At 43.0% G+C, this 108,050-nt stretch overlaps 3 protein-coding genes across 3 annotated transcripts; 1 reads left to right on the forward strand and 2 right to left on the reverse strand.

Annotated features, from left to right (window-relative positions):
- Positions 1-18,265: 18,265 nt before the first annotated feature.
- On the reverse strand, positions 18,266-38,970 carry ska2 (spindle and kinetochore associated complex subunit 2). Its single transcript, XM_020485582.2, has 7 exons — positions 38,865-38,970; positions 20,410-20,499; positions 20,040-20,216; positions 19,849-19,923; positions 19,524-19,566; positions 19,118-19,259; positions 18,266-18,935 (listed from the first exon to the last, which is right to left on the reverse strand). Exons 1-7 carry the CDS (start codon positions 38,895-38,897, stop codon positions 18,809-18,811), a joined length of 687 nt encoding a protein of 228 aa, XP_020341171.1. The 5' UTR covers positions 38,898-38,970; the 3' UTR covers positions 18,266-18,808.
- A 10,598-nt stretch (positions 38,971-49,568) lies between these two features.
- On the forward strand, positions 49,569-56,793 carry LOC109892800 (malate dehydrogenase, mitochondrial). Its single transcript, XM_020485583.2, has 9 exons — positions 49,569-49,778; positions 51,069-51,237; positions 51,358-51,441; positions 51,550-51,659; positions 52,022-52,147; positions 52,372-52,449; positions 54,767-54,866; positions 55,688-55,839; positions 56,356-56,793. The coding sequence occupies exons 1-9, from the start codon at positions 49,713-49,715 to the stop codon at positions 56,485-56,487; spliced, it is 1,017 nt and encodes a 338-aa protein (XP_020341172.1). The 5' UTR covers positions 49,569-49,712; the 3' UTR covers positions 56,488-56,793.
- A 19,996-nt stretch (positions 56,794-76,789) lies between these two features.
- On the reverse strand, positions 76,790-92,394 carry LOC109892143 (ras-like protein family member 10B). The gene is made up of 3 exons (XM_020484574.2): positions 92,010-92,394; positions 85,667-85,791; positions 76,790-77,253 (listed from the first exon to the last, which is right to left on the reverse strand). The coding sequence occupies exons 1-3, from the start codon at positions 92,229-92,231 to the stop codon at positions 76,983-76,985; spliced, it is 618 nt and encodes a 205-aa protein (XP_020340163.1). The 5' UTR covers positions 92,232-92,394; the 3' UTR covers positions 76,790-76,982.
- Positions 92,395-108,050: the final 15,656 nt, after the last annotated feature.

Here is a 108,050-nt window from a genome sequence, read left to right on the forward strand (position 1 = left end):
ACTAGTTAGAACTGGGCGGACCACCCACTGTATTTTTGGTTAGTTAGCTGTTGTTAAAGTAGGCTAGTCTAGCTTAGGGGTGTTTTTGTATATTTATTGTTTCTTTCCTTGGGTCCAGCTCAGCCCCTTTTCCTGCCCCCCCCCCCCCCCCCCCATTACCGTGTGTTTATAAATAAACCTGGAGTTTGACGGTAGATTTCTGTTGTCGTGGTTATTTCGTTCACACTTTTACTTTGTCACAATAATAATTTGCATGAGTTATGTTACGGGTCTCATTACCATCCCCCCCCTAGACTGTCGGGCCAAAAGGGATTCGTAACATTTATTTTGAAAGAGAAGTCTCAATGTCTAACCAAATAGAGGAGTCATTGTTTGTGATCCAGTCATAAATATAACATAGGTGGGCACACCACTGATAGAACCTGATATTGGACAGATCCAAACCGCCCATAGAACATGGCAGCTGCAATATTGCCGTCTTAAGTCTTGGCTTGCGTTTACTCCATATAAAGAAACTTAGCCATTCATTTTCATCCTTTATTACCTTGTTGGAGAGTAATACTGTAAAAATTCTCATTTTCAAGAGTGATATTCTACCCAACCAAGAAATCGGGAGAGAGTTCCAGCGCTCCAGATCCTGTCTTATTGTATCAAACAAGGGAACAAAATTGGCTTTGTACATTTGTTGGAATTTAGGAGTTACAAATATACCCAGATACGTAAAACCTGAGGGAGACCATTTAAAAGTGAAGGGGGGAGAAGTATCAAATCAAATGTATTTATATAGCCCTTCGAACATCAGCTGATATCTCAAAGTGCTGTACAGAAACCCAGCCTAAAACCCCAAACAGCAAGCAATGCAGGTGTAGAAGCACGGTGGCTAGGGAAAAACTCCCTAGAAAGGCCAAAACCTAGGAAGAAACCTAGAGAGGAACCAGGCTGTGGGGTGGCCAGTCCTCTTCTGGCTGTGCCGGCTGGAGATTATAACAGAACATGGCCAAGATGTTCAAATGTTCATAAATGACCAGCATGGTCGTATAATAAGGCAGAACAGTTGAAACTGGAGCAGCAGCACAGTCAGATGGACTGGGGACAGCAAGGAGTCATCATGTCAGGTAGTCCTGGGGCATGGTCCTAGGGCTCAGGTCCTCCGAGAGAGAGAGAGAGAATTAGAGAGAGCATATGTGGGGTGGCCAGTCCTCTTCTGGCTGTGCCGGGTGGAGATTAAAACAGAACATGGCCAAGATGTTCAAATGTTCATAAATGATCAGCGTGTTCGAATAATAAGAAGGCAGAACAGTTGAAACTGGAGCAGCAGCACGGCCAGGTGGACTGGGGACAGCAAGGATTCATCATGTCAGGTAATCCTGGGGCTTGGTCCTAGGGCTCAGGTCCTCCGAGATAGAGAAGGAGAGAATTAGAGAACGCACACTTAGATTCACATAGGACACCGAATAGGACAGGAGAAGTATTCCAGATATAACACACTGACCCTAGCCCCCCGACACATAAACTACTGCAGCATAAATACTGGAGGCTGAGACAGGAGGGGTCAGGAGACACTGTGGAGGGTAGTATTAGGTATTAGGTACAGAGTGAAGGTTACCAAGTGGCATATCCTCTGATTTAGTTAAGTGAATCTTATAGCCTGAGAATTTGCTGAATAATTCAATAATATTAATAAGAGATGTAATTGAAGTCTCGGGACTAGAGATGAATATCAGGACATGATCAGCATACAAGCTTATATTATGATGATCATCACCAATGAGCAGCCCCTGTATAGCAGGCGTTACCCCGATGGCCTCGGCCAGTGGTTCCATAACGAGTGCAAATAGGAGAGGGGACAAAGGACAGCCATGTCTGGTACCTCTGTATATAGAGAAGCTTTTTGACCATAGCCCATTAGTAAGGACAGCAGCCTGAGGATCATCATATAAAACTTTCACCCATTTTATAAAGTTGTCCCCTAGACCAAATTTATTTAGAGCAAAGAATAAGTAAGACTACTCCACACGATCAAATGCTTTCTCAGCATCTAGGGAGAGCACAAGACCATCCATAGCACTTTGCTGGTAGGCTTGAATTACATTAAGAAGCCGCCTGACATTGTTGCATGACTTACGGCTCTAAATGAAGCCAGTTTGGGCTCCTTTCACAATTAGTGGCAGTGAGTCCTCTAATCTTGTGGCTAGAATTTTAGAAAGCAATTTTCTATCCACATTCAGAAGGGAAATTGGTCTGTACGAGGAACAAGACGCTGGACATTTTCCCTTTTTGAGAATAATTGATATGTTGGCTTCTCTCAGCGTTTGAGGGACCTGGTAATTTGAAAATGAGGGGTTAAACATATCACGCAATGGCTCAAGGATCAGGCCATGGAACTCTTTATAGAACTCACTACAAAACCTGTCTGGTCCTGGGGCCTTACCATTTTGCAGATTCTTAATCGTGAACATTATCACTTCCTCGGTAATAGGAGCATGAAGGAGAGACCTCTGTTCTTCGGAGATAGTATGGAGCTCAATCTTAGAAAATAAGTTCTCCATTAATTTGGGTGCATCATTTGGCAGTTCTGAGGCATAAAGATTTGCACACAATTTCTTAAATGAGTCATTTATCAATTTATTTTCATATAAATGATTGCCATCAGAATCAGTAATAGTAGCAATTGACTGTGAGTTAGCTCTCTTTTTAGCTCGGTACGCCAAGTACTTTCCTGACTTATCGCCATGTTCATATAGCTTTTGCCTGACAAATCTAATTTTATTTTCAGCGTCCTGTGTTAGGAGAGAGTCCAACGTTGATCTAAGGACTGATATTTCCTTTAATAGGGCAGGGGTGGGAGTTTTAATGTAGTTCCTAATTCACCCTCTAATGTCTTTTGCTTTTCCCGCCTCTTAGTGGCTGTGTATGACATAATCAGACCCCTGGCGTACGCTTTACAGGTTTCCCAAAGGAGCGAGGGGTTATTGGTTGATTGAGAGTTAATAGAGAAAAATGCTTTAAACTCTGTAATAAAATATGATGTGAATGTATGGTCTTTAGGAATGGTTGTATTCAACCTCTAATGTCTTGACAGATTGAATGCCCCGTTGAGTTTTATGTCCAGGATCACCTCCGCATGATCAGATATGACTATGCTTCTTATCCTAGAGGATAAAACAGACTGCAAAGACGTCCTGGGCATAAAAAAGTAATCTATTCTAGTCTGACATCCATGATGTGCAGAAAAAAAAGTGAACTCTGTTGGAGGGATGAAAAGTTCTTCCAACATCAGCATATCCTAGATCATCACAAATAGCTTTAAGTGACTTAGCTTGAGGAGAGAGTGAAGCTATACCGCTGGGAAACTTATCAATAAGGGGGTTCAACAAACAATTAAAATCTCCTCCAACCACTGCAGTGTCTGAGTTTAATTCTGAAAAGTCTAGAAATACCTTCGTGAGGAAATCAGGGGGGTGGGTAGGGGGGGGGGAGTAAATATTCATTATGGAAATGTTCTGCCCTTGTAAAGTACCATTAATTATAACAAAGCGACCAAATTTATCTTTCACACAAATCAAGACCTTAAGTGGTAAGTTATTTTTCACAAAAATTGCTTCACCTCTACTTCTGGATGTAAATGATGAGGAAAACACTTGACCAAACCCCGCTTGTTGTAATTTCAGATGCTCCTCATCCAAATGAGTTTCTTGCAACAGGGCAATATCAATATTTTATTTTTTCAAAAAAGACAGTACCTTCTTCCTTTTAATGGGGTTATGACTCCCTCTAATGTTCCATGTACATACACGCAGTCTGTTACCTGCCATTGCACTTTGACCATTCAAAATCCAGACTGAATCCTACTGTAAAAGTGGGGTGGTACCTTTTTCCATGTGTTGAACTCTCCTTCTATCTCACGGAGCATAAATAAATTATCTGAACTCGAACTATACTAAACCCAAAAATTAAACCAGTAAAGATCCAAAAGGGTGTTTTCCAGCTAGCTAACATGCAGGGGATTTCAACTTTCCAATGTAGACTCTTAAGTCCACATTGCCACTCAATTGCCTCATCCTTTATGATGAGAGGCCTGTAATTTTCATCATAGGTACACTTCATCTATTACAGACAAAATGAGAAAAAAAATCCAGAAAATCACATTGTAGGATTTTTAATGAATTTATTTGCAAATTATGGTGGAAAATAAGTATTTGGTCACCTACAAACAAGCAAGATTTTTGGCTCTCACAGACCTGTAACTTCTTCTTTGAGAGGCTCCTCTGTCCTCCACTCGTTACCTGTATTAATGGCACCTGTTTGAACTTGTTATCAGTATAAAAGACACCTGTCCACAACCTCAAACAGTCACACTCCAAACTCCACTATGGCCAAGACCAAAGAGCTGTCAAAGGACACCAGAAACTAAATTGTAGACCTGCACCAGGCTGGGAAGACTGAATCTGCAATAGGTAAGCAGCTTGGTTTGAATAAATAAACTGTGGGAGCAATTATTAGGAAATGGAAGATATATAAGACCACTGATAATCTCCCTCGATCTGGGGCTCCACGCAAGATCTCACCCCGTGGGGTCAAAATGATCACAAGAACGGTGAGGAACAATCCCAGAACCACACGGGGGGGACCTAGTGAATGACCTGCAGAGAGCTGGGACCAAAGTAACAAAGCCTACCATCAGTAACACACTACGCCACCAGGGACTCAAATCCTGCAGTGCCAGACGTGTCCCCCTGCTTAAGCCAGTACATGTCCAGGCCCATCTGAAGTTTGCTAGAGAGCATTTGGATGATCCAGAAGAAGATTGGGAGAATGTCATATGGTCAGATGAAACCAAAATATAACTTTTTTGTAAAAACTCCAACTCGTCGTGTTAGGAGGACAAAGAATGCTGAGTTGCATCCAAAGAACACCATACCTACTGTGAAGCATGGGGGTGGAAACATCATGCTTTAGGGCTGTTTTTCTGCAAAGGGACCAGGACGACTGATCCGTGTAAAGGAAAGAATGAATGGGGCCACGTATCGTGAGACTGAGTGAAAACCTCCTTCCATCAGCAAGGGCATTGAAGATGAAACGTGGTTGGGTCTTTCAGCATGACAATGATCCCAAACACACCGCCCGGGCAACGAAGGAGTGGCTTCGTAAGAAGCATTTCAAGGGTCTGGAGTGGCCTTGCCAGTCTCCAGATCTCAACCCCATAGAAAATCTTTGGAGGGAGTTGAAAGTCCGTGTTGCCCAGCAACAGCTCCCAAAACATCACTGCTCTAGAGGAGATCTGCATGGAGGAATGGGCCAAAATACCAGCAACAGTGTGTGAAAACCTTGTGAAGACTTACAGAAAACGTTTGACCTCTGTCATTGCCAACAAAGGGTATATAACAAAGTATTGAGATAAACTTTTGTTAATGACCAAATACTTATTTTCCACCATAATTTGCAAATAAATTCATTAAAAATCCTACAATGTGATTTTCTGGATTTTTTTCTCTCATTTTGTCTGTCATAGTTGAAGTGTACCTATGATGAAAATTACAGGCCTCTCATCTTTTTAAGTGGCAGAACTTGCACAATTGGTGGCTGACAATACTTTTTTGCCCCACTGTATATGGAAATGAAGAATATTGAGGCTCTTCCAACTAAAACCGAGCCTGGGCACCAATATAGATTCACACATATCTCAGCCTGAGCTATAGCGGCAGTTACTTTAGCAAGAAAAATAATAAAGATACGAATACTACTGAACCGGAGCACGTGAGAACTCACACCACTGTTTTATGATCAGATTCAAATAAAAAAAAAGTTATCCAATGCCGCGAAGGTGCAGCTTAAAGTTATTTACCCGAGAGAGTCAATAAACGCAGCAGCCTCTTCAGGTGTGTAGAGTTTTTTAGGCGATCAGTGATCATAATCTTCAATGTGGCCGGGTACAGCAGTGCGTAGTCCATCTTCAGTTTCTTGAGTCGAGCCTTCGCCTCATCAAACGCTTTGCGTCTTCATACAACCGCTGTGGAATAATCATTGAAGAATGAGACCTTTGGACCTTTACGTTGACTGCCGTCAGAACCAATGTTTCTAGCCGTATCCATGACGCGCTGCTTGTCGGTGAAGTTGTGGAACTTTATAACCATAGCGATGGGCTCTGTCCAGCTTCACACGACCAGCCTTAGTGTCCATTTGTAGGTAGCCAGGGATCCATTCCTCAAAACATTTTACTGAACGTGTCCCTTCAGAATTTTCCGGGAGTCCCACAACACGAACATTGCATCTATGTCCTCGATTATCCAAGTCGTCAATGTGCTCCGCCATTTCGCGCACCTGTTTCTCAAGTGCTTTTATCTTAGTGTCCATAGATGTAGTTGAAGTTTCCACTGTGGCAATTCTTCCTTCCGCCTCAACACGTTTGACAACCCTCTGTGGTTCAGCTGAATGGCCTGCTATTGCTTCCAAGTTCATATCTTAACATCGATCACTTTAGTAATGTTATCGTCATCTTTTGAATCACCAGGTCCATTGTGCCTGGATCAGCAATGGTGTTAGCTTCGCTACCGTTAGCTAGTTCCTCCTGTAGTTCTGTTGGGTATGTTATCGGAGATTTTTGAGAAATAGCTGTCAAGTCTCATTGTAGGATAACTTATTTAGCCAATTCTACCACTTTTTCAAGCTAGGAGATTAATGTAAAAATATAAATTTACGAATGCCACGGGAGCTCGCTGAAACAGTGTTCTCTCAAAGGCGCCATTTTGTCCCCTCTTAAACTTCATCTTTAATTATATGAGCTTCACCATAGCCATTTGACTCAATTCAGTGTCTATAAATGAATTCTGAGAGTGCTTATCTTTTATAGCCAATATACACCCCTCTCAACTCACATGACGAACCACAGATCTCAGAAACTTCACAAAGGGCCTTTTACTTAGCCATAGCCAGATAACATTAGCTATAAATTATCGTTCAGTTTAGTCTCTAAAACGAGATTCTAATCTCGTTCCTGGTACTTCATAGTACGAATACATTACCTCACTATCTGGAATGCTCTTTTAGGCTTTATTGGCCAAAGACATCGTAAATCTCCTCTGTCAGTGCGATCTCATAGAGGCCCATCCTCAGTAGAACACACACAATATTCGACAGATTATATTCTGTCGAATAAAACAACTATTCTAATGCAATACAAAAATAAAATAATCTTACAAGCACTATAACATAATCTTGCAATTTTCCACGACATCACATGGTATAACAGATACATTCACATATGAAGACAATGTTCAATTCTGACTTCTCCCTTCCTGATGTTCTGCATATTACCAGACATGTAAAAGACAAGCCTGACCTCTCCCCTCTCTGGGCCCCAAGGGACTTTTCCCTAGAGAAGAAAGGAAAATGCAACTGCCGACAGTATAGTCCAAAAAATGACGTCATTAGGATAAGTATCTCACATAAGCATATTATGAAAGTAAATAAAACATCTTATTTATCAATGTTACCTAACTAATTCTGATTCAGTTACGACAAAGCCCAATAGCCATCATCATGGTTACATCCTCAGAAAGCATGAGCTCCTGAGTTGGGAAAATCTTTTGCAATACACCGACGCATGTCTTGTATTCAAGATCCTAAATGGCCTGGCTCCCTCTCCACTCAGTATTTTCCTTAAACAGAAAACCCAAACATATGGCAGCAGATCCACAAGGTCTGCCATGAGAGGTGACTGTATAGTTCCCTTAAGGAAAAGCACCTTTAGGAAATCCGCTTTCTCTGTGAGAGCATCCCATGTCTGGAATGCACTACCAGAAGACACACATAACTGCACCACCTATCACACTTTCACAAAAAACAAGACATGGCTAAAGGTCAATCAGATTTGTGAACATAATCCCTAGCTGTGTTTTGTCGCTTTCCATGTTGTTTGTTGTCTGTAGCCACCACAGCCCAGACTGCCTCAGCCCCCAGCCAAGGCCAAATGGACCGGTGAGAACTCGGAAACACTTTACTTGACACTCAGCATCATAACCATGTCATAATTGATGACATAACCTGTCATAACCTGTAATATGATAATAACACTGTCATGACACATTTTGACCCATTGTGACATATGTGTTATTTTAATGTCTGGTTATGACACCTACATACAGTGCCTTTGGAAAGTATTCAAACCCCTTGACTTCCACATTTTGTTACGTTACAGCCTTAAATGGATTTAAAACAATAATACTCCTCAGCAATCTACACACAATGCCACGTAATGACAAAGCAAAAATAGGTTTAGAAATTACTGCACATTTATTAAAAATAAAAAAACTAATACCTTACTGACATAAGTATTACCTTACTGACATAAGTATTACCTTACTGACATAAGTATTACCTTACTGACATAAGTATTACCTTACTGACATAAGAGTCCACCTGTGGTAAATTAAATTGATTGGATATGATTTGGAAAGGCACACACCTGTCTATAAGGTCCCATAGTTAAAAGTGCATGTCAGAGAAAAAACAAAACAATCCATGAGGTTGAAGGAATTGTCCGTAGAGCTCCGAGACAGGAATGTGTCGAGGCACAGATCTGGGGAAGGATACCAAAACATTTCTGCAGCATTGAAGGTCCCCAAGACCACAGTAGCCTCCATCATTCTTAATTAGAAGAAGTTTGGAACAACCAAGACTCTTCCTAGAGCTGGCCACCCGGCCAAGCAGGTAACCTAAACGTACATTTTGTTTTTTACCTCTGGCAGTTTACCGCTTGCCTTTGTACGGTTTCACGTTATTCACTGGACATGAACTGCTTAAATTTCAATAAAAACGGGAAAAATTGGGGTGTTCCAAACCTTTTGACTGGTAGTGTATGCCACCACAGATATAAATATATGGGTCATGACAGTGTTATTACAAGTTATGTCAGCTGTTATGACATATTTTGGGTGTCAAGTAAAGTGTTACCGAGAACTCACTATACTGGACATATTATACATACATTAAACCAAAGTAAGTTACAGTTCACATAACACATCGACCTCCCATAGGTGAGGTGTCAGAGTTGTTGGCCAGGATGACCCGGGGGCGGCTGTGGGGCCCCCTGGCAGCAGTGACAGTAAGGAGGACAGATTGGGACAGGGGTCAGCAGTTGGACCCCCTGGGGCACAGTGATAACGGCTACAGCTCCTCTCCAGCCCCCTCCCCCGTCCCTGCCTCACAGCCCCATCCAGAGACAGCCAGGTCTAGTAGTTCTTAGTTCACGTAATAGTTATATGGTATAAGATAACATAGGAGTAGCACACCCCCTTTAGTTAAATAAAGGTTAGGAGCAGGACCAACACAAGGTTCTATGGTAAAATCAACTGTACAATATATGATTATGTAATGTATTATGTGTGTTGCGAATAGAAGTTTCAGTGCAGATGAATGCTTAAGCTTTGTAAATCCCCCCCCCCCCCCCATGTTGAGACCTGATGGGAATATTGTTTAGGAGCTCTGGGAAAGGTGAGGCTGTCAGAGTAGATTGAGGTATTCTGCGGTTTGATGTAATCATCTAGCACCAACAACTCTTCCTTTGGGAGTACGTCCACCAACAATATAATTTCCAGTGTGCCACAGAGTGTTTCAGGCACATATCTTAGCACTCTCTGAGACAGAGATCTACACACTCTGTAGACTTTCTTAGACATCCCATCGTACAATGTGTCATGGTCATCATCAATTTGTGTGTGTGTTTATACACCAGTGTACCTGACATGACTGATGTCTTCAGCATCACATGGTGACCCGCCTGCACCAGGAGTGGGTTGCCAGGAGAGACTGCACCCCAGCCCCATGAACAGACAACCTCTGCCCTTCAAAAGCCCCCCACGCAGCCCAGGTACCAACCAACGACACCAGAGGTTTACTGGAGCTTCAATTGTAGAAACCCCCCAATTGCACTGTGAAATTAAGCTTAGGAGTAGTCACTTGGTGAAATGTTCCAGAATATACAGTACCAGTCAACTAGTAAGATGGCGCCGGAGAAGGAAGACATTTTACATGCCCCCAACCAATTGTGTTTTTTGTTAGTTTATTTGCGTTGTTTTGTAACTTATTTTGTACATAATGTTGCCTCTACCGTCTCTTATGACCGAAAATAACTTCTGGACATCGGGATTGCGATTACTCACCACGGACTGGCAGAATCCTTTTTTCCTTTATTGAGTCCGACGAGGCCGACGCAAATGATATAATGCTTTCTTGGGAACAGGCCCATATTCCCGTGATATGCGAGGAGGCAGAGAAAAAGGGGCCGGAGGGCGGGCTGCCTTCTGAGAATTCATAGGCGATCGAATAAACCCCCACTTCCTTCCATTCTGCTAGCAAACGTAGAATCTTTGGACAAAAAAAATAGATGACCTACACGGAAGATTAAACTACCAACGGGACGTTCCAAACAGTAATATCTTATGCTTCATGGAGATGTTGCTGAATGACACTATCAACATACAGCTGGCTGGTTATACGCTGCACCGGCAGGATAGAACAGCGGCGTCTGGTAAGACAAGGGGCGGCTGACTATGTATTTTTGTAAATAACAGCTGGTGCACAATATCTAAGGAACTCTCGAGCTATTGCCCGCCTGAGGAAGAGTATCTCTTGATAAACTGTAGACCACAGTACCTACCTAGAGAGTTTTCCTCTATTTTTTGTAGCTGTTTACATACGGCAGGTAGTCTAATGGTTAGAGCGTTGAGCCAGTAACCGAAAGGTTGCTAGATCGAATCCCTGAGCTGACAAGGTAAAAATCTGTCGTTCTGCTCTGATCAAGGCAGTTAACGGACCATAATTCTATCCTCCTGATTCCTTGCTTACAAGCTAAAATTAAAGCAGGAAGGACCAGTGACTAGATCAATAAAAAGTGGTCAGATGAAGCAGATGCTAAGCTACAGGACTGTTTTTCTAGCACAGATTCCTCCAATGGCATTGAGGAGTACACCACACGTCATTGGCTTCATCAATACAGTAAGTGGATCGATGACGTCGTCCCCAAAGTGACCATACGTACAGTGCCTTGAGAAAGTATTCGGCCCCCTTGAACTTTGCGACCTTTTGCCACATTTCAGGCTTCAAACATAAAGATATAAAACTGTATTTTTTTGTGAAGAATCAACAACAAGTGGGACACAATCATGAAGTGGAACGACATTTATTGGATATTTCAAACTTTTTTAACAAATCAAAAACTGAAAAATTGGGCGTGCAAAATTATTCAGCCCCTTTACTTTCAGTGCAGCAAACTCTCTCCAGAAGTTCAGTGAGGATCTCTGAATGATCCAATGTTGACCTAAATGACTAATGATGATAAATACAATCCACCTGTGTGTAATCAAGTCTCCGTATAAATGCACCTGCACTGTGATTGTCTCAGAGGTCCGTTAAAAGCGCAGAGAGCATCATGAAGAACAAGGAACACACCAGGCAGGTCCGAGATACTGTTGTGAAGAAGTTTAAAGCCGGATTTGGATACAAAAAGATTTCCCAAGCTTTAAACATCCCAAGGAGCACTGTGCAAGCGATAATATTGAAATGGAAGGAGTATCAGACCACTGCAAATCTACCAATACCTGGCCGTCCCTCTAAACTTTCAGCTCATACAAGGAGAAGACTGATCAGAGATGCAGCCAAGAGGCCCATGATCACTCTGGATGAACTGCAGAGATCTACAGCTGAGGTGGGAGACTCTGTCCATAGGACAACAATCAGTCGTATATTGCACAAATCTGGCCTTTATAGAAGAGTGGCAAGAAGAAAGCCATTTCTTAAAGATATCCATAAAAAGTGTTGTTTAAAGTTTGCCACAAGCCACCTGGGAGACACACCAAACATGTGGAAGAAGGTGCTCTGGTCAGATGAAACCAAAATTGAACTTTTTGGCAACAATGCAAAACGTTATGTTTGGCGTAAAAGCAACACAGCTCATCACCCTGAACACACCATCCCAACTGTCAAACATGGTGGTGGCAGCATCAAGGTTTGGGCCTGCTTTTCTTCAGCAGGGACAGGGAAGATGGTTAAAATTGATGGGAAGATGGATGGAGCCAAATACAGGACCATTCTGGAAGAAAACCTGATGGAGTCTGCAAAAGACCTGAGACTGGGACGGAGATTTGTCTTCCAATAAGACAATGATACAAAACATAAAGCAAAATCTACAATGGAATGGTTCAAAAATAAACATGTCCAGGTGTTAGAATGGCCAAGTCAAAGTCCAGACCTGAATCCAATCGAGAATCTGTGGAAAGAACTGAAAACTGCTGTTCACAAATGCTCTCCATCCAACCTCACTGAGCTCGAGCTGTTTTGCAAGGAGGAATGGGAAAAAATGTCAGTCTCTCGATGTGCAAAACTGATAGACATACCCCAAGCGACTTACAGCTGTAATCGCAGCAAAAGGTGGCACTACAAAGTATTAACTTAAGGGGTCTGAATAATTTTGCACGCCCAATATTTCAGTTTTTGATTTGTTAAAAAAGTTTGAAATATCCAATAAATGTCGTTCCACTTCATGATTGTGTCCCACTTGTTGTTGATTCTTCACAAAAAAATACAGTTTTATATTTTTATGTTTGAAGCCTGAAATGTGGCAAAAGGTCGCAAAGTTCAAGGGGGCCGAATACTTTCGCAAGGCACTGTACATATCTCAACCAGAAGCCATGGATTACAGGCAACATCCGCACAGGCTAGAGCTGCCGCTTTCAAGGAGCGGGACTCTAACCCGGAAGCTTATAAGAAAATCCCACTATGTCTGCCGATGAACCATCAAACAGGAAAAGCGTCAATACAGGACTAAGATCGAATCGTACTACCTGGCACTTGACGGATGTCATTACAGACTACAAAGGAAAGCACAGCCGAGAGCTGCCCAGTAACACAAGCCTACCAGATGAGCTAAACTACATCCATGCTCACTTTGAGGCAAATAACACTGAAACATGCATGAGAGCACCAGCTGTTCTGGAAGACTGTGATCCCGCTCTCCGCAGCTGATGTGAGTAAGAACATTAAACAGGTCAACATTCACAAGGACGCAGGGCCAGACGGATTACCAGGACGTGTACTGCGAGCATGTGCTGACCAACTGGCAAGTGTCTTCACTGACATTTTCAACCTCTCCCTGTCCGAGCCTGTGCCCAAGAACACTAAGGTAACCTGCCTAAACAACTACCGACCCTTGGCACTCACGTCTGTAGCCATGAAGTGCTTCGAACGGCTGGTCATGGCTCACATCAACACCATTATACCAGAAACTATAGACCCACTACAATTTGCATACCGCCTCAACAGATATACAGATGATGCAATCTCTATTGCACTCCACATGGCCCTTTCCCACCTGGACAAAAGGAACACCGATGTGAAAATGCTATTCATTGACTACAGCTCAGCGTTCAACCCCATAGTGTCCTCAAAACTCATAAATAAGCTAAGGATCCTGGAACTAAACACATCCCTCTGCAACTGGATCCTGGACTTCCTGACGGGCCGCTCCCAGGTGGTTAAAGGTAGGTAACAACACATCCGTCACGCTGATCCTCAACACAGGGGCCCCTCAGGGGTGCGTGCTCAGTCCCCTCCTGTACTCCCTGTTCACTCATGACTGCACGGCCAGGCACGACTCCAAAACCATCATTAAGTTTGCCGATGACACAACAGTGGTAGGCCAGATCACCTATAACAACGAGACAGCCCAGAGGGAGGAGAAGTCAGAGACCTGGCCATGTGGGGCCAGGACAACAACCTCTCCCTCAACGTGATCAAGACAAAAGGAGATGATTGTGGACTACAGGGAAAAAGAGGACGTAGCACGCCCCCATTCTCATTCATGGGGCTGCAGTGGAGCAGGTTGAGAGCTTCAAGTTCCTTGGTGTCCACATCACCAACAAACTAACATGGTCCAAGCACACCAAGACAGTCGAAGAGGGCACGACAAAACCTATCCCCCATCAGGAGACTGAAAAGATTTGGCATGGGTCCTCAGATCCTCAAAAGGTTCTACAGCTGCACTATTGAGAAGAGCCTCTGGTTGCTAACTGTTATAGGAGGTGAGGAGTTAACAACCTAGCAACCAGAGGCTCTTCATGCATCGGGTCCACATCCACATTATCACAGCTACCCTGAATGAACCCTTCCAACTCTTCTTCCTCCATCTCTTCTTTCATGTCTGCAGCCAGCGACATCCCTATCTCCCCTTAGAGACACTCCATGCTATTCTCCTCCTCTTCAAAACTATCTCGCTTGGTTGTCTCCAAACATGGTTCTGGAGGAGAGGCGGAGCAGGCTTTCATGGAAGCCCTAGCCATGTTAACTCACCTGATTCAATTAAGCAAGGTGTTGTTGAGAAGTTGAATGTTATTTTTAGTAAGATTCAGAAACTGAATTGAACAACTGACTTGTATACACACACACACACTCGCATTAAAACGCACATGTGCACACACACACGTAAATAGTGCCACACATGCACTCAAATGCATAGTTGTCCTTGATGTTTTTTGTATTGTTGTTTTCCTTTGTTCTGCTCTTTTTTGTTGGTTGTTGTTGACTGTGTGGGGGGTCTCGGATGGTTGAGGGGCAGTTCTCGGGAACTTGGATGGTTGGATGCCTGGCGGTTGGGAGCTTGGGCCGGCGGCCGATAGGTCGCTGGACCACCTCCCCGATTTGACTTTGTGGGAGATCTGTTCGACGTTTCCCTGGGGGCGGTGCTTGACCCCGATGCTCCTGTGGGTCGCTCTGGATGGGAGTGTCTGCTGGATGACTAAATGTAATGTAAATGTCGAGTGGCTTCACTACAAGTAGATTTAAATATATTAAAACATACAAATATAAAAAATTACTTTATTACTATTAAAATAATATCTCTACAAGCAGCAAACTAGAAAAATAAGTTACAGTAGAAATGTTTTGTGCATGCTAACTGGCTGGAATTAGTACTATTAATGGTAGTGGAAATGTATTTTACATAGTGAGATACTTTCTGAAGGTTAAACTATTCACCCCTCTTGACTTTTTCCACGTTTTATTGTGTTACAGCCTGAATTTTTAATGGATTAAATTGAGATGTGTCATTGATCTACACATAATACCCCATAATGTCAAATTTGACATTTTTACAAATGAAAAAATGAAAAGCTGAAATGTCTTCAGTCAATAAGTGTTCAACCCCTTTGTTATGGCAAGTGTAAATATGTTACATATGTCACATAAGTTGCATGGACTCACTGTGGAATAAGTGTTTAACATGATTTTTGAATAACTACCTCTGTACACCACATAATTACACAACATGATAAAAAGTATATGGACACCTGCTCATCGAACATCTCATTCCAAAATCATGGGCAATAAAACACAGATTCGTCCGTCCAACTGCAAGATGGTGAAGCGTGATTCATCACTCCAGAGAACACGTTTCCACTGTTTCAGAGTCCAATGGCAGCGAGCTTTACACCACTCCAGCCAATGCTTGGCATTGTGCATGGTGATCTAAGGCTTGTGTGCGGCTGCTCGGCGGCGAAAAGCAAATTCATAAAGCTCCCGAAAAACAGTTAATGTGCTGACGTTGCTTCCAGAGGCAGTTTGGAACTCGGAAGTTAGTGTTTCAACCAAGGAGACTGCCAAGGCTGCAGCTACTCTTCCTGTGTTCCAGAAACATTAAGGCAGTTTTATAACCTCAGCAAAAAAAAAGAAACATCCCTTTTTCAGGACCCTGTCTTTCAAATATAATTCGTAAAAATCCAAATAACTTCACAGATCGTCATTGTAAAGAGTTTAAACACCTTTTCCCAAGCTTGTTCAATGAACCATAAACAATGAATGAAAATGCACATGTGGAACGGTCGTTAAGACACTAAAGGCTTACAGACGGTAGGCAATTAAGGTAACAGTTATGAAAACCTAGGACACTAAAGAGGCCTTTCTACTGACTCTGAACAACAACAGAAAGATGCCCAGGGTCCCTGCTCATCTGTGTGAATGTGAATTAGGCATGCTGCACTGAGGCATGAGGACTGCAGATGTGGACAGGGCAATAAATAGCAATGTCTGTACTGTGAGATGCCTAAGACAGCGCTACAGGGAGACAGGACAGACAGCTGATCGTCCTCGCCGTGGCAGACCACGTATAACACCTTCACAGGATCGGTACAGGTACAGGATTGCAACAACAGCCCGAGTTACACCAGGAACGCACAATCCCTCCATCAGTGCTCAGACTGTCCGCAATAGGCTGAGAGAGGCTATAGTGAGGGCTTGTAGGCCTGTTGTAAGGCAGGTCCTCACCAGACATCACCGGCAGCAACGTCGCCTATGGGCACAAACCCACAGGACTGGTAAAAAAGTGCTTCACTGACGAGTCACAGTTTTGTCTCACCAGGGGTGATGGTAAGATTTGCGTTTATTGTCAAAGGAATGAGCGAGGCCTGTACTCTGGAGAGGAATCGATTTGGAAGTGGAGGGTCCGTCATGGTCTGGGGCAGTGTCACAGCATCATCGGACTGAGCAATGCAAAACCTCCTCCTCCCTCATGTGGTACCCTTCCTGCAGGCTCATCCTGACATGACCCTCCAGCATGACAATGCCACCTGACATACTGCTCGTTCTGTGCGTGATTTCCCGCAAGACAGGAATGTCAGTGTTCTGCTATAGCCAGCGAAGAGCCCGGATCTCAATCCCATTGAGCACGTCTGGGACCTGTTGGATCGGAGGGTGGGGCTAGGGCCATTCCACGCAGGGGTGACATCTCACAGCAAGAACTGGCAAATCTGGTGCAGTCCATGAGGAGATGCACTACAGTTCTTAATGCAGCTGGTAGCCACACCAGATATTGACTGTTACTTTTGACCCCCCTTTGTTCAGGGACACATTATTCCATTTATGTTAGTCACATGTCTGTGGAACTTGTTCAGTTTATGTCTCAGTTGTGTACATATTTGTATGAACATAAGATTCAACATGTTAAGCTTGCTGAAAATAAACGCAGTTGACAGTGAGATAAATAAACTTCAGTTGACAGTGAGATGACGTTTCTCTTTTTGCCGAGTTTACAATTTAAAATAACACTTTTCACAACACATTAAATGTGTTCCCTCGGGCCACTATTCTACTATCACACACAGTGCATTCGTTATGTATTCAGATCCCTTCATTTTTTCCACATTTGGTTACGTTAGTCTCATTCTAAATTTAACTAGTTTCCCCCCCATTAATCTACACACAATACACCATAATGACAAAGCAAACAAAGGTTCAGAAATGTTTGCAAATGTAATATTTATTTTTTTGAATATGAATACTTATGAATATGATTTTCATAAGTAGTGAGACACTTTAGTGAGTACTTTATTGAAACACCTTTGGCAGTGATTACAGCCTTGAGACTTCTTTGATATGAGCTTGGCTACAAGCTTCGCAGGCCTGTATTTGGAGAGTTTCTCCCATTCTTGTCTGCAGATCCTCTCAAGCTCTGTTAGGTTGGATGGGGAGCGCAGCTGCACAGCTATTTCCAGGTCTCTCTTCTTCCCCGACTACTCAGTTTGGCTGGGTGGCCAGCTCTAAGGGGAGTCTTGGTTCCAAACTTGTTCCATTTAAGAATGGAGGCCACTGGTACCCTTCCCCAGATCTGTACCTCGACACAATCATGTATCTACGGACGATTCCCTCTACCTCATGGCTTGGTTTTTGCTCTAACAACATGGGGGTATTGTGTGTACATTGGTGAGGGAAACAATTAATATAATCCATCCTCGAACAAGGCTGTAACTTAACAAAATGTGGAAAAAAGGAAGGGGTTTTGAATACTTTCCAAATGCACTGTACTACAATTTGACCATTCTGTTGATTATGTTCTAACATTCTCCACTACAATTCACTCACCTGTTTGAAAATGGATCCTTTTGGTGGTAAAAACTATTGCATTTTTTAAGCACTTAAACATGTGGCATGACAATACATGTATTCTTTGGTTCTGCAATTCTGATAACTGTTAATTCATTTACCATCCCTACTGTTAATATATTCATGTGTTTGTATTGTAATTTCACTCTGCACTAGTGCATTACCCATTGATCAGATTTTATCAACACAAAAGCAAATTTAAATCAACCAATGTAATGGTTTGTTTGCATCTGCATTTTTAAACTTTTATGGATTCATTTAAAAGTTCCTGTTAATTTTAAGTAATTGTTTTACATACTTGGGAGAAAGAGACTTTAAACGGTACATTGAGATGCTAATACATGTTTGCACGCCTTGTTAAATTTATTTTTGATTGGGTGTATACCTGGGCAGAGGGAATATTTCAAGTTAATGAATGCTCATAAAATTCATTGACACTCGACGTACAGTACAGTTGGAAAGTCAGTGGCATTAAATCGTTCATCACATATTTACAGGTGAAATGTATTTGGCTGATACATTAGCCAGAAAACACTACATACTTATCCAACATTAAACTCTTTACAAAAATAGTGCACCTTAATTTACAATATGGCCCAACAGCCTTCTACTTATAGCACCCTAGAAACATGTGATGACTTGATCCCATCTGGAATTCTTGCTTCTGATGTCAAATCCTTTTGAAAGAAGATTCTGGGGTGTCATTTAAGAAAAATATCTAGCAAATTAAAAATCAGGCATGAGGATTCAACTGAAAACCCTTCAATGAGGCTAATATGCCTAGCAAATGGACAAGGAGAGATGGGCAGAATCAGTCACTTTTAATCACATAGTGCGGTGGGGTCTTATATTTTAGCCTCTCGGCTATGCAGGTTCCTCAGTCTCACATTAGCAGACGAACATGCCCTTTCTTGTCTAGCTCAATGAGAGAGAGGTGCTGCAACGTCTTCAGCATGGCGTCGTTAACCTTCATGTTCATCTGCTTCATCTTCTGCAAACTGAGGGCACCACTGGAGAAAGAGTGGCAAACTTGCAAGAACATCCACAAAATGCATACAACTTACTAAACATTCACATGACTCTGGTCCAGCAGTTAACTGTTCAGATTTAAAACAATTCGGACATTGCCTTGACAACTGGGGGTTTCTGTGTAAAGGTATATGCATCTCAGCACGAACATGACTCGTCTGACCTGTTTTTTCTGAAGGAGAAGTACTCGTGCAGCTGCTTGTAGAAGGCATTGAGGTTGGCCAGCTTGACGTTGGCACGCATGCTGCACGGCACTGCCTCCAGTGTGGCTTCACTCAGCTCCTCAAACTCGCCCTCCCTCGAGGCTGTGGACAGAACACACTCACGTTCGCTTCAGTCGCCATATTCCTGTCTGTAGAGTACGGAGCCCCTTTTTTGGGTTTCACATGGATTCCTTGAGGAGGGATGTTGTGTCATTGTTGGCTGTTATAGTATCAATATAAATTCTCCAAATTGAACATTTCCTATTTAGTTATGTACATAATATGTTGGTTACAAATGACTTCAATAGGGGTTTGTTGTGTCTAAGACATATGCAGAGGGGAGACTTGGGGTTAACCATTACTTACACCGAGGCAGCTCTTGGGCTTGAAGCTCCATAGACATCGGTACCTGTTAACAGACAAACATTGGCATATTACAGTTATATTACAATATATTGTAATACTGGGATATTACAAGACGACCATAACATTTCACTGAAGGAAAGAGTTGAGAAATCCTGAGCAGAAAAGCTATATATTTCTCTGAATAGCATGGGCCGTAAAATTGGACAATCAAAAGTAGTGCCCATACAATGTCAGTGTTACACAGAATGACGTCTGTGAAATATCGTTCCTCCGCACACTCTGCTCCTGTACGCAATGACACCTTAGCTCCAGCAAATGGACTTACCTCTGCTGTGTTTTGATTGACTGATAAACCAAGGAACTCTGCAGACTCCTGCTCCGTCTCAGTCAGTGTTGGAAGCTACAAAAAAGTACAAGTGCAAATATTAATTCTGAATTGCACATGATTTAAACCACCCTTTAACATTGAAAAGAGTTGGTTGACATTGTCGGATGTACGTAGAGGGAATAGTCTACCTCAATGTCAGCAGCCTGCTGTAACTGTTGCACCAGCTGCACAGTGGTGTCGAGGTGCACTCGTATGGAGTCCATTGATTGCTTCTGCTCGGCTGCGATCTCCTGCACTTGTGTGCACAGGGCCGCATGCCTCGTCTTGATGGCTGACAGGTTCTCCAGCAGCTTCACAGGATTTTCCTGTGGTCACGAGAACATGCGTCATATTGATTTAACAGAATGTTGGCTACACTCTCTGCATGGCAGAAGTTCAGAGATATATTATATACACTGTAGCATTGCCTTTTGTGGATAGAGTGGAAAGGGGTTGGGTGACTTGTCCTCAGAACAGACCAACAGACATGTTTGTAACTCAGTACTGTGGTGTATTCACCTCTGCTGCACTGTTCTCTGGAACATTAGTCAGGAAATCCAGCCGTAGCCGCTTCTCCATGTACTCCATGTCAGCCTCTGCCTTCTGGAACTGAAAGGACAGTTGGTTTAGTGTACTACAAGCCTTACACAATCATTATTACACATGGAAAATCATTGCATGTGCAGATCTGTCAATACTATGAACTATGGTTGCAAAGTGTCGTAACGGTGAGAGTACGTTTCTTTTTTTGCTGAGTTTATATGTTGGTCATTAAAGGGTGAAAAGGGACTTGGTGTATGTTTATAAAGCATGTTTTACTCCAGCAACAATAAACCTGTGGAGCAGCAGGAGAAATCCCGCTCAAAATAGGCTCTGTATGCTGTGCGCGTAGGATAGTTGTTGGATAAATAAGATAAATGATGACTAACAGATACACACACACAGGCCAATTTAAATGACACAAAATTATGCAATTGAACCTATAGACCGATAAGCATGACAGTCAAATCCATTTCCATCGTTTGGTATTTCCATCAATTAAAAAGCATTATTTTGCAATGCATTTTCCTTTCTCCCGGTAATTTTTATTTAAAAATCGGCTTTTCATAATATTTTTGGCCCAAAAGCCATGGTGTTCTTTGGATGCAACTCAGTATTCTTTGTCCTCCAAACACGACGAGTTGACATTCTCCCAATCTTCTTCTGGATCATCCAAATGCTCTCTAGACGGGCCTGGACATGTACTGGCTTACGCAGGGGGACACGTCTGGCACTGCAGGATTTGAGTCCCTGGCGGCGTAGTGTGTTACTGATGGTAGGCTTTGTTACTTTGGTCCCAGCTCTCTGCAGGTCATTCACTAGGTCCCCCCGTGTGGTTCTGGGATTTTTGCTCACCGCTCTTGTGATCATTTTGACCCCACGGGGTGAGATCATGCGTGGAGCCCCAGATCGAGGGAGATTATCAGTGGTCTTGTATGTCTTCCATTTCCTAATAATTGCTCCCACAGTTGATTTCTTCAAACCAAGCTGCTTACCTATTGCAGATTGTCTTCCCAGCCTGGTGCAGGTCTACAATTGTGTTTCTGGTGTCCTTTGACAGCTCTTTGGTCTTGGCCATAGTAGAGTTTGGAGTGTGCCTGTTTGAGGTTGTGGACAGGTGTCTTTTATACTGATAACAAGTTCAAACAGGTGCCATTAATACAGGTAACGAGTGGAGGACAGAGGAGCCTCTTAAAGAAGAAGTTACAGGTCTGTGAGAGCCAGAAATCTTGCTTGCTTGCTTGTTTGTTTGTTTGTTTGTTTGTTTGTAGGTGACCAAATACTTATTTCCCACCATAATTTGCAAATGAATTACTTAAAAATCCTACAATGTGATTTTCTGGATTTTTTTTCTCATTTTGTCTGTCATAGTTGAAGTGTACCTATGATGAAAATACAGGCCTCTCATCTTTTTAAGTGGGAGAACTTGCACAATTGGTGGCTGACTACATACTTTTTTGCCCCACTGTATGTTGAAAATGTTGTGGGAAATGCAATGGATCATTGGGGATCATTCAATATTCCCTTTATTTTGTTGTTCAGTGAAATCATCCCATGTGAAGAGTCAACTCATTTAATTAAAGTTCAATTCGTAAATAAATAGCTTTATTTCAATTGGAAGGATTGAATAATTTGCAACTATGTCTACTTATGTTTAGGTAAAAGGTTTATGTTTCTGTCTCCATATGATATGGTAAAAAAAATGAGTGAAATAATCAATCACATCTGTCGAAGACTTCGGCCACAAAACTGTTGCCTCCCGAAAGGTGCATGATGAAATTGTTGAGAGACTCATAGTGCCTTCTGTGAGGCTTTAACCAAAACACTGAAACCCTAAAAGCAACATTTCACTACTCAAAGTGGACAGCAGAGAAAATACTGATAGGGTTTCAGGACTTGGGATCAATCAAATGTTTAGTCAAAATGGAGTGGGGAAAAAAATAATCAGGGTTGAGTTCAATAGGCACGTAACACAAAACATATTCACAAGGTATGAAAGAGAGAACATTTAAATACAAATAACTGTCCATTTTTGGTAGTTTAGGTAGATCCTCCTCCTGATGAGAAATGGAAGCTGACTGGTGGGCACAAAAGTTCGACTTGCTATGATAGATTTCCCGTCATTCCCTCTCCTGCAGAGTAAGATTATTGCTCAGTTGGACTCTGCCTGAATTAATAAGACCATTGATCTTCACTGCAGATTTTAATGAAATAACAACCCCCCCCCCCCCCCCCCCCCAAATCGCACCTATGCCTATTCCAGAGTTCTAATTCCTAATTATAAACACATCCATTCCTTGAGGTGCAATGGGCTTTGCAGGGCTATTTGGTCTTTGCCCTATTTGTTTTGATTTAAGCGCTTCAGTAGTCGGTATTCAGACTTACCTTATGCAGGTGCGCAATGGGCTTTGCAAGTGTGGACCCCACTGATTAAAATTTTATTCAACCGCTGAAAACTCTCCCACTTGCTAGCCCACAGATTTCTTTGTTAAGTTTCCATTCAAAGGGGTTTTCAGGACATTTATCTAAAGCCATCCATTCAAATACAATGTACCTTTAATTTGAATTTTCACGACAGATTCACTAGAATATACATTGAGAAAGAGCTCAGAATAGGGATCAATGAAAGAAAGCCATCTAATTACAGTCTCCTTTTCAGCTCTAATTGGTAGATCTAAAAATACTCATATCTTTTAAACTATTTAGGGTTAGGAAAGTGTTAATGAATCAAACAAACAGGGTTGGAAAGCATTTACGCACAAAATGTATTGTGAATCATAAATACAGTGGTTTGATTCATCCTGAAATGGTACCATAATCAATTGTTCAATTCATGAAATATTTGAACAGGGAGGAAAAGTATACAATAGGGGATTGAACAATAGTCCTTTAAATCTACCCTAATCCTCATGGAACTGATGAAAACAATTCAGTTGTTGTGAACCATGCACTAGGCTCCAGGTTTGAACAGCAATGTATGGTCTATGTTCCATATAGCCTATTCTTGTGTGAAGTTGCTATAGACCACCAAGTCCCAACAGTCAGTATCTGGATAATGTGGGAAAGACTTGATAATGTATGAGATCTCAACAGAGAGGTACAGTGCATTCAAAAGTATTCAGGCCCCTTGACTTTTTCCACGTTGTAAAGTTAGACTTTTTCTAAAATTGAAAATATATATTTCCTCAACCTACACACATTACCTCATAATGACAAATCAAAAACAGGTTTTTAAAAATGTTTGAAAAGGTGTTATTTAAATTAAAAACACGAAGTCCTGAAGCAAATCCTGCCTTGTCCGTGTGCTTAGGGTCATTGTCCTGTTGGAAGGTGAACCTTCGCCCCAGTCTGAAGTCCTGAACGCCCTGGAGCAGGTTTTCTACAAGGATCTCTGTACTTTGGCCATTCATCTTTCCCCTCAATCCTGACTAGTCTCCCAGTCCCTGCCGCTGAAAAACATCCCCGCAGCATGATGCTGCCATGTTTCCTACAGATGTGATGCTTGGCATTCAGGCTAAAAAGTTCAATCTTGGTTTCATCAGACCTGAGAATATTGTTTATCATGGTCTGAAAGTCCTTTAGGTCCTTTTACTGTGGGCTGTGCTGTAGGCTACTCTTTACTAGTTAACAAGGCTGTGCTGCTGACATAGCGGTCCTTCTGGAAGGTTCTCCGATCTCCACAGAGGAACTCTGTCAGAGTGACCATAGGGATCTTGGTCACCTCCCTGACCAAGGCCCTTCTCCCCCTAATTGCTCAGTTTGGCAGTGCGGCCAGCTCTAGGAAGCGTCTTGGTAATTCCAAACTTCTTCCAGTTAAGAATGATGGAGGCCACTGTGTTCTTTAATGATGCAGACATTTTTTGGGAACCCTTCCCCAGATCTGTGCCTCCACAAAATCCTGTCTCGGAGCTCTACAGACAATTCCTTCAACCTCATGGCTTGGTTTTTGCTCTGGCATGCAGTGTCAACTGTGGGATCTTATATTGACAGGTATGTGCCTTTCCAAATCATGTCCAATCCATTGAATTTACCACAGCTGGACCCTAGTCAAGTTGTAGAAACACTGAGGATGATCATGGTAATAGGATGCACCGGTTCTCAATTGAGTCATATAGCAAAGGGTCTGAATACTTACGTAAATAAAAATGTGCAAACATTTCTAAAAACCTGCTTTTACTTTGTCATTGTGGTATTGTATGTAGACTGATGGAAAAAAAATCTATTTTAGAATAAGGTTACAACATTAAAAAAAGTGGGGAAAAGGGATATGAATACTTATGAATGCAGTGTGTGTGTGTATGTACAGTTGAAGTCGGAACTTTACATACACCTTAGCCAAATACATTTAAAGTCAGGTTCACAATTCCTGAAATTTAAGCCTAGTAAAAAATCCCTGTCTTAGGCCAGTTAGTATCGCCACTTTATTTTAAGAATGTGAAATCTCAGAATAATAGAGAAAAATATATTTCAGCTTTTATTTATTTATTTCATCACAATCCCAGTGGGTCAGAAGTTTTCATACACTCAATTAGTATTTGGTAGAATTGCCTTTAAAATATTTAATTTGGGTCAAATGTTTTCGGTAACTTTCCACAAGCTTCCCACAATAGATTAATTTTGGCCCATTCATCCTGACAGAGCTGGTGTAACTGAGTCAGGTTTGTAGGCCTCCTTGCTCACACACGCTTTTTCAGTTCGACGGATTTTCTATAATATTGAGGTCAGGGCTTTGTGATGGCCACTCCAATACCTTGACTTTGTTGTCTTTAATAGATTTTGCCACAACTTTGGAAGTATGCTTGAAGTCATTGTCCATTTGGAAGACCCATTTGTGACCAAGCTTTAACTTTAACTTTTAACTGATGCCTTGAGATGTTTCTTCAATATATTTACATAATTTACTTGCCTCATGATGCCATCTATTTTGTGAAGTGCACCAGTCCCTCCTGCAGCAAAGCACCCCCAAAACATGATGATGCCCCCCCCCCCCTCCCCCGTGGGATGGTGTTCTTCGGCTTGCAAGCCTCCCCCTTTTTCCTCCAAACATAACAATGGCCAAACAGTTCTATTTTTGTTTCATCAGACCAGAGGACATTTCTCAAAAAAGTACTATCTTTGTCCCCATGTGCAGATGCAAACCATAGTCTGGCTTTTTTATGGCGGTTTTGGAGCAGTGGCTTCTTCCTTGCTGAGCGGCCTTTCAAGTTGTCGATATAGGACTTGTTTAACTGTGGATATAGATACTTTTGTACCCGTTTCCTCCAGCATCTTCACAAGGTCCTTTGCTGTTGTTCTGGGATTCATTTACACTTTTCGAACCAAAGTGTCTCTTGGAGACAGAACGGGTCTCCTTCTTGAGCGGTATGATGGCTGCGTGGTCCCATGGTGTTTATACTTGCGTACTATTGTTTGTACAGATGAACATGGTACCTTCAGGTGTTTGGAAATTTCTCCCAAGGATGAACCAGACTTGTGGAGGTCTACACGTGTTTTTCTGAGGTCTTGGCTGATTTCTTTTCATTTCTCCATGATGTCAAGCAAATATGCACTGAGTTTGAAGGTAGGCCTTGAAATACATCCACAGGTACAGGTACACCTCCAATTGACTCAAATGATGTCTGGAATTTTCCAAGCTGTTTAAAAAGGCACAGTCAATTTAGTGTATGTAAACTGACCCACTGGAATTGTGATACAGTGAATTATAAGTGAAATAATCTGTCTGTAAACAATTGTTGGGAAAATTAGATGTCCTAACCGACTTGCCAAAACTATAGTTTGTTAACTAGAAATGTGTGGAGTGGTTGAAAAACGAGTTAATGACGCCAACCTAAGTGTATGTAAACTTCCGACTTCAACTGTATCTCAAGCTTAAACGGAGAGATTTTGATGGGAATTCTTTGTATTATGTTACATAGATTGACGCACCGGAGCCTCAATACACGCTTGGGGTTAGATTAGCAAAAATTTTGGACGCTGAGCCTTCATCTTCATGCATAACGGGTCAAATGATGAAAGACAGTAGCAATAAATTCCGCAAAGCTAGTGTGGAATAGTTGAAAAAAATATTGCCATCGATAAAAAGGACAAACCACCTGGAACTGACAACCTGGATGGTAAATTACTGAGATTGTGGGAGCTGTTATGTTAGATTTCAGTGGAGCATAACATATTGCTGAAAACATAGGTGTTATGGATTAACATCCTCTGCTTTATCATGGATGGACAGTTACCTATTCAATCGAACAGAGGGTTTTCTTTAATTGAACCCCCTCTAATGAAAATTCGGTGCAGTGTGGTGTGCCACAGGGCAGCTGGCTTGGACCATTATTGTTTTCTGTGTTTACTAATAACCTTCCACTGACCTTGAATAAAGCCTGTGTCTATGTACGCTGACAACTTCACAGTATACACGTCAGCTGCAACAGTAAAATAAGTAACTGACACTCAATAGATCTCCAGTCAGTTTTATAAATCGGTAACTAGCAATAAGCTGGTGCTAAAAACTAAAAAGCATAATTTTTAGGACAAATCCCTCGCTTAACCCTAAACCTCATCTGGATCTATTCTTGAATTGAGCAAGTTGAAGAGACTAAACTGCTGGGTGCCACCCTAGATAGCACACAATCATGGTCAAAACATATAGACTCAATGGTTACTAAAATGGGAAGAGGTCTATCCATGATAACGTGTTGCTCTGCTTTCTTGATATTTCAGCTACAGGTCGTACAGGCCCTAGTTGGTCGTACAGGTCCTACTGTCCAGTTGTGTGGTCAGGTGCAGCAAGGAAGGACATAGGCAAATTGTAGTTGGTCCGAAACAAAGCAGCACATATTGCACTTAGATGTACACGGAAGGGGTATGTCAATCTCTCCTGGCTCAAAGTTGAGGAGAGATTGACTGTCACTATTGATCTTTGTGCGAGGTGTTGAGGGTACCGAACTGTCTGTTCAAGCAGTCGACACTCATCAGTATCACACAAGACACCACAAGTTCTCAACGGGATTAAGGTCTGGGGAGTTTCCTGGCCATGGACCCGAAATACCGATGTTTTGTTCCCCGAGCCACTTAGTTATCACTTTTGCCTTAAGGAAATGTGCTCCATCATGCTGGAAAAGGCATTGTTCGTCACCAAACCGTTCCTGGATGGTTGGGAGAAGTTGCTCTTGGAGGATGTGTTGGTACCATTATTTATTCATGCCTGTGTTCCTAGGCAAAATTGTGAGTGCGCCCACTCCCTTGGCTGAGAAGCAACCCCACACATGAATGGTCTCAGGATGCTTTACTGTTGGCATGACACAGGACTGATGGTAGCGCTCACCTGGTCTTCTCCGGACAAGCTTTTTTCCAGATGCACCAAACAATCAGAAAGAGGATTCATCAGAGAAAATGAATTCGCCCCAGTCCAATCCCTGTTTATTTTTATTTAACCTTTATTTAACCAGGTAGGCTAGTTGAGAACAAGTTCTCATTTGCAACTGCGACCTGGCCAAGATAAAGCATAGCAGTGTGAGCATACAACAAAGAGTTACACATGGAGTAAACAATTAACAAGTCAATAACACAGTAGAAAACAAAGGGGGGGGGGTCTATATACAATGTGTGCAAAAGGCATGAGGAGGTAGGCAAATAATTACAATTTTGCAGATTAACACTGGAGTGATAAATGATCAGATGGTCATGTACAGGTAGAGATATTGGTGTGCAGAAGAGCAGAAAAGTAAATAAATAAAAACAGTATGGGGATGAGGTAGGTGAAAAGGGTGGGCTATTTACCAATAGACTATGTACAGCTGCAGCGATCGGTTAGCTGCTCAGATAGCTGATGTTTGAAGTTGGTGAGGGAGATAAAAGTCTCCAACTTCAGCGATTTTTGCAATTCGTTCCAGTCACAGGCAGCAGAGTACTGGAACGAAAGGCGGCCAAATGAGGTGTTGGCTTTAGGGATGATCAGTGAGATACACCTGCTGGAGCGCGTGCTACGGATGGGTGTTGCCATCGTGACCAGTGAGCTGAGATAAGGCGGAGCTTTACCTAGCATAGACTTGTAGATGACCTGGAGCCAGTGGGTCTGGCGACGAATATGTAGCGAGGGCCAGCCGACTAGAGCATACAAGTCGCAGTGGTGGGTGGTATAAGGTGCTTTAGTGACAAAACGGATGGCACTGTGATAGACTGCATCCAGTTTGCTGAGTAGAGTGTTGGAAGCCATTTTGTAGATGACATCGCCGAAGTCGAGGATCGGTAGGATAGTCAGTTTTACTAGGGTAAGCTTGGCGGCTTGAGTGAAGGAGGCTTTGTTGCGGAATAGAAAGCCGACTCTTGATTTGATTTTCGATTGGAGATGTTTGATATGAGTCTGGAAGGAGAGTTTGCAGTCTAGCCAGACACCTAGGTACTTATAGACGTCCACATATTCTAGGTCGGAACCATCCAGGGTGGTGATGCCCTGTACCTTTTGCAGAATATCAGTCTGTCCCTGATGTTTTTCCTGGAGAGAAGTGGCTTCTTTGCTGCCCTTCTTGACACCAGGCCATCCTCCAGAAGTCTTTGCCTCACTGTGCAGATGCACTAACACTTGCCTGCTGCCATTCCTGAGCAAGCTCTGTACTGGTAACTGCTCTCCTTGAAGTTCTTGATGATCCGATAAATGGTTGATTTAGGTGCAATCTTACTGGCAGGAATATCCTTTCCTGTAAAGCCATTTTTGTTCAAAGCAATGATGACGGCACATGTTTCCTTGCAGGTAACCATGGTTGACAGAGGAAGAACAATGATTCCAAGCACCAGCCTCCTTTTGAAGCTTCCAGTCTGTTATTCAAACTCAATCAGCATGACAGAGTGACCTCCAGCTTTGTCCTTGTCAACACTCACATCTGTGTTAACGAGAGAATCACTGACATGATGCCAGCTGGTCCTTCTGTGACAGAGCTGAAATGCAGTGGAAATGTTTTATTGGGGATTCAGTTCATTTGCATGGCAAAGAGGGACTTTGCAATTAATTGCAATTCATCTGATCACTCTTCATAACATTCTGGAGTATATGCAAATTGCCATCACACAAACTGAGGCAGCAGACTTTGTGAAAATTCATATTTGTGTCATTCTCAAAAATGTTGGCCACATCTGTAGTGCTATGTATAATTTATGCATATTATGTATTTTATTTGTTATGTTGTTTCCTGTTTGGACCCCAAGAAGAGTAGCCGCTGCCTCGGCTGCAGTTAATTGGGAATCCTAATGCAAAATAAAAATATTTCAAATAGGCTACATGTAATACTTTAGGCTTATATGATCCACTATTACTCGCAACCTTCAAAAACAACCACACGAACGTGACAGAGGAAAGAAAGGTAAACTAACGATGTAATGGAATGATACATTTAGGCTATAAATTTAAGGAAACTAAAAATCACTGCACTAAAGTGCCAGTTATTAAGTACTGTATGTGGTTATTACTGACAGTGGCTACAGATAGTGGCTCATATTTAATACAATATGATAGAAATCGTTTAAAAAATAATAATAATAATTAAAAAGTCTGGGCGGTAAGGGGGAAACTCACCTCATCCACCACCTGGGTTATGCACAGCAACCTATTTTGTGGCAGAATGCTCACCACACAAAGTTGAGAGGAGTGATATATGCCAATTAGGAATGAGGGGGATGATTAGGTGGCCATGATGGAATAGGCCAGGTTGGAAATTTAGCCGTGACACCGGGGTTAACACCCCTATGTGATATTTAGTGAGGACACCCGTTTAACATCTCATCAGAAAAACAGCACCCTACGCAGAGCAATGGTCCCCTTCACTGCCCTGGGATCTACTTAGACCAGAGGGAAGAATGCCTTTCCAGCAGCATCTGGTCTCCCATATAATTATGTCAAATATATGCAACAAATTCTCCACTAACAGGTTTCTGTTCCAACGCACCACACACACCCAATAAGCAACGCATAACTGCATACCGATTACCGACTTATCATCATGGTTTGCATTTTCAACACCACAATCAAGTAGAGTATGTCAAATCTCGACAAACAGAAAATACTCCCTACTCAGTATTAAAGGCTTGATTTGACAATCTCAGAATGTCATTAAACCTTTATGTTTAGTAACAGATGTCGCTCTCCATTAATAGGACGGCCGTTGCTCAGTTTGTATGCTGGAATTATAATCGAGTGGAATGGATGAGCGTGAGCAGATAGGATACTTTTGAAGCAGCCTATAGGCTAATCATATTAAAACATTATGACTAGTTATGTTTATGCCTCACACAAAAAGGTAATATATTCTAAAAGTTAAATAACAAATATGTAGGCTATATTGAAGCATTAGGTTCTAGGTCAAGGAATAGCCTCTCGGATCAGAAAGGAGGAAGAACGAGTATTAAGCTTTCCTGAATAACTGGGCTTGCTGGGAGCATAGGCCACAGGACAACTTTGGAGAAGGATGATCACAACAGACAGCGCATCAGTATCACAAGTAAAAATACAGCCAGACTGTCCTGCTACTGTAACTTTCTATAATCTGTCGAGAGTAGACTCACAACTGATCCAAATGGAATGAAACATTCAAATAACAGGGCTTTTGGTAATTATTCAAATGACATTTTCACTGCAGTTTACAGGCTAGAGAATTGTACTCACTTGAAAATAATAATGCAATTTGTCATTGGATTTTGGTGTTGTAGGCTAGTCTAATTAGTATAATTGTATTGTCCCGAAAGAGCAATAGGGGAGCTTTTTAAACAACCTGTCTTCACTGTTCTTTCATGTGCAATGACGCACCTGGCCTCTCCGCTGCTCCTCCATCTTGTGGATGGATATACAGTGCATTCGGAAAGTATTCAGAACCCTTCCCCTTTTTCACATTATTCTAAAATTGATTAAATAAAAATCCTCCACAATTGACACACAATACCCCAAAATGGCAACGCAAAAACAAGTTTCGAAATGTTTGCAAATGTATAAAAACAGAAATAACGTATTTACATAAGTATTCAGACCCTTTGCTATGAGACTCTAAATTGAGCTCAAGTGCATCCTGTTTCCATTGAGTTTGCAAAAAAGGCACCTAAAGGACTCTCAGACCATGAGAAACAAGATTCTCTGGTCTAATGAAACCAAGACTGAACTCTTTCGCCTGAATAACAAGCCTCATGTCTGGAGGAAACGTGGCACCATCCCTACGGTGAAGCAGGGTGGTAGCAGCGGCAGGGAGACGAAAGTACAGAGAGATCCTTGATGAAAACCTGCTCCAGTGCGCTCAGCACCTCAGACTGGGGTGAAGGTTCACCTTCCAGCAGGATAACTCCCCTAAGCACACAGCAAAGACAATGCAGGAGTGGCTTCGGGACAAGTCTCTGAATGTCCTTGAGAGACCCAGCCAGAGTCCGGACATGAACACATCTGAAGAACTGAAATGAGCTATGCAGCGATGCTCCCCATATAACCTGACAGAGATTGAGAGTATCTGCAGAGAAGAATGGGAGAAACTCACCAAATACAGGTGTGCTTGTAGCGTCATACCCAAGAACACTCTAGGCTGTAATCGCTGCCAAAGGTGCTTTATAGTACTGAGTTACGAGTCTGAATACTTATGTAAATTTGATATTTCAGTTTGTTTTTTTACCAAAAAATCAAAAAAAAACTGTTTTTGCTTTGTCATTATGGGGTATTGTATGTAGATTGGGGGGGGGGGGGGGGGACCTATGTAATAGATTTTAGAACTGCAACAGTAAAGTAACAAAATGTGGAAAATGTCAAGGGGTCTGAATACTTTCCAAATGCACTGTATATTGAAAACTCTTACAGATTTGTATGATTTTGTTTGTGGTATGACCACTAGTTAACCTATTGCAGATCTGGACAAACAATCCACCTACCACTATGGATAGAGGGCAGGCTAGACAGTCTACTGGTAGACTACATTGACCCGTGGTATAGTAAGCGCTCAGAAAAGCGTAGTGCACAAGGGAAGTACCAAACCACCTCGATAATGGAGGCGCATACAAGTGGATGAAAAGATTTGGCTATATGGAAGACATAATAGTAAAACCTGCAAAATGGCAAATGTAAATCAGGAAGAAAAAAAAAACTACCCTCCTGTGCCAATTGTTTTTGTAAACGGATTACCTAGGTCTCATCAATAGCTCTTATCAATTTATAAATTACAGTGCAGAGATTATTATTTCCCCAATAGACATAACAGCAAAGCTGTTTTTTCAAATGGAACTGACAGGTTGATCGACCTTATTCATGGTTTCCTTGCGTGTTAAGGACGTGGAATTAAGACAAGATCAGAATATGGTGTTTCTGTGATCTCCACCCCAAATGAATAACTGGCTGACACATGAGTTGTCCCATGCTTAAGTTCAAGGTCAGAATACTTTGCACAGAGAAAAGGGAATAAAGTTCCATTTAAGCGAGTAACGCCGGTCTGAATCCCCCCCCTTTGGTGAGGAGAGTGGCAGCTTTCGCCACTTTGTCCTACAGTTTTTGCGGCTTCCAAAAGTGGTCTTTGCTGCTTTCAGATGCTTTGACAATACTATTGCACTGCTAGATGTCCAATACAGTAGTGCAATGAAGTCAGAGCACCTGCAAACAGCTTTGTTGAGCAAAGGTTCACACCTACACCTTACAAAACCTCCTTGGGAATAATCCCTGGCCAATGCCCTTTTAACATTGCACTGCTTTCATTACAGGGTCACCAGTAGGACAATATAAAAGGGGCACTGGACAGACAGACACAACATAATGGATTCCTCTTATCCTGTGTTATCAGTCCTGAAATAAAATTGGAGACATCCAACCTCCTGTCAAACTAGAGAAATAATTAACTACATGACAGAAACTTTAATTGGATTGGAGCCAGATCAAGAAAAAATATGAATGGGTGAATCAAATGATCTAAACCTCAAGTAAAACCAGTTTTGAAATGCAGTGATCGACAGCAGAGAGAAACAAGCAAGTGAAGCTACATGACTTTGGGGAGCTGAATAGATAGTGAATGCATCATATTTGAATAGTCTAGTTACTACCCACTGGGCACAAACTGGTTGTCAACATATTGTGACGTGGAATCTTACGCGGAAATACATTTGGTTTAGAAAAAAGTTATCAATTAATTCCCATGTTCTGAGCAAGGAACTTATTGCACATATTGCACTTTTACTTTCTTCTCCAAGACTTTGTTTTTGCATTATTTAAACCAAATTTAACATGTTTCATTATTTGAGGCTAAATTGATTTTAAAATAAGTGTTCATTCAGTATTGTTGTAATTGTCATTATTACAAATAAAAAATAAAAAAATCGGTTTTCTTTTACCATATTTTGGACCAGAGTGAGGCTATCGCTCAATATCTTTAGTTTACTTGTCTGGATGAGATACCATGGACATTCAGGCCACTTGACTTTTTCCCCATTGCAACGTAACAGACATTTTCTAAATTGGATCAAACATTGTTTTTGTGCTAATTTATAAAAAATAAAAATGTAATATCACATTTACATAAGTATTTAGACACTATTCAGTATTCAGATACTAAATACGCCACAAGCTTGGCACACCTGCATTTGGGGAATTTCTCTCATTCTTCTCTGCAGATCCTCTCAAGCACTGTCAGGTTGGATGGGAGCATTGCTGCACAGCTATTTTCAGTACTCTCCAGAGATGTTCGATCCCAAAACCACTCCTGCATTGTCTTGGCTGTGTGTGTAGGGTCATTCTCCTGTTAGAAGGTGAACCTTTGCCCCAGTCTGAGGTCCTGACCAGGTTTTCATCAAGTGTCTCTCTGTACTCTGCTCCGTTCATCTTTCCCTTGATCCGGACTAGTCTCCCAGTCCCTGCCGCTGAAAAACATCCCCACAGCATGATGCTGCCACCACCATGCTTCACCGTAGGGATAGTGCCATGTTTCATCCAGACGTGACGCTTGGCATTCAGGCGAAAGAGTTCAATCTTGGTTTCATCAGACCAGAGAACCTTATTTCTCGTGGTCTGAGAGTCTTTAGGTGCCTTTTGGCGGGCTGTCATGTGCTTTTACTGTGGAGTGGCTTCTGTCTGGCCACAAAGGCCTGATTTGTGGAGCACTGCAGACATGGGAGAACATTCCAGAAGAAGAACCATCTCCACAAAGGAACTCTGGAGCCCTCTCAGAGTGACCATTGGGTTCTTGGTCACATTCTCCCCCAATTGCTGTTTGGCTGGGTGGCCAGATCTAGGAAGAGTCTTGGTGATTCCAGACCTTTCCATGTAAGAATGATGGAGGCCACTGTGTTCTTCAGGACCAGAATGGTACCCTTCCCCAGATCTGTACCTCGACACATTCCTGTCTCTGAGCTTTCCGGACAATTCCTTTGACCTCATATGGCTTGGTTTTTGCTCTGACATGCACTGTCAACTGTGAGACCTTGTATAGACAGGGTTGTGCCTTTCCAAATCATGTCCAATCAATTGAATTTACCATAAGTGGACTCCAAACAAGTTGTAGATGCATCTAGAGGACGATCAATGGAAACAGGATGGACTTGAGCTCAATTTCAAGTATCCTAGCAAAGGGTCTGAATACTTATGTAAATAAGATAGGGCTCAGTGGGGAAATTGGGGATGCCCTGCGTTGCTATCTATTGCCTAGGACAAAAAAAACAGCCAGGGTTTCACTAAATAAGCTATAAGTACAATTATTTTTATTGCATATTTAGGCCTAATTAAATTGACACGTTTGTTCATTTTCAATTCACTGGCACAGTGTAGAGTAGTTTAGCCATACTCATTGATAGCCTAATCTATACTTTAATATACTTGTGGTGATTTTACGAGGCATTGCGAGATACAAATCATCAAATATATAGGCCTAGCCTATGTGCACAGTTCCAACTGTCTGCCTTGCCCCTCCTCTCTTCCTCACTGGGTCGCCTGATCTATCTCTTCGCTATAAAAGATGCCGGTGTGTGTGTTCAGTCTTCAGTCTGTTGCATGTAAAATAGTTTATGGTAACCTAATCATAGATAGCCCCTACTTACTTTAGTGAACTTGCGAGACATTGCAAGGCAAGAAATTGCAAAATACAGCTTTTGATTACCGATGCACAGTTCTGACTGTGTGCATGGTGGCTGACTTGCCTACCTACCTAGGGGCTGTGCCCCTCCCCTCTCTCTTGCTAACCCACAAGATTGTGTTCTCGGGAGTAGCCTACGTATACAATCAGTATCTTTCGTTCCAAAAATACTGAATCTTCGGAGTCGAATCTTGACACCACTAATAGTCTCTATAAGCCAGAATGTTGAATAAAATAACATTTGAGGTTACTTTACCTGTTGTACATGCTGTTGGTCCTTTTGGTGGTAGGTGTAGATAGGGTCACAGGAAAGTGTTGTTCACCCACTTCCTGAGGCATAATATCGGTTCTGACGTTTATTATCAATCTCGACTCTTTGCACGTGATGCACAATATGTAAACATAGTCGAATGTAACCAAAAGTAGTCTCCCGAAGCACATTTCCTCGCAATCAGCTGGAAGTGTTTGCCATTTGGTCTGTGGTTCATTTAGGCCAGGCCATACTGTGCAAGTGTTTGACACTGTGCGAATTGCATCAGTATTGAAAATAAAAACCTGGATGTACAAACCGATATACAGACAAGTGTACTGAAAGTCAGGTTAATAACACTTAGTGCTGAGCGATTAGTTATTTTTGAAGTAGGTTTGGTTTGAGTCTTTAAAAAAATCACGGTTTTCGATTTCCATTCTTTTGGTTGAATGCTGTAACAGAATAAAGCAATTAATAATTCCCATGATGGTAGTGACTGCCCAGGAAGGCTTATCACTTATTAACCATATTTTATTCACAATACTTTAATAAAATATTTCAGTTGTTTATATTACATTTGTTTTACTTGATGGCTTTATTATTTCATTTCATGTCACCTTCTCATCTCTATTTTGTAGTTCTTCAAAGTAAATCAGGTAAACTTTTACGACTTCTGAATACTAACTATCATTCACTTTGATTGTGTATTTTCAGGTAGATACCCGGCGAAGCAATAGGTGCTCTCTATATTCCCTCCTGATCACGCATTCTTCTCTTCCATAGCAGGCATAAAATAAACAGACCGAACAAGTAGATGTGCAAGGGATTTTGGTCAGTAACCATGTTTCCATCGACAGTAAAGTCATACCGTATTTTTTATATTTTATTATCACAACAGATGTGATGGAAACCGGAAGTTTCGGTACAATTTTATAAATGCCAACAGATCATTTGTTCATTGGACATGGTGGGATCTTGGTTTCGGTAAAATCTATTATGCGAGGAATGGCAGTTGCCTTTATATGCAAATACTGATATAATAACCATAATATCGACACAAACCTGGAGACATGCGATGATATAGTGACTGGTCCTCCAAATACAACTCAGGAAACTATGCAGTTTATTAGGCTACAGATTAAATAAGTTATGACAAACTTCACAGGGTGATGAAAGTGCACACTATGAAGTTGATGCTCCTTTCCAATAATTATCAAAGGTCTTATTCTGGTGACAGAACACCCATGCATACCCCACAAGACATGCCACCAGAGGTCTCTTCACAGTCCCCAAATACGGAACAGACTATGGGAGGCACAAAGTACCAGAGCCATGACTACATGGAACTCTATTCCACATCAGGTAACTGATGCAAGCAGTAGAATCAGATTCAAAAAGCAGGTAAAAGTATACACCTTACGGAATGGCGTGGACTGTGAAGTAACACAAACATAGGCACAGACACATGCATAAACACACACATGATAATATACACACACGTACATATGGATTTGGCATTGTAGATATGTGGTAGTGGGGTATGGGCCTGAGGGCACAAAGTGTGTTGTGAATTCTGTAATGTTTTTAAAATTGTATAACTGCCTTCATTTTGCCGGTCCCCAGGAAGAGTAGCTGTTGGCAATTGGGGATCGATAATAAATACATGATTGATGCTCTCGCTCTGTATCTGTGAGCTGTTGACTAGAGCACATGTGCCAAGACCAGAGTAGGCACCTTTGCTATTCAACAGTTTCTGACAAAACTACTGGTAGAGTTGAAAATGCGACAGAAACCAATTTTTATTCGGTACATGAAAGTGCACACGAAATGTAAGTTGTGTCATGCACTGAGTTCTCTGCAACAAGTCAGTTTGGTGGAAACACACCACTGGAGGGAAAACATGCATATTTTCTTCATGCAGACTTAAGAATACTTGCATGAAGATCTGTAGCCAATTGGATGGAAACCTAGCTATTATAGTTAATTACCACATTTTGTTGCACTAAACTATGTAGAATATTGGCCTGTTGGAAACTACAACTTTCTACTACATTGCACAGTTCAGGCTAGATCATATTTATCTATAGAGAAACTGTTCAATGTGTGCATTGAGCTCACAGAAAAAAAATGCAAATAATTGAACCAAAAATAAAACATTTTGGATAAATCGCTCAGCACAAATAACATTATCTCAATTTTCTAGCAGCAGAAGGACAAACTGCACAGACAACCGGTAGAGCAAGTTTAAATGTAATTGTATTAAAACATTCTGGCTTGTATGGAACATTTACCTAATACTCGACATAAATGTCTCAGGACCTATATACCAATTTACTGTGTATTACAGCCTGATTAAATCAGACTAAGTGATACCACATTGAGATTCAACATCTTCTGGCTGACTTTGAGTGAGTGAATAAAAGATTGAAATCTCATTGTTCAATGTCTCAACCATATACTACCCAAATGTCCACGTTGAAATAACGTGGGGTGCCCAATCTGGCTAGTTTGTAACAGTTGCATAGTGTACGTTTGATAAGGGCCGTGATTGGAACACCCACAAATGTTATCTTTGATCAGACATTGCAAACTCTCTCCTTTATCTGTCGATTGGCTAACAACGAATGTGTACAACTTTCAATTGATTGCGTGAAATGTAGCTTTTAAACATGAACGACCACGTACAACATGAACGACCACGTAAGACGAAGAGCGAGCGCGGGGACATCGTCAAATTTATGTCCTCTTTGCAGGCGCAGTCTGTCGTACTCATTGTGAAACGTGTGGCAAACAAGCCATCGAGATAGCTAACTACCCAAATAAACACTGAACATGAGCAACGTGACACAAGCGAAACAAATTTAGGTTTTGGTTTTCATTGCAGAAAACACTTAGCTACAATGGTATGCTTTCGTGGTTATTTTCCTGGAAATATTTTTTTCCTACGAAAATGGCAGATTTTTTTTATTTAGCTCCTCTCACTTTGCTAACGTTGCATTCCTATTTTTGACGCATTTCCTCAAATAGCTAATTGACCACAGAAAAGCCGCCTCGTATCTAAAGACTAGGAGCATAGGTTTACTTTCGCTGGTTTAGAAATTAAAGTGGTTGTAAAAGCTTACCATCGCCTCCAGTTTATCAACTGCTGTCTCCATGTTGAGTAGTTTAGTCTTCTTCTATGGTATTATGGCGGTCTGCAAACTAGCTAATAGAGGTGCATGCCGCCACCTACCGTACGCTTAGTAAACTATAGCAAAAATATCCAATGTAGAAAAAACCGACATCATACAAAATAAAAACCAGACACATAAAACATCCCACTTCTTCAGTCATATTCCAATTCAAGTAACATCCCTACAGACTCAGGGGCCTGTGAGGGCAAAACATCTTTTGACAGGATTTCTTGCAATGGCACGGCTGTAAACTCAGAATCCCAAAAAGCGTTCTGCTGCACTCACAATAATTCAAATGTTCTCTTATTTCTTCTTTCTTTGTGCTGTGCAGTTTATGACCATTGTAATAAATGCTACAACTGTAATATATCAGGATCGCACATTTCTACAGGCCAAAAGGACCAACCGCACAGACAACCAGTAAAGTACGTTAAAATATAATTTTATCCAACGTTCTGGCTTGTAGAGGTCCTGAAAGGAAAATGTCCTGATTCAAACACTAATTTTTGCCTGACATAGAATTCAATGCAATTCAATGTTGGGTTTCCAAGCAAATCAGGATCCCTTGATTGCCGAGAAACATTCACTGGTGCAGTCTCAATTACCATTGCGTCTTCAACGCCACTTACTCCTTCCACTCTTCTCACCTCCTCCAGATAGGAGACATGTTGGACAGCCCTTATTCTCTCCACCTCTGTCTCCTTCAACCTAACAGGGAAATCCAGGGACTCAGGCATATGTTCGCCACCACAGTTGCTGCGAACTACCTCAGCTGGCATAGGATATTCTTCCTGTCTGCATACACTTGAGACATGCACAAATCTTTAGCATTTATAACACTGGAGTAGCTTGTCCACAAAAGCTCTTAGGGATGGATAGAAATTTACAGATTGGGTACCTGGAGGAAAATGGTGGAGGGTCATGCTTTTTCAAATTCAGTCAAGGGGAGGGTTTGGTGGGTCGATTTGGATGAGATTTAACCCAACCCCTCTGAATCAGAGAGGTGCAGGGGGCTGCCATAATCGACATCCACGTATTCGGCACCCGGGGAACAGTGTGTTAATTGCCTTATTAGGGGAAGAACGACAGATTTTTACCTTGTCAGCTCAGGCATTCGATCCAGCAACCTTTCGGTTACTGGCCCAATGCTCTAATCACTAGTACAGAGAGTGAGAATGAGTGGGCTACAGTCATGAAAAAGATAGGCCACTCTATAATGTGCGGTTTTGTCACAATGCTTCAGATGTCTCAAGTTTTGAATGTTCATTCCTCTATCATAAGCCGCCTCCAACATATTTATAATTTTTTTACCCCCTTTTTCTCCCCAATTACGTGGTATCCAATTATTAGTAGTTACTGTCTTGTCTCATCACTACAACTCCTGTACGGGCTCGGGAGAGACAAAGGTCGAGAGCAATGCATCCTCCAAAACACAACCCAACCAAGCCGCACAGCTTCTTAACACAGTGCGCATCCAACCCAGAAGCCAGCCACACCAATGTGTCAGAGGAAACACCACACACCTAGCGATCTGATCAGCGTGCACTGCGTCCAGCCCGCCACAGGAGTCGCTAGGGCACGATGAGACAAGGATATCCCTACCGGCCAAACCCTCTCTAACCTGGACGACGCTAGGCCAATTGTGCGTTGCCCCATGGACATCCCGGTCGCGGCCGGCTGCGACAGAGCCTGGGCTCGAAGCCAGGGTTTCTGGTGGCACAGCTAGCAATGCGATGCCCCCCCTCCAACATAATTTTGAGAATTTATCAGTATATCCAACTGGCCTCACAAATGCAGACCACGTGTATGGCGTCATGTGGGCGTGCAGTTTGCTGATGTCAACGATGTTATGAACAGAGCGCCCCATGGTTGCAGTGGGGTTATGGTATGGGCAGGCATAAGCTACAGACAATGAACACAATTGCATTTTATCGATGGCAATTTGAATGCACTGAGATATCATGACGAGATCCTGAGGCCTATATTGTCATGCCATCACCTCATGTTTCAGCATCAGTTTTTCCATGGTCTGCATACTCACCAGACATGTCACACACGTCAGCATTATTGAGATGCTCTTGATCGACGTGTTCCAGTTTCCAACAATCTCTAGCTAACCCCATCGCAGTTGCTGTCTCTGGCGCTGAATGCTCGGCTATGAAAAGCCAACTGACATTTACTCCTGAGGTGCTGACCTGTTGCACTCTCTACAACTACTGTGATTATTATTATTATTATTATTATTTGACCCTGCTGGTCATCTATGAACATGCACTGTTAAAATATCAACCCAACACAGTCAGAAGAGAACTGGCCAGCCCTCAGAGCCTGGATCCTCTCTAGGTTTCTTCCTAGGTTCCTGCCTTTCTAGGGAGTTTTTTCTAGCTCTGTGCATACACATCTGCATTGATTTCTGTTTGGGGTTTCAGGCTGGGTTTCTGTATAGCACTTTGTGACATCGGCTGATGTAAAAAGGGCTTTATAAATACATTTGATTGATTGATTGAAGAGGAGTGGGACAACATTCCACAATCAACAACCTGACCAACTCTATGCGAAGGAGATGTGTCACACTGCGTGAGGCAAAGTCTTTGCCAATGACAAGCATACCCATAACATGATGCAGCCACTACCATGTTTGAACAGAATGAAGAGTGGTACTTAGTGATGGATTTGCCCCAAACGTAACGCTTTGTATTCAGGACATACAGTTAATTTATTTTACACATTTTATTGCAGTTTTACTTTTGTGCCTTATTGCAAACAGGATGCACGTTTTTGGAATAGTGTATTTTGCATGCTGTGGTATCTAGCAAAATACACTCACCCAGTTTATTAAGTACACCACCCCGTTCACGGAAATGGTTTGCTCCTACAGACAGTGAGTCACGTGGCCGTGGCTTGCTATATAAAGCAGGCAGACAGGCATCAAAGCATTCAGTTACTGTTTGATTGAACGTTAAAATGGGCAAAACGAGTGACCTAAGTGACTTTGAGCGTGGTATCATTGTCAGTGACAGGCGCGTCGGTTCTAGTATCATAGAAGCGGCCAGTCTCCTAGGCTTTTTAAGCACGACAGTGTCTAGGGTTTACCGAAAATGGTGCAACAAACAAAAAACATCCAGTCAGCGGCAGTCCTGTGAGCTCGTTAATGAGAGGTCGAAAGAGAATGGCAATACAGTACAACAGTACAGCAGTACAACAGTGGTGTGCAGAATGGCATCTTGGAACGACGGTCCTTGTCACAGATGGACTATTGCAGCAGATGACCACACCGGGTTCCAATCCTATCAGCTAAAATCAAGAAGAAGTGGCTCCAGTGGGCACACGATCACCAACATTGGACAATTTAGGAGTGGAAAAGCATTGCCTGGTCCAACAAATCCCAGTTTTTGAGTCAGAATTTGGTGTAAGCAGCATGAGTCCATGGCCCCTTCCTGTCTGGTGTCAACGGTACAGACTGGTGGCGGTGGTGTAATGCTGTGGGGAATGTTTTTATGGCACACGATAGGTCCCTTGATACCAACTGAGCAATGGCTCTTCTGGAGGCAAAGGGGGTTCTGACCCGGTACTAGATGGGTGTGCCTAATAACCTGGTTACTGAGTGTATATTCCAAAATATATTTCATAAATACATGTTGACATTTATTTTGATGAATGAAAGATTTAGCTATTTACCTAACATACAGTAGCTAGGCTACATTCACATGCAATGTATAAAACATCAAAGTGAAGCACTATTACACAATAGCATGCTGTAGTATACTTTGTAAAGTCATGACTTTGACAATTAAAGGAGTGCTTTTAATAATATTGAATTCTGCTCAAATAACGGTGCATTGTTGAATTGTGGCATAGGATACATCTGACAACAAAACAGTGCACAAATTAACTCTGTGTACTTACAGTTGAAGTCAGAAGTTTACATACACTTAGGTTGGAGTAATTAAAACTCGTTTTTCAACCACTCCACAAATGTCTTGTCTAGTTTTGGTAAGTCGGTTAGGACATCTACTTTGTGCACGACACAAATAATTTTACCAACCCGTGTTTACAGACAGATTATTTCACTTATAGTTCACTGTATCACAATTCCAGTGGGTCAGAAGTTTACATACACTAAGTTGACTGTGCCTTTAAACAGCTTGGAAAATTCCAGAAAATGATGTCATGGCTTTAGAGGCTTCTGATAGCCTAATTGACATCATTTGAGTCAATTGGAGGTGTACCTGTGGATGTATTTCAAGGCCTACCTTCAAACTCAGTGCCTCTTTGTTTGACATCATGGGAAAATCAAAAGAAATCACCCAAGACCTCAGAAAAATAATTATTGACCTCCACAAGTTCGGTTCTGTCACAGCTTTCTTCCTGGGAAGGAGAGGCGGACCAAAACGCAGCGTGGTTGAAGTTCATGGTTCTTTAACAAGAAAACTCAAAACATGAACAAACTACAAAACAATAAACGTGAAAACCGTAACAGTCCTAACTGGTGCATAAAACACAAAGACAGGAAACAATCACCCACAAAATACCCAAGGAATATGGCTGCCTAAATATGGTTCCCAATCAGAGACAACGATAAACACCTGCCTCTGATTGAGAACCACTCCAGGCAACCATAGACTTACCTAGAACACTAAACTGAACACAACCCCATTAATCTGCAAAACCCCTAGATAAGACAAAACACATAAATCACCCATGTCACACCCTGGCCTAACCAAAATAATAAAGAAAACACAGAATACTAAGGCCAGGGCGTGACAGTCCCCCCCCCCCCCCAAAGGTGCGGACTCCCGGCTGCACAACTAAACCCATAGGGGAGGGTCTGGGTGGGCGTCTGTCCACGGTGATGGCTCTGGCGCGGGACATGGACCCCACTCCAACATAGTCTAAGTCCGCTTTCTTAGCGTCCTTTGAGTGGCGACCCTTGCCGCCGACCTTGGCCTAGTAACCCTAACAAAGGGCCCACCTGGACTGAGGGGTGCCTCATTACTGAGGAAGCTCAGGACCGAGAGGTAGTTCAGGCCTGAGAGGTAGCTCAGGACTAAGAGATAGCTCAGGACTAAGAGATAGCTCAGGACTAAGAGATAGCTCAGGCAGGTTGATGGCTCTGGCGGATCCTGGCTGAATGGCAGCTCTGGCGGATCCTGGCTGAATGCCGGCTCTGGCGGATCCTGGCTGACTGGCGGCTCTGGCGGATCCTGGCTGACTGGCGGCTCTGGCGGATCCTGGCTGACTGGCGGCTCTGGAAGATCCTGGCTGACTGGCGGCTCTGGAAGATCCTGGCTGACTGGCGGCTCTGGACAGACGGGAGACTCTGGCGGCTCTGGAAAGACGGGAGTCTGGCGGCTCTGGACAGACGGGAGACTCTGGCGGCTCTGGACAGACGGGAGACTCTGGCGGCTCTGGACAGACGGGAGACTCTGGCGGCTCTGGACAGACGGGAGACTGGCGGCTCTGGACAGACGGGAGACTCTGGCGGCTCTGGACAGACGGGAGACTCTGGACAGACGGGAGACTCTGGCGGCTCTGGACAGACGGAAGACTCTAGCGGCTCTGGACAGACGGGAGACTCTGGCGGCTCTGGACAGACGGGAGACTCTGGCAGCTCTGGACAGACGGGAGACTCCGGCGGCTCTGGACAGACGGGAGACTGGCGGCTCTGGACAGACGGGAGACTCTGGCGGCTCTGGACAGACAGGAGACTCTGGCGGCTCTGGACAGACGGGAGACTCTGGACAGACGGGAGACTCTGTCGGCTCTGGACAGACGGGAGACTCTAGCGGCTCTGGACAGACGGGAGACTCTAGCGGCTCTGGACAGACGGGAGACTCTAGCGGCTCTGGACAGGCGAGGCGCACTGTAGGCCTGGTGCGTGGTGCCGGCGCTGGTGGTACAGGGCCGAGGACACGCACCTCAGGGCGAGTGCGGGGAGGAGGAACAGGGACTACTGGGCTTTGGACACGCACAGGAAGCCTGGTGCGGGGAGCTGCCACCGGAGGGCTGGTGTGTGGAGATGGCACTGGATGGACCGGACTTTGAAGGCGTACTGGAGATCTTGAGAGCAGGGCTGGCACCAACCGCCCTGGCTGGATCTTCACCCTAGCCCGGCAGATGTGGGGAGCTGGGATGTAGCGTGCCGGGCTAAGCATGCGTACTGGGGACACTGTGCGTTCCACCGCATAACACGGTGCCTGACCAGTACCACGCCCGCCACGGTTAGCACTGCTAGGAGCACTGTAGCGCTGAGCTGGCACAGGACGTGCAAGGCTAGGGAGGTGCACAGAAGGCCTGGTGCATGAGGCTGGCACAATCTTCACCAGACGACTAGCGCGCCCCTCAGGACGAGTATGGAGAGCTGACCCAGGTGCCATCAAATCCCGACACGCTCCGTCGGGCGAATGCCGTGCCTCATGCACCAACACAGCAACTCCCTCATAACTCTCTCCTCCAATTTCCCCATTAACTCCTTCACGGCCTCTGCTTCGCTCACCTCCAACACTGGCTCTGGTTTCCTCCTTGGCTCCTTACGATAAACAGGGGGAGTTGGCTCAGGTCTGACTCCTGACTCTGCCACACTCTCCCTGTGACCCCCCCCCCCCCCCAATACATTTTGGGGGCTGACTCTCTGGCTTCCATCCGCTCCGCCGTGCTGCCTCCTCAAACCGCTGCCTCTCCGCTTTGGCTGCCTCCAGCTCTGCCTTTGGGCGGCGATATTCCCCTGGCTGTGCCCAGGGTCTTTTCCAGTCTAGGATCTCCTCCCACGTCCAGGAGTCTTGATTCTTCGGCCGCTGTTGCTGCTGCCCGTTACCACGCTGCTTGGTTCTTGGTTGGTGGGTGATTCTGTAACGGTTTTCTTCCTGGGAAGGAGAGGAGAACCAAAATGCAGCGTGGTTATTGTTAAGCATCTTTAATAAAGACGAAAACGTAAACACTATACAAATACAAAATAAGAAAATGTGGCAAAACCGAAACAGTCCTAACTGGTGCATAAAACACAAAGACAGGAAACAATCACCCACAAAATACCAAAGAATATGGCTGCCTAAATATGGTTCCCAATCAGAGACAACGATAAACACCTGCCTCTGATTGAGAACCACTCCAGGCAACCATAGACTTACCTAGAACACTAAACTGAACACAACCCCATTAATCTACAAAACCCCTAGATAAGACAAAACACATAAATCACCCATGTCACACCCTGGCCTAACCAAAATAATAAAGAAAACACAGAATACTAAGGCCAGGGAGTGACAGGTTCATCCTTGGGAGCAATTTCCAAACGCCTGAAGGTACCACGTTCATCTGCACAGACAATAGTACGCAAGTATTAACACCATGGGACCACGTAGCCATCATACCACTCAGGAAGGAGACGCGTTCTGTCTCCTAGATATGAACGTACTTTGGCGCGAAAAGTGCAAATCAATCCCAGAACAACAGCAAAGGACCTTGTGACGATGCTGGAGGAAAAAGGTATTTATATCCACAGTAAAACGAGTCCTATTTTGAAATAACCTAAAAGGACTCTCAGCAAGGAAGAAGCCACTGCTCCAAATCCGCCATAAAAAAGCCAGACTACGGTTTGCAACTGCACATGGGGACAAAGATCATACTTTTTGGAGAAATGTCCTCTTGTCTGATGAAACAAAAATAGAACTGTTTGGGCATAATGACCATCATTATGTTTGGAGGAAAAAGGGGAGGCTTGCAAGCCAAAGAACACCATCCCAACTGTGAAGCAGGGTGGCAGCATCATGTTGTGGGGGTGCTTTGCTGCAGGAGGGACTGGTGCACTTCACAAACTAGATGGCATCATGAAGCAGGAAAATTATGTGGATAATGACTCCAAGCATACTTGCAAAAATGCTTAAGGACAACAAATTCAAGGTATTGGAGTGGCCATCACAAAGCCCTGACCTCAATCCTATAGAACATTTGTGGGCAGAACTGAAAAAGCATGTGCGAGCAAGGAGGCCTACAAGCCTGACTCAGTTACACCAGCTCTGTCAGGAGGAATGGGCCACAATTCCCCCCAACTTATTGTGGGAAGCTTGTGGAAGGCTACCTGAAACGTTTGAAACGAGTTAAACCATTTGAAGGCAATGCTACCAAATACTAATTGAGTGTATGTAAACTTCTGACCCACTGGGAATGTGATGAAAGAAAAAAAAGCTGAAATTAATCATTCTCTCTACTATTATTCTGACATTTCACTTTCTTAAAATAAAGTGGTGATCCTAACTGATATAAGAATGGTCATTTTACTATGATTAAATGTCAGGAATTGTGAAAAACTGAGTTTAAATGTATTTGGCTAAGGTGTATGTAAACATTCAACTGTATCTGTATTTGAAAATAAGGTATTTAAACATCAAATTAATACTTGCAATGCAGATTTGTTCACCTTGTCCAATTTCAGACTAAGTTGACAGTTACCCTGTGGATAATGCAGAGACAGAGAGTCTGGGAACAAATTCCACACAAGGTGAAGAACTAAGGATTGATGTTCATTAACATATTTTAATTTATTTGGGAACTAGCTAGCTAAATGATACAAAATACAAACGTCTATCCATAGGAAGTTGAGGCTCCAAACTAGACTGCAGGGAAAATATGATAATTTTTTTGCTAGAAATAATCTAGTTAGCTATCTTGGCAGTTCTAGTTAGCTACATTGCTGTCAGAGAAACCACAGAACAAGGACCTAGGGTAAGTTTTAATAATAATGTAACATATACAGTGCATTCGGAATGTATTCAGACCCCTTGACTTTACACATTTTGTTATGTTACAGCTTTATTCTAAAAATGTATTATAGTTTTTTTCCCCTCATCAATCTACACACAATATCCCGTAATGACACTTTAAAAAAAAAACTGAAATATCACATTTACAAAAGTATTCAGACCCTTTACTCAGTACTTTCTTGAAGCACATTTGGCAGCCTCAAATCTTCTTGGGTATGACGCGACAAGCTTTGCAAACCTGTATTTGGGGAGTTTCTACCATTTTTCTCTGCAGATCCTCTCAAGCTCTGTCAGGTTGGATTGGGAGCGTCGCTGCACAGCTATTTTCAGGTCTCTCCAGAGATATTCGACCGGGTTCAAATCCGGGCTCTGGCTGGGCCACTCAAGGACATTCAGAGACTTGTCCGAGACTTGTATCGATTGTGCATCTGTAAAAGTTTGTCAGGGTTTTGGGTGGCAAGCCAGATTTCTTCAGCCTCCTGAGGTGCTGTTCCGCCTTCTTCACCACACTTGTTTGATTGCCTTGCGGAAGGAATAGCTACACTGTCAACCATTTCAGCGCCATTTTGTGCTGCTTTGAGACAAGTGTGGGGACTTGTCTTGATAAATCAATCAATTTCAGATTTTTCACTGAATCTCCATTTGGATATTGGTTAGGCTACAATTAGGGTGTGGAAATGTTAGCTAAGCTCAGGGCTGCTAATGATCATCTTGTCTAGTTGGCTCATTTATTAGCACTGATCAAAACATTTGACAGCATGTTATGTAGCTTAACATGTGGTTTATTTTGCTCTTCACTCGCAGTTGATTAGTAGCCTAGGCCTACTCCTGACCAAAAGCCTGTGACTTGTCTTAATCAATCAATGTGATTTTGTTTCACTGAATCTCCATCTGTATATTTGGTTAATTCTCTGGCTGGGCAAATAAGTGGAGGTGGTATAGCTTATATATTCATTTGCAATCATCTATAACTGATCAGAAAATGTAGCATACAATAATGTAGCCTAAATCAAGTGTAGACCTATTACTTTGCTCGATCGCGTACATGCAACTCCAAAAGCCTGCGGAAGTTGTGAAAAATTAACATGAGACTTACATGCTCTTGAAAATATAAAATATAGATTTATTTTATTTTCTATCTGTATCATGATGAATATCTGAGACTCTACGCCTGCTCCCTAACAATGCGGAGTAAGGGTAGGAAAGAGGTGAAACGTTGCTCAAAAAAGCATGGGCTCTGTTTCAAAATGTAACTTTTTTATGACTGCAGATCCACAAGTTGCCGTGACGCAAGTTGTGTGGGTTATATTTCATTATATTCATAGCCTACTATAAAATATGTGTTTTGACTGTGATCAGGGTAGCCTAAGTGTTTTTTCTGTTTTAATGAACAAACTAACTGTTGATTTCATATGCATGGCAGCCATCCAGCCTATAGCCAGCACAGACCAGTAACATAATTAAACTCAAAATATACCATTATATTCTTTTGAAAATACATTTCATTAGTCTTGTGTTTATGACATGCCTAAAACAAATGAATAATGGATTTCTTTGTGATTTTAACAAAAAAAATAGACAAACGGTTCACATCTACCACTCCTAACCTTTCTGGCATGGGAGATATAAAAGACTTATCTCGACAAGAATGTGGTAAAGAATATGGTAAAGATGGGACCGTATGAATTGGGTTCTAAAAAACATTGGCAGATTTTTTTTTTTACAGGCAACATACTCTAAAGTATGTTTGCAAAGGGTTGAATATACACTCCAACAAATACAGCACTAAAGTGAAAGGACCACTTTTGACCTTCACGTTATGATACATGATTGATATTATTTTCGCCCAATCACAAATTGACATTTACATATGTTAACCAATCAAACTGCATATGTAGCAGGAAGTAGGCTGTCCCCGATAGTTACGGTAGGTAGCTCGCTTTTGAACGCTTTCTGTCTCGACCGGGCACGGAGGTAGAGGACGTTTGAGTCACTGAGAGGATCAGCAAATTTTATTTTTGGTATAAAATCAGACAACATGTTTTCCCGTATTGCAAGACCCACACTTTGCATTGCTAACAGAAGCTTAACCACCTCCTCACAGGTAAATAATAAGATTAATATATATTTTAAAAATACATAATTTTGTCAGCCAGAGAGATAGTTAGCTTAACGTGACTAACGTTATCATTAGTTAGCTAGCATGGTTGCCATCTAGCTTGTCAGAATAGTTAGACAGCCAGTTAACTAGCTATAACTTGCAATGTAATAGATACACTTCGTACGCGTTGAGCCACCGCAGAATGGTCTAGATTGTTTAAAACGAGTGATAGTTGCCGACCATATCGTATAAGTTAGCTATAGCTTGCTGGCAAGGATGTGTACACGGTTGAAAGCTGCGTGCACTGTATAAGGTCAACAAACGTTTCCTTCACTTTTAAGGTCCGCAAGGCATGTGTTTTGTCAGTTGTCATCTCTAGTTTGTCCTCCATGACATGATGGTAGTGAACCACCTCTGATGGCCCATTTCAAGTTTTTATGAATGATATTAGGATTAGTTTGTTGGGCCTTTTTTTCCTTCAAATTAAGGTTTCAGCTAATGTATCCATATGTAACACACACATGAGGCACAACAGTAGCCTTGTATTTAAGTCATGGTTAGCCCAGGTGATTATAAACTAAAACTACTGATAATATGCAATACAATAGCATAAACAATATTGCCATGTTTCCTTTCTACACCCGTTTGAGCAAAACTGCGAAGTGTTTCATCAATCATGTGTTTATTTTATCCTTGACACAATCTCAGTGTTAAATATGTTACTTTAGGTTGGCATTGAAAATGACACAATGTTATAATTCCAGAGCCTTTTACATTGATCAAGAAGTAACCTCTTGAATATAATCTGTTACCATTATCTGTGAGCTTAATGTAAGGGTGGCTTACATTCTTTCTACAGCTTAATGAGCCTTGAATCGCCCACTCTGAAATACTGGCTTCTCAGGAAGTGGGTCTAAGTGGTTTATGGCCTACAAAATACAGAAGTCATTTTCTGGTGAATGGTTCGTCTGTCCCGTCTTTGATATCAGCAAATGACAAGGAGTTATTGTGCAAAGTTCTACATTGAATTTGGACTATAACCCTTGATCTAATGGAACCCATCCTACAAAACCAACAATGAGTCTGTCGCTCATTTAATCTTATTGCTGGTAATAGATGCACATCTGTATTCTAAAATACTGTTTGTGCTGGAAATCTTCAAAAACACAGAAGATATGTTGGTTCTTTGTGATTTTATGTCGGAAATACAGTTAGTAGCCAGGAATTCTAAAATGTGCAGAACAGTATCATTAACATAGATCCAGTCAGTGAAATTGTCTCCTCTCCCCTCAGAACAATGCGAAGGTGGCAGTGCTGGGTGCGTCCGGCGGTATTGGCCAGCCTCTCTCACTGCTCCTAAAGAACAGTCCTCTGGTGGGCGAACTGTCTCTCTTTGACATTGCCCACACACCTGGAGTGGCAGCTGACCTCAGCCACATCGAGACCAGGGCCCACGTCACTGGTAAGACACCTTCCTGCTGGACATCAGCTAAGCTACTAGTGTCTTGATGCTGTATAGTGAAATGAGTGTGAAAATGTCTGCTTGGTTGATGGCATTTAACTATCATGATTCCTTCACTAGGTTACATGGGTCCAGACCAGTTGAACGCTGCACTGAAAGGCTGTGATGTCGTTGTCATCCCCGCTGGTGTCCCAAGAAAACCTGGTGAGTTCACCCAAGTTGACAATGTGATTCATAATGAAGAACATCATGTCATGCTTTTCTTTCAATTGAGAAGTGCATACATTACATTTTAAAGTGAACTTCTTCCAGGCATGACCCGTGATGATCTGTTCAACACCAATGCCACCATCGTGGCCACACTGGCCGACGCCGTCGCCCGCAACTGCCCCGAGGCCATGATCTGCATCATCGCCAACCCTGTAAATACACCACTACCTCCTCTCCAGACACCTCACAGATTAACTCACCCTCCTGACAACTCACATTACTCTAGAGCAGCTCAGATGTCTAGAGTTAGAGGCCTTAGAGTTGGAGAAAAGCCATTTTGTGTTGTTGCCAAAGAGAAGGTACTACTGACTTTCAGGAATAGAGGTCAAGGCTTTAATTTGGAAGGGAATTTATTTTCCATGCCAGCTCTGTTTAGTTCACTGACTGTGTGTCGATGCTTCAGTCAATATGCCCTTTAATGATACAATATCTTGTTTGAATGCATGTTGAATGGTAAATTCTTAAATATACAATTGGTTGTGTACATAGGAACAGTTTTGTTTCCAATCCATAGGTCAACTCCACTATTCCCATCACATCAGAGGTCATGAAGAAGTATGGCGTCTACAACCCCAATAGAGTGTTTGGAGTCACAACATTGGACATCGTCAGAGCCAACGCTTTCGTTGCAGAGCTGAAAGTAATCCATCTTGAAGCTGCAGAGGATTGAGGACCTCACTCCTCATTCTCCCTATACACACCCTCTATACCTTTGACACATCAGGAGTCATCTCAAAGTTCACAGGGATATCACCCTGAACGGAAAAACGCTTGTTTTGTTTGTATCTTACAGATGTTTTTTGTTATTATTGTATAATGATTGGCAATGCTAGATGGCTGACTATTTGGTGTTTTGTATTGCAGGGCCTTGACCCAGCACGTGTCAATGTACCAGTGATTGGAGGTCATGCAGGAAAAACTATTATTCCTCTCATCTCACAGGTAAGAATTAAGGGCTTTTTCACAGAAATAAAAAATCCAATACCTGAATGATTGTCTTGCAATGCCATCAGTAGGCCTACATCTTAATCTAATTACAAAGATAACACACTTTTGCAATTCTCTACTGTTTCATGTAATTTCATTCTGTTGGTATTTGAGCTATTAGATATCCCACCCCCCTATTGGAGACAAATGTGTTTATGGCTCCCTCTAGTGTGTAACATTTTATGGTGTGGATCAAAGCGAATGAGGGTTGTTCTACAGTATGAGGCCTTGATTAGGTATTTTTCATTAGTCAGGGGCTTTAAGAAATTCCTCATTTATTGTCATTTAAAAATGAAGTTGGAAAAGAAAAAGTAAGGTTCTCACTGAACAATGCTTTCCCTGTGAATAACTATACACATCACTTTTTTTATTTATTTAACCAGGTAGGCCAGTTGAGAACAAGTTCTCATTTACAACTGCGACCTGGCCAAGATTTTATTTTATTTATTTTATTTTACCTTTATTTAACCAGGTAGGCAAGTTGAGAACAAGTTCTCATTTACAATTGCGACCTGGCCAAGATAAAGCAAAGCAGTTCGACAGATAAAACGACACAGAGTTACACATGGAGTAAAAACAAACATACAGTCACATGGAGTAAAAACAAACATACAGTCAATAATGCAGTATAAACAAGTCTATATACAATGTGAGCAAATGAGGTGAGAAGGGAGGTAAGGGCAAAAAAGGCCATGATGGCAAAGTAAATACAATATAGCAAGTAAAATACTGGAATGGAAGATAAAGCAAAGCAGTGTGACACAAATAACAACAGAGTTACACATGGAATAAACAAACATACAGTCAATGATACAATAGAGAAACTCTATATACAGTGTGTGCAAATGAGGTAGGATAAAGGGGGGTGAGGCAATAAATAGGCCATAGTGGCAAAATTATTACAGTATGGCAAATTAAACACTGGGGTGATAGATGTGCAGAAGATGAGTGTGCAAGTAGCGATACTGGGGTGCAAAGGAGCAAAATAAATAATATGGTGATAAGGTAGTTGGATGGGCTATTTACAGATTGGCTATGTACAGGTGCAGTGATCTGTGAGCTGCTCTGACAGCTGGTGCTTAAAGCTAGTGAGGGAGATATGAGTTCCCAGCTTCAGTGATTTTTGCAGTTCGTTACAGTCATTGGCAGCAGAGAACTGTAAGGAATGGCGGCCGAAGGAGGAATTGGCTTTGAGGGTGACCAGTGAAATATACCTGCTGGAGAGCGTGCTGCGGGTGGGTGTTGCTATGGTGACCAGTGAGCTGAGATAAGGTGATGGCTTTACCTAGCAACGACTTATACATGACCTGGAGCCAGTGGGTTTGGCGACGGATATGAAGCGAGGGCCAGCCAATGAGAGCATACAGGTCGCAGTGGTGGGCAGTATATGGGGCTTTGATGATAAAACGGATGGCACTGTGATAGACTGCATCCAATTTGCTGAGTAGAGTGTTGGAGGCTATTTTGTAAATGACATCGCCGATCGGTAGGATGGTCAGTTTTACGAGGGTATGTTTGGCAGCATGAGTGAAGGATGCTTTGCTGCGAAATGGGAAGCAGATTCTAGATTTAATTTTGGATTGGAGATGCTTAATGTGAGTCTGGAAGGAGAGTCTAACCAGACACCTAGGCATTTGTTGTTCACATATTCTAAGTCAGAATCGTCCAGAGTAGTGATGCTGGATGGGTGGCTAGGTGTGGGCAGCGATCGGTTGAAGAGCATGCATTTAGTTTTGCTTGCATTTAAGAGCAGTTGGATACTACGGAAGGAGAGTTGTATGGCATTGAAGCTCGTCTGGAGGTTAGTTAACACAGTGTCCAAAGAAGGGTCAGAAGTATACAGAATGGTGTCGTCTGCGTAGAGGTGGATCAGAGAATCACCAGCAGCAAGAGCTACATCATTGATGTATATAGAGAAAAGAGTTGGCCCGAGGATTGAACCCTGTGGCACCCCCATTGAGACTGCCAGAGGTCCGGACAACAGGCCCTATGATTCGACACACTGAACTCTGTATTGATTTGATTTGTCATGTGCCGAATACAACAAGTGTAGAACTTACAGTGAAATGCTTACTTACAAGCCCTTAACCAACAATGCAGTTAAGTTACCCCCCAAAATATTAAATATAAGTAACAATTAAAGAGCAGCAGTAAAATAACTAGCGAGGCTATATACAGGGGTTACCAGTACAGAGTCAGTGTATGGGGGCACCATTGAGGTAATATGTACATGTAGGTAGAGTTATTATAACATCCACACATCTCTCTGTAGGCAACACCCAAAGTGGAGTTCCCAGCCGACCAGTTGTCTGCTCTGACTGCTAGGATCCAGGATGCTGGCACTGAGGTTGTGAAGGCCAAGGCTGGAGCAGGTAGGCAGTGTTTGTTACCTTGAGGACTGACCAATGACTGTCTTATATATGAACAAAGCCATCGATCATGTGACACCATTCATTCCTATTTGAAGACTATAGTGCATTGAAATCGGTTAAGATGGCATCTCATGGAAACAACATGCGCAGTTTGAGCTACTCCAGGAAGTGACGTTGCAGGCTAGCTCAGTGCTGCCTCCTCATTGATTAAATGCCAGTTTATTCTTGCTCCGGAAATGTGATCCGGTGGCTCCGTATGGAGGGTTTGACACCATTGCGGAGCCTCCGGAGGGCAAAATGTGCAATGTACCACAGCGCCGTGCGCCTCCCAAATTTTGTAGCGATGCGGAGGGCTCAGTATAGCTCTGCATTGACATGATTGGTTGACGGTAGGTGGGGGCGGGAGGTCCTGTATAAACACACTCACTTCCTTGACAACTATCTTCACAACAGATCTGCTCTGCGAAGCGCAGGATGTATGAATTCCCTGACTTCTGCAGAGGCCGCATCACAGTAAATGTTGTACAGCCACTGCAGATAATGGATTGACCATGCAGAGCCTTTAACTCAAGTTGAAGGCTGACCGGGCTACTGCAGGCTGCCATTGGCAACTAAATTATCTAAATTAACTTGTGTGTGTGATTATTATTTTTTTATGTAAAAAATCAGTTCAGGGACATTAAAAGCAGTTATTGGTACCATTATTTTAAAAATCTTTTAAAAGATTTTATGAAGATTGAGCACACTTCATTCACTATAATGGGGTGGATCCTGTGTTTTAACCACTGATTGAGCTCTAACTGGCTAACCTATGTGTTCAGGCTCTGCTACGTTGTCCATGGCCTACGCTGGAGCTAGGTTCACCTTCTCTGTCCTGGACGCCATGAACGGAAAGGAGGGAGTCGTAGAGTGCGCGTATGTAAGGTCAGAAGAGACCGAATGCAAATACTTCTCCACACCTCTCCTCCTTGGGGTAAGTCCTGCACCACCTTAATAGATTTATAACTTGGAGACAGAAATGTCACCTTATGCTTATTAATGTTGTACTTAAAGCCCCATACTATGTAATGTTATTTTAAATCAATGCCTAGTCACTTTTATTTTGTGAAAATAATTTTTCAATATATTTTGAATGGTTTATATCCCTGAACCTCTTTTGGCCCTTAATGCGCAGTCTGATCGTGTGGGCGTTAAGAAACAAATTTGAAGATATCTACATACACCGCCCTGATTGGCTGTTAGGATGGTCTAGGTCTAGATTTGGGTCAGAAGTTCCATCCTACCTGAACCAGCAGAAATTCCTGGCATTTTCACAATTTCTGAGTTATTTTGACATCGTAGTGTGAAAATAAATATATTTGTTATTGGAAAATCACATTTGTAACTGCACTGCCCCTTTCAAGTTCCTATTTGAATGACGGACACTTTTTTCTTGAATACAGTTGATAATCTGAAGTTGTAACCAGTAGGAATATTTTTGTTCTTTTAGAAACACGGAATTGAGAAGAACCTTGGACTGGGCAAGCTGTCAGCCTTTGAGGAGAATCTGGTGGCTGATGCCATTGGTGAGCTGAAGGGCTCCATCAAGAAGGGCGAGGATTTTGTTGCTAATATGAAGTGAGCAGGATTTGAAACTCTCAACCTGTGGTTATTTATATTGTCCAGTCACATAAATGGTGCCAGGCCTCTCCAAAATCAAAGTTTCATCATGCCTGACAAAGCAGTAGTTTGTTACTGATCAGACATATTTACTCAAACAGTTGACCTCACCATCTTGAGCTGCATCAATGTAGGTTTGAGAGGGATCTCTGAGAGAATCATAAGGCTCCACGTGTACTGCATGGAATTATTTGAGTAGTATTTTGTCTTTGCCCATCAACTCAACTATTGTGGCTTCTTTCAAATGTATAAAGAAATCTCAACCCCATTTACATTTTGTGATTTGTATTTTAATATTTTAGGGGAAGGGGTCCATGGAAATGTCAATCAGTATTCCAAATGTATTACCTTGAGTCTGTCAATGATATTCAGTTATACATTTGAATTTGGACATCAAAATGTGTAACAAGTGGCATCCAGCTGCAAAAAAATGTGTTTCAAACGCCGAAGGACATTCAACATGTTTTAGCATTCATTTGGATCTGTTGAGCTATGGGGAAAGTGTGGTCGTGAAATGGAATATTTGTAATGAGCTCATTATTATCTTGTAAACAAGGAGTACCACAGCTAAATCACACTACAAAACAGACTCTTGCTAGCTAGAGATAAAATATGCAGACATATTTCAGGTTAATTTTGACTAACCTCTGCATATCTAATAGTTGGTGGTGGTAGCTGATTACCATCTGAGATCAATACCTTTTCCTTTCAAGTATTTTACACTGAATTAAACTAGCTAACTACAGCTGAAGTCGGAAGTTTACATACACCTTAGCCAAATACATTTAAACTGTTTTTCACAATTCCTGACATTTTAATCCTAGTAAAAATCCCCTGTCTTAGATCAGTTAGTATCACTACTTTATTTTAAGAATGTGAAATGTCAGAATAACAGTAGCGATTTATTTCAGCTTCTATTTCTTTAATGTAATTCCTTTAATCACATTCCAAGTGGGTCAGAAGTTTACATACTAATTGAGTGTATTTGGTAGCATTGCCTTTAAATTGTTTAACATGGGTCAAACGTTTTGTGTAGGTTCCCACAATAAGTTGGGTAAATTTTGGCCCATTCCTACTGACAGAACTGGTGTAACTGAGTCTGGTTTGTAGGCTTCTTTGCTCGCACACGCTTTTTCAGTTCTGCCCACAAATTCTCCTTAGGATTGACAGCACGCGTCTCCTTCCTGAGCTGTATGACGGCTGTGTGGTCCCATGGTGTTTATACTTGCGTACTATTGTTTGTACAGATGAACGTGGTACCTTCAGGCGTTTGTAAATTGCTCCCAAGGATGAACCAGATTTGTGGAGGTCTACAATCCTTTTTTTCTGAGGTCTTGGCGGATTTCTTTTGGATTTTCCCATGATGTCAGGCAAAGAGGCACTGAGTTCAAGGTTGAAATACATCCACAGGTACACCTCCGATTGGCTCAAATGTAGTCAATTAGCCTATCAGAAGTTTCTAAAGCCATGACATCATTCTCTGGAATTTTCCAAGCCGTTTAAAGGCACAGTCAACTTAGTGTATGTAAACTTCTGACCCACTGGAATTGTGATACAGTGAATTATAAATGAAATAACCTGTCTGTAAACAATTTGTTGGAAAAATTACTTGTGTCATGCACAAAGTAGGTGTCCTAACCGACTTGCCAAAACTATAGTTTGTTAACAAGAAATTTGTGGAGTGGTTGAAAAACAAGTTCTAATGACTCCAACCTAAGTGTTTGTAAACTTCCTACTTCAACTGTATGTGTTCATTGTCATGATGTTACTTAAACAACATGAAATAAGTGGAACCAGGTGCAGGCTGAGGCAAAATATGATATTTGCTGTAATACTTTCAAATGAATCTTTTACCTCATGACTTCTCTACTTGAAGTGTCCATTGTTATTGATCAAAATAATGTCTACCTGGATTCATCATGCCAAGAATCAAAGCATCAAGCCCTTCAAGTCTATCGAAGACAAGTACCTGTCAATGATTTATAAACTCAGCAAAAAAAGAAACATCCTCGTACTGTCAACTGCGTTTATTTTCAGCAAACTTAACGTGTAAATATTTGTATGAACATAAGATTCAACAACTGAGACATAAACTGAAGAAGTTCCACAGACATGTGACTAACAGAAATGGAATCCTGTGTGCCTGAACAAAGTGGAAGCTACAGAAATGCACTTATTAATGTCTACATTAGTTTTTGCCACGTTTATTATATTAGACACCTTAATGCATACTTTATAATGTGAGCTAAACAAAGAAAACATATATACAAACATTTTCCTTAGAGTATAATTGTTTAGATCACTAATGTTACTGTCCCCACTCCTATGAAAAAATACTTCATGTAATTTTGAAACATTTAATGTAGAATTCCATTCATTCCTATGGAGGACTGCTCCTACTGGGGAGTGCCAATAATGAAGACCTGTGGCTTCAAAGCCTTTCTATGGCCAATACATAGCATCAGCAATCCAGGGTTTATGTACAGCATTGGTTTCTACCTGTGTGTGATGGAGGATTTAGCAGAATGGTTGAGAGACTTGTACGATATTGACTGAATAATATGGATGCGCTCGAGACTGGCATAGTTCTCTGTTCCCACGCCAATCATTTCACAACGAGGGGTGGGAGAGATAATTCAGAGAATTACGGGATGGTGTGACGGGTCCAGCTGCCAACAACTGGTGCCACCTGGTTTTCGTGTCTCTATGGGTGTTACGTTTGTAAATTTGGCCCAACCTGCCACTTTCCTTGCCCGGGACGACATCTCAAATTTAATCAGTTGATGAAAGCAGATAAACACTGAGTATACCAAACATTAGGAACACCTTCCAAATATTGAGTTCCACCCCCCACAGAGGCTATTTAGATTAGAAGGAATCCAATAGAGTACATACATATTTAATGTATGTGTTATTTTATTTCAGTAGGATGGAGAAGAAATGGAATACCTGGAATATTACTCAAAGCTATTCTCAATATTGCTATACAGCATAGGGCATGCTGCACACTAGGCAGCAGTGCACACTTGTTATGTTTGGACAAATGAGCTGCTCATTGTGTATTACAGTGCATTGACAAAGTAGATGCATTAAAGGTGTCAAGAAAAGGAAGCATGGATAGAACATGCTGGTCCCCGTTGCTCTGCTGAGTCACACTCTGTGACACAGCTTCTGTCACCTACGTCACCGCTCCACACTAGATGCTGGTGTAATAAATGACTTATGTAACTGAATCATTGCTGTCCTCTCCAAGGATGGCTTCTAACCAAAGGCATGTAACATCTCACTCTCCTGAATCACCAGGTTTATACAATAAAGTCCCAAAGGGACAGAGTGGAAGGACAGGAAGAACGGTGGACTGTGGTTGTCGTTTTGTCATAGAATAGAGACACATATTTATATTGGGAGCAACCCCTAGTGTAACCTCTATGCTGATGAGAGATGATCAATCATTCCCCAATGTTTTTTATTTTATTAAGTTGACTAAGAATATGAATTGTGACAGGCAATAACATGGCAAGCATAAACCTAATTGGTATTTATTCATAAGATCTATCATAGATGTTAAATACTTAAGCTAAAAATGAAACACAGAAACCTTTTTTTTAAGTATGGGGAGGGGTGTACCAGAAAACCAGTCAGTATCTGGTGTGACCACGATTTGCCTCATGCTGCACGACACATCTCCTTCAGATAGAGTTGATCAGGCTGTTGATTGTGGCCTGTGGAATGTTGTCCCAATCTTTTCAATGGTTGTGTGAAGTTGCTGGACATTGGCAAGAACTGGAACATGCAGTTGTACACATTGATCAAGAGCATCCCAAACATCCTCAATGGGTGACATGTCTGGTGAGTATACAGGCCATGGTAGAACTGGAACATTTTCAGCTTCCAGGAATTGTGCATAGATTCTTGCAACATGGGGCCATGCAACATGAAACATGAGGATCTCGTCACGGTATCTCTCTGCATTCAAATTGCCATCGATAAAATGCAATTGTGTTCATTGTCTGTAGTTTATGCCTGCCAATAACATAAACCGACCGCCACCATGGGGCACTCTGTTCACAGCGTTAACATCAGCAAACCGCTTGCCCATACAACACCATACATGCTGTCTGCCATCTGCCCGATACAGTTGAAACCATGATTAATCTATGAAGAGCCCACTTCTCTGAATGCCAGTGGCCATCGAAGGTGAGCATTTCCCCACAAGTCGGTTACGACGCCGAATTGCAGCCAGGTCAAGACCCTGGTGAGGACGACGAGCATGCAGATGAGCTTCCATTAGACGGTTTCTGACAGTTTGTGCAGAAATTCTTTGGTTGTACAAACCCACAGTTTCATCAGCTGTCCGGGTGGCTGGTCACAGACAATCACGCAGGTGAAGAGCTACACATTTTAGAGTGACCTATTATTGTCCCCAGCACAAGGTGCACCTGTGTAATGATCATGCTGTTTAATCAGCTTCCTGATATGCCACACCTGTCAGGGGGATGGATTATTTTGGCAAAGGAGAAATGCTCACTAACAGGGATGTAAACAAATTTGTGCACAAAATGTGAGAGAAATTAGCTTTTTGTGCATATGGAAGATATCTGGGATCTTTTATTTCAGCTCATGAAACATGGGAGTAAAACTTTACATGTTGCGTTTATGTTTTTCAGTATATATAAATTGTGCTTCATTCCTAAAAATATCAACATAATGGAATTAAGTGCTTTATGTAATGATTAACATTTAAATGAGTGCTGCTGAATCCTGTCAACTGTACCTTACATTCTATTTTCATCTCGGTCAGATACTGGGATATTAACAGCTTTGCTGTAGCACTGGTGACAGATGATGACCTTGTTTTCTTCTCACGTTTTTAATCCCTCTCCCATCCATACATCCATTCTCAGCCCATAAGCTGGCCCAGTGCCTGGGCACGCCAGTCCACGAGATCAAAGGCAGGTTGCCGGGGCGCCCAGATGGCCAGGGTACAACCATGACCACCACGCTGCTCCTGAGTCATCACGCCCAGACCACCCTCCAGCCCGTCCTCTGGACGCTGTCCGCAACCTCCTCCTCTTCCTCCCCCAGGGGCCTAAAGTCAGCCAGGACCAGGGTTTCCATATCACTAGACCCAAGGATTCTGAGCTTTTTTCCCCCCCAAACGCAGTATCAGATCCTCCCTCAACCACAGTATCAGAATCCTTCTCCCAACAGGTAAGAGAATGATGGTGATGGTATTGATGAAGATTTTAGTAATATTGATGATGAACCTACTAGCTGTGCCACCAGAGACTCTGGGTTCGCGCCCAGGCTCTGTCGCAGCCGGCCATGACCGGGAAGTCCGTGACCGGGAGGTCCAAGGTCCGTGGAACAACATGGTTGTGGACAGAATTGCAGAATCTCCACATGAGACCTGGACAGAGTCTGAGGACAAAGTGAGGGAAATGATCTTGGAGAAACTGAAAATGGCCCACAGGACTGGAAAACCCACCACTGGCCCAGGTGACAGGCCCAGGGTGATAGTAGTCACTTGACTACTGTTACTCCAACCTCCGGGATGCCTGCAAGGCCCTTCCTCGCCCTCCCTTCGCCAAATCTGATCATGACTCCATTTTGCTCCTCCCTTCCTATAGGCAGAAACTCAAACAGGAAGTACCTGTGCTAAGGACTATTCAACGCTGGTCTGACCAATCGGAATCCACGCTTCAAGATTGTTTTGATCACTCGGATTGGGAAATATGTTCCGGGTAGTCTCCGAGAATAACATTGACGAATACACTGATATGGTGACTGAGTTTATCAGGAAGTGTATAGGAGATGTTGTACCCACTGTAACTATTAATAACTACATTAATCAGAAACTGTGAATAGATGGCAGCATTCGCGCAAAACTGAAAGCACGAACCACCGCATTTAACCATGGCAAGGTCACTGAGAATATGGCCAAATACAAACAGTGTAGTTATTCCCTCCGTAAGGTAATCAAACATGCAAAACGTCAAAATAGAGACAAAGTGGAGTCGCAATTTAACGGCTCAGACACAAGACGTATGTGGCAGGGTATACAGACAATCACGGATTACAAAGGGAAAACCTGCCACGTCGCAGATACCAATGTCTTGCTTCCATCCTCAGAGCATGAGCAGACCAGCTGGCTGGAGTGTTTACGGACATATTCAATCTCTCCATATCCCAGTCTGCTGTCCCCACATGCTTCAAGATGTCCACCATTGTTCCTGTATCCAAGGAAGCAAAGGTAACTGAACTAAATGAATATCGCCCCGTAGCACTCACTTCTGTCATCATAAAGTGCTTTGAGAGACTAGTCAAGGATCATATCACTTCTACCTTACCTGACACCCTAGACTTACTTCAGTTTGCTTACCACCCCAATAGATCCACAGACGATGGAAATGCCATCGCACTGCACACTGCCCTATCCCATCTGGCCAAGAGGAATACCTATGTAAGAATGCTGTTCATAGCTCAGCATTAAACACCATAGTACCCTCCAAGCTCATCATTAAGCTCGAGGCCTTGGGTCTGAACCCCGACCCTGTGCAACTGGGTCCTGGATTTTCCGACGGGCCGCCCACAGGTGGTGAAGGTAGGAAACAAAACTTCCACTTCGCTGATCCTCAACACTAAGGCCCCACTAGGGTGTGTGCTTAGCCCCCTCCTGTACACCCTGTTCACCCATGACTGCATGGCCACGCACGCCTCCAACTCAATCATCAAGTTTGCTGACGACACAACAGTAGTAGGCCGGATTACCAACAATGACGAGACAGCCTACAGGGAGGAGGTGAGGGCCCTGGGAGTGTGGTACCAGGAAAATAACCTCACTCAACATCAACAGTTGATCGCTTGGCACCTAAAACCCTCAATCTTTTACAAATGCACAATTGAGAGCATCCTGTCGGGCTGTATCACTGCCTGGTACGGCAACTGCACCACCTGCAACCGCAAGGCTCTGCAGAGGGTGGTGTGGTCTTCCCAACACATCACCGGGGGCAAACTACCTGCCCTCCAGGACACCTACGGCACCCGATATCACAGGAAGGCCAAAAAGATAATCAAAGACAACCAAAGCTGGGACCGAGAGACTGAAAAACAGCTTCTTTCTCAAGGCCATCAGACTGTTAAATAGCCATCACTAGCACATTATAGGCTGCTGCCCTATATACATAGACTTGAAATCACTGGCCACTTTAATAATGGAACATTAGTCACTTTAATAATGTTGACATATTTTGCAATAGTCATCTCATATGTATATACTGTATTCTATTCTCCTGTATCTTAATCTATGCCGCTCTGACATTGCTCGTCTAAATATTTATATATTCTTAATTCCATTCCTTTACTTTAGATTTGTGTGTATTGTTGTGAAATTGTTAGATGTTACTTGTTAGATATTACTGCACTGTTGGCGCTAGAAACACAAGCATTTCGCTACACCCACAAAAATATCTGCTAAACATGTGTATGTGACCAATACAATTTGATGTGATTTGATCAAGCTGTCCGCTCAAGAGGAAGCTTCTTACTGCATCCAGACACTGCACTTGATGAATTTATGAAATTGCATATTCCAATTATTGATAAATATGCACCTGTTATGAAACTGACTGTTAGAACTGTTAAGGCTCCATGGATTGATGAGGAACTGAAAAAAATGTATGGTTAAAAGAGATGGGGCAGAAGGAGTGGCTAATAAGTCTGGCTGCACATCTGACTTACTGCAAATTGAGAAATTATGTGTCTAAACTCAACAAAACAAAGAAGAAACTGTATTATGAAGCCAAGATCAATGATATAAAGAATGATGGAAAAACACTTTGGAGTACTCTAAATGAAATTATGGGCAGAAAGACAAATTCAGCTCCTTCCTTCATTGAATCAGATGGCTTATTTTAATGATTACTTAATTGGCAAAGTGGGCAAACTTAGGCAGGAAATGCGAACAACGAACGGTGAGCTATCGTACTCATGCATAAAAAAATTAAATAATGAAAGAACAGCATTGTAAGTTTGAATTTTGTAAAGGTAGTGTGGGAGAGGTAGAATTGTTTTAGTTTTTTATAAATCAATAATGACAAACCTGGCATTGACAACTTAGATGGAAAGCTACTGAAGATGGAAGCTTACTCTATAGTCACTCCTATTTGTCAAATCTGTAATCTGAGTCTAGTGGAACGTTTTTGTCCTCAGGCCTGGAGGGAAGCCAAAGTCATTCCGCTACCCAAGTGGTAAAGCGGTCTTTACTGGTTCTAACAACAGACTTATCAGCTTGCTGCCAGCTCTAAGCAAACTGTTGAAAAAAATGGTGTTTGATCAAACGTATGTGTTAACGTATGTGTTATGGCTTTTCAACCTGTGCCATATCATGGATTCAGAGCTATCTAAGAGAAGAGAGGGAAGAGAGGGTTTTCTTTAATGGAAGCTTCTCTAATGTCCAACATGTAGGGTGTGCTGTACTGCAGGGCAGCTCTCTAGGCCCTCTACTCTTTTCTATTTTTACCCGGCTTTGTAGTGACGCCTCAAGCCCACTCCGGAAATTTGACATGTTTGAAGACTATATTGTTCCAAACAAAATGTAGAAAAAATAAGCTAAATCAAAAAGAGTAGTTTTGAGATATTCATATCATCTTTTTAAATGTTGAGTACATTTATGTAGTAATGTGTATTTCAGAATCTAGACATACTCCAAATTTGAGAGCACACTATAATGAGTATAATGACACCAAGATGTTGTCTGTATTATGTACTGTTAACAGATCATAGGGTCTTATAGGAGGCATGTATAGGTATAAAAGGGGCCTAAAATGGCCACTTTCATCATCATTTTCATAAAAATGTTTAGTAATACAAATTTAAAAAGCTTGTTAGACATCTTTCCTGTCAATGAAGTTACTATGTGAGAATTGCCAGAAAAATCTGAAATACCACCCAAAAATTATGTGATCCATATATATTATCTACATTAACTATAACCACTACAGTATAATAAAGTTAGTAGATGTAGATTAATTCACTCTGATTTCATTTTTATGTTTTATTTAACCAGGCAAGTCAGTTAAGAACAAATTCTTATTTACAATGACGGCCTACACCAGCCAAACCTGGACAACGCTGGGCCAATTGTGCACCGCCCTATGGGACTCCCAATCACGGCCATTTGTGATACAGCCTGGAATCAAACCAAGGTGTCTGTAGTGACGCCTCAAGCACTGAGATGCAGTGCCTTAGACCGCTGCGCCACTCAGGAACTCACTTGGGAGCCCACTCGGGAGCCCTGATGATCACTGCTATTGGAAGCATTGCCTTGGCTGGGTTGCTGGGTGAGCTTCTTCCTTTTGTTCCTCTTGGGAATCTAAAATATTAGAAAAAATGAACCATGATTTAAATCAAAAGGTCCCTGGTGAGAAATCCTCCAAATTAAACAACCATCGCAATTAAGAGAAAGTCCATGTACTGTATTTAGCTACTGACGATTGTCAAACCCATTAGTAAAAGCGTTATACTGCAAAATGCAGAGGTAGCAAAATGCAGTTCTGTCCCCCAGATGCATGGAGAATCCAACACGGCAAGGGTCGCTACACCCGTCAGAGACTACAGCCCGCCAGATTTACCCCTGTCGGCCCCAAACAACCCATCATCACTATCCAGTAGCCTGAAGAAAGTGATACTCCTCAAAAGAGCTCAGATATAATTTGCACGTTCTGTCCAGTCAAAACATGCTGTGAACAATCTTCTGGGGAACCCAGAGTCAGGCCCTTCACACCCATTGGGGGAAACTTGAGGAGGGATCAAAATAAGAAACCCACCCCTTATGACATCACAACCAACCCTTCCACACAGCTCTATAAACAGCAACTCCAACCACAAGAGAATACAGAACCTGATGAGACCAAATGCATTTGGCTTTCCTGTCAAGGCTTCTCACAAAAGCACTGAGGCAAACCTTGAAGAGCCTGAGTATCCATAACTATGTGGCAAAATCTTTAGGGCAGGAGACAGAGCGATAGACAGTGTTTACCTCTTCACCCCTCCCCCATCAGCCCGGGAAGTCAGTCTGTGCCCGTGTCTGGAGCACGAAATCCTGTCCAACCTCTAGCAGCTCAGCGTCAACTCAGAATACAGCCACAACCTCCCAGACGACAGCGAGGAAAACGGTCAATACAAACCTACTCAGAATGACCATGGTAGATTCTCTACTGTTCCAGCTGGGTCCAAACCATCTCCACATACCTCAGCCTCTAATGTCACACAATCCAGGTGAGGCCAGCTTCGATGTAGTCATCGCTGAACTCTCCAAAGGGAAGAGGCTGCTGGAGAAGGTGTGTGTGGAGAGCTGGGTGAACACACTGTGGCAGCCCTAGAGCCAGTAGAGAGACATGCAGCAGCTCAGAGGTGGTGGACTCAAACTTAAACCTCAATGTGGCAAAAGCTTGTGTGACCAGCTCTTGGTCCTCTCTGGACTACAGTGTAGAAAGAGCTACAGTGTAGAAAGAGCTGTCCACTGATTCTACAACCTCTCCTGACTCTGGGAATGGAGTTAGCATTAGCAGCAGGCGCAGGCGCAGGGTGACAGAAGCCACTTCACATGCAAGGAACTCCATAGCCACTATCACAACAGGCTCAGATACCCTTTCTTTGGTTTCAACAGGCTATTTCAGTCAGAAGAGGACCTTGAAGAAACCAGAGAGGGTGCCCTCCATCTACAAGCTGAAGCTTCGGCCCAGAGTCCATCCCAGGCACTACAGACTAGGCAGGAAGCCCACGTGGATCCCCACCCCAATCTCCTACAGAGGGTCCAGAAGGGACACACACATAGACAAGCAACACACACACCTCACCACTACAGGCAGACAGACAGGGCTCCACGGAAAGGTATCAGAGCTACAGGCAGCATGGCTACGAGGCCACAGTGAGGCTAAGGCAGTGCCAAACGCCTAAACAGGAGACAGCAGTGGACCCGGAGCAGGAGCCCTGGGTCTAACCCCTTACATTTCACTTCCATAGCCAATTGCAATAGTCAAGGGAACATTAGTAGTTTTGGATGGTAATGTACAGTCGTGGCCAAAAGTTTTGAGAATGGCACAAATATAAACTTTCACAAAGTCTGCTGCCTCAGTTTGTATGATGGCAATTTGCATATACTCCAGAATGTTATGAAGAGTGATCAGATGAATTTCAATTAATTGCAAAGTCCCTATTTTCCATGCAAATGAACTGAATCCCCCAAAAACATTTCCACTGCATTTCAGCCCTGCCACAAAAGGACCAGCTGACATGTCAGTGATTCTCTCGTTAACACAGGTGTGAGTGTTGACGAGGACAAGGCTGGAGATCACTCTGTCATGCTGATTGAGTTCGAATAACAGACTGGAAGCTTCAAAAGGAGGGAGGTGCTTGGAATCATTGTTCTTCCTCTGTCAGCCATGGTTACCTGCAAGGAAACATGTGTCGTCATCATTGCTTCGCACAAAAAGGGCTTCACAGGCAAGGATATTGCTGCCAGTAAGATTGCACCTAAATCAACCATTTATCAGATCATCAAGAACTTCAAGGAGAGCGGTTCAATTGTTGTGAAGAAGGCTTCAGGGCGCCCAAGAAAGTTCAGCAAGCGCCAGGACGTCTCCTAAAGTTGATTCAGCTGTGGGATCGGGGCACCACCAGTCCAGAGCTTACTCAGGAATAGCAGCAGGCAGGTGTGAGTGCATCTGCACGCACAGTGAGACAAAGACTTTTGGAGGATGGCCTGGTGTCAAGAAGGGCAGCAAAGAAGCCACTTCTCTCCAGGAAAAACATCAGGGACAGACTGATATTCTGCAAAAGGTACAGGGATTGGACTGCTGAGGACTGGGGTAAAGTCATTTTCTCTGATGAATCTCCTTTCTGATTGTTTGGGGCCTTTGGAAAAAAGCTTGTCCGGAGAAGACATGGTGAGCGCTACCATCAGTCCTGTGTCATACCAACAGTAAAGCATTCTGAGACCATGCATGTGTGGGGTTGCTTCTCAGCCAAGGAAGTGGGCGCACTAACAATTTTGCCTAAGAACACAGCCATGAATAAAGAATGGTACCAACACATCCTCCGAGAGCAACTTCTCCCAACCATCCAGGAACAGTTTGGTGACGAACAATGCCTTTTCCAGCATGATGGAGCACCTTTCCATAAGGCAAAAGTGATAACTAAGTGGCTCGGGGAACAAAACATTGATATTTTGGGTCCATGGCCAGGAAACTCCCCAGACCTTAATCCCATTGAGAACTTGTCGTCAATCCTCAAGAGGCGGGTGGACAAACAAAAAAACACAAATTCTGACAAACTCCAAGCATTGATTATGCAAGAATGGGCTGCCATCAGTCAGGATGTGGCCCAGAAGTTAATTGACAGCATGCCAGGGCGGATTGCAGAGGTCTAGACAAAGAAGGGTCATATAACTGCAAATATTGATTCTTTGCACCAACTTCATGTAATTGTCAATTAAAGCCGTTGACACTTATGAAATGCTTGCAGTTATACTTCAGTATTCCATAGTAACATCTGACAAAAATATCTAAAGTCACTGAAGCAGCAAACTTTGTGGAAATTAATATTTGTGTCATTCTCAAAACTTTTGGCCAAGACTGTACAGGTACTATAGTATACTACATAATTTTGGATGCATCAGACCACACAGAGTGGTGGTGAAAGATTATCAGCATTCAGTGGAGCATTTACCTCAACAAATATACATTTTTTCAATTATAATGCTCAGTTTCAGTTAAAAATGTTTCACTTATCCTGATAAAAAATATTTGAACCCAAAACACAACACTATTTCAATGCTCTGGTAATCATATTTGCCTTTATTCCAAAAGAAAATAGCAATTTTCCCCCACCATTCTCCCCTATTCTCCGAAAGCTGAATGTATTACATTCCCTGTGATTTTATATGTAAGGGAAATTTGGAGGTCAGATTTCCACTTCAATGTTGACTCCCAGTAGCTCTCCACTCACAAAGGATCACAAACAGAGGCAGCGGGCAGACACAGTCGGACGTCTCACAGCTGCTGCCCACATTACACCAGGATCCGTTCTATCAGAGCACAGAAGATAAACAGAGAATCTCACCAAGACCCACAGACCCAGTATTGATACAAGGCTGAAAACACACATCCACACACATTCTCAAAGACACAGATAGACATTAACACCCTCGAACACAGTCACGCAGCATGAGATCGGACACCTTTGGTGGCTGAAGCCACAAACTCTTTTGCTAATGTATTTTTTATGTAAGATTTGAAAGTTTTAGATTCATGATGTATGTGTGTCTTAAGAGCTGAATCACAGATAATTAACTTTGAATAGATTTTAGAAAATGTAATTGTGCAAGGCATTCTCTTTTTAAATGACCTCTGCCTCCCAGGAGTGACCCTCTCATTAAACAGTTCTGCGGGTCGCTACTTTAGCATCCTCTGATTGCTCCACTTCACCTCAGATGCTGTCCTCGTCACCTTGTGTGTATTGAGTTTTGTGGCTACAGACTTAGAAATAACCCTCTGGCGAAATGCTGCTTGGAAGATCAAGTCTGGAGCTATTAATATCCCTTTCAAAGCTGCAGCCCGTAGCACTAAAGCAGCTGTGCTTGTTCCTCATCCGCTCGCTCTCGCGTCACGCTCCTCGCCTCTGAGTTGACTAGGAATACTCCTTCAATTACCGCCACTGTCTGTGGGGCCGGCCAGCGAGACACACACACACTGGGATGAACTGTACTAAGGAAGAACAATACATACAGGGACATACCGGGGATCAGCATCCAGTAGCCTTGAACTCAAATTCAGTCGTTTTTTTCAGCAACTTAATTTCTCAAAACAGGCACGTGTTGAGTTTGTTGAACAATTGATTGGTTTGAATACAGCATTTAAACATCTTCTAATTCACAACTGATGGTTAATTTCATTGTGACGCCCCCAGGTTCAATATACCCCTCCAGTAGATCACAATACTCCAGGGCTTCCTAGTGGCACAGCGTTCTAAGACACTGCATCTCAGTTTGAGAGGCGTCACTACAGACCCTGGTTCGATTCCAGGTTGTATCACAACCGGCCATGATTAGGAGTCCCATAGGCCGTCATTCTAAATAAGAATTTACTGACCTAGTTAATTAAATAAAAGGTTAAATAAAAATACTGATATTTTAAGCAATACCAGCATAATGGTTCTCATGGGAAGGGGCATTCATTCAGACCTTGGGAAATTCAACAGGTATCCTGAAAATAATTGATTTTATTGGAATGGTAAGATATGATATAGGCAGTGGAGGAGGGAAAAGTATCTAAGTCAATATGACCTGTGGGGTAAATTCAAGGCAGTGGTCTTTATGAGATTTATAGAGTTGGTTGAGTTTCTCTAGCATGTATTATAAACCAGACAGACCTACCTGTGGAGTATCAAATTATTATGACATAATCATGAAACAGACCAGCGAATAGGATGTCTGTGCCCTTCGTAATTAGAGCTTCACATCAACACAGTGCTATTTCTCATTCATCTTTGTAATCATACACAGTCAGGTAGCTCATCAGCATACAGTATATAAAGTCATTTATATTTAGGAAGAGGATCGTTAAAATCACAGGACATGACAGTAATTCAGTGCTGTTCAGATTTCGAGGGCTGTTACAGACATTTGAGACTCTCCTTAAGCAATGTGATTGCCCAGACACAGATCAAATACTTATGCCACCTGGCAGTTTGGCAGTTTGTCAATATCATGAAGCAATCTTCTTATAGTATTACACAAATCTTGTTCCACTCAAACACTCTCTGTCTTATACACAAGTGGTTCTAGTCAGGTAGGCTAGTATCTGCATTGTATTCTGCATAATAGTATTGTCCTTTTATTGAATGCAACCTTCTAGGAACAAGTGTATCCTATATTTCCCCCTTATTCCAAAACAAATTCTAGCTTACTGTTTTATCAAAGGTTGCCAGGATTCAAGCAGGGAATGTGTATTTATTGCTGTATTTAGCAGTATAGAGAACCTGAACAGGCCGATATGTTGGCAACAACTGTCTAAAGTATTTCATTACATTTATACCTGTCACGCCCTGACCTTAGAGATCCTTTTTATGTCTCTATTTTGGTTTGATCAGGGTGTGAGTTGGGGTGGGCATTCCATGTTTTGTGTTTCTATGATTTTCTATTTCTAGGTTTTGGCCGGGTATGGTTCTCAATCAGGGACAGCTGTCTATCGTTGTCTCTGATTGGGAACCATACTTAGGTCATCTTTTTCCCACCTGTGTTTGTGGGATGTTAACTTTGTTTGATGGCACATAGCCTTAAGCATCATGGTTTGTGTCTGTATTTTTTTGTCGGCGACATCTACTATTAAAAGTATGTACGCTCACCACGTTTTTCCAACGGCTGTGACAAGACCTCTCATTATTAACAGGCAGGTATCAGGGGTTTGGTTTGACTTGTGTTTGTAGGTACAAAGTGCCTTTCAAAAGTTTCAGACTGGATTCCTTCACATTTTATTGTGTTACAAAGTGGCATTAAAATTGATTTATAAAAATGTAATAACTAAAATATAGTCGTTGCATAAGTATTCAACTCCCTAATGCATTACATGTTAGAAACACCTTTGGCATCGATTACAGCTGTGAGTCTTCTTGGGTAAGTCTATAAGAGCTTTGCACACTGTCACGCCTTGGTCTTAGTATTTTGTGTTTTCTTTAATTATTTGTTCAGGCCAGGGTGTGACATGGGTTATTGTGTTGTCGTATTGGTTTTTTTTGTAGGCATTGGGATTGTGGTTGATTAGGGGTGTGTCGAGTGTAGGCTTGGCTGCCTGAGGCGGTTCTCGATCAGGGTCAGGTGCTTCTCGTTGCCTCTGATTGGGAACCGTATTTAGCTAGCCTGAGTTCGCTTTGTATTTCGTGGGTGATTGTTCCTGTCTCTGTGTAGTTTCACCAGATAGGCTGTAATTAGGTTTCACGTTCCGTTTGTTGTTTTTGTATTTATTAGTTATTTCATGTCTCGTCACCATTTCGGTCCGACTCTCTTTCAACAAACGAAGAACGCCGTTACACACACCTGGATTGTGCAATATTTGCTCATTATTCTTTTCAACATTCTGTCTAGACCGCAATTTTCAAGTTTTGCCTTAGATTTTCAAGCTTATTTAAGGCTCTATTCAATCAGATCCGCTTTAGCCGACATCCACATAGCGGTTGTTTTGACGGTGTTGGAACTGTGTTAGAGATGTCAGATCCACAAGTGGCTCTCTGCATTGTACCTAAAGCGGACATTGTCATTGGCTGCATGGAGTGGCATTAACAGAAATCCCATGCAGCCTTGTTTACAAGTTGGAACACTGGTATGTGAGATTTAATCTACACCACCTCAATTAGGATAATAGAAATCCTCATTATTTTGTTTAATCATTTTTCAATTTGAGCATAAAAATTTCTATATAGCCTACACTTTCTCGGAGGATGTGACTTCAGTGACAATGATTGCAAGAGCAGCTACTCAGATTTGAATGATCCAAAGTAGTTCCACCTCTGACATTGCCAAAACATCCGCTATGCAGGTGTCTGCTATCACCGGTTAACGCTTGATCTGATTGAATCTAGGCCCTAAGTTAACTGGAACTTGGCCACTCAGGAATATTCACTGTCTTCTTGGTAAGCAACTCCAGTGTAGATTTAGCCCTATGTTGTAGGTTATTGTCCCACTGGAAGGGGAATTCCTCTCCTAATGTCTGGTGTAAAGCAGACTGAAGCAGGCAGAATTTTTTTTTTATCACTTTCTTGTTGTTGTAATTTTTACTACCTTTTTCTCCCCAATTTCGTGATTGCGATCTTGTCAAGAGAGGTGAAGGTCAAGTCATGCATCCTCCGGAACATGATCTGCCAAGCCGCACTTAACACCCGCTCACTTAACCCGGAAGCCAGCTGCACCAATGTGTCGGAGGAAACACTGTTCAACTGACGACCGAAGTCAGCCTGCAGCTGCCCGGGCCCGCCAACAAGGGCCCGGGCAGCTAGAGCACGATGAGCCAAGTAAAGCCCTCCTAGCCAAACCCTCCCCTAACCCGGACGATGCTAGTCCAATTGTGCGCCGCCCTATGGGACTCCCGGTCACAGCCGGTTGTGACACAGCCTGGGATTGAACCCCAGGCTGTAGTGATGCCGCAACACTGCCTTAGACCGCTGCGCCACTCGTGAGGCCCTGAAGCAGGTTTAGGATTTTGCCTGTGCAAACACACTCCATCCTGTTTCTTTTTATCTTGAAAAACTCCCAAGTATTTTATTCTGTATACTTGAATTCTTCTTTTCACTGTCAATTCACTGTCATATTGTTGTTGATCCATCTTCAGCGTTCTCCCATGACAGCCATTGAACTCTGTAGCTGTTTTAAAATCCCCCATGGCCTCATGGTGACATCCCTGAGCAGTTTCATTCCTGTCCTGTGGCTCAGTTCAGAAGGATAACTGTGTCTTTGAGTCTGGGTGGTTTAATACATAATCCACAGTATAATTATTAACTTGACCATGCTTAAAGAGATATTCAATGTCTGATTTGTTATTGTTACCCATTTGACTGAGGGACCTTACAAATGTTGTATATATGGAGGACAGATGAAGGGTTAGTCATTAAAGAAATCACATCAACCCCTATTTCACACAGAGTGAGTCCATGTAACTTCTTATGTGATTTGTTAAGCCAAATGTTACTCCTGAACTAATTTAGGCTTGCCTAAACAAAGGGGCTGAATACTTATGCAATGACTATATTTTTGTTCTAAATTTGTATTTATCTTCTTCCACTTTGACAATAGAGTATGTTGTGTAGATTGACAAAACAAATAACACAACTTTATATACAATACATCCAGTGCCTTGCAAAAGTATTTTGTCGCATTATATTGTGTTAAAAACCCTGATCATGTGCATCTACAATTGTAGATTTATGATGTACAAGGTTGTGTTTGCGGTTGGAGCGTAAAAGTTGTATTGGATTTGGTGATATTACTCCAAATAACATATCACCATCCTCTTTGAAGTTCACTACGCTTGTTTAAACCTCCGCCAAGGACTAGAAACCCTGATGTAAAAAGTGATGTGTCCTCAGTAAATGAAAGAGACAGTTCTCTGGTAAGGACGGTCAGTGTTTTGTAAGCTATTAGAAGATTAAACACTGTGTGGGACACTGTGTCCCTACGGTTGTTTGTTTTGGTTTCTGAAGGCGTGAAGGAGAGGGTCCTTTGCGATTTGCTTAAATTGAATGACAGTTGGGTTCTTTGTTTGTGCTTGTAGTGTTTGAGTGGTTGGGTATGGAATTCGTAATGCTGCTTTTAAGGATTTTACACTCAAGTGTACACCTTCAAGACATATCAGTGCAGAGAAAGAGAATGCACTGAGCCCCAGGAGCGGAAGGATCCGTCTGCCTGTCCCCGCATCAGCAGATGCCAGCCTCAGTCCCACTCCAAAGGGGGCTTTGACATTAACAATGTCATACATTGATCAACGCCCGGGTTAATCAAACAACAGATGCTGGAATGTTTCTTTAGTGCACTTGGATGAGTTCAAAATTGTACAGCCACGGATTTTGGTTGGTTTAACTGCCTCCAAGTCAAGAAAAGATCAAAGACACTTTACAAAGATGGATAGGGTAGTACTCTCCATCTGATCAAGTACAGTGGGGCAAAAGAGTATTTAGTCAGCCACCAATTGTGCAAGTTCTCCCACTTAAAAATATGATAGGCCTGTAATTTACATCATAGGTACACTTCAACTAAGGCAGACAAAATGAGAAAAAAAATCCTGAAAATCACATTGTAGGATTTTTTATGAATTTATTTGCAAATTATGGTGGAAAATAAGTATTTGGTCACCTACAAACAAGAAAGATTTCTGGCTCTCACAGACCTGTAATTTCTTCTTTAAGAGGCTCCTCTGTCCTCCACTCGTTACCTGTATTAATGGCACCTGTTTGAACTTGTTATCAGTATAAAAGACACCTGTCCACAACCTCAAACAGTCAAACTCCACTATGGCCAAGACCAAAGAGCTGTCAAAGGACACAAAGAAACAACATTGTAGACCTTCACCAGGCTGGGAAGACTGAATCTGCAATAGGTAAGCAGCTTGGTTTGAAGAAATCAACTGTGGGAGCAATTATTAGGAAATGGAAGACATACAAGACCACTGATAATCTCCCTCGATCTGGGGCTCCACGCAAGATCTCACCCCGTGGGGTCAAAATGATCACAAGAACGGTGAGCAAAAATCCCAGAACCACACGGGGGGACCTAGTGAATGACCTGCAGAGAGCTGGGACCAAAGTAACAACGCCTACCATCAGTAACACACTACGCCGCCAGGGACTCAAATCCTGCAGTGCCAGACGTGTCCCCCTGCTTAAGCCAGTACATGTCCAGGCCCATCTGAAGTTTGCTAGAGAGCATTTGGATGATCCAGAAGAAGATTGGGAGAATGGCATATGGTCAGATGAAACCAAAATATAACTTTTTGGTAAAAACTCAACTCGTCGTGTTTGGAGGACAAAGAATGCTGAGTTGCATCCAAAGAACACCATACCTACTGTGAAGCATTGGGGTGGAACCATCATGCTTTGGGGCTGTTTTTCTGCAAAGGGACCAGGACGACTGATCCGTGTAAAGGAAAGAATGAATGGGGCCATGTATCGTGAGATTTTGAGTGAAAACCTCCTTCCATCAGCAAGGGCATTGAAGATGAAACGTGGCTGGGTCTTTCAGCATGACAATGATCCCAAACACATCGCCCGGGCAACGAAGGAGTGGCTTCGTAAGAAGCATTTCAAGGTCCCGGAGTGGCCTAGCCAGTCTCCAGATCTCAACCCCATAGAAAATCTTTGGAGGGAGCCCCAAAACATCACTACTCTAGAGGAGATCTGCATGGAGGAATGGGCCAAAATACCAGCAACAGTGTGTGAAAACCTTGTGAAGACTTACAGAAAACCTTTGACCTCTGTTATTGCCAACAAAGGGTATATAACAAAGTATTAAGAAAAACTTTTGTTATTGACCAAATACTTATTTTCCACCATAATTTGCAAATAAATTCATTAAAAATCCTACAATGTGATTTTCTGGATTTTTTTTCTCATTTTGTCTGTCATAGTTGAAGTGTACCTATGATGAAAATTACAGGCGTCTCTCATATTTTTAAGTGGGAGAACTTGCACAATTGGTGGCTGACTAAATACTTTTTTGCCCCACTGTATGTCGTCATGTATCAGCAGCAAAACAGAGGGATGTTTAATACTGTAGTTTCACATTGGGCAGAAACGTGGTCACTCATGGTAGTCAGTCACAGTGATCATCAATAATTCTCAGCTGTTCCTAATGAGGTTTTCTATACCAATGGCCCTCAATGCCACTCCGGTGCCCGTCCCTCGTCACTGAGTAAATCACATGAGGGCGCAGCGTTCGTTCCTCAGTGCCCGTTGAAAGCGAATGGTGGCATGGACGTGTTTGCAGCGGGCACAGACCACACTGCGCATAGCCTCCCCGAACAGCAGCAGCACGTGCCAGTTGTACTTAGCTGAACACTCCACGTAGCCGCACTTCCAGTTCTTCCTAACCAGGTCGGACACGTTATGGCGGGGGAAGACACGCCCCCACTGCAGGTCCCGTTTGTTTCCCACAATCAGGATGGGCGTGTCGCCTGTGCCCACCACCCTGGAAAAAGGAAAAGAGAGACAAAAACAGTGAGAATGAGAGGTTAAACACCTGTGGTCAGCTAAAGCCAGGCACACACAGTGGTTCCTTTTCTGTAGTCATTTAAACAGAAACACAGCATAACATAAAAGCAAGGCTTAGCTATGACTGACAGGTTTGTACCCCAAGATTTTAACCTTCACACCCAGTCAAGAGAAATCTGAAAAAGATATCCTGAGTGTTTTTTATGATGTTATAGTTGATGCTATTAAAGCAGAGTTATCACATCCTCTGCCCTGTTAACCCTGGCCAAAATGGACTCTTCGTAAGGAGAGAATAAAGGGCTGTTTCTGGATATATTCATGACCGAAAACCCAGACATTTTCAACAAATTTACTAACGAAAGTACAGAAACCATGAGAGAAACCATGAGTTATTGTCGTGGGAAAGTTTAAAATCCCACAGATCCCCAACTTGTCAAAAAAACAACAGAGGAAGAGGAAACTTCCTCGTACAGAGGAAGTTTGAAACCTTGGGTTTCTGAGGTGAGTGTTCATTGTGTGTTTTTCTCTAATCTCTGTTGTGGCTGACTGTAATTCCCCGTCTCTCCTTCACTGCTCCACTAGGCTTGGGCTCACCGGGCTCTCCCTGCTATCCCGGGACTCATCGTCAGATAAACGTGAGTAAAACCCAGGGTGTCACTCTCCTCTCCCCATCCCCAAGCCTCTTCATTCAGCTTTTGTCTCTTCCATATGATGATAGTTCCCTCTTTTCTAGGAAATAAATACCTTTTCCTAAGCTGTCAGTTCCTTAAAAGCAAAAGGCTAAATTTTAACAGTATGAACAACATGATAGTGTGGGACAACAATATGTGCAAAGGACAATGGAGGGAGATTGTCCACTCTGCTTCTCGTATTGATTTTTTTAAAATGTAGACCACTGCTCCAAACGTTGATTTTACAAGAATTTACTGCTAAAACCTTTAGCATGGAAATCTAAAAAGTATAATAATTTGTGTGTAATAATAATAATAATAATAATAATAATAATAACTGGGTGAGCCCACGCCATAGATGGATGACTGGGAGATGAATGGCTGTGAAAGTAGCTGTCACTGACACCATTAGCCTCTGTGTAGCCTTGGCCACGTGGCGCTGTCAGAGTGGGCGCTAACTGAAGGCCTCATGCTCACACACCATGTGACGGCAGCCAGCAAGGCTGATGTGACAACTACACCTCACATCCATCACGTCTGCCAATGACAGGTAACCGTCACCATGACCCTACGTCCACTTTGACATCCCAGTGCCTCGAAGGAGATACGATTTGCAAATTCAAAAGGAAGCGTTATTGACTTTCCAATAACTGAGGCCGAGAGGATTGTTTAGGCCAAATCTACAAAAACTCATATGCCTTGATACATTTTCACCATGGTGTGTTATGAAGAATTACAACTAATTTATACTACGTTAGATATTACAAGGTCTTTATTACAATAGCAGTTTGAAATCCAAGATGGCGTAGCAGTCAGGCGTCTTTGTTTTCGTCTTGTCGTGTCCCGTGTATACATCTTTATATATATTTTTTCTTCGCATACATTTTTTGGGTTTTTCTTAACCCCAACTTCAACATACTCTCCTGCAACCCGCCTCACCCAATGTGGTATGGTACTGCTATTTTCTTTACTTTAGAACCAGAACCCCCAACAGCAGCTAACTAGCTACTAGCTAGTAGTCAGCTAGCCACTGCTAGCAATCATCAGCTAACCTTTAGCCCGGCCAACTCCTTCCAGTCTGCACAGCATAATTCAACCCAGAGCTTATCGGACTTCTTTTCCTCCATATCTCCAGATTCCTACCGCAAGTTCTGAACCTCTTCACCTGGATCATCGCAGCTAGCTAGCTGCTATCCGATTGGCTTCTCCTGGCTAACATCTCTGTCCTGAAGCAAGCACCAATTAGCTTGGAGCTAGCCTATGCTAGGTCCATCTCCCGGCTAGCTGAAGAGGTCCATCAGCCACTCCTTGGGCTACAATACCTATTTTGCCAATTGGCCAGGACCCCTTTTATTGCCGATACGGAGCCCAGCCGATCCATCACGACTGGACTACCGACGTAATCCGCCCAAGGTTTTTTTTTCAACAGGCTCCTCCGTTGCGACGTCCCCTGAATGCCCATCTGCTAGCCCCGGTCCGCTAGCTGTCTGAATCGCCATGTCTCCAGCCCGCCCAGCTACTCACTGGACCCTATGATCAATCGGCAACCTTTGCCTCTCCCCAATGTCAATATGCCTTGTCCATTGCTGTTTTGGTTAGTGATTATTGTCTTATTTCACTGTAGAGTCTCTAGCCCTGCTCAATATGCCTCAGCTAACCCTCTTGTCCCACCTCCCACACATGCGGTGACCTCACCTGGTTTAATTGTCTCTAGAGACAATACCTCTCTTATCGTTACTCAATGCCTAGGTTTACCTCCACTGTATTCACATCCTACCATACCTTTGTCTGTACATTATGCATTGAATCTGTTCTACCGCGCCCAGAAACCTGCTCCTTTTATTCTCTGTTCCGAACATACTAGACGACCAGTTCTTATAGCGTTTAGCCGTACCCTTATCCTACTCTGCTCCTCTGGTGATGTGGAGGTTAATCCAGGCCCTGCAGTGCCTAGCTTCACTCCCATTCCCGAGGCGCTCTCATTTGTTGACTCCTGTAATTGTAAAATCCTTGGTTTCATGCATGTTAACATTTCAAGCCTCCTCCCTAAGTTTGTTTTATTCACTGCTTTAGCACACTCTGCCAACCCTGGTGTCCTAGCCGTGTCTGAATCCTGGTTTAGGAAGGCCACCAAAACCCCTGAAATTTCCATTCCTAACTATAACATTTTCCGACAAGATAGAACTGCCAAAGTGGGTGGAGTTGCAATCTACTGCAGAGCGAGCCTGCAGAGTTCTGTCTTATTATCCAGGTCTGTGTCCAAACAATTTGAGCTTCTACTTTTAAAAATCCACCTTTCCAGAAACAAGTCTCTCACCGTTGCCGCTTACTATAGACCACCTTCTGCCCCCAGCTGTGCCCTCAACACCATATGTGACTTGATTGCCACCCATCTACCTTCAAAGTTTGTGCTGATAGGTGACCTAAACTGGGACATGCTTAACAGCCCGGCCATCCTACAATCTAAGCTTGATGCCCTCGATCTCACACAAATGATCAATGAACCTACCAGGTACAACCCCAAATCCGTAAACACAAGCAACCTCATAGGTATCATCCTATCCAACCTGCCCTCCAAATACACCTCTGTCTTCAACCAGGATCTCAGTGATCACTGCCTAATTGCTTGCGTCCGTAATGGGTCTGCGGTCTGACGACCACCCCTCATCACTGTCAAACGCTCCCTAAAACACTTCAGTGAGCAGGCCTTTATAATCGACCTGGCCCGGGTAACCTGGAAGGATATTTACCTCATTCCGTCAGTAGAAGATGCCTGGTTATTCTTTAAAAGTGCTTTCCTCACAATCTTAAATAAGCATGCCCTGTTCAAAAAATGTATAACCAGGAATAGATATTGCCCGTGGTTCACTCCAGATCTGACTGCCCTTCACCAGCACAAAACATCCTGTAGCTTACTGCATTAGCATCGAATAGCCCCCACGATATGCAACTTTTCAGGGAAGTTAGGAACCAATGTACACAGGCAGTTAGGAAAGCAAAGGCTAGCTTTTTCAAACAGAAATTTGCATCCCGCAGCACAAACTCCAAAAGTTCTGGGACACTGTAAAGTCCATGGAGAACAAGATTAGCTCCTCCCAGCTGCCCACTGCACTGAGGCTAGGAAACACTGTCATCACCAATTTAAATCCACTATAATTGAGAATGTCAATAAGCATTTTTCTACAGCTGCCCACGCTCCTCACCTGGCCACCCTACCCTGGTCAACAGCCCTGCACACCCCCACAGCAACTTGCCCAAGCCTCCACCATTTTTCCTTCACCCAAATCCAAATAGCTGATGTTTTGAAAGAGCTGCAAAATCTGGATCCCTACAAATCAGCAGGGCTAGACAATCTGGACCCTCTCTTTCTAAAATTATCAGCCGAGATGGTTGCAACCCCTATTACTAGCCTGTTCAACCTCTCTTTCGTATCGTCGGAGATACCCAGAGATTGGAAATCTGCCACGGTCATCCCCCTCTTCAAAGGGGGAGACACTCTAGACCCAAACTGCTACAGACCTATATCTATCCTACCCTGCCTTTCTAAGGTCTTCGAAAGCCAAGTTAACAAACAGATCACCAACCATTTCAAATCCCACCGTACCTTCTCCGCTATGCAATCTGGTTTCCGAGCTGGTCATGGGTGCACCTCAGACATGCTCAAGGTCCTAAATGATATCATTACCTCCATCGATAAGAGACAATACTGTGCAGCTGTATTCAACCGAGCCAAGGCATTCAAATCTGTCAATCACCACATTCTTATCGGCAGTTTCAACAGGCTTGGTTTCTCAATTGGCTGCCTCGCCTGGTTCACCAACTACTTCTCAGATAGAGCTCAGTGTGTCAAATTGGAGGGCCTGTTGTCTGGTCCTCTGGCAGTCTCTATGGGGGTGCCACAAGGTTCAATTCTCGCGCCGACTCTTTTCTCTGTATACATCAATGATGTCGCTCTTGCTGCTGGTGATTCTCTGATCCACCTCTAAGCAGACGATGCCATTCTGTATACTTCTGGCCCTTCTTTGGACACTGTGTTAACTAACTTCCTATCGAGCTTCAATGCCATACAACTCTCCTTCCGTGGCCTCCAACTGCTCTTAAATGCAAGTAAAACTAAATGCATGCTCTTCAACCGATCGCTACCAGCACCTGCCCGCCAATCCAGCATCACTACTCTGGACGGTTCTGACTTAGAATATGTGGACATCAAATCACATTTTATTAGTTACATTCACATGGTTAGCAGATGTTTTTCACAAGAGGGCAACATATGCTACTGAGCCAGATGTCTATGTGTCAGGGGAGAAGCTCCAGGTGGTATCCGATTTTAAGTACCTTGGCATCATACTTGATTCCAACTTCTCTTTTAAAAAGCATGTGAAAAAGGTAATTCAAATAACCAAATCCAACCTAGCTAATTTCCGATTTATACGAAATTGTTTGACTACAGAGGTAGCAAAACTGTACTTCAAATCTATGATACTCCCCCACTTAACATACTGCTTGACTAGTTGGGCCCAAGCTTGCTGTACAACATTAAAACCTATTCAGTCTGTCGACAAACAGGCTCTCAAAGTGCTTGATAGGAAGCCCAATAGCCATCATCATTGTCACATCCTTAGAAAGCATGAGCTCTTGAGTTGGGAAAATCTTGTGCAATACACCGACGCATGTCTTGTATTCAAGATCCTCAATGGCCTGGCTCCCCCTCCACTCAATATTTTTGTTAAACAGAAAACCCAGACATATGGCAGCAGATCCACAAGGTCTGCCATGAGAGGTGACTGTATAGTTCCCCTAAGGAAAAGCACCTTTAGTAAATCTGCATTCTCTGTGAGAGCTTCCCATGTCTGGAATACACTGCCATCAGACACACATAACTGCACCACATATCACACTTTCACAAAATGCTTGAAGACATGGCTAAAGGTCAATCAGATTTGTGAACATGGTCCCTAGCTGTGTGTTGCCACTCTCCATGTTGTCTGTTGTCTGTAGCTTGTGAGGTGTGGAAACACTTTGTTGCTTTTATGAATTTTGTCTTGCTGCTTTTTGTTTTATTCTGCTCTGTCTGTATGCTACGTCTTGCTTGTCCTATGGTGCTCTGTCTGTATGCTACGTCTTGCTTGTCCTATGTTGCTATGTCTTGCTTGTCCTATGTTGCTATGTCTTGCTTGTTCTATGTTGCTATTGTCTATATTGTAATTGTTTTTAATAACCTGCCCAGGGACTGCGGTTGAAAATTAGCCGGTTGGCTAAAACCGGCACTTTTACTGAAATGTTGATTAATGTGCACTGTCCCTGTAAAAATAAAAATAAACTCAACTCAAACTCAACTCAAGATGTTAATAATGAAATGCTTGTGATTCTAGTTCCGACCATGTAGTAATATCTGATCCTTGTTTCCTACCCTCACCACCTGGGGGCAGCCCGTCAGAAAATCCAGGACCCAGTTGCACAGGACGGGGTTCGAGACCCAGGGTCTCAAGCTTAATGACGAGTTTGGAGGGTACTATGGTGTTAAATGCTGAGCTGTAGTCAATGAACAACATTCTTATATAGGTATTCCTCTTGTCCAGATGGGTTAGGGCAGTGTGCAATGTGATTGCGTCGTCTGTTGACCTATAGGTGCGGTACGTAAATTGGAGTGGGTCTAGGGTGTCAGATAGGATGGAGGTGATATGATTCTTGACTAGTCTCTCAAAGTACTTCATGATGACAGAAGAGTGCTACAGGGCGATAGTCGTTTAGCTCAGTTACCTTAGCTTTCTTGGGAACAGGAACAATGGTGGCCCTCTTGAAGCATGTGGGAACAGCAGACTGGGATAGGGATTGGTTGAATATGTCCGTAAACACACCAGCCAGCTGGTCTGCGCATGCTCTGAGGACGCAGCCAGGGATGCCATCTGGGCCGGCAGCCTTACAAGGGTTAACACGTTTAAATGTTTTACTCACGTTGGCTGCGGTGAAGGAGAGATCGCAGGTTTTGGTAGCGGGTCGTGTCGGTTGCACTGTATTGTCCTCAAAGCAAGCAAAGAATTTTTTTTGTTTGTCTGGGAGCAAGACATCGGGGTTCGCAATGAGGCTGGTTTTCTTTTTGTAGTCCGTGATTGACTGTAGACCCTGCCACATACCTCTCGTGTCTGAGCCGTTGAATTGCGACTCTACTTTGTCTCTATACTGACACTTAGCTTGTTTGATTGCCTTGCGGAGGGAATAGCTACACTGTTTGTATTCCGTCATGTTTCTGGTCGCCTTGCCCTGATTAAAAGCAGTGGTTCGCGCTTTCAGTTTTGCACAAATGCTTCCATCAATCCACAGTTTCTGGTTGGGGAAGGTTTTAATTGTTGCCGTGGGTACAACATCACCGATGCACTTGCTAATATACTCGCTCACCGAATCAGCATATACATCAATGTTGTTGTTCGACGCTATCCAGAACATCTACAAATACCTAGGGGTCTGGTTAGACTGTAAACTCCACTTCCAGACTCACATTAAGCATCTCCAATCCAAAATTAAATCTAGAATTGGCTTATTTTGCAACAAAGCATCCTTCACTCATGCTGCCAAACATACCCTCGTAAAACTGACTATCCTACTGATCCTTGACTTCGGCGATGTCATTTACAAAATAGCCTCCAACACCCTACTCAACAAATTGGATGCAGTCTATCACAGTGCCATCCGTTTTGTCACCAAAGCCCCATATACTACCCACCACTGCGAGCTGTAGGCTTTCGTTGGCTGGCCCTTGCTTCATATTCGTCGCCAAACCCACTGGCTCCAGGTCATCTATAAGTCTTTGCTAGTTAAAGCCCCGCCTTATCTCAACTCACTGGTCACCATAGCAGCACCCACCCGCAGCAAGCGCTCCAGCAGGTATATTTCACTGGTCACCCCCAAAGCCTATTCCTACTTTGGCTGCCTTTCCTTCCAGTTCACTGCTGCCAATGACTGAAACGAACTGCAAAAATCTCCCTCACTAGATTTAAGCACCAGCTGTCAGGGCAGCTCACAGATCACTGCACCTGTACATAGCCCATCTGTAAATTGTCCATCCAACTACCTCATCCCCATATTGTTATTTATTTGATTTACTTTTCTCCTTTGCACCTCAGTATCTCTACTTGCACACTCATCTTCTGCACATCTATCACTCCAGTGTTTAATTGCTATATTGTAATTTGCTTTAGGTCACAGTTGTAAATGAGAACTTGTTCTCAACTAGCCTACCTGGTTAAATAGAGGTGAAATAAAATGGTTATTTCAGACTGTGACTCAACTTATTTTATTATGGTAAGATAACCACTGTGAAAGACTATTGTTTTAACAAGTGAGTGAATGTCTGCTGAGTGTCTAGTGTATAGTGAGTTTCTGTAGAGTGGGTGTTGTTAAAACTGTTTTCATCACAACACTCCACACTGCCTTTCGCTTCCAGCAACATCCATTGGATACCGAATTCAAAATAACTTTTGTACAATAGAGAAAACAAATACAATAGAGGAATTGTGAAGAAAAGCCAAAGTGATTATGAAGACACTTGACCATGGCAGTCTGAGCCACTCATGTTGATTTCAGTCCAAATGTTAAACAAATGTTCTCTGTGCGTGTGGCGGTGGGGGCTCCTGATTGCATAGCGAGCTGTAATTACATCTGTTCAAAGAACCGGTGCCAGCTGGAGCTGGTCCCTATTTGTCATGCAGGCCGTGTCCTCACCTGGTCTCTAGGATCTGCTGGCGCATAGTCTTGACGTATTCGAAGCTGTCGAAGCAGCAGATGTCATAGACCAGGATGTAGACGTGAGCGCTGCGGATTCCTCTGCAGCAGGTGTCTGTCCACTCCTGGAGGAGGGAGGGGGGGAAGAAGATAGAAAAGTGAAGAAAGGAGAATAAAAATGTCTAGAATAACATTTTAGCAAGAATAGAAAGGGGAGGAAAGGAGACAGGAGGGAGGAGAGAAGACATAGGGAGATCTCTCATTACGAAGCAACACAAATTAACCTTCCCTTTGTCTAGTAAAATCTGATGGCACTGTTTTAAAAATGTTTAATTTGTCTGGGAATGTTATTTTAAATAGATGCATGGAGACCAATAGTTTTCACATATTCTGTACACACTCATGCACGCACACACACACACAGCTTTTGAGAATGATTTTAGTCTAGTTAATTTGTTTAAATGACTTGCAACATAGCTTACTGTCTGATCAATATGACCAGAACATAATCTGCTCTATTATTGAATTCAAACTTTTTGTAATTTAATTTCTGCTTTATAATTGGCTCCTCACTGTGAGAAATATTGTTTGCAAGCTAGGGCTTGCCTTGGATAGCTTTTCAAAAACACCTCAAGCACCTCCACAGTGCAAATTAAACACTGATTACTTTATAAATCAACCTGGTCTCAGAGCATTTCGTATAATTATTCTGTACGCAAATCCGAGACACTCCATTTCATATGATATGTTTACGAATTACAATTCATATTATATAATACGAAATTGCAAAACATACAATAAGTTACACATTTAAAAAATGTGTTATAAGTTACGAATTTGACGAATTTGCGAAACATACAATCTGTAACAAATGTGCTAAACGTATGATATGTTCCAAATTATAGCTATGTGACTAACGTTAGCTAGCTTGCTAATGTTAGCTGTATGTGCGTGTTGATCAGGCTGTTGATTGTGGCCTGTGGAATGTTGTCCCACACCTCATCAATGGCTGTGCAAAATTGCTGGATATTGGCAGGAACTGGAACACGCCATCATACATGTCAATCCAGAGCATCCCAAACATGCACAATGGGTGACATGTCTACTGAGTATGCAGGCCATGGAAGAACTGAGACATTTTCCGCTTTCAGGAATTGTGTATAGATCATTGTGACATGGGGCCGTGCATTGTCCTTGTGGTAAAAATGATGTAGGTAAAACAAAGCGCGAATTAAAAGTACGTATCTCAGAGCATCTTAGCACCATTAGGTGTAAAAACTTTACTTATCCAGTTGCGGCCCACTTCTTGGAGGCAGGCCACTCGATTTCATCTCTGCGTTAGATTGGCATTGAACATGTCACCCTCCCTAGGAGAGGGGGTGACCTTGATAATTTATTGTTAAAACGAGAGGCTGCCTGGATCTTTAATTTAAAGACCCTTGCGCCCTTCGGTCTCAACGTAGACTTTGATCTGAAGCCATTCTTGTGATTATTGTGATTTTGCCATTGTAATTGTTTGTAAACTTGTGTAGTTAAATTAATCTATGATAGTATGCTATCCATTTGTTTGTATGCTGTTCTTTGTATGACATTTTAATATTTGATTACAGACACCTGTGTCTTTTGACACTATATAAACTAGTTATCCCGCAGTGTTTGTGATTATACCCTGATGAAGACATCTTGGCTGTCGAAACGTTGGTATTACATTTTTGCATCTGAGCTCCTAGAGTGTGCGGCTCTCTTTTATTTTCATGGGGCCGTGCATTATCATGCTGAAAGGTGGTGGTGGTGGATGAATGGCACGACAGTGGGCCTCAGGATCTCATCACGGTATATCTGGGCATTCAAATTGCCATTGATAAAATGCAATTGTGTTCTAGCTTATGTCTGCCCATACCATAACCCCACCGCCAACAAGGGGCACTCTGTTTGCTCGCCCACACAACTCCATACACGCTGTCTGCCATCTGCCCGGTTACAGTTGAAACCGGGATTCATCGGTGAAGAGCACACTTCGCCAGCATATCAGTGGCCATCGAAGGTGAGTATTTGCCCACTGAAGTCGGTTACGATGCCAAACTGCAGTCAGTTTGTGCAGTGATTATTTGGTTGTGCAAATCCACAGTTTCATCATCTATCTGGGTGGCTTGTCTCAGACGTTCCCGCAAGTGAAGAAGCCGGACGTGGAGGACCTGGCTGGCGTAGTTACACGTGGTCTGCGCTTGTGAGGCTTGTTGGACGTACTACGTTTATATTTTTGTTTACTGTAAATGGAGTGTATCAGATTTATGTACAGAATCATGCGAAATGCTCTGAGACCAGGTTGTATAAATTATCAGTAGAGTGTGAAATGTGAAGTGATTGAAGTTTTACCCCAAACAGGGGTTCTCTTTGAATTATTTGTTTCAATATCTCACAATGGGATTCACCAGAAACTCTAAGTAGTTCGAAGAACCAATCATACACATCTGTCTGACCCAGACAGGTTGAGTGGCAAATGAGGTAGCTCCTCCCTTAATACTAAAGAGCCACTCGGCCGCCCTCTGATCATTCTCTTCTCACAAAAGAGTTATACTCTAGCTAGCTCTCCTCTTCTGTGTTGGGTGACTTTACATAAAGGAAAGTTTTCACTTCGGGTAACAATTAGCTTAGTTGATTTTTATTCCTTTGTCTCCTTAGGTAGCTACTGTAGCATCACACAGCTAGTTGCTGAGACTTAGCTAACTTAGCTGCAGGGCTTAGCTAACCTGGATAGCTAGTCTACCGACTAGCTTTTTTACCTGGAAGGGTAGGATTACTAGCTCGCTCTCTGCTTACCGAATGAGAGCCACACTTTTGTTCATGTCACGATCAACATAGAGCTAGCTTTCTTTGGCTAACACGAGGCGAAAGCTAGCTACATTCACATTGTAAAAGTAATACTTTGTGATTTTGGCAATGATTTTATCTACTTCCACAGAGTCAGATGAACTCGTGGATCAAAAAATGTATGTCTGTGTGCAATTTAGAGCAAGTTGCTAACTATCATTAGCGCAATAACTGGAAGCTTGTAGGAATGTTTGCTGTTCCTGTAGACTTCCAATCATTACGCTAACGCTAGTTGGCATTGGCATGTGAAACTATCGCTAACTTCCTTTATACTGGATGCAGAGACATAAACATGGAATCCACGAGTTCATCTGTCTGGGGAAGTAGATCAAGGGCTTTAGTGACAAAATCCTGAAGTATCCCTTTAACCTAATTATTTATCTGGTTAGCACTATGGTAATTAGCTACGCTACTAGCCCAAGTGGCGAACGTGAGTTACGTTTCCCTTTGTTCTACATTTCCCTTTGATAGCCATTTTTTGGAGCAATGGAGCCTGCTAGCTCAGCCCAATGGGTACCGAGCAAGACCCCGGCCCCTGTCCCAGCACAACCGTGCCCATACGGAGCAACCATAGCTGGCAAGGAAGTCTGCCTAGGTCTCGAACACGCAGAAGCAGTGTTCAATAATCCCCAGTCATGCATCCATTGTGTTTTTTTATACCGCTAACACTCTCCGGCAGTTTTTTTGCTGCCAGAGAGTGTGCTGATCAGCCCTATGTGGCTCATTTCACACACTGCCTTCGGGTAGGGAGACTACTTCACAGACCCAATGGCGATGGCGAGGGCATGACCAACCTCCTCCAAACAGCAGAGGAAGAAGAGCACGAAGAGGTGCAAGCTGTTACCTCTAGTCCCTATTTCACCCTTAGCGGAGCATCGATGGCGGATGATAGATATTCGCTCCTTGATGTCTGCAAACAGGCAGCGACCAGACTCAATATTGAGTGCCCCAAACTCATGGGAAGTGGCAGCGCAGAGATGGACTGGTACGATGGACGGAAACTCCCCTCTCGCACCGCCCCAAGCAAGCAACTCCTCCCAGCTATCCCAGCTTGCATAGCGGAAGCCAAACGCAATTGGGACAAACCCTCGACCGACAAGGTCCAAACCTGACTTTTTGCCAGCATGAATTTCAAGGACATGGAGGAGCTGGGCCTCGGCAAGCCATCGGTGGTCGAGCCATCACTGACCAACCACCTCAAACACAGTTCCTCGTCACTAACAGGCACTTCTCTCCCTGGTAAGAGGGAACACTTCTTCATGTCCATCTACCAGAAGGTTTACATGTCTACCGCACGTCCTATATGGCAGTTGAATGTTACAACCATACTGCTGGTTTATCAGACCAATTTAATGCTAGAGATGCATAATCTTCTAGCTATCAAAAAGCCTAACCCAGACCAATTCGCTGGCACCAGGGCTTTCCGCAGGAGGCTTCCAGTGACACAGCATGCACCGACCCCACAGTTCGGATTCCCAAACAGGCACCGCCAATAGGGAAACCTGTCATTTTCTGCAGCCGCATCAAGGTACCGCCCATTTGATTCCCATGCAGTGAAGAAGGGGTGCCCGACCTAGGGGTACGCTCCCTGGTGCAGAGAAGGGCAGCCAACAGTTCACTCCAAGTTCTGGCCTGCCACCTCTCCAGTGGAGCACAGACTCTTGGGTAGAACCCTTCCCTTTGTGCTGCGACCCATTCTAATGCGTTCACTCTCAAGGAAGATGGAGGGAATCTACTCTACCCCCGAGTGCCCGTTATGCCACGGCTCTCCCCCCGGCTCAAGTTCAAGCAGAATTTTGGACTCAGCAGCGACTGGCGACTCGGCACACATACTAAAGCAGAAAATCTCCTCTTGATTATGCAAAGAAACTATCGGGCTATACATGCGGCAGAGAGCCACCTTGGCTTCTACACCCGGTACTTCCTTGTTCACAAAAACATGGGAGTAGTTCTCCCCAGTTCTGGGGCGATGGGTGCTAAACAGCTATCTGACAAAGTTGCATATGCTTACATTCAACATGCTGTCTCTGTCGTTTCATTGAGGTGACTGGTTCACCTCAGTCGACCTGCAGGACAGGAGGTTTTTAAGGTTTTCTTTTGAAGGCACAGTCTATGAATACCATTTGGGATTGCGCTAGCTCCCTGATCGTTCAGAAAGTGTGTAGAGGAAACATTCACACCACTGAGAATCAAGGGGCTGAGGTGTCCTATACAGATGATTACCTGCTTTGCAAGTGGTACCAAACACAAAGCATATGGTTCAAGATCAATCAGAAAAGGATCTATTTGGTGCCAACTCAGATAGTACCAAGGCGTAATGCTGGATTCTCTCTCGGACACCCTCGGAGGACTGCATCATGCCGTTCTGATAGTGCCTCTCCTTGTTCAACAGGAGGCGCTCGGTCACGTTCAAGACATGCCTCCGAGTGCTGGGGTTGATGGAATCCACTATCTCAGCAGTACCTCTTGGCCAACTGAGGATGAGAAACTTCCAGGGCTGGGTTTTTGCCCAACCTCTGTGTACAGGGTGTCACCAAACTACCAGATTCATCCGTGGGACTGCCAGATGGTGAAGCGTGATTCATCACTCCAGAGAACGCGTTTCCACTGCTCCAAAGTCCAATGTCCTTTATACCACTCCAGCCGATGCTTGGCATTGTGCATGGTGATTTTAGGCTTATGTAAGTCTAAGTTTTGCCATGGAAACTAATTTCATGAAGCTCCCAACAAACAGTTATTGTGCTGAAGTTGCATCCAGAGGCAGTTTGGAACTCGGTAGTGAGTGTTGCAACCAAGGACAGACGATTTTTATGCGCTACGCTCTTCAGCACTTGGCCATCCCATTCTGTGAGCTTGTGTGGCCTACCACTTTGTGGCTGAGCTGTTGTTGCTCCTAGACATTTCCACTTCCCAATAACAGCACTTACAGTTGACCGGGGAACCTCTAGCAGGGCAGAAATTTGACGAACTGACTTGTTGGAAGGTGGCATCCTATGACAGTGCCACGTTGAAAGTCACTGAGCTCTTCAGTAAGGCCATTCTACTGCCAATGTTTGGCTATGGAGATTGCATGGCTGTGTGGTTGATTTTATACACGTCAGCAACGGGTGTGGCTGAAATAGCCAAATCCACTCATTTAAAGGTGTCCACATACTGTTGTATATACAGTGTATTTGAACTTGAGGAGAAATTACATTCCAGGTGAATACAGAGAGCAGGTTGTCCTCTTATCTACTCCTGTCAGATCTATGTGTGTGTGTGTGTGTGTATGTTATGCAAATGTAGATACATTTAGATAGCAGGGAACAGATAGCATCAAAGCAGAAGGAAACCACTCTATTAAGATGAACCCACTGACAGTGGATTCCTCTCCTCATCTCCTGACATTAAACTGGACCTTTCACCTTGCTACAATGTCTAACCTGCCACACACATCAGTTCCCATCACTATTGTGCTTCAGTGGGACAGTACCTGCAGTGAGCTGCAGGGGAAGCTGGTGATTGCAGGATAGTCAGTGATCTGCAAGTTGTGCACGTGGCCATTGAGCACGGCAGCCGACAGGTGGACCTGGCGGGCACAGCTGGTTGCCGGGACAGGCGCCTCGCTGTAGTCATCGTGGAGGAAGCGCTGCACGATGGCAGTCTTGCCCACACCCTGCGCCCCCAGCACAGCGATGCGGAAGGGAGGGGGCATGCTGAGCCCCCCTTGACCCCCTGCCGACGTTCCACCCCCTTCCCTGTTCTCGCAAACCACCGGCTAGTGCATTCAGGGTTGTGCAACGCATAGTCCCCACGGGTGCAGAGGCAGGTGTGGTGGTGGGGTGCACGCTCAGCCCCATTCATAGGCCACCAACACCCCCTATCATACTAGAGGATTGGGGGAGGAGAGAGGGTAGAAAAGGGAATTGGGGAGTGAGAGGTAAAGAGAGCGAGGGGGAGGTAGTGGGATTGAAGAGATTGGAAGAGCGAGATTTGAGAAAGAGAGTAGGAGGAAGACAGAAAGGGGGAACACACCAAACAGGTATGGGTTATTAAGTTCATTTGGAGCTTAAAGATGCACTGTGCAGAAATCGCTCCACCATTTCCTGGATCACTCTGTACTTGTACATGAAAGTAGAGGTTCTTTTGGAAAGTGCATTATTTTTACCACTGCATGCCTTTCATTCATCTACAAAAGGGAAACAAAAGCACTATGCTGCTAAGCAACCAACTAAAAATAGAAATCCTATACACAAGGACACTGAGAAGATTAAATAAGATATTCTGTGAAAACCAAAGACGTCACTGTGTACTCTGAATGAGATTGACAAAATTGTAAGCTTGAATGAAATGTGACAAAATATTTATTTAGTCACTTAAATCAGTGTATTGTCTTCCAGATGGTTTATTGGAGATGCTACAACTCTCCCTTGCCGTTTTGGAGCCAGTAGAGCATTAAGAGACTAGACTAAGATTTATTTTTGAACAGCTACATGCACTGATCCCATTAATGACTTGAAAAAATGTTGAGTGATTAATCTACGAAATGAGCACAACTACAATAATCTCTCTAAATTTCATAAAATTCCCACCAATACTATATCTGAAGCTGCATAATCATCATTAACTTATTTTTTTTAGAAGACAACAATCACCATCCAAACAAGTTGTCATTCCAACAAATTAAATGGAAAATCTGCAGTTGCTACATCCATTCTTAGATTATTTTATTAATGATATATAACCATTGATTCTTGAAGAATAACACTTAGTATACTGTATGCCTCGCGAGTTTAATTCAACTGTCTTACACCACCAGAACCCAAATATATAGGCCTACCCGAATTAGTAGACTAATATCTAATATCATCCAAAAACTACACGGAACCGACATGAGTAACTGCGCAAAGACATACTCACCAACGTAGAAACTAAATGCACAAAATGAATCAATATTGGGTGAAAGAATTCCAGTAGCCTAGTATGCTATTTGATCAAGCAAAATAGCACAATCACATATTTAAAAAACAAAAAAATGTTGCCACCATCTTTTGATAGGCTTTATGGTTAGCTGATGGGTTTTCATGAAATGCTAAAATAAACTTAGGCATCAGAATTACATCCCAACTTTGTGAGAATGAAAGCAGGTAGATCTGTACAAAATGAAGGATAAAATTCATCTAAATAGACAACCTTAGCTGCATCTCTAAACAACTCCACATCAGTAAACATCATTAGAAATAATAGGCTACTACAATCTTACCGTGCGCACAAGTATGGTGTCGATGCGGTGAAATGTGTAGATTCCAAAGTGCTGCTGCGGATACACCTGCGGTGATGCTGATGTGTGTATAACCTCATTCGTTGGCTTCCCACTGAAAGATAAGTGGCTCAGGTGGATACAGTGAAGAGTCCTAAAGATAAAACGTCCTCTCTCGATAGTGGAGAGGCGGCACGCGTTCTAAACGCCTGTCAGATATTACAGGCAGCAAAAAGGGGTGAGACCTTAAAGTGTGTAGGCTAATGTAGGGCTATCACATCACGTCTGCTGTAGATTCATTGTCAGATGAGATGTTAACAACCGACAGCCGATATGTTGTGAATAATCTAGCCTTTTAGGGAAAGGTCGGTCCGCACGAGAATAAAAAGGGTTGCCACTGTCAGAGATGTGTGTCAGATAAAGGTAGGTTAACTGAAATTTGAGTTATAGTCCTATCTCTTTTTAACATTTCCAGAACACTTGGGAGTTTTGAGGAATTTTTAGTGACCCTGTGTGTGCGACACACATGAACCAGCGTGCTTTGCTTTTTGACTATTAAAAATAATACTGAAAATATCCATTTGGTTTCTACACAGTGCCTGGGGTTCTTACATCAGAAGTAACCGACATGCATTGATTTTCCATCTGAATAGCCTAGGTCGTTGACTTTCTTCTACAGTATTTTTATTTATTTAACTAGGAAAGTCAGTTAAGAACAAAGTCTTATTTACAATGACCGCCTAGGAACAGTGGTTTAACTGCCTTGTTCAGGGGCAGAACGACAGATTTTTACCTTGTCAGCTCAGGGATTCGATCTAGCAACCTTTTCGGTTACTGGCCCAACGCTCTAACCACTAGGCTACCTTAGTATTAACTCAAATGTGTTGAGAAACATGTGAACCCGATGGGAAGTAAGGAGGCTGTTTCTTAGCAACAGTATATTTTGACACTGTTGCTAAGTAACCACGTGCCACATACCTGTCTGGCCCAAGTCACCTTTCGCAATCTTTTACTTAGTGGTGCACAACTCCTGGATTTTGGAGTCTAAAAAAGTCGACTCTTGCTCGACTCAGACTCCTGTGGTTGGAGTCATATGAGTCGACTCTTGCTCGACCTCATTATTGCAGTCCTACTAGGAAGACTACATTTACGTTCTAGAGGACTGACATGCGCATGATGCTGCCCATTTGTCTATAAAATTTCTACTTTGTTTGAATATAGAAGGTGATGTGTAGGTACTATTATATTTCAGTGATATTTCTGCTGTGTGCCACCTTGACGGATTCCATGGGAGGATGCCGAGCACTCTACGCTGATAACCCTATTATTTTCCATGTTTTAGCCCTATTCGGACGGGTATTAGGGTCTTGTAGCCTAACTATTATCAAGCATGTTCATTATTCCAGATTCAAACAGGATTAGTTTTTCCAAACTGCCCCCTGTAATTATTTTTAAAAAATGTTTTATTAAATGTACTCTTATTACGGAAGCCTGGAGGTTTTTGTAGGCCTGAAGATATTTCAACGTGAAGTCTAGATTATACACTGCTCAAAATAATAAAGGGAACACTAAAATAACACATCCTAGATCTGAATGAATGAAATATTCTTATTAAATACTTTTGTCTTTACATAGTTGAATGTGCTGACAACAAAATCACACAAAAATTATCAATGGAAATCAAATTTATCAACCCATGGAGGTCTGGATTTGGAGTCACACTCAAAATTAAAGTGGAAAACCACACTACAGGCTGATCCAACTTTGATGTAATGTCCTTAAAACAAGTCAAAATGAGGCCCAGTAGTGTGTGTGGCCTCCACGTGCCTGTATGACCTCCCTACAACGCCTGGGCATGCTCCTGATGAGGTGGCGGATGGTCTCCTGAGGGATCTCCTCCCAGACCTGGACTAAAGCATCCGCCAACTCCTGGACAGTCTGTGGTGCAACGTGGCATTGGTGGATGGAGCGAGACATGATGTCCCAGATGTGCTCAATTTGATTCAGGTCTGGGGAACGGGCGGGCCAGTCCATAGCATCAATGCCTTCCTCTTGCAGGAACTGCTGACACACTCCAGCCACATGAGGTCTAGCATTGTCTTGCATTAGGAGGAACCCAGGGCCAACCACACCAGCATATGGCCTCACAAGGGGTCTGAGGATCTCATCTCGGTACCTAATGGCAGTCAGGCTACCTCTGGCGAGCACATGGAGGGCTGTGCGGCCCCCCAAAGAAATGCCACCCCACACCATGACTGACCCACCGCTAAACCGGTCATGCTGGAGGATGTTGCAGGCAGCAGAATGTTCTCCATGGCGTCTCCAGACTCTGTCACGTCTGTCACGTGCTCAGTGTGAACCTGCTTTCATCTGTGAAGAGCACAGGGCGCCAGTGGCGAATTTGCCAATCTTGGTGTTCTCTGGCAAATGCCAAACGTCCTGCACGGTGTTGGGCTGTAAGCACAACCCCCACCTGTGGACGTCGGGCCCTCATACCACCCTCATGGAGTCTGTTTCTGACCGTTTGAACAGACACATGCACATTTGTGGCCTGCTGGAGGTCATTTTGCAGGGCTCTGGCAATGCTCCTCCTGCTCCTCCTTGCACAAAGGCGGAGGTAGCGGTCCTGCTGCTGGGTTGTTGCCCTCCTACGGCCTCCTCCATGTCTCCTGATGTACTGTCCTGTCTCCTGGTAGCGCCTCCATGCTGTGGACACTACGCTGACAGACACAGCAAACCTTATTGCCACATCTCGCATTGATGTGCCATCCTGGATGAGCTGCACTACCTGAGCCACTTGTGTGGGTTGTAGACTCCGTCTCATGCAACCACTAGAGTGAAAGCACCGCCAGCATTCAAAAGTGACCAAAACATCAGCCAGGAAGCATAGGAACTGAGAAGTGGTCTGTGGTCCCCACCTGCAGAAACACTCCTTTATTGGGGGTGCTAAATTCCTATAATTTCCACCTGTTGCACAACAGCATGTGAAATGTATTGCCAATCAGTGTTGCTTCCTAAGTGGACAGTTTGATTTCACAGAAGTGTGATTGACTTGGAGTTACATTGTGTTGTTTAAGTTTAAACAAGTTGATTTTTTTGAGCAGTGTATATATTTTATTTAACCTTTATTTAACCAGGTAGGATAGTTGAGAACAAGTTCTCATTTGCAACTGTGACCTGGCCAAGATAAAGCAAAGCAGTTCGACACATACAACAACACAGAGTTACACATGGAATAAACAAACATACAGTCAATAATACAGTAGAAAAATCTAAATACAGCATGTGCAAATGAGGCAGGATAAGAGAGGTAAGGCAATAAATAGGCCATGGTGGTGAAGTAATTACAATATAGCAATTAAACACTGAAATGGTAGGATGCGCAGAAGATGAATATGCAAAGTGATACTGGGGTGCAAAGAAGCAAGATAAATAAATGAATACAGTATGGAGATGAGGTAGATTGGATGGGCTATTTACAGATGAGCTATGTACAGGTGCAGTGATCTGTGAGCTGCTCTAACAGCTGGTGCTTAAAGCTAGTGAGGGCGGTAAGAGTCTCCAGCTTCAGAGATTTTTGCAGTTCGTTCCAGTCATTGGCAGCAGAGACGGCCAAAGGATGAATTGGCTTGGGGGTGACCAGTGAAATATACCTGCTGGAGCGCGTGCTACGGGTGGGTGCTGCTATGGTGACCATCGAGCTGAGATAAGGCGGGGCTTTACCTAGCAAAGACTTATAGATGACCTGGAGCCAGTGGGTTTGGCGACGAATATGAAGCGAGGGCCAGCCAACGAGAGCATACAGGTTGCAGTGGTGGGTAGTATATGGGGCTTTGGTGACAAAACGGATGGCACTGTGATAGACTGCATCCAATTTGTTGAGTAGAGTGTTGGAGGCTATTTTGTAAATGACATCGCCAAAGTCAAGGTTCGGTAGGATGGTCAGTTTTACGAGGGTATGTTTGGCAGCATGAGGGAAGGATGCTTTGCTGCGAAATAGGAAGCCGATTCTAGATTTAATTTTGGATTGGAGATGCTTAATGTGAGTCTGGAAGGAGAGTTCAAATCAAATCAAATCAAATCAAATCAAATTTATTTGTCACATACACATGGTTAGCAGATGTTAATGCGAGTGTAGCGAAATGCTTGTGCTTCTAGTTCCGACAATGCAGTAATAACGAACAAGTAATCTAACTAACAATTCCAAAAAAACTACTGTCTTATACACAGTGTAAGGGGATAAAGAATATGTACATAAGGATATATGAATGAGTGATGGTACAGAGCAGCATAGGCAAGATACAGTAGATGATATCGAGTACAGTATATACATATGAGATGAGTATGTAAACCAAGTGGCATAGTTAAAGTGGCTAGTGATACATGTATTACATAAGGATGCAGTCGATGATATAGAGTACAGTATCTACGTATGCATATGAGATGAATAATGTAGGGTAAGTAACATTATATAAGGTAGCATTGTTTAAAGTGGCTAGTGATATATTTACATCATTTCCCATCAATTCCCATGATTAAAGTGACTGGAGTAGAGTCAGTGGCATTGACAGTGTGTTGGCAGTAGCCACTCAATGTTAGTGGTGGCTGTTTAACAGTCTGATGGCCTTGAGATAGAAGCTGTTTTTCAGTCTCTCGGTCCCAGCTTTGATGCACCTGTACTGACCTCGCCTTCTGGATGACAGCGGGGTGAACAGGCAGTGGCTCGGGTGGTTAATGTCCTTGATGATCTTTATGGCCTTCCTGTAGCATCGGGTGGTGTAGGTGTCCTGGAGGGCAGGTAGTTTGCCCCCGGTGATGCGTTGTGCAGACCTCACTACCCTCTGGAGAGCCTTACGGTTGAGGGCGGTGCAGTTGCCATACCAGGCGGTGATACAGCCCGCCAGGATGCTCTCGATTGTGCATCTGTAGAAGTTTGTGAGTGCTTTTGGTGACAAGCCGAATTTCTTCAGCCTCCTGAGGTTGAAGAGGCGCTGCTGCGCCTTCTTCACGATGCTGTCTGTGTGAGTGGACCAATTCAGTTTGTCTGTGATGTGTATGCCGAGGAACTTAAAACTTGCTACCCTCTCCACTACTGTTCCATCGATGTGGATGGGGGGGTGTTCCCTCTGCTATTTCCTGAAGTCCACAATCATCTCCTTAGTTTTGTTGACGTTGAGTGTGAGGTTATTTTCCTGACACCACACTCCGAGGGCCCTCACCTCCTCCCTGTAGGCCGTCTCGTCGTTGTTGGTAATCAAGCCTACCACTGTTGTGTCGTCCGCAAACTTGATGATTGAGTTGGAGGCGTGCGTGGCCACGCAGTCGTGGGTGAACAGGGAGTACAGGAGAGGGCTCAGAACGCACCCTTGTGGGGCCCCAGTGTTGAGGATCAGCGGGGAGGAGATGTTGTTGCCTACCCTCACCACCTGGGGGCGGCCCGTCAGGAAGTCCAGTACCCAGTTGCACAGGGCGGGGTCGAGACCCAGGGTCTCGAGCTTGATGACGAGCTTGGAGGGTACTATGGTGTTGAATGCCGAGCTGTAGTCGATGAACAGCATTCTCACATAGGTATTCCTCTTGTCCAGATGGGTTAGGGCAGTGTGCAGTGTGGTTGAGATTGCATCGTCTGTGGACCTATTTGGGCGGTAAGCAAATTGGAGTGGGTCAAGGGTGTCAGGTAGGGTGGAGGTGATATGGTCCTTGACTAGTCTCTCAAAGCACTTCATGATGACGGATGTGAGTGCTACGGGGCGGTAGTCGTTTAGCTCAGTTACCTTAGCTTTCTTGGGAACAGGAACAATGGTGGCCCTCTTGAAGCATGTGGGAACAGCAGACTGGTATAGGGATTGGTTGAATATGTCCGTAAACACACCGGCCAGCTGGTCTGCGCATGCTCTGAGGGCGCGGCTGGGGATGCCGTCTGGGCCTGCAGCCTTGCGAGGGTTAACACGTTTAAATGTCTTACTCACTTCGGCTGCAGTGAAGGAGAGACCGCATGTTTTCGTTGCAGGCCGTGTCAGTGGCACCCTATTGTCCTCAAAGCGGGCAAAAAAGTTGTTTAGTCTGCCTGGGAGCAAGACATCCTGGTCCGTGACTGGGCTGGGTTTCTTCCTGTAGTCCGTGATTGACTGTAGACCCTGCCACATGCCTCTTGTGTCTGAGCCGTTGAATTGAGATTCTACTTTGTCTCTGTACTGGCGCATAGCTTGTTTGATAGCCTTGCGGAGGGAATAGCTGCGCTGTTTGTATTCAGTCATGTTACCAGACACCTTGCCCTGATTAAAAGCAGTGGTTCGCGCCTTCAGTTCCACACGAATGCTGCCATCAATCCACGGTTTCTGGTTGGGGAATGTTTTAATCGTTGCTATGGGAACGACATCTTCAACGCACGTTCTAATGAACTCGCACACCGAATCAGCGTATTCGTCAATGTTGTTGGCTGACGCAATACGAAACATCTCCCAGTCCACGTGATGGAAGCAGTCTTGAAGTGTGGAGTCAGCTTGGTCGGACCAGCGTTGGACAGACCTCAGCGTGGGAGCTTCTTGTTTTAGTTTCTGTCTGTAGGCAGGGATCAACAAAATGGAGTCGTGGTCAGCTTTTCCGAAAGGGGGGCGGGGCAGGGCCTTATATGCGTCGCGGAAGTTAGAGTAACAATGATCCAGGGTCTTTCCACCCCTGGTTTTCAGATTAGCCTTGTTAAAATCCCCAGCTACAATGAATGCAGCCTCCGGATAAATCGTTTCCAGTTTGCAGAGAGTTAAATAAAGTTCGTTCAGAGCCATCGATGTGTCTGCTTGGGGGGGGATATATACGGCTGTGATTATAATCGAAGAGAATTCTCTTGGTAGATAATGCGGTCTACATTTGATTGTGAGGAATTCTAAATCAGGTGAACAGAAGGATTTGAGTTCCTGTATGTTTCTTTCATCACACCATGTCACGTTGGCCATAAGGCATACGCCCCCGCCCCTCTTCTTACCAGAAAGATGTTCGTTTCTGTCCGCGCGATGCGTGGAGAAACCCGCTGGCTGCACCGCTTCGGATTGCGTCTCTCCAGTGAGCCACGTTTCCGTGAAACAGAGAACGTTACAGTCTCTGATGTCCCTCTGGAATGCTACCCTTGCTCGGATTTCAGTCTAACTGTCCACATATTCTAAGTCAGAACCGTCCAGAGTACTACTCTCGGGCGGGCAGGTGTGGGCAGCGATCGGTTGAAGAACATGCATTTAGTTTTACTTGCATTTTAGAGCAGTTGGAGGCCACGGAAGGAGAGTTGTATGGCATTGAAGCTCATCTGGAGGTTAGTTAACACAGTGTCCAAAGAAGGGCCAGAGATATACAGAACAATAGGCTACACTGATAACTCGTGCTTGGCTGCCAAAAGCTTAGGTCTCCCCATAATAGTAAAATGGATGAAGAGTGATCTTAATCATTATTTTAGCGATCCATCCATGTTAGACGTCATTCCTAATAACAATGCCTCTCATCCTGCTGAACTTGACTGTGTTTATGGATGAGAAAGTGAATTTGCCATTTCCAAAAAGTTTAGTGGGGATTATCTATTGCCTAGGACAGGTCTCTCAAACCCTGTTCGCGGAGATCAACCATCATGTAGGTTTTCACTCCAACCCTAATCTAGTGTATCTGATTCAACAATTAGCTGGTTGATAAACTGAATCAGGTTAGTTACAACTGGGGTTGGAGAGAGAACCTACAGGAAGGTAGCTCTCTAGGAACAGGGTAAGAGAGTTCTGACCTAGGATATCAACAGCCACCCATTAAATATGCTATAGGCAATACTTTGTAAATGCACATTTAGGCCTAATTAAACTGATTCATTTTGCGATGTTCAACTTCAATTCACGGGCACTATGAAGAATAGCTTAGCTATACTCATTGATAACCTAATATATACTTTTGGTGAATGTACGAGGCATTGTTAGATACAGATGACCAATATATAGCCTATGCACGGTTGACTGTCTCTCTGCCTGCCCCGATCCTCTATCTCCCTCGCCTGCTCCTCTTTCTCTTCGCTATGAAAAACGCTTGTGTGTGTTTAGTCTTCGGTCTGTTGTGTTGAATAGCTCAGCCTACTCACTGATAGCCCCTACTTTAGTGAACTGGCGCTAGACATTGCAAGACAATAAATTGCGATAGCCTATATATTTTGATTACAGTTCTGAGTGCCTGTCTGGTGGCCGACATGCCTTGCTGTGCCCCTCCCATCTCTCTCCCTCGCTAGCTCGCTCTTTCTTTCTGTGAAAGATGTGACAGTTTGTGTTCTCCAAGTAAACTACGGAAAATAGTATCCTCAGTTGCAGAAATACTGAACCGTAGGAGTCGATTCCTTGCGGAATCGAAGCTTGACACCCAGAAATGGGAGTCCACGGGTAAGGACTCAAGGAATCGATTATTTTGGAGTCGACTACCCACCACACAACGCATCATGCGATGGAGCCAGCCAGTTAATGTGAACCAAAGATCGTCTATTATATTGACAAGATAGTCAAGTGACCGCTCTAACAATTGAATTACATGTCCTCAAAGATGGAAAGCAGGCTGAAGGAGGCGAGATCAAATGGGACCATTCTAGCTAATGAGAGGGGAGATATGCACGTAAACAACAGGCCATAGGTAGGCCCTAACGGATAATCAACAAGGGGAAATAATGAACGTTGTGGAAGGTGTGTTCCACGATGCGCTAATAAGCATTTATGTTGATCAAATTCAACTCACTAACCACGTTTCCATCCACAGTTTTTATGCGAGTAAGGTCATACCTTATTAAAATAAATCATGACAGCTGTGATGGAAACAGGTAGTTTCAGTAAACTTTTAGAAATGCAGACATATCATTTGTTTGTTCGACATGGTGGGATCTTTGTGTCAGCACAATGAATTATGCAAGAAATGGTGGTGGAAATGCCTTAATGTGCAAATATTGATATAATAACCATCATATCAAAGTAACCTTGGAGTCACACAATGATATGTATGCAAGTAGTAGACAATGGACCTGATCGGACAGCTCAGAGCCTCTGCTCTTTTCTGTCCATAAGAAACCATTGGATTGGTGGAAGAGGCAGGGCAGGCCAGGAGCAAGGAAGGAGGGTGATATGGTGTGGTCCTCATACTTTTATGAGGTTCTACCGACTAGATGTCACTGCACCTTCATTAGCGCATACTGTCCTCAGTGTTGGGGCATCTGAGAATTGATATGTGGGACTGCCTGGCTTTGGAGAGCATGTGCGGTATGGGAGTTGGCCATATCACACTGTGAGATATCAAACTAATAATTGAAAGAGAACTTAAGGTTACATGTGTAACCCCAGTTCTCTGATATTATGAGTGAGATATTTCACATCATTCCCCTACTCGCAAGAGTATGAGGAAGTTCGGCATACTCGAGAAAGATCAGAGGGTGGGAGAGTGGCTCTTTAGTATGAGGGGAAGGGCTCCCTCATTCGCCACTATTATTGGTTCTTCGAGTTACTGAGAGATTCTGGTGAATACCACAGTGAGATATCTCACTGATAATATTAGAGAACCGGGGTTACGCAAGTAACCTTAAATTAATCTGTTGACTTCAAAACAATATTACATTTCTGTAAACGAGTAAGTCAAACTAGTTATACATTTTTTTTAAAGTCTCTATTCCATTGAACAGTTTCAGTTTGTGTGACCATATAACCGTGTCGAGATGTGATGAGAAATCTCTGGTGCATTGAAAGGTCAATTTTCACTCGACTTGATATGGTGTGTGTGTCACGACTTCCACCAAAGTCGGCTCCTCTCCTTGTTCGGGCGGCGTTCAGCGATCGACGTCACCGGCTTTCTAGCCATCGCCGCTCCATTTCTCATATATCCATTTGTTTTGTCTTGTTCCATTACACACCTGGTTTTCATTCCATAATTACTGCATGTATTTAGTCCTCTGTTCCCCACCATGTCTTTGTGTGTAATTGTTTATTGTTATGTGGATTTTGTCAGGCGCTATACTTTTGCTATGTTCTGTGTTTTTGGCACGTTATTGTTCTTATGTGCTGTCATTTTTGGACCGGAATTAAAGTGTGCCTGTTTATTACACTCTGCTCTCCTGCATCTGACTTCGCCTCCCGTACACACCCCTGACAGTGTGGTCCTCCCACTATGACTCTTCAAACCATGCAGTTTATTAGGCTACAGATTAAATAAATTATGAACTTCACAGTAAATATCAAGGGTCTTATTCTGGTGGCATGATGATCGATGCTTGACTGTCGTTTGACAAAACAAATACTCTCGCTTATCCATAATAGTCTCATAATGTAAACTAGCCTACAAGCACAGCCTACCAGGACCTAGTTTGGGAAACCCTAGGCTAGAGCGCATGTGCCACGACCAGAATAGGCACATATGTTATTCAACGCAACAGTTTTTGTGACAAAACTATCGGTAGAGTTGAACTTTAGATTTGAATTCGGTACATGAAAACATGTGAAAAAGTACATTTTGTGTGCTTTTCATCACACACTGATTTTTATCCGCAGCAAGTCCATTGGATGGAAACACACCACTGGTGGGAAAATTAATATATTATCTTTGTGCAGATTTTTGTATATTCGCATGAAAATCTGTCACCAATTGGATGGAAACCTAGCTATAAATCAAGTTTTCATCCAAACTTTTTATGAAAGTGTATTTAACTAGGAAAGTCAGTTAAGAACAAATTCTTATTTACAATGATGGTCTACCCCGGTCAAACTCTAACCCGGACAACACTGGGCCAATTGTGCGCCGCCCTATGGGATTCCCTATCACGGCCGGTTGTGATACAGCTTGGAATCGAACCAGGGTCTGTAGTGACGTCTCTCGCACTGAGATGCAGTGGCTTAGACCGCTGCGCCACTCGGGAGCGCTGAGTGCCTGCTAAAAAGGTTTTTGCCTGTGTTGCAGACGGCTATATCGGTCTGCTAATATACTACATGATTCCATTTAATACTTTAATAGTATTAAAGGCCCAGTGCACTACTTTTGTTTAAAAAATGTATTTAAAAAAAATATATATAAATATATACAGTACCAGTTAAAAGTTTGGACACATCTACTCATTCAAGGGTTTTCTTTTATTTTTAAAAATATTTTCTACATTGTAGAATAATAGTGAAAACATCAAAGTTATGAAATAACACATATGGAATCATGTAGTAATCAAAAAAAGTTTAAACAAATTGAAAGATATTTTAGATTTTAGATTCTTCAAAGTAGCCACCCTTTGCCTTGATGACAGCTTTGCACACTCTTGGCATTCTCTCAACCAGCTTCATGAGGAATGTTTTTCCGGCAGTCTTGGAGTTCCCACATATGCTGAGCGCTTGTTGGCTGATTTTCCTTCATTCTGCTGTCCAACTCATCCCAAACCATCTCAATTGGGTTGAGGTTGGGTGATTGTGGAGGCCAGGTCATCTGATGCAGCACTTCTTCACTCTCCTTCTTGGTCAAATAGCCCTTACACAGCCTGGAGGTGTGTTTTGGGTCGTTGTCCTGTTGAAAAACAAATGATAGTCCCAGTAAGCGCAAACCAGATGGGATGGCATATCACTGCAGAATGCTGTGGTAGCCATGCTGGTCAAGTGTGCCTTAAATTCTAAATAAAGCACAGACAGTGTCACCAGCAAAGCACCATCACACCTCCTCCTCCATGCTTCATGTTGGGAACCACACATGCGGAGGTCATCCGTTCACCTACTCTGAGTCTCACAATGACACGATGGCTGGAACCAAAAATCTCACATTTGGACTCATCAGACCAAAGGACAGACTTCCACATGTCTAATGTCCATTGCTTGTGTTTCTTGGCACAAGCAAGTCTCTTCTTCTTATTGGTGTCCTTTAGTTATGGTTTCTTTGCAGCAATTCGACCATGAAAGCCTGATTCATGCAGTCTCCTCTGAACAGTTGATGTTGAGATGTGTCTGTTACTTGAACTCTGTGAAGCATTTATTTGGGATGCAATCTGAGGTGCAGTAATCTCTGCAGCAGAGGTAACTTTAGGTCTTCCTTTCCTGTGGCGGTCCTCGTGAGAGCCAGTTTCATCATAGCGCTCGATGGTTTTTGTGACTCAACTTGATTTGTTTCAGACGTTTTTGGTTACTACATGATTCTGTATATGTTATATCATTTGTTTGATGTCTTCACATTATTATACAATGTAGAAAAGATTAAAATAAAGAAAAAACCTTTGAATGAGTAGGTGTGTCCAAACCTTTGACTGGTACTGTATATTAATACCTTTTCAAATGTTTCTGTGGGTGCTAGCACACTTACTTTCCGCGGTTATGCCTATACTCGCACTGTATCTGTAAGCTGTTGGCTAAGGCGCATATGCCAGTACCAGAGTGGGCAGATTCGCTATATAATTATATATTTTTTGTGACAAAACCATCAGTAGAGTTGAAAATGCGATTAACTTGTATTGTGCAATTAACTTGTATTGTTTTATCCTGTACATGGGAATTTACAGCAATTTGTTTGTATGTGTGCACTACCTCATCACGCACAGCCATTTATCCGCAACAAGTACATTTGATGGAAACAAATCTCTGGTGGGAAAGTGTGCATATTGTTGTTATGAAGATTTTAGAATATTCACATTAAAATCCTTCGCCAATTGGATTGACCTCCATACAAAAATTCCTCACTTCGTGTGCTTATTTTCCTGGACAGATTTTGGGCGGAGTTCATTTCTTATGTGTGAAATCCCGTTAACGGGATCGATTTGACAACAGCCAGTGAAAGTGCAGGGCGCCAAATTCAAACAGAAATCTCATAATTAAAATTTCTCAAACATACAAGTGTTATACACCATTTTAAAGATAAACGTGTTGTTAATCCCACCACAGTTTCTGATTTCAAAAAGGCTTTACGACGAAAGCATATCATGCGATTATGTTAGGTCAGTGTCTAGACACAGAAAACACAGCCATTTTTCCAGCCAAAGAGAGGAGTCACAAAAAGCAGAAATAGAGATAAAATTAATCACTAACCTTTGATGATCTTCATCAGATGACACTCATAGGACTTCACAATATATGCATGTTTTTTTTCGGTAAAGTTCATATTTATATCCAAAAATCTCAGTTTACATTGGTGTGTAATGTTCAGTAATGTTTTGCTTCCAAAACATCCAGTGATTTTGCAGAGAGCCACATCAATTTACAGAAATGCTCATCACAAATGTTGATAAAAATACAAGTGTTATACATGGAATTAAAGATATACTTCTTCTTAATGCAACCGCTGTGTCAGATTTCAAAAAAGCTTTACAGAAAAAGCACACCATGCAATAAACTGAGTACAGCACTCAGGCACAAAAACAAGCCATACAGATACCCGCCATGTTGTGGAGTCAACAGAAGTCAGAAATAGCATTATAAATATTCACTTACCTTTGATGATCTTCCTCGAAATGCACTCCCAGGAATCCCAGTTCCACAATAAATAGTTTGTTTTGTTCGATAAAGTCCATCATTTATGTCCAAATACCTCCTTTTTGTTTGCGCATTTAGCCCAGTAATCCAAATGCAGTGCGCGTTGAGACGAAAAGTCCAAAACGTTATATTACAGTTCGTAGAAACATGTCAATTGATGTATAGAATCCATCTTTAGGATGTTTTAAACATAAATCTTCAATAATGTTTCAACCGGACAATTCCTATCTTTAGAAATGAAAAGGAACGCAGCTCGCTCTCACGGCCGTGCGCATGACTGAGCTCATGGCATTCTGCCAGACCGCTTAGTCAAACAGCTCTTATTCCCTCCCCCTTCACATTAAAAGCCTGAAACAAGTTTGTAAAGACTGTTGACATCTAGTGGAATTACTCTGGGCACCTTATTCATCCAAGCTACTCAATACTGCCCCTCAGCCATAAGAAGTTAAACCTTTCGCTTCACCTCTTCCTCTAATAAAATCAAATGTTATGTCACATGCTTTATAAACAACAGGAGTAGACTAACAGTGAAATGTACCTGCCCTACCCAACAATGCAGAGTGAAAGAAAAGATAAATCATCTAAAAGTAAAACACGTAATAAAAGTAATAAATACACAATGCGTAACGATAACTTGGCTATATACAGGGGGTACCAATACTGAGTCAATGTGCAGGGGTACGAGATAATTGAGGTAGATATGTACATATAGCTAGGAATAAAGTGACATGGTAAAAAGTAGCAGCAGCGCATGTATTGACATGTTGACTGCACCTAGCTGTCTGTTTAAACTACTAGC

The sequence above is a fragment of the Oncorhynchus kisutch genome, linkage group LG6 (genome assembly GCF_002021735.2).
Source record: "Oncorhynchus kisutch isolate 150728-3 linkage group LG6, Okis_V2, whole genome shotgun sequence".
NCBI classification, from domain to species: Eukaryota; Metazoa; Chordata; class Actinopteri; order Salmoniformes; family Salmonidae; genus Oncorhynchus; species Oncorhynchus kisutch.

What these genes read in the sequence shown, in the direction of transcription:
- LOC109892143 (XM_020484574.2), bottom strand. Translation starts at nt 92,231, where the DNA reads ATGCCCCCTCCCTTCCGCATCGCTGTGCTGGGGGCGCAGGGTGTGGGC. An exon ending in TCCCCTGCAGCTCACTGCAG is followed by an intron (nt 85,792 to 92,009) that starts GTACTGTCCCAC and finishes TCCCTCCTCCAG; the next exon opens with GAGTGGACAGACACCTGCTG. An exon ending in CAGCAGATCCTAGAGACCAG is followed by an intron (nt 77,254 to 85,666) that starts GTGAGGACACGG and finishes TCCTTTTTCCAG; the next exon opens with GGTGGTGGGCACAGGCGACA.
- ska2 (XM_020485582.2), bottom strand. Translation starts at nt 38,897, where the DNA reads ATGGAGACAGCAGTTGATAAACTGGAGGCGATG. An exon ending in CAGAGAACAGTGCAGCAGAG is followed by an intron (nt 20,217 to 20,409) that starts GTGAATACACCA and finishes TCGTGACCACAG; the next exon opens with GAAAATCCTGTGAAGCTGCT. An exon ending in AGCAGGCTGCTGACATTGAG is followed by an intron (nt 19,924 to 20,039) that starts GTAGACTATTCC and finishes ACTTTTTTGTAG; the next exon opens with CTTCCAACACTGACTGAGAC.
- LOC109892800 (XM_020485583.2), top strand. Translation starts at nt 49,713, where the DNA reads ATGTTTTCCCGTATTGCAAGACCCACACTTTGCATTGCTAACAGAAGC. An exon ending in GCTTAACCACCTCCTCACAG is followed by an intron (nt 49,779 to 51,068) that starts GTAAATAATAAG and finishes CTCTCCCCTCAG; the next exon opens with AACAATGCGAAGGTGGCAGT. An exon ending in TTATTCCTCTCATCTCACAG is followed by an intron (nt 52,450 to 54,766) that starts GTAAGAATTAAG and finishes ATCTCTCTGTAG; the next exon opens with GCAACACCCAAAGTGGAGTT.